We start from the raw sequence: 144,179 nt of genomic DNA on the forward strand, positions 1-144,179 counted from the left end.
TGGCAGTTTGCCAATTTTAAACATGCCTGGAAAAAGGAAATCTAATTTGTTGCAAACAACGACAGCTATGAAGGTAGCCTAAGTAAACAGAGTTCTCCTCAAGTGGAGCTGAGGGGGATCATCGACACCAACAAGACATTAATTATATAGCATCCCAGTGAGCTGCTGAGATGCCAGAACAATCACAGGCACAGTGCAAAGAAAGAGTTCAGCAGCAGGCCAGCTTGATAGCTGCCGAAATGCCGGAGCATGCAGATCATCAACACAAACAACACGCTCATTATATGGCTTCCTAGCGAGCTGCTAAGATACCGGAACAATCAAGGGTACAGCACGAGGAACGAGTTCAGCGGCAGGCCAGCTTGACAGCTGTCGAAACGTCGGAGCAGGCAGATCATCCACACCAACAATACGCTCATTATATGGCGTCCCAGCGAGCCTATGAGATGTTGGAACAATCACAGGCATGGTGTGAGGAACAAGTTCAGCAGCAGGACAGCTTGAGAGCTGCCGAAATGCCGGAGCAGGCAAACCATCGACGGCAGCAATTTGCTGAATATAGGCGGATCATCGACGCCAACAACCCGCAGAAAAGTGGAATTACAATTCCTTCTATTCCCTATAGAAATTTGTAAGTTAAAACTAACACTCACACTTTGTAGTGTATATGATATTTGAGGTTTCATGTGGCTAAAAACTATTTCATTTTGACTTTTATGCTCCTCCCATATGAGGCAGATTGTAGCTAGGTACCTGAATATTTGATCATTTGTATATCTTATGCTAGGTTCACAACAGCGTTTGAGTCTCTGTCCATCCCCTATTCCACTTAAAATCGTCAAAGAGAAAAGTCCTGCAAGGATTATAGTCCCCGTTTTCCGCGTGTAGCAATTTTTTATGCGTACAGGTTTTCCGTCTTTTGGGTCCCCAAGCAGACCAAGGACAGAAACCCGAACAGCAGTCTGAACCCAACTATGGCCATAATTATCGCCTCTTTACTTTTACTGCTTTTTTCTAGGTTTAGTTTTCCTTTAAGAGTGAAATTTATTCCCAAAATTTCTGCTACTGAAAATCAGTTCCAGTCTGAATGGGGTTGTCTCTGCGGCAGGTACATAGCTTCAGATGACTGGAACAGTCATATCAATTTCTGGAAGAATATAGTATGGGCCTATAGTATTGCCCTGTGGCTTTTCACATTGTCACAGGGGACTTCGGGAACTAAGTTCTTCGTCACACGACAGTACTTTTGATCCACAATTGCTTATCCAAATATGAACACAGGCATTTCCATGGGTCCATACACACAGCTGGAGTTTTTGATTTAGTGAAGAGCTACAAAATATTGAGCAGGAATACCTGTCTGCATTTGTGGGTCTTTTCATTTACTTCAATTTATGGGATAGTCAAAAGCACAGAGGACAATCCACGTGTCATCCGTGTCGTTTTCACGGAACACGTGCCGTACACAACACAGTCGTGAGAAGGAGGCCTTAGTGAGGCAGTAACTACATTCATTTGAAGAAATCTGCCATATAAATAGACTGAGTAAGATAAGATAAGATAAGATATTCCTTTAATAGTCCCACAATGGGGAAATTTCAGTGATACAGTTTCATAGATGGTACAGTAGTATATAACAAGAGAGAAACACATAGAAGCTCATGGCAGATAGAAAAATCCTAGGAATCATAGCAACTAAAAAAGAAACACAGACACACTGCAGGATCATTTAGTTCTCTGTGCAGATTGATGTTAATAATAATAATTATAATAATAATAATACAGCCGACTTGGTTGTAGGACACGAGGAGGGGGGTCACAGCATGTGGATATAACCAGCAGAAATTTTTGCAGAGGTGGGGGACATATGCAGCTATCATGATAAACATGTGGTAGTTCCTTTGGTAGGTGGTGAGATCTCCTGCTCACAGCTGATAGTTCGGTATCTTGCATCAGCACTATTGTCCTTTTAACCACAAAAAATGCCCCAAATGTCCTTTGTAGAGGTAGTAGTACATGGGTAATGGCTGTTTACCTTAGTTGTTCTGCACTATCATGTTGTAGTTCTGTTCCTTATGATCTGATACTTTCCAATTCCAGTAGTCTATTTTGAGCGACTCATTGACATTTGATTCTTGGTGTATGTCTGAGTCAGACTGGTGTAAGACATATCAAAGGCCTGACAGTCTCATCTGGGAAGTTGAAAGTAGAAGGGTTGTCTCATGGTTTTTAACCTACACCTATAATGGCATCAAGAATATAAGTGGAGTGTTGCAAAAAAGCTATCACACCTAGCCTAAAGCTGGCCAAACAGATTGTAAACTGCCATCGCTCATCTGAAGAGAACTGTGGTTGGTTGGACATATGAACAACCATGAATCTTTCAACAAGTGTTCGACTACCCCAGACACTTAGAAAATGAGCCAGTGAAAGTCATTCAATACTAATAAAGTGCTGAAATCCCAAAAAGCGGAGACTTTGTGGGTGTTAGTTATACAAAGACATGAACACAATACAAAAATCTCCCACAGGTCTGTCAGTCTATCCACAGAAGAAAAATCTAGCTCAACAGATTTAGGTTCTGACCAACTTTAGTTGATGGTTGGCTGCATGGGATGAACTGTTTTAGGTTTATGTATGACCAACGGAAACTCAGACAGTCCACAACCTGCCACTACACCAGTCTAAAATCTATTGTGTATGGCCGATGTAAAAACTGTACACACTTTTTAGTTGTAGTAATGAGTAGTAGATTGATGAAGACTGTTTATTTAGAACAGTGGAAAGGGTGGCACAAAAGTGAAAAAGTTGCACATTATTGCACAAAATCCTGATTTGGCATAGAAGGCATGATAAATCTCCCGCATTGTGAGCCAGAAGACTTGTAGATGTAGCAGAGAATAATGACAAGGTTCTGTTAGAGAATAAGGAAAGTCTACAGCAACAACGCATTTCAGGTGTAAGGGTAAGACACAGGACTGCTCTGCGGTGGAATTTCTGTATTGGACATTTCAGCTAGTTGCAAAGGATGATAAATGTGGCTGAACCCGCAGCAATAACGGACATGCTGCTTATTAAAAACCCACAGTGCAAAACAGTGTCCACTGCAGAATTTTTTCTGCTGTGTGTGAATAAGATTGTTTAACTCTCATCCATTACACTGCCACTGTACATAGCCAGAATCTCCAGCAGCTAACGCGCTATGAACTTGCTATGTGTCTCTCCAGTCTAAGGCTTCACAAAGGTACTGTACATGAGGATCTAAGGGCACTGTGACATATTTAATTTTTTCTCATGAGGTGTACTTTATAGAGTACCTGAGTTTTCATGAAAACTTGCTGGGCAGTCAGGTTCTTTCTCGAGTAACTATACAGTCGCAAAGAAAAGTGACCGTAATATAGGAAATCAAGGAACAATGAACTGCAAATACATGTAGCTAAAACACAAGAAAAAAAAATTATGAGCAGAATCAGTAAAGCTGCTTGCTGTCTGTGAATAATATCCCATCTGTAATTACACAAGCAGCTAGAAGTACAAGTATATAGAAGACTTTTCTTACATTGTAAGCTGTGAGAGGTGTAGGATTCTCAGTCTTTTGCACGTAGCCACAGTTTGCAGACACGTCTGTGCAGGCTCTAAGGAGAATCGGTGCCTTCCCTCTCCATTCACTGTGTGAAGAGAGAAAAGGCCCTCTAAGGCCAGGGCCTCATGGGACGTAAACGCTGCGATTTGCCCGCAGTGGAGACGCTGCGGGAAACTCGCAGCGTTTTACAGTGCAAGCAAAGGGGATGGAATTCATGCGAATCCCATGCCCACTTTGTGGGGAAAAATGCAGTGCGGACATGCTGTGATTTGCAAAGCCGTTGCGGATTTGTAAATCGCAGCATGTCAATTATAACTACGGAAACGCCAGTGGCGTTCCCGTAGATATAATGGGCAGAGAAAGTCCGCGGAGGAAAACTCTGTGAACTTTCTCTTCAAAGCGCTGTGGAAAGAACCGCAATGCGATCACGTGGGCCCGTGGGGCCTTAGCCTAACACTGACTGAGATAAGTGAAACAATGTATCTATGGACGGACTTCCTTAGTAACAGAAGAGTGGACAGCAAATTAGCTAGAAGGGAGACACCTAGTGGCAGGAACTTTGGAAACTTCTTTTCAGGCAGAAGGCAGCCCCATTTTTAAATATAGTGCATTACATTTTGGCCCAGAATTGCATGTTCTATAAAATAAGACCAAGTTGTCTGAGAAGTTAGTGACCATTAAGGTTTCTAAGTTGAGCAATACAGGGAACTGTGCAAGTTACTGAAGTAAAACTTTTCATCGTGTCCCTGGAGCATTCTCCATCATTGCATGACCTAGTGTCACTGGTGACTTTGGAATCTTGATAACTGATGACTACAACATCATTAACCAGGTCCCAACTAGTACAATCCTGAATATACACTCGCACAACTAGTTGAGCGAACACTGACAGTGATATAAGCCCACTCAGAAAATAACTAACATGATATTGAAGAAATGGAATTTAATGGTGAGTATCAACACAAAAGATGACAATAAATTAGCACAATGAAGTATCTGTTTGTAGTTCAGTTTATTAATATATATATATCACAAATGCTCACAATATCAAAGCATTTTCCTCAGCATGCTAGATGGAGACATTATAAGAAAAAAAAAAACGTATTTTCCAATTTTATTTTTAAAAAGGTCTGAACATTTCCAATGTCTGTTCTTATCTCTACTTAAGTTTTCACACTTTCCTGAAAATCTCATTTGGTTGCTGTACTTCCAAAGCAACATGTGGAAAACAAAACAGGAGGAACATTAGCTAGGAAGAAAGAATGAAAGGAATCGGCATGACAGCACAACTGAGGTTACCTGTACACTAAAGGATAAAAAAAGCGCTCATATATTGCCTTCACAGTAAGCAACAACAGTTTAGTAACAGTGAAACACAAGATCTTGGAATCGGAAGCAAAAAATTCACTAGACAAAGATCATTAGCATTAGGCATACAGCACAGAGTAAGAATCCAGGGTGCAGCCTAGCTTTAGGCCTACTGGATGCCATTCAAAGCACAACATAGTTCAACATGACTCTTCAAGTATTGTAATATCACAGATTTAATTAATGTGGTATACGGCAAAATAAAAAAAGAAGTATGCCTTGTAAATAAATATATAGAGATATATATATATAAAAAAGATTAGATAGGCTATATTGTTTTCCATGTAGTGATTTATCTAAATGTGTGGAACATTTAATAAACCATTGGTAAGGACTGAAAGTCCCTTCGTTTGTATCAGCCACTGCATGCACAGCCAGGTCGAGGCAGTTAATGGATTATCATAGTAACAATACAACTACAGTATGACTAAAGAACACACAGAGTGCCATCATACGAAAAGCCTTCCCGGAAGGAAGTGTGCAGTTAGACACTATATAGGCTACTCTTCATGGCACAACTTTACTGGAACGGATGGTTACACTACAAAATGGGAACACGGAGTGCTTGGTAAATGTGTTGTGTGCTCTAACATTCTGTAAATTCATTCTTGTTTCCTTCAGCTCCTGATGTAGTAAAGGGTGGATCCTAGACAAAGTAAAAAGAAATATAATAAGTACATAAAAGACCATAATCTATTCACTAAATATATTTATTAGCCTTAAATTATTAGGGCACTGCCACACATTGCTCACGGTCGTACGTGTTTACTGATGGGATGCTCCTGTACGTTCCTATCAGAAGCAATGACATGTACAGGTGCAGTCCACCATTGGTGGTAGGCAGATGTGGCTCCTGACTGCCAGGCTACACCACTGGTTCTAGGGGTATCCTGACAATTACTCCATAGTGCAAGTCTGGTGAGTCCTGTGTCTAGTTGTTTTCATTCATTGTCGAAGTTAGTTCTATTCCAAGTGTTATTACATCTAGCCGACTGAGTGCAACTCAGGTCTATGTTAAATCAATCCACATGACACAGGTCATTAATAAAGCCAGAATGTTAATTGACTTGTGACAGTCAACTAATTAACAGGGCAATACAAAGAGACCAGGGGTCTTTGTGTGTGGTTTGTAGGTCAGACACAACAGGTACTTTTCTGAGCTGGACACCTGGGTAATATATATGGAACAAAGGAAAAAATATGACTTTAAAGGCATGTGGGTCATAATTCATGTTTCGTAACCATCAATGTAATTATATATAATCATAGCTCTCTTTGGTGCAAGCCCCAATCACAGGTGGGAGGCTCTGAAAAAGGGGCGAGCATATGGGCTTTATTACATCTTTTTTTGTGTAAGCACTGTACCTTTTGTGTATACTAAATCACAAAATTTAATAAGATTTTCATTGGCTCTAAATGTCCCCACAATCCTGAAAAAAGAAAATACAGCTTAGGTTTGTTACCTTTTTGTTTGCCAATGTGTATTAGAGGTTCACGGTATAGTGCCAGTAGGCACAGATGTGAGTGCTCTGGATATATCGGAATTGAATTCACACTACGTAAACGGCTGCTTATTCTGAACGTAAAACACGTTCAGAATCAGCGGCGTATAAAGCAGATCCAATTCATTTCAATGGGAGCCGGCATACAAGCGCTCCCCATAGAAATGAATGGGCTGCTTTTTTCACTACAAGCGCTCCCATTGAAGTGAATGGGAAGTGGCGGCGTGTATGGCCGTACATGCGAGCACTTTCCATTCACTTCAAAGAGACTGCTTGCAGTGAAAAAAGCAGCCCATTCATTTCTATGGGGAGCGCTCGTATGCCGGCTCCCATAGAAATGAATGGTAACTGCTTTATACGCCGCAGATTCTGAACGTGTTTTACGTTCAGAATAAGCTGGCGTATACTCAGTGTGAACTCACCCTTAAGTGGCCATTGGTTGCAGCTAGTTGTCACTTCTCTCCTTTGTAGCCTATTGCGACAGTTGAGTGTGGAAGCAGAGTTCCCATGTCACGTGCTTTTGTGCTGTGTGGGTGTTCAAAACCCTGACCTTGAAAATTGTGTGGCAGCCCCCTTACAAGGAAAAGTAGCAATGACATACTTATTGTCTTTCGTACTCTTAAAGACCTTTTACCACCTTCAGCAGCTTCAGTTCTTTGTAGGTGCTGCTCCAATCCCAGAAATGAAGGAGTTTTTCATATAATCCCCACTATTCCTGAATAATCCATGTAGTTAGTTTTAGTTCCTAATTGAAGTCTCTATAGTTAAATGGGTGGTCTCAGGTATACAGTCAAGTGGGTGGTCTCAGGCAGGAGCAGAGAAGTGTGATTATGACTCTGTTCAGAGGTAGACCATACGAGAGCTCAGAATCTCAACCTCTTGTCGGCTCTAGCCCAGTGGTTCAGTGCCTATTTAAAGAGGTTGTGCCATGAAAGCCACTTATCCCCTATCCACAGGAGACCAGGGGATTGAAAGCTCTTAGCCCCCCAGTGATCTGACGCTTATACCCTCTATACAACCAGTATAAAATGTAAGGATTCACAGTAAATTTCATAAAGGAATTCAATGCATACATATATCCGTCACATAACAAATAGAAATAATCTAATATGCTGTTGTTGATCTCCATTCATAGCAAAAATAGCATCAAGGACTGTCAGAGCAATTTCCACTCCCTGCTACCCACTGGCAGATTGCAGGTTGCAGTCTTTGACTTTGCTTAGTCTTTGGAACAAAGGAGATTAATGCAGATTTTCCTTGTACTGTAGTACATCCACCCGTTGTACATAGAACTGCAGCATGACCCCATTTACGTGAACAAAGAGGTATTCCAGTTCCTTGCATAGCAGCTCAGTGGGTGCCACTGTGCAAGAAAAAAGTATAGGGGGCCTTATTTGTTAGGATGGCAATATCCCTTTAAGCTTAATAAGAAGAAAACAAGAGGTTAATGACCGCTGAAATGATAAAGCAAATGACAGACATATTTCCCTATTTCTAGGCAATCAAGCCAAATGTACAAAACCAATATCGTGCACCAGCCCACTATATAGCCACTAATGTTATATTAAGAATATTGCATTCATTCTGCTTGAATTGATACATTGCATGAGCAGTATATGCAGGCGCCTCGCATACACAAATAAGGCCAGACACATTCTTTCCAGCTGAATGGATTAGTTTTAAATCACAGAATTCGCTTCAGCAATTTAAAAGCAAATACAATTTAAGGCCTGTAAGTGATGGAGGACGGCACTGGCCTATCGCTAGTCAGAGGGAGAAAAAAATAAAAAAATATAAAAAAAAATCGGAAATTTACCATGTTACACCATCTCGTACTGATTTGCAGTGATAAACCGAGAAAGACAGCACGCCAAAAGCATCCCAATCAGCTGAAAGACAAAGGAGCATAATACATACATTAGGCGGCAATCATCTACCATTTTATCTTAATAAATATCATCTAGTTCCCAGCGAACATCCTATCAGTTTGTTTTAGAACAATACAATAACTAAAGCTGCATAATATGGAAAAACACTGTTAAATTCCTGCATCAATAATCTCCAATATATCTAAACATTCCAGATAATCAGACAGAGTTATTGGCTATCCGCTGAAGATGTGATGTATATTCTATCCCTGAGGGTCGCCGCCTTTCCCACAACCCCAACAAGAATGAATGCGAGTGGAATGGCGGCCGAGCACGAACGCTGTTGCTCTATTCAGTCTACGGGACTGGTGGAGATCCTTGTACACAGTGATGGGCTTGTCACCTAACAATTATTATCCATCTAGAGCAGGGGTACTCAACAATTATCAATAAAGTTCTACTGAAACGGGTCCGCCATCAGTAACTGAACACGTCCAGCATTTACAGTATTTTGTTGGACAACAAGATGCGAACAACTATAAGACACACACCAGGTCTAGCCATGAAAAATCACGAAAAAATATTTCAGATTAATTAGATCTTTCCTGGTAGTCAACTTGATACAATGTGGGAATAGGGGGCACTAATGTGGCATTATAATGTGTATGGGGGGGGGGATAACCTGGAGTTATGCATTGTGGGGCAATAAGGTGTAATCATCCTGGGTGTGGGGTGGCATTAGCACGTCATTATACTGTGTGGGGGCACTAAGGGTCTTTATAGTGTGTGAGAGCATTAAGGAGCATTACACTGTGTATGGGGAGGCATTAATGGAACATTAGTGCCCCCCATAAAGTATAACGCACCAATAGTTGCACATGTTATAATGAACTATTAGTGCCCCCGCACAGTATAATTCTCCTTAATGCCCAAACACAGTATAATGCTCCTTAGTGCCCCCGTACAGTATATTGTTCCTTAGTGCCCACACATAGTATAATGCTCCTTAGTGCCCCCGCACAGTATAATGCTCCTTAGTGCCCCCGCACAGTATAATGCCCCAATAGTTGCACATGTTATAATGAACTACTAGTGCCCCCGCACAGTATAATGCTCCTTGGTGCCCCTGCACAGTATAATGCTCCTTAGTGCCCCCGCACAGTATAATGCTCCTTAGTGCCCCCGCACAGTATAATGCTCCTTAGTGCCAACACACAGAATAATGCGCCTTAGTGCCCCCGCACAGTATAATGCTCCTTAGTGCCCCCGCACAGTATAATGCTCCTTAGTGCCCCCGCACAGTATAATGCCCCAATAGTTGCACATGTTATAATGAACATGCCTCCATTTGTTTTTGTTTTGCTTTTAAATTTCGTGTTATGTCCAGGTTTTGTCAAACTATGATTAAGGGGCTCTGTGGCCCTGAAACGCATAATCAATGTTTGGACTACTTGTATGTTGGATATTTTTACATCTTTTGTGGATAGCCACTTTCTGTAATAGTACCGTTCGCTATGCTGTCCTGGACTAGTTCATCTCCAGGGGTCCTATGGTCGATCCCTTGCATATCTTATATTGATGACCTATCCTAAAGACAGGACATCAACATTAGAAAGTGGACAACCCCCTTAAACATGACAGTGCGTTTGTGACTACTCTGAGCCCCGTAGAGTCCAGCAAATACATAAGATGCTGTAGACCAGTGGACATACCTCCAGGAATACTGTGATGCCCTATTTTTGGGTATTCAATACTTGGAGCATTGGGAAATGATTTTCTCAGCAAGTATATATTATATATATTGTTTCAAGTATCTTTAATATGGGCTGCTCACATGTATTCTCCGCATGAGAGATGATTAAATTTGAGCATTGTGGAGTTTAACAAGTATGACCAAAGGAAAAACTTCAAAGCAAATCTTTAATCTGTTACAACGGGTGGAACTAATTTCATCTGGTCAGAACTAATCGATTAGATAACACACATAGAACACTAATCCTTAATGACTGACGTTCAGGTTGCATCAAACTATAATTGTACATGGACACCTTAAAGGGAATGTTTATTATTTATTGAAACCAAATATTTTTTGTCCTAATCTGTTTTAATTATCTGACTGTAGATGTTTTATTCTATTCTCTGTACAAGATTAAGGGGCCTGCCATCTTGCCTGAGCTTCTCCATTGCTCTGTTAATAGCACTTAGAGTTTTCTAGGCATGTTCTGTACATAGAATGGGAAGGAGAATCTATGGTGAGTTGTAGATGAAATGATTATGATATAGAGGTGTTATCTTCTATTGTAATTGTTTGTTATGTAAATGAGGCATCTGCTGCAAAGAAAACCTCTACAGAATTAGCTAATTCAATTGTGTTCATTATGGCAGAGACAGGCAGTGTACAGAATGGAGTTACCTGTACAGGGCGGAGCTAAACGGCAGGTTGCTTATGAAACCCCGCCCACCAAATGACGCAAGAAACCAGGAAGAAAGAAGATTTTACAGCAGTGAAGACTGGTGAGTATGTGACGTGGGAATACCCCTTTAACTTTTATTTCACAAAACATTCCTTATTATATAATAGTAAATATTGCTGTCTGAACTCATTTTTTATTATACATGTAATGTTCCAGAGATATACTACCACTCCTGACCCACATGACTCGCCTCTGCACTGATGTGATTTTTTTTTGGGAAAGAACCCCAAAATAGTGGTCTACAGGTGGGTGCCTTTGCCTTTTGGAAGATCTTTTCTGTGGCTTGCATCCCAAGCCATCTCACAAGCCTTCATTAAAGTAAGACATTCACAAATTGGAAGCCCCCCTCCAATAGGTGGGACTGGGGGCAGAGATCAAGAAAAACTCATTTGCATATCTTTCCCAGAACTTCAAGGGAATTATGCATGACTAATAAGTCATCCTATGCTGCAAAGAGCGTTTCTTCAGTGAGACCTAGCATAGAAGTTGTAAGACATGTGCATGGTAAAAGGAAAGAGTGAGAGGAAGCATTACAACAAATGTCCATTGTAAAAGCATGAAATGATAAAACTCAACAGACCACATTGTAAGTCAATGTCAAAGTCCGGAGGTGTCTGCCATGAGCTGCTGTTGACACTATGTGGTAGTTTGCATGTATAACAACCCATGAAGCAAAAGAAAGCCTCACGTAACGGACCCAAAGGGGTAGTGGATGGGGTTCATGACAATAAAATGTATGAGGAACATAATACTAGGTCAGGTTTTTTTAGAATTGAGATTAAGGGCAGGAGTTGGGGTTTGTTTATTATACACACTTATATAGGAGGGGAGTGTGCGGGGGGAGGGGGGGGGTCACATTGCAGAATAGGAGTTATATAGAGCAGGTTAAATTTCCCCGCCCTCCCTCCCTATTTTTTCGGTAGTTCTTGGCATGGCAGCATGCACAGGAGGGGTCTTTGGAAGCACAAGTGGGAAAATTAATTGGTTGGATGGATTTTGGAGGCTGGTTTGGGAACCAGACTGGTTGGACAAGTCCTGAGGTTAGGGTACCCATGATGGATCTACCTTCCGATGCTGGTGCCCCTGGGCCAAGTGGACTACGGCTGGGGGTAAATAAATCGGAGGTCTGGAGATATGGTGTCAGGTAGTGCCTTCAGGGACCTCTCCTTATATACGGGTTACTGTTATATCTAAGCGGGTGTTGTTCTAAATGATAAGTGGTGTCTAATGTTATTGATTTCATCTTTACGGGTGTTCTGTTTTGGACGAGGTTGTTCACATAATGGATGTAAAATGATAAATAAGAAAATGGCGCTATGGCCTTTACTTCCAACCTGGTATCTGTGTCTTCTTGGGGAAGCAAGTGGTTAAAGGTAAGTTGGGGTGAGGTCTTAGTGTATCTAGTTAATTTCACATGTCATGTGAACGGAGCCTAAATTTGTGATTTTTCGGGTAAAAAGTTTCTTAAAAAGTGTAAGAAGACTAAGATTAATGTTGTATATGTATGGTAATAGGATTGATGTATACACTCAACCAGTCATTACAGTGTATATATATATATATATATATATATATATATATATATATATATATATATATATATATATATATATATATGAGCAAGACTAAGGTCACACTCTCAGTTTGTTGTTCTGACAGTATGAGATCCGCTGCACCCCCAATTTGCATCCCGTAAAATTCACGGCAATGTCTTTGTCCACACAGAGATATCAGATATGATGTTCTTTATGAATTGTGGCATTCACTGGATATTTTTGATTGGGTCTGCCAAAACCCGGAGCTAGCAGTGGCTGGAGGGGTGAAAACGGAAGAGGAATTTGATGTGGAAGTCGTCCTCTAATTTGTTTGCCGTTTCCACTGTGTGAACGTACCCCAAGAGATCCATATTTGAAATTCATTTTCATTTCACATAAAATCTGATCAGTGCGGCCACCTACCATACTTTGGACAGCTAATGCTTGCATGTATAGAGCAGCCAGATCATGGGCTTTATGGTATAGCAGTATACGCCATCTACATCACATACTGCCGCCAACTGTCAGTGAGCTGATAAGTAATTGTGGTCCACTAAGTGATAGTTCAGACAACAGAACATGCTGTATGCCATATATAAACATTCAAATCTTATGTGTACAAGACACTTGAGCTACTTCCAGCTGATAGTGTGTCTTGAGATCAGATTATGGTTCTGGAGTCTTTATAGAGTATAATGTTATAGGATTTTGTATAGTTGATCCAATTTCAAAGTGATCATGAATACAAATAGAATTTACATGCCCATTAAGCTTCCTTAAGGCTCATCATACTTGTACATACTGTACAATCCCTGGTCTAGCAATTTTGTGATATTCCAGTACCTGAAATTCAGCAACTTAGATCCACTGCAGGTATGTACATTATATAACTTTACTTGTGTCACACATTCATAAGGGACTGTGGTGTTGTGAAATCTAGACTGTATTTCATTGCAATAACCTGAATGTGAACAAATGTGGAACATGAATCTCCACTGATATCACCAGTCTTGTACCAGGGAGGTAGCTATCAGGGGTGCAGTTACTACAGGGCTCCTAAACAGGGTGGGGGATGCAAAGGTCCCTCTGCCACATAAAATATACACCACTATTCTAAATGAAGCAAGCCATATCACACATTTTGCATTGGGGCCCAGGAGCTTCAAGTACTCCTGTAACTGATAAATACTTTCTAAGTCAGCAGCCCACCTCCATATACAGAACAGGTTATTCAGATGAGATTTATCAAGCTCATTACATTTAGTTGTCTTATTCGTCAACCATTATCATAATGATATAACATTTTGCAGCCACTAAACTTCTCTCATTGAAAATGCAAATTGAAATGCAAATACAATACAACTATACAAGGAATACCACTTCAGTATGCTTATTAATAAAGTTATGGAATACATTTACAATAAATCACCAAGCAAGGTAGGAAGAAACCTGCAGATCCAACAAAGGAAACAGGTTCTCGTCAGTAATAAAATACAATTACCTATCGCAACTAGTGCAGGAGCCAACAAGAGGCGAGGCACGACTAGACCTAATTTTAACAAATGAACCTGACACACTGTCAAAAGTGGAGGTTGGGGGACATCTGGGTAATAGTGACCATAACATAATAAGTTTTCTTGTACACATTAAGAAGACGTTCATTAGAGGGGGTACAAAAACACTAAACTTCAGAAAGGCAAATTTTAACCAGCTGAGAGAGGAGCTTAGCAGCCTAAACTGGGACAATGTCCTCAACGTGACGGGAACACAAACTAAATGGGACATCTTCAAAAGTATACTAAATAAGAGCACTAGAAAACACATACCCTATGGGAATAAGCGGGCTAGAAATCATAGAAAACCAATATGGCTAACTAAAACAGTACAGAATGCAATGAGGGATAAAAAGGAAGCATTTAAAGTACTAAAACAAGAAAGTAGCGACACAGCATTAAAAAACTATAAGGAGAAAAATAAATTGTGCAAAAGACAAATAAAAGAGGAGAAGATTGAGGCTGAGAGAAAAATTGCCAAGGAAAGTAAAAGTAATCCAAAATTATTCTTACCGATATATCCATACTACACTCAATACATTTAGTAATAAGCATACTGAGGACGAGCGCTGTGGTACTGCTTAACACGTAACGCCAGCGTTATACCAGACTTATACAGAGACATTAAAAGGGTTGTACAGAAAAAAAACCAAAAAACTCCTACTCAACTGTCCCCAGATGCCCCGGTGCCTCCCACTATGGTACGGTCCTGCTGCTCAGCTGTCTATTTTTGCCAAAATTCCTCGCCACCTGTGGCGTCCCGTGTCCTTTTCCTTAGGCCACTGATTGGCCTCAGTGGTCACGTTTCGGTGGGGACTTCCACCAGAAGAAAACAGTTCAGCGGCAGGAGGCATCGTACTGCACTGGGAGGCACCAGGACATGGGGACAGGCGAATATGTTTTTTAATGGTGTGGGTTTTTGTTTGTTTGTTTGTTTTTTTACCTTCCCCGGCCTAAATTTTTTTTCAAAAAAATATTCAGGACAAACCCTTTGGAAATTATGTAAATTAGATCAAATCAATCAACTATTGCATAAGTTCTAGAATGTTCATGACATTGCAGGATTGTAATACCACACAGATTGCCTTGTGTGCACTCAGCCCCACCCCTAATGAACCACGTTTTCACATGCCTTGTAAGACTATTTACAGAAAGTCAAGGCGATTAGTTCACTTATCCTCAAAACATAAGATCCTAGTGCACATGGGGGCATCTTGGTTCACAGGCTGTAGTAATCTTCCCGTTTTAGAAAAAAACCTATACTGTAATAGCATTTAGTTCTATTTACTGTCATGCTGTATACGCTTACATACACTACAGTGAAGAAAACGTCCTAGGAAACACACAATACATATAGGGTTAGGGACACCAAACCTTTTGTTTCCATCTTTACAGCAGTCTGCACCATCAATTTTATGATCAGTTGTAAAGCAACAAAAACATATAAAATAGTAACAAGTATCAAATACCAGAGTTATGGCGTGTGTTTACTGACTGACCTAATGCACCAGGCTGGAGTGTATCTAAGGCCCGGTTCACATCTGCGTTCGGGATTCCGTTCGGGAGGTCCGGTTGGAGACCCCCTGAATGGAAACCTATATGTATAGAAAAATGGTTACCTGGGAAAACACACAGACCCCACAGTCTATGTTTCTGCACGAAACATGCGGAGAGTAAAGTCCTGCAAGCAACACTTTTCTCTCCACATATTTTGTGCGGAAACCGAATGGAAACCACACGGACCCCATTATGGACCCCATTTTCCCAGGTAATACCCTAGTTCCATTGCTCAAGTAGGATTGGTAATGTCATAACCGTGGTAGGATCAACTCTCACTGCACAGGGTGGTGCAGTAGATGATATGAAGAAAAAAGTAGTGCTACAGAGAACTGAAGGCCCTCCCCCCAGTGCACCAACTACCTTATTTATATAAGACTTAAAAATTGTTTTCTCCCAAATCTACAAAAGTGACATATATAAAAAGGGTATGATGTACCGTAATATGCTTTGCAATGTGGTGGTGGCAGTTGAATATGTTAAGAGGAGTGGGTACTCCCTTTAACTTCTGGCCTTGGTGTCAAAACCTTATGAACAACCTGATCAAAACCTTCATATGTGAATATATCCTATAGGTACTGCAGGCTAAAAGTCCTACCAGATTTTGTTTTTTCCCTACTACTTTTCTAAGCAGATAAATAACTAACACGTCGCGTTCTGTAACTGAAGCTGCAGGAGCGTCACGAATATGGCATTTATGTTCCTACAACAGAAAACTGGAGTGAATACATTCTCAAACGTGCCCTAATATTTCTTTCTACATGCTTGAATGTACAGCATTACAATGTAATTCATGATATGTTCCCTTTCAGGCACACACTGTAGTTAAAGAGAGGTTGTCTCCTTTCCTGACATGTCTATTTTAGTAAATACTTGTATTGCCCATGAAAGAACAACACTAGTGCATCTTCTCTTATAACTCCATGTTGGTAGAAGTGGTAGGGTAATGTCTACATGGTCTATATTTAACTTGCAAGATCCATATAAGGCCAATATTAATACATCCCCCGGCGAGGCTTAAATGTATAGGAATTTACAGGCCATTGAATACAAATCACAGTCACCGTGTAGCCGTACAAATCTATAATGAAAAATGGAGTGCCTGTCATTTATCGACTAAACGCAACGAAATACCGAAGGCTTTTATGTTCAGTTAAGAGCCACTCCATTGGCTAATGGTAACAAGTGCAATAAAATTACAGACAAGTCTGCTCGCTAATACAAGTCACTGTCCATTCATTAAAGGAGAGGAACGCACGCTTCAACGCTTGTTTTTATTTACCTCAATACACATAAAGACAAGGCTGCCATCAGCACAGTATGTAGCACATGGTACTGCCATTAGGTGTTCAGGTGAATGAGGGGCCCAAAGTCAGACAGGGGTCGCCACTATCCATTAACACGAAACTGACGAATACTAGCTACAAAACTGTAGATAAGATAACATGTGCATTCCAACATGGCGAATATCATGTCACCAGAAAATAATGTATCATCTATATTTTATTCTATCAAATAAAGTCAGATCGTGAAATACATTGTTACTTTTCTAATCTATTTTTATTTTCTAATTGTAAATGTTCTTATTTTATATTTTGTCCATAGGAACCTACACTCTGGAGACAACTCATTGACCTTTATGGGATAGTGCTCTAGGTATGTTGTGTGTCCTGTACAGGGGACATTGTGTAGAGAGGAGGTGATGAATTGTGACCATCATCTACTGTCATTGATGTATCAGATTATCATAAAGGTGTTATCTTTCATTGTGACCCTGCCTGTGATGACAATGATATGACTGCTAAGAACTGTTCTTTTGAGAATAGAAATTATCTGGGTATCACGAGCCTCAGCGGCCAGTGTGAAAACTGCAAGATTTTTCAATACAAATCGAGAAATGGAAAATAAAAAAATAAAAAAAACACTGAAAACTTGATTTATGTATATATAATATGTAATCTTTAGTCTGTGAAAAAAAGTCTGTTTTTCTACACTTATTTTTTGCTGTGGGAGCTTGTGAAGGTTTTTGATTGTATTTCTGTATTATCATTGTACCATTCACAGGAAATGCTGCCAATATATTATAGATACTATTAGATTTCTATTAACTTTAACATCATTTTGTTTTCCTGTTAGTCCATAATAATGTAATGGTATCTGATTGCAAACATGTCCAAAAACGATTTGTACCTCTTCTACAATTATATAGATTCGAATGAAGATTGTGAAGATTATGAAGATTCTTGTACGTTTGATGCTACGAAATTATGGATTATCTGTACTATAGCAATAGAGATCAATACAATTGCAAGTATGTTGATGTTACAATGTCACTATGTCAAATTTCCACTTGAGTATGTGAGGCTTTTCTAATTGACCTTGCAGGAAACGCGACAAGCGGTCACCCTGCCCTTCCATTATCCTAGGAGAATACAGATGTTATATTCACCCGAGGATCGACCAAAATGGCCCTCTGCCTCTGAGAGCAGAACTATAAATGACATGGAAGTTGGCGTTCTGCCACATGTGAATTGAAACGGCTCATGCTTGTGAAATCAATTATTCTTACCTGTGAGAACGCAATTCCAAAAGCCACTCCAGCTATAATTCCCATATTAATTTCCATGAAGTTAGTGACCAGTTCATAGCAGCCCTGAAAGAAAATCGATTTATTTAGAATAAAAACCTTATACAAACCTTTTATGAAAAGTAAGAGAAAGGCGGCCTGTCAGTGAAACTTGTCCGTTGTAAAGTTTTGTGCCATTTGAGTAATAGAAGCCATGACAGAATCCAGCAGAGTGCTAGTCAGTTTGCTGTATGTGACATGGCAGCGTGCCTGTTGTTCTCTCTTATAGAATACTCTTCATAACACCATCAACCACAAGGACATACTGCGCTCCTTTAGAGTTCTATAGGTCTTAGTTATTGAAGGTATTTTCCAGGGCACAAATTTTGCCGGATATAATGATCAGCATGGCAGCGGAATATAAATAGCAGTTCCCAATTCCCCACCTGTCCCATTCTGATGCTGCCCGGGCCCTTGCTGCTTCTTGGTTCTACTGAACATGTAATAGATGCCAGTCAGCCAGGTGCTGGTGAGAAGGGTCCCCACTGATGTCAGTCACTGACTGAGCTGGCACTTCTAGTCTATTTATTGCACATCAAGCAGGACCTGAAAGCAGAGAACAGCAGGAACCCAGGCGTCACCAGAACAGAATTGGCATTGGGTCAGTGAGGATATGCATCATTATTTTCCTGTACCATCATGCTATGCACAGATCAGCAGGATCTCTGCTCAGTTCAGTCATGAACTGTATCCTGCTGACAGTGCAAGAAATGCATCCCCGTAGCAAAAAAAAAAAAAAAAAAGACAGGCTTCTTTAAAGTTGTGAAATACTCTATATAAACACGTAGATTCTAACAAGTACAGAACACATGGAAGAAATAGTGTCCTCACCCTCTGATACACCTTAGTTGGAGCAATAGTCATGTTGCGCATATCTGAAGGATTGCAGTCGCTCATATTTGCGCAGCAGCTGGGCGGGATACCATGTTCATGAAAGTAAATGCTGTTAGTCCAGTTGGTGTAGCTCTGAACTCCACAACAACGCAACTACAAGGAAAAAGAAAAAGATTAAACACATATTTAGTGCATATCATAGTGGTATAAGATCCCAATACCACCTTGAGGCTAAGACTTCAAGTAACAGAAACTTATCAGAAAAAAAACACTGTGCTTTATAATACCAGTAGTAAGAATTTGGCTCATCTAGCACATTGTGGGAGGGAAGAAAACCTAGAAAAGTTTCAGAGGAGAATACAGCTAAGACTAAAAAAATGATGAAAAGTCGGAAGAAAAAAAAAAAACACAAAGCATTCTGACAGTTTTATTCTGCAGTTTTTTTTATTTCAATATTTCAGTAGTGGTAGTAGTAGTAAGCATAGTAGTAGTAGTAGGCATAGTAACAGTAGGGGTAGTGGTAGTAGTAAGCATAGTAATAATAGTAAGCATAGTAATAGTAGGAGTAGTGTAGTAGTAGGCATAGTAGTAGGCATAATAATAGTAAGAGTAGTGATAGTAGTTGTAGTAGTAGGCATAGTAATAGTAGTAATCATAGTAATAATAATAGTAGGCATGGCACTAGTACTAGGCATAGTAATAATAGTACTAATGGTAGGAGTAGTAGAAGATAGTAATAGTAAACGCTGGAATCGTAGTAGTAGGAGTAGTATAACAGTAGCAGTAGGCATAGTAATAATTGGTGTTGGCATCATAGTAGTAGCAGTAGAATAGTACACACAGTAATAGCAATAGGCAAAGAGATAGTAATAGTAGTAGGCATAGTAATAGTAGAAGTAGCAGAAGGAGTACTAAAATAGTAGGAGTAGCAGTAGGCATAGTAGGAGTAGCAGAAGGAATACTAATAATATAAGTAATAGTAGGCATAATAGTAGTAGATGTAGGCATCATCGTAGAGTATAGTAGTTGTAGGTGCGGTAGTAGTAGCATTAGGCGCAGCAATAGTAGTATTAGCAGCATTTTGTGTCTTGCATAATGGGTTAATCATTTTGATACCATAAGGACCAGTTTACACCCTACTACCCATCTCCCTGATTCTCAAAGCTAATAAACTTTTATTATTGTGTAGATATTTCCTACATACAGATTGGAACTTACACTTTTTTGAACGTCATCAACTGCGCGACTCCTTTCATCATTTCCATCGTAATTCTGGATAGCTTCAGTGTAAGTTCTCAGAAAAGTGTCCTTAATCTTTAAGAAAAAACAAACATATAGCAATACATCTCAAGTTTACGTTGCCTTTTTACAAACATTATCCATTGTTCTGCCCATGATATACTCTGCCACTAGATGGCACCCTGCAGCACTACAGCATTAATTCTCTATAATGAGATGGTTTGGCACAACGGTTTATTTTATTACAGAGCTGTACTGTCTGGCCACGAGTAATAAAGAGCAATCTATTGTATCTAATACGAAGGGAATAATAGGCGGCATACACCTTACTTTTACCAACAAAAAACACATTTATTCAAGAATATTTCTTTCACAATAATCACAAATATAATATAATATATACACACACATAGCTGCACAATATGTCGCCTTCACATGAGCCCTACGTAAACACTATGTTGCTATATATTCTCAAGGATTGCTAATACTTAGCTAATTAAGTTTATTAGATCTGAAATGGTTAATAAATCTTCCTTTTAACTGATCATTCAGGCTCTGCCTAAACAGCTGAAATCTTGCAGAGATTATTCACTGGGGATTCCCTACTGTCTGATAATGGGGGATTCCATTTTATTTCGGGATTTCCCTTTAACTAGCACATTCATCAGCATGCATCTTGTAATCCATTGCTTGGGTCTATTGTCATATATTGTTTGGATATCAGATAGATATCTACTGGGTAGTAACCTGCTTTTTATGGGATATTTCTGTATTTGCTAATTGGCATCCACCTAAACTCCCAATAATAAAAAAAACGAACACCATCTACTCACATATTCTGTCTCAAACACCAGGTCTGTACATCTAAGTGGGCCAGTTTCCATAGCGTGTACATGAACCCCATTCAGATAAAAGGGAGAGACATGTGAATACAGCCTAACACTACACCAGACAGGAATATTATTACAGAATATCAGAATCTACAAAACCGCACACTTAACTGTCCTGAATTTTATGTGCTTGCTGCAAATTTTCTGGAAAAAACCTGGAAAATCTAGCACATCTCGAAAAAACTGTACCAAAAAGATTTAGTTTACTACATATTTAAGGTTTCATTTAACAACTTTTAGAAGAGGAAAGTTACAAAGACCCTTCGAATCCTTTCAACTTCATCATTTTAACTACAAAACTTTGTGGCCACTAACAACTGAAAACCAAATGGAACAGCACGTGGTGGTGGTTTTTGGGCACATCTCAATCTAGCCTCTCTGCCTGGCGCAAGCAATCTGTGCTCATAACCTCAAATTTAATCTTTTGCCTGTCATCCCAACAGTCAGATGGGTGGAGTATACGAGCAAATAAATCACCATATCAACATTCATGCCATGTCTTCTGGGAGCTTGTGAGAAGACAATGATATCCAACCATGATCAATGGAGGACACATAGTGCTACCTCGCCACAGAATGCTAAGACGGTATTATATTTCTAATTTAGGCAGAGATTCGTCTTCAAAGTTAGTGGGGAAGGCAAACACGCTTTTGGGGATACAATAATTTTCACTTACCTCATGTCGAAACACAAAACCTGAGATTCCGGCGATCAGTTCAGCCAGGAACACCAAGGATAAAAACATTGCATACTGCAAGACACAAATGATCAGAATTACCATCATCATGGAGGAAACAAATATTACAGAGGTGGCGAAATGTTGAGGACCACCAGCCATATAGAAACCGGCAAGTTTACCCAATATGTTTATTTTCTAGTTCTCATGCAATTGGCAAAAAAACCCCTTCTATATACACTAGTCTATGAGGCCTAAAGCTGTCCAATAGAAGATAAATATCATACTGTCAAGTGGTGGTCAGTGGTTTTTAATGTCAGAACATTCTGCCAGATTGGTCCAATACAGACACCATTTGACGGACACCCAATCCACTGTTTTTTCAGGAGGTATATACCTACCAAAGGTATCCGCCAGTGGATTAGGTATTAAAAGATACATACATGTTCATCTGAGCAGGCATGTTTATTGGGGTCAGAAAAGAGAACCCTGTTCAGATCTGCTTTAGGCTACAAAAAGCATGTTCTTTGTTTTGCAACATCTCGCTTGTGATGTCATCAGCTCCTCGCCATGGAAAGTTTACTTTATAATAAGCCATGCATGAAAATATCACAGCTGGCTCTGCTGCAGCTCCCACACAATGTACTGACAAAAACTGCACAAATTAATTGGTCTATCAGTGCAGAAAAAAACGCAGCGCTCACGCTGTACTGGCACTATAAAAAGAGATTTCTCCGGGGAGCTCCGCGACACACATACCAAACCACTCAGAATATGATGGCTTTACAGTTCCCTGACCAGGGAGGAAATCTTTATCCATGGAATAAAGGGAAAAGAAGTATCCTCCGTATAACCGGAAATCATCTACAGCAACTACAGAAATAATGCAAGATATCTGCAGATCTCTACAGGAAATCGAGCCTATGCTGCGGGTGTATCCCGATGGGAAAACCATGAAGCTGTTCCTGACTCTTTGTACATGATGATTTCCCATCCACTTCCATCTGTTTTTCCACATCTACACAACTGATCAGTTAAACTGATGATCACAACGTGATGTGAATGGCCCCCTACTATGGATTCACCCACAACTGTGACAACATACAATCCATTCCACTCAGGTGCATGCTGCACTTCGCAGTCACATGTCTGAATCCCATAGTGACCATAAAAACAGATAGTGGGGCAGGTAAACTAGTAAAAATGCACCAGAATGCTGATGTAATTTGTGCAAAAAATTGGCGTACACGTTTTACACATTTTTCTAACTGTATCTTGGTCTTATCGGACAGCTGGGAGGAGTTTGTCAAAATAGTCAATGCTCAATATCCAAAACGGTGCACCAAAAATGCATGAAACATTTGGTACATTGTTGAAACTAATAAGTGGAGTAAAAGTAGACAAGACGGTGTAAAAGCGCACAAGATTCTTAAACAGCCTCAGGCACTTTAGCAAATCTGGCGCAGTTTACAAGTGTCTACTAAGAGTCTTATCTTATCTGCCTCATGTTTTATAATGTAATGAGCCAGAAACAGATGTAGGTGTCATCCAAACAAGCAACCCAGGATTTTTTCTTTTCATCTTTGCCTCCATATCAGGTAAAAGGCAGGAGATCTTTTTTTTTTTTACCATGCACTTGGTGAATTCGTAGATTTCTATAGGCCCACTCAATGTTAGCCTCATAGGAATACATAGAGAGACGCGACTGCATTATATAACCACAAAAACACTGAGCACTGCTGGATTTTTGGTTGTGCCATGGGAGTTGACAACAAAGTCGACACGTAGCCCGAGTCTTACACCTTTTAACTGATGTACTTTACAAATAGAGAGATATTAAGAAAAAAAAACCTGGAGTGCTTTTATAAGCTTTTCCATTCCCCCGAGATTACTCACTTAATAAAATTAAGAGGTTTTCCCATGTCAGGCGTTTATGGTATAAACTATAAAGCTTGTGGATGTGACATCCATAGATATGAGCACCATCATTTAGCCCGCTGGATGGTTTGCCTGGTAGACAGGGTCAGAGGTGCTGTATTTTGCAGATATATAGATGTGGACGTCTCAACAATCACACACTTATGGCATATACTGTGAATATGCCTTAAATGTTAATGATGGTAAAACCCCCAAAAGAACATAAATCATCAAATAAATCACATATGTAATATATATGTCCAGAAATAGAAAACGGTTTTCATAATCTTTGTACATTTTTGGCATCTTATATAAAAATATAACACGTAGATTAAAACTGTATCTACTGAAACAAGATTCCTTCCCCGCACCATATCATCGTTGTAATTGATCTTTATCGAGACCTGCCAGAAGGTTGTCCCAGCAGTCACATGTAAAACTGGTCAGGTCTGTTTGTGAGTCAGCTGTGTATCTAGATTGTGCTGGAATAAATAAGGTTTTCCACTGTTGCAGTCTGACACAGTCATTGGAATTTTCCAAAATAAGGAATAAGAAATACATTTCAGAGGTTAAATACAGTATCAACCCACTGTAAACGCTAATATATACACCATACAATGCAGATTAGATTTCACAGAGATCCCAAAAGCTACTCACCAGTTTCAGCATCCATGGGCTACCACGGCAAGTGGCAAAGCATCCAAAGAGTCCGAAGACAATGATTGTAGTTCCGGTTCCAATGAGGACATAGGGAGCATTGGTGGAGTTTTCAGCAATGAGAGAAATATATGTTCCTAATGTAAGTTTTCCCCACACGCCAACAGCTAGAAGAATGACGCCAGTAATCTGTAAGATATAATCATAGAAACAAGTAAATATATGTAAGGCAGAAACACACAACCAAGGCTAGTTACATCATAGGATGTATGATCAGCATGGGAGTGCTCTTCTCACAAATCTCAGTTATTTCAAAAGTCTAACAAAAAATTCTGAATTAGTGATATGCGCTAACATATTCAGCCAAGCTCTGGCTTCTCTTAATTAAAATACACCTACCCATCCTTACCTCAAATTTGGGTAAGGAACCAATACAGTACAAAATCATGACAAGCTAGACAGGCTGCAACCTCAACATGACCACTGAGTGGCCACGCATTGACATATATAGCATAGCATAGTATCTTGTGACAGGATAGACTGAAACATGTTGTTCTGAAAAGCTAGTCATCTTGTAACACAAAAACACCTGGATACGTCCAGCCAAGAGGAAAGGTAAGGAAATGAATCAGTATTTCAGCTAGTTCTTTGAAGAGGACAACGTACAAGTGCCTTCCTCCATATCCAGCCTGCATGAAATCTATACAGTATAAGTGCTAAAATTGGGATCTGGCTGTCATATATCTACTGAAAGAACAATTTCCCTACCTGAGGATGACTTAGTGGATGAAAGACGCTCCCAATGACTTGACCTTAGTACGGGAACTAATAGAGGTGTTAACAATAAGGTTTTTGTCGCTGCCAGGTGCCTTTTAACAAATAGCTACTGGATATGGTAACATTCCCAACTCATTTATGCTGCTGACCTACTGAAAGCACTGACCTAGTTTTTACGGGCTCCAGCAGTGGACACATTATTAGAATTACCTTTGGGCCAAATACAAAGGAGACTATTGCATTTGAAATGGAAACCACGCAAAGCATTACGAGGACTAGAAATCCATTTTTCCTTGTGTTGTCAAATACAATATTACTTTCAGCTCCGGTAGATGACTAGCTAGTGTTTCACATCATTTCTGGATTTGTTTCAAGGTAACGTGACCAGAACATCTTCCTTTGGCCTCGGCTTTGTGCTCCTGGGTATTGATTTGTATCTGATGTTTTCTCAGTCGGTGCCTTGTCTAGCGCTTACAACGTTTTTATTAGTTCTCACCTCGCACCCTTACATGTTCATATACTTTTGTGCTTCAGAGGAGGCGTAATGTTCAGAAACGGACCGAATAAAATTAAAACTTTGAAGAACAAAGGTAGCGGAAGAGGTTATCATGGCCACACAGAGATATATACACTCACCGGCCACTTTATTAGGTACACCATGCTAGTAACGGGTTGGACCCCCTTTTGCCTTCAGAACTGCCTCAATTCTTCGTGGCATAGATTCAACAAGGTGCTGGAAGCATTCCTCAGAGATTTTGGTCCATACTGACATGATGTCATCACACAGTTGCCGCAGATTTGTCGGCTGCACATCCATGATGCGAATCTCCCGTTCCACCACATCCCAAAGATGCTCTATTGGATTGAGATCTGGTGACTGTGGAGGCCATTGGAGTACAGTGAACTCATTGTCATGTTCAAGAAACCAGTCTGAGATGATTCCAGCTTTATGACATGGCGCATTATCCTGCTGAAAGTAGCCATCAGATGTTGGGTACATTGTGGTCATAAAGGGATGGACATGGTCAGCAACAATACTCAGGTAGGCTTTGGCGTTGCAACGATGCTCAATTGGTACCAAGGGGCCCAAAGAGTGCCAAGAAAATATTCCCCACACCATGACACCACCACCACCAGCCTGAACCGTTGATACAAGGCAGGATGGATCCATGCTTTCATGTTGTTGACGCCAAATTCTGACCCTACCATCCGAATGTCGCAGCAGAAATCGAGACTCATCAGACCAGGCAACGTTTTTCCAATCTTCAATTGTCCAATTTCGATGAGCTTGTGCAAATTGTAGCCTCAGTTTCCTGTTCTTAGCTGAAAGGAGTGGCACCCGGTGTGGTCTTCTGCTGCTGTAGCCCATCTGCCTCAAAGTTCGACGTACTGTGCATTCAGAGATGCTCTTCTGGCTACCTTGGTTGTAACAGGTGGCTATTTGAGTCACTGTTGCCTTTCTATCAGCTCGAACCAGTCTGGCCATTCTCCTCTGACCTCTGGCATCAACAACGCATTTCCGCCCACAGAACTGCCGCTCACTGGATGTTTTTTCTTTTTCGGACCATTCTCTGTAAACCCTAGAGATGGTTGTGCGTGAAAATCCCAGTAGATCAGCAGTTTCTGAAATACTCAGACCAGCCCTTCTGGCACCAACAACCATGCCACGTTCAAAGGCACTCAAATCACCTTTCTTTCCCATACTGATGCTCGGTTTGAACTGCAGGAGATTGTCTTGACCATGTCTACATGCCTAAATGCACTGAGTTGCCGCCATGTGATTGGCTGATTAGAAATTAAGTGTTAACGAGCAGTTGGACAGGTGTACCTAATAAAGTGGCCGGTGAGTGTATATAGAGCTCAGCAGGTGCCAGATTATTGAACAATATGTATAAAGAACGGTGGACATTGCAGCCACAGATATGCATATAGGTCAGTAGGATGAAATGAATTGCATGCAGAGCAAGAGTTCATGTACAGGTGCCTTACAAAATAAAGAGTCCACAAAATAAATCTCTCTCTATATATATATATATATATATTTATTTATTTTTTTACACAATGAGGTTCCTATGACACTGCATTTTGCAAGTCCACTAACCATACATAGTAGCAAAGCTCCCAGCACATATGTCAGATATATTCATATGCGAGATATGGACCAGACGCCAGGTGCATTTCTCAGACCAAAGCCTAAGGAGGGTCCTGGACTCCCAGCATCATCATAGATCACTAGGAGTCCCTATTCCCCACAGCTCTACTGTCCCCGCACTGAAAGCATGATTACAATACAGGAGAGTAGAGCCGAGGGGAAGCAGGGACTTCTAACACCATAGATTATGATTATGTTGGAAGTCTGGGTCCCAGCGCAGGGACATCTGGTGCGTATCCAACAGACTGAACTCAGCCATGTGAATCTGGCCTTAATGTGATGCTGGAGCTACATCAGAGCTTACTGTCAAAACCAAAGTACTTTATTTACATCACTAGAGGTCAGTATTCTCTTTACATGTTCTCCATTGATCTTGATGTGTTTCTAAGTGAGAGAAAGACGGTCAGACGGACAGATTCTACTCTACTTATTGTGTGCAGTATATGGCAACTAGTCTCTACCTACCATCTCAAACAGAAATGGAAACTGCTAAAAATTTCTGAACATTTAATGACCAGAAGTAGAGTTATTCTCTATGTACTTGCACTCTACTATTGTCTTACGCAAAGACTGCGTAAAGGTTAGGTAAGGTCTTAGTCCATCTGTAACACATTGTTATACATTTGTCTCATGTATGTGATATGGCATATAAGAGTATGTGACAAATACCACTGTCTTGGCTTAGTGGTTAACATTATTGCTTTCTAGTGCTGGGTTCTAACATGACAAAGAATTATACCCCGATAAAGTTTGTATGTTCTCCCGATATTTCCATGTATTTGTACTCCAGCCTCCTCCCCAGACTCCAAAATATAGTGAAGGGAACATTGGTTTCCTAAGAAATTGTCCCTAGGGAGTATTGGGGATAAACATCTTTGTGGTTCTCCCCGTGCTTTGAGTCCACTGTAAGAAAAAAATGCCTGTTTGTGGTCACGGTCATATACGTTTGACCGGTATACAGTGGGAAATTCTCTGGAGGACATTGCAGCATGGGAGCACTGCTTTTTCTATTCCTTGACTATTACATTAATTGGACCAGACAATTTCTACACAAAACGCATTACTTTTTCAATCCATTTCCTATTTGGAACATTTTTTTGGACTGAGCTACAAATTAAAAAAAATCTAGATACTTTTTCCTCCTATTATGCAAACCAAGTACGAGTGTAGCGTTACATAAATATTCAGAGGAGCCTCCGCACGGATGATCTCTTCTCTATTCTGCTTCCAGATTTATGAGATTCTGGATTATGAGGCATTTCTGTGTCAGATACAAGTAGCAGAATATCTGGCAGCGGATACATCTTCCAGTGATTTACAGGCACACGTTATTGCTGAAGTTTTGGTCTCAATAGACACAGGCCTTTATTTGCATTTTCCACCTCTACTGCATTTAGCGATAACCTCCTTTTTCATGTATTATTACCTGGAAATGTCTTTTTTCACTGCCTCCAGATTACAGACCTAATGGAGCATACACAAACAGTATGGCCATTAAACAATAATTACCCGCCGGCATTAATGTAGGAACGCTGCTTGTTGTGGTTTACGTTTATGTAAGCAGAGTCAGTCACATGGCATCACGTGCTGGGCGTCAGCCGGATAGAAGGAAAGACAGTACACCATGTTACCTTTCCCTTCTCTAGTGTTGATACTAGAAACAATTCCTTAGGTATAGTATACATGTACTGTAATATATTCACCAGAGAAGTGTTCAGGTACCATTACAAAGCATTGCTTACACCGTACATTTACAACGGCCAGGTTATATCCAGGACACCTGCTTAATCCTGGCAGGCTCTAATGCAGGGTTTTCAATTGGAAGTGATTACATCACATTACACAATGATATTTGCAAAGTAAGCAGTTCTGTGCCATCACCTATTAAGCCTTCTGGCAGCTTCATCTTCAGCTTACCCGCTTACTACTACAGTATGCCACTGCTGTGCCAATCTCTCGACTGTATTTAAAGTGAACGTCCACTTATGTGGAACCCAACAAGTATATACTGGGCGCTTTGTGGCTCCCATAAACTGTGTACATGTAGCAGGGATCACTGGACAGAATTAAGTATGTTAATGATATTAGGGGTGGGGGATTCTTCAAGATTGGCTTATTTGACGCCAGCGCTGCTGGAGAAGTAGCCAGGCCTTGTCATAAATCTGGCGGGCAGTGCATCTACCTAGTGCTGAGGTTGGTGCAAATGTCACAAGCGGTGTTAAAAAGTTGCTTAAATAGTAGCGTAAATATTGATGCCTTCTCGCAATATGTCTTGAACTAAAAAAGTTGCGTAAACTAATACCTTCCTCCCAATAAGACTTGTCCTGGGCTATCAGGCTACATGCACACAGGCAGGGGCGTAGCTATAAGCGGTGCAACACTAGCAGTCGCTACCGGGCCCCATACCCTGAGGGGGGCCCATGACATGTAAACTATGCCAACACTCTAAAAGGCGCAGGGTAAAGAGAGGCTTCATTATACATTTTGCATCAGGCCCCAAACACATAAAAGAGTTGTCTAGTGGGTTCAGTGACTTTGCTGTCGTGTATGGAGGGCGGCATAGTCTAAGGACAGATGGCGCAGTATCTCTTCACACAATTTTTATTGAAGCACACATTTTTTTAGTGTGGCAACTGCAGTAGTTTGATAAATGGATCACAGTTTGAGACCGAGTGCTGACTTAGGAAAACTGTAACAGGGAAAAGTCATTTAACCTGCCAAGGATATTATAACACAGACTAGCAGGATGACAAATATCAAGGCATCTGTTTTTCCAATTACGCTTCCTACATGGAGTAAATTTAAACAAATGAATGGAAATTGGAATAATATGTTTATGTTACAAGCAATTTCCTCATACAAAGGCAATGAGACTAATTGTATTCTAGGGCTCATGTTATGGCTCCATATAACCTATGAATTTACAGAGCTGAAATACAGCACCCAGAAACTCCTGCGGACCCCTAGACTGTCACCCACACTCTTAGGCTAAATATAGACGATCATGTAGAGCAGGGGTAGGGAACCTTTGGCTCTCCAGCTGCTGTGAAACTACAACTCCCATCATGCTCCATTCACTTCCAAGGGAGTTCCAAAAACAACAGAGCAAGTATGCATGCTGGGAGTTGTAGTTTTGCAACAGCTGGAGAGCCGTACGTTCCCTACCACTGATGTAGAGCAACGGGTGCGTAGGAAAACGGCACAATATAACTCATGTGTCCGCTCCATTGATTTCCTGCAGTAAACCTGGGCCGTAAAACAAACAGGAATAGGACCTGTCCTGAGCTGTGTCCACTTCAAGGATACGTGATAATACATGGGTGTGTATATGGGGCCCTAGAAAAATAATGTGTCATTTGCTAGCCATGAAAAAAACAGCTCGTTCACTAACAAATTATGCGGTCATGTTGCAAGGCCTGTTAAATGGTCAGACACTGACTAAAGGGTGGCTAAGTGCTACAGATGACACTACAGAGACCGCTTTCTGTCTTGTGGAAGCAAGCTAATATGAATACCCTTTTTCCAGAGAGCACTGTCTAATCTGCAACACACTCTCAACTCTCTGAGGGTAAGTTCACATGAGGTTTTTGGTCCGGAAACTGAGAAGGAGGCTGCCTCAGGTTCTGGACCAAAAAACGGGTAGCCGCGACTGAATGCCGATGCACTGTACCGGCATCCAGTCGCACACTCTGCTCCGGATTAGGCCCAATGAATGGGCCTAGTCGGGAGGAGGGAGTGTCTTCAGGCTGAATCATGAGGCGAATCGGCCTGAAGAACGAGCATCTCGCTTATTTTTCCGGGAGCTGCAACAAACCGGCTCCCGGAAAAAAAAAACTGAAATCAATGGGAGCTGTCTTTTTGGTCAGGATTTTGAGGCGGATACGGCCTCAAAATCCTGACCAAAAAACTCTGTGTGAACTGTAAGGGAATAAAGGGAATAACTCCAATACAGCTGTCCACAGTTGAGTCACATGATGCGGCTAATAACCTTAGCTTCCTTATAGTCCATGTTCAAGTCTTTAACAGACTGTGCAAGATGACCATCTCTACTAGATGACACCACCAAAACGAAGTTATCTAAATAAAATCTACACAAACTTTATGGAGTTAAGCCTAAGGGAACCTTCACACAGAGGAGTGTTCATACACATTTTATGCAGAAATCCACCTACAATCACCATCCCTTTGATTTCAATTGAAAATCTGCTCAGTAGTTTACAGAGTCAGAGATTTTCTAATACAGATTAGAAAAAAGAAGCGACATGTCAATTCCTGCAACAGAAACAGCATCGGGTGCTCGCCATCTGGATCTGACCCACTGAACAGAGCTCATACTGTTTGCAAATTTGCAACAACGCAAACTGCAAATTTGGGACAGAAATCCAAGGGTCATTGAAACAATCCATCATATGAATATGAAAAATCTTTAAATTCACACATTAAGACTAATAATCTTAAGAAGAAAATTCTCCATCTACAGCACCTCTTGTCAGACAATTTCACAAGTATGGAAATCGATCTCTCCATTTGCAGCTGACATCTGCTGAAAGTACAAAGAGTCCTACTTTGGCAAGGAAGCAATGAAACACAAATCCTTCACACTCTGCTAAAACGGACTTCCCCGCAATACTCGCTAAGTGAACCGCACTACACGACTTCCTCTGCCTTACACCTCCAGGTTATTTTTTACTGGAGCAGCTTCCTATATCACTTACTCTCTATGGCTCCACTGATCTGTTCATGCCTAAAGATGGTTATAAACACAACAATAATTTAATAACTTGTATTCATGCTTAGAATATTTCTATTACAAGTATGAAACCATAGTCTGGACATTTCATTGGATAAAGGTACTTTTTAGATTCCTACTACTAGGATGCTCTACCTTTAGGTTGCTCATACACAGCCTGATGTTGCATTGACCATGCAGGGTTTCCCCAGTGCAACGACGTGCACTAGCCACTCCTGGGACCACAGTTATGGCTACTATAAATGCAATTACTTTTCAATAGATCATGAAACCCAAAGATGAATAATAAAAGTAAGCTAAAAATGTCAATCTGCAGTATTTTCTGCACAATCCTATCACAAACAATGTTGTTGAAACCCAACAGATTACATAGGGGTTAGGCTAGATTTACATCTGTGTTGGAGACTATGTGCAAGACTTTTCTCTCTGCAGATTCTGCAATGAAGGACCTTTCTTCTCTGCCGGATTCAGTACAAAAACAGCAGAAACCTGACGAACCCCATAACAGTCCGTGTTCCGTGGGTAACCACTTTTTTAGTGGATTGTCTCTCCATGATTCAGGTCCACCAGTGTAACTGAATGATGGAGAGTCCAGCACAAGTGTGAACCTAGCCTTAAAGCGATTCTACCATTAAAAATCTTTTTTTTCTACTTAAGACGTCGGAATCTCCGGCCCGCTGTTCATTAGAAATACCGTTTTTTACTGGTATGCAAATGAGTTCTCTCGCAGCACTGGGGGCGTTCCCAATGCTACCAGAGAACTCTCTCCAGTGACGCCTCCATCTTCAACAGTAACCGACTCTTCAGCCGTCTTCTTCCGGCTGGGGTCACACTACGCTCTTGCTACGGAGAACTACAGGAGCGTACTGCGCATGCACGCAAGAGCAGAGTGTGACTCCAGCCGGAAGAAGACGGCAGAAGAGGCGGTTGCTGTTGAAGATGGAGGCGTCACTGGAGAATTCGGTATTTCTACCGAACGGCGGGCCGGAGACGACTTCTAAAGGTAAGAGACAAATAGCCTTTCTAAAGGCTATTCCGATGTTTTAAGTAGAAAAAATGGTAGAATCCCTTTAATCTTCTGTGATCTGATATCATCTTGGGCTGCTGACTGGCTAAGGGGGAGGAATTAACAATCTTTTGTCCTGCTACAGCCAGTTGTCTTATAGCCAGACACATTATAGTGAGGAAGAAAGGGAAGGCGTTATATGGCTAAGCTCTTGAGAAACCTAGTGAACTTTTTTTTTTTTATAGAAGCTTTCTTCATATATGTTTCATATTAGACAGAAGACGACTGAAGGAAAGGAAGAGATGAAGGCAGACATAGCAGGGATTTTTTTTATTATTTTCTGTGCATTTTCTGTGTATTTTTAAAGAATTATTATATAAAGGATTATTATTTACATACCACTTTCCTATTGACTGTCTCACCTATCTACACCTACAAGAAGTCAATACAGTAGTTAGCTAGCAGACAACCCAAATTTCAGGACTTCCAAGTATACTGTATTTTCCGGCAGACTATTAAATATGGAACCATCGAGCTACAAATTGCCATTTACTTTGATTTCATCTAGTATAAAATGCTGGCATGAGAAACTAAACCAGAACGGGTTAGGACAGAGATCAAGAATGATTTTGTGGTTGTGAGGACACTTCCAATCATCCAAGAGGAAAAATAGGCATAGGATTGTATAACACAGACAGATAAGTATGTAGACATCTCAATTATTATAACCACAGTGGTAATGTGGTCTACAAACTGGCTTTTTCTGTAGGAAATCCATCCTAGAGGCCAAGATGTAGCGTACAAATGCACAATTCCTACTAAAGAGCGAAAGTCATAATGACAATCCTAAAAGAACTGTGTGATGAATCAGGACTCTAGACGAACCCACTCATTTACAATGCAACCAGATTTCAGGTCTTAGTAAGTCAGACACTTCAGAAATTTCAGTCGAGGAACAAGTAGAGGACAAATAGCTTATCTAACATGTAATAAATGTATAGGATGCAACAAATATTTTTAATTTAGAATAGAAAAATATGGCATTAGAGAAGTAGGAATTCCATAGTGGGAGCAAATCTTACAAACACGGGGGGGAATTTATTAAGACTGGCGAACCTGTACAATCTCGACTAGTGTGGGATGTGCCTGAATTATTAAGAGGCTTCAGCCTTATAATAATTCTAACACTCTCCCATGCACCAGAAATGGTCGACAGACACGCACAGTCAACGCTTTTGGATGAAGACTCGACGGTGATGCGGGAGAAGAGGCAGTCTGGAGAAGAAGACAGAGGCGTCGCTGGAGAGTTTTCGGATAGTACTGGGATAGGCCTACGTGTACTTAATTAAAAAAGTGAATTCTAATGATAGAATCTCTTTTGCCCTCCCAGTAAGAGCTTTAGGTTACTCTTACCGATCCAGCGCTTGGTAAGACTGAGTTCACACTATGATTGTTAATGTCCGTTGCTGTCACATTGTCCCGTTGACACTAATGTAAACGACATAACAGACGTTATCGTCCGTATGGTTTTGTTTATTTTTGTAACGAAAGATAAAGCTGATAATACAGGAAAGGGACAAGCATATTGGAAAACAATTTTGCACAAATGAGACTTTGAGAGCAACAATTTTAACTTTTTTATGAAAAAAATAAATCTGCCCCGTGAAATGTAAACCAGCATATGAATGTAGCCTTAGGGAGAGGAGCTATACCATGCCATTAGAGAGAAATATACCTCTCTATGGATACTGAGGATTTATTCATCGCTAGAAACATATTAAAATTTGTGTTGTCAGCACACTGCAAATATGAAAATCAATGTCTGCATCAAAGCATAGACTTCAGTATGCAGAACAGAGCTTGTGTACATAGAGCAGAACACTATGGCTACACGGCTCATGAAAAGTCTATACTCAAGGCTGCTCAGTAAATAGAGGTGCTGTAGTTCATCAGATATATCCTCTGTGCTGGCCGCTTTCCACATCCACAGCTGATATACATGTTTATTTAGGAAGTATTCTTAGCCGCTTATCACAAGTCACATTTAGTCCAGATAACAAAGCGCTGGTGTTAACGGGAAATTTCCTCCCAGAAAAATGCACAGAATACAAAATATAATGCCATCCGCTATCATAGGAGCGCAGTGCAATAACATTTCCGTTATGTCCTGGCTTCCACTTTGCTTTCTCATCTAGTTGACTAGCACTGCAAAACCCTGAACATAATAAAATGCCAAAAGACTGCAATACCAAATAAAAGAAAGGCGAATGCACCAAAGTAGTTTCCAGCCAGTACTCTGCAGTATTAATAATCCTCTTACCATAGGGGCACACTGAAAATGAAATGGCTCTGTTCACATTAGCAGACCCTGAACACCATACATCAATCATTAGAATCCCTTTTTTCAGTACTGCCACGTCGGAATAGCCTTAAGAAATGCTATTCTTTCCCTACCTTTAGATGTCTTCTTTGCGATGCCGTTCCGGTGATATTCCCAATTTTCTCCATTTGCAAATAAGTCTCCAGACAGCACAGGGGGTAGTCCCCCTGCACTCAAACAGCACAGGGGGCATCCACTGTGCTGCCTGAAGATTCTCCAGTAACGCCTTCCATCTTCTTCACAAGACAGAATATTTGCCGAGTCTTCATCTGAAAGCGCCGACTGCTCATGTCCGTAGGCCATTTCCCTGTGGCCTCTTACATGTTTATCAGTTTGGCCATAGGAAAATGGTCGACGGATATGTGAGCCTTCATCCGAAAGCGCCAACTGTACATGTCCATCGGCCGACGGACATGCACAGTCAGCACTTTCGTATGAAGATACGGTGAAGATGAAGGGCTTCGCTGGAGAGGCTTTAGGTAGCACAGGGGACACCCCCTGTGCTGTTGGTGTGCAGGGGACCGCCCCCTGTGCTGTCTGGAGACTCATTTGCATACAGAGAAAACGGAATATAATCGCAACGACGGCATGAAGAAAAATTGTAAAGGTATGGGAAAAATAGCCTTTCTTAAAGCTATTCCGACTTGGTAGTACTGAAAGAAGGGATTCTAATGATAGAATCCCTTTAAATGCTCATAATCAATTTGGCGTTTTTATTTCTAAAATCCCTCCATCCATTCAATAGCTATGGCCCATGGAGGATTATATGTTAATTAGCTCTTATTCACCAAGTGGGTGGGAATTTATTTGCTATGGAGGAAAAAAGATTACCAGAGGCTCAGCGAGAATCAAATGATGTATGGCATTAAGTATGGGGTACTTGGTGACAGGTCCTCTTTAAAACAGTCGGTCAGGTTTCCATCCATTTTTAAAGGAGCGCTCTCACCAGCTCTCCTAACACTTCTATTTTACTAAAAGCTTTACATACTACAAATCTGGAGCAGGATTCTTCTCTTCTTTGTGCCATTCCTCTACGAAATTTCTAATTAAATTGAAAACAGGGTATTATAGATTCGGGGATTTATCTTCACACATCCCAACTCTGTCCAATAAATGGTGGAAGAGTAAATTTATGTCGATCCTGATAGTAATAGTTACAGATCCGTATCCATGATGCTTATCCATTAAAATGCTAGCTAGCTTTGTAATTAAATTTTTTCTGCTGACAAACAAAACTGAGGAGAAAAAAAATATCAGCATTATAATGCAAATGTAAAGGAAACTTTGTCCCCTTTCTTACAAATACTTGACATGCATGAATATGGAAAGTGGTTTCAGCAGGAAGTTCCAAAAGAAGCCATAAATGCATAAAAAGCTAAAAGCCCTAAAAACCCATTAATCACAATAATACCTTTTTTCATTACTACGTCTCTTCAAATCATCCGCCTCATTTGCAATGGGTTTTCCTTTTATCAACCAAGGCATTTTAATCATACTTGGGCCATGGAAAGGTCAATATCCGTAAACGATCCAAAACTAAGATCCTTTATAGTTTTAGCAAATTATATTGAAAAGAATAGCTTCTCCACAACAAAACCACAACCCAGGACTAGAACATAGGAAACTTCTACCATCATTGACTTAATAGAAATAATAAAACATGTTACAACAGCCTTTACTTATATGGTGCTAATGTATTCTGATCAGATTACTCACTGCCCATAGAAAGTTAAAGGGGTTGGCCACTTTCTAACTAACAGTCTGTAATGTGTAGCCCAAAGATAAATAATAAACTTTCTCATAGACATCCATTTTTAATTCTGCACCTGTCCCTTTATTTTTGAGGCCACGCCCCCCGCTTCCCTGCTCTCTGACACTCCTCCTCTGACCACTGAGCTCGTGACATGGAGGGGCATGTGACCCAGCTTGACCATGTCACGTGTCTGTGCCTGCTCTGCTCTTCTGCCTGGTCTTTCACTTACTCAGCAAGGACCTTATGACGTCACAGTCACATGACTCTATTCTTGTTACTGGGTAGGTGTGTCTGTGATTGCAGGAAGGTCCTTGCACATGTAATAAAGTTGTATGCCATTGCAGTGGAGGAACATGCAGAGATGTGCTTGGTGTAATGTGGGGATGTGAAAGATGTGGGCTGCACTGTGTAGTGTGGGTGAGATGTATGAGGTGCATGGTGTGGAGGGGAGGACAAATCTGGGGGAGAGATCTGGGCTGCATTGTGTAGTGGAGCTGAGAGATGTAGGTGCATGGTGTACTATGGGGTAAGAGTTGTAGGATGCATGTTGTAGTGTGGAGGTGGAGAGATGTGGGGTGTATTGTATAATGTGGGGTGCATTGTCTAATGGGGAGAGATATGGGGTGCACAGTGTACTGTGGGGGGCAGATTTGGGGTGCATTGTGTAGTGGGGGTGAGAGATGTAGGGTGCATGGAGTACTGTGGGGGGGGGGGATATCTTGGGTGCATGGTGTACTATGGGAGTTGTCAGGTGTGTGTTGTAGTGTGGAGGTGGAGAGATGTGGGGTGCATTGTATAATGTGGGGTGTAGTGATTACTGTGGGGGGAGAGATGTGGGGTGCATAGGAGAGAGGCACGTGGAGAGCTGGGGGGTGGTTGTGTGTGCGCTCCTTGCACTGAAGATACATTCAGGAAGGGGGGGGGGGGTTTGGCGATGCACAAGAGGCTCATGAAGAATGGAGGAATCTTTCATATCTGTGTTAGGGCTAGTTCACACGGGAACATGGAGGCGGATTTTGACTGCAGAATCCACGTTATAATCCGCCTCCATACAATGATAGTCTATGTAGAGGGCTTGGTTTTTTTTTTTTACGCTAGATGAAAAAAAAAGCGACCTGACCTTTCTTCAGGCGTTTTCCGCCTGAAGAAAGCAATAGAAGTGAATGGGAAGCACAAAACGCGCGGTTTTTTTTTACAAAAAAAGTGCGGTAAAAACGCAATGCATTTCTTGCAGCCCGTTCTTTTTTAAGGGATGGGAAAACCGCCTTGGCCTTGTTGGAAGCGGTTTTTACAAAAAAAAAAAAAAACTCCACAAAAAGTGGGCCAAGGTCCCAAAAAACACTTCCTAATTAGGAAGTGTTTTTTCCGGTGCCAGAATAAGCCGCACGTTATTTACGTTTGAACTAAGCCTTAGGTTTGCATGAGAGGCACAAAGAAACTCTGGAATATGCTGCAGTTTTTGCCGCCATTTTACCACCACATTGGGCTTTGGCCATAAAAGACACATGGGGAGCTGTGTGAAACTTGTTTGGAGTGTTCTGAGCTGTGGAGTGCTTATTAACACTATGGGGGTGCACTAAAAAGGTATAGAATGCTTGTCTGGGGGTGCACAGGAAATATATGGCTATTGGTGAAATAACTGCTAGCAGTGCGGGGGTAGACTTACAGGGGTTATCCCCTCCCCTGTGGGTATCTTGCAAGGGGGCATATATCTTATGAATAATGAACCGTCACTCGGTGATTAGGCTGGTGCTCGGAAATGGCGTCTCACGGCCATCATGATATAGTAAATGAAATTCCCGGCACTCTAAGTATGCTTCCAAAGCGAAATTTTATTCCGACAAATGAACGTTTCGGTCTACAAGACCTTCCTCAGTGTGTCGGTAGGAAGAAGGAGGTATAGGAAGCCAAACAAAATGGATAGGGAGTCCTGGGCACTCATCCACCAGGACTCCCTATCCATTTTGTTTGGCTTCCTATACCTCCTTCTTCCTACCGACACACTGAGGAAGGTCTTGTAGACCGAAACGTTTATTTGTCGGAATAAAATTTCACTTTGGAAGCATACTTAGAGTGCCGGGAATTTCATTTACTATATCTTGCAAGGGGGGGTCATAAAAATTTGGACTCTTCTCTGGAATTTGGACGGGTGAGGACCTGGCTGTGTACATATATATATATATATATATATATATATATATATATATATGTACATGTATGAGTCACTGGTGAGGACTTGGTCCTTCTGGAGTAGGGGATTTGGCCATTTTACTGTGAGCTGGCTAAATACTACTTCAGTTCAGATTCTGACCACTAGGGGGGAAAAAGGTCCTGACCAGTAATGGGAAATAGATCATACTGAGGCGGCTAATACTATAAGTGATAAGGACCAGGTCCTTACTGAGAATAGTATTTAGTCACAACCCTATTGTAATCGATGGTGTTCGGTGGCATTTTATTGAATTTAGCACTAAAGAAGGTGTTTTGGGGCTCCATTCAAATTGGATGAATCATAGCGGCCCTCAGCGGCTATTAGTTGTGCAGGACCCCTAGGATTCAGCCCAGTGTTGTGACAGTGACAGTCATTGTGAGCGCATTCTGCTAGCCAGAGGTGCTGAGGTGAATGAAGCTGTGTGATCACATCCTATGTGTGGGCAGCGCTGTGATGCGCCTCAGCCTGGAATGCAGGCCGGGAGTTTTACTTTCAGTTTATTGATGTCCCGCCCACACAGGCCGGCTGAGCTCACACTGCAATATCTCATTTTAATGGGGAACAGGTAAAATAAATTTAATTTTTACAGCACATTTGTCCTATAACCATCTTTCTGAGTTGCCTGGGGCACTTTGGTTTTTTCAGCTTAAGGGTGGCCAACCCCTTTAAGGAGCCAACTGAGAGCAGCTGGGACAGACGGACATAGTGCTGCAGCTAATAGTAAGTTTTCTATCTGCTTTATTTACATCAGTACTGTTCAGTACTTAAGTATAATGGCATACATGCCACTGTGGAGTGGAGGAGCAGAAGTTTCTGTTTTGTCATGGCGCTAAGTATGGGAGACACCACAGATAGTCGCGCACAAGCTCAGGGATAGCTGAGAATTAGAAATAGAGTCTGTAGGTGGTTATAAGTGCCATATGCAAGTGGTATAAAGACCAGAAATAGTGTTATAGCTAATGTACACAAACATAACACCTTACACTACGTTCGCACCTGGGTTTCTGTTCTTCGTGTCCTCCTGGGGACCCAATGCATGAAAACCTAACCCACTTAAAAAGCAGCTACCCATGGACCCCATAGACAATGTTAACGACTATAATAGACTATAATGGGATTGACTGGGTTACTCGTATGTAGGTACCTCATACACTCCTTGGCGCAGAAACCAACCCCTCTCCTCTTCCTCCATTCATTACAGTAATGTTTAGTCGATTCACATCAATAGTAAGAAATGCCCACCGTCAATCTCAGAGAATCAGAAATAGACACGCCATCTTTGAATAACATCTTCATTTAGCAGATTTTCTACTTTCTGGGCTTTCAGGAACAAGCACTTATATGAATTTTCAATTACACAATTCAATGATTCAATTATACTATATAAGTTTGATCGGCGGGGGTCTGAAACATGGGACCCCCATTGACCCACAGAATGAGGTTTTCTGCCCTTGACAAAGACGTGGTGGGTTATACATTGCCACTCTCTCTATAGGAGATGCATAAATTGCCAAGTGAGCCGGAAACCCTTATTAATTCATGTACAGCCCGCAACGCTTTGTGATCATCATTTAGCAAGTTCCTTTTTTACAAATTTACAAAAATGAATACATGAAATGATGATTTTGTATTCATGACAGTCCTTTCCTGTACTGCATAATTTAGCTCCAATACCTAATGTACAACATCAATGCAGACATTAGCCCGAACAACCAACCATGAATATTAAGTGAGAAAATAAGCGTGTCTGCGCACTTTACAGCAAAGAATGGATGCGACTGCATGACTGTCTGCTTCCTGCATCTTAAACGCCAGTCTTTACCATTATTACGCCTCCCAATCGATGACAGAAGAACACAATGTGTTAAATTGATGATTTTCTAAAGGCCCCAAGAAGGACTGGGGGTTAAATGAGGTCATGCAGTTAATGAACAGCAAAAATGCCAATATCATGGTTAAGTGGAAAGTAAGGCTTGAGTTAGCACATAGCGACTTTCATGTTGGAAGCAGGCCTGGGGGGGGGGGGGGGGAGACTATTGAGCTAAGCCGCAGAAACATCTATCATTTTCAATAACGAATGGTATTATGGTTATGGCTGAAAATAAGGAAGAACCCCGACAGACTGGGGCTACAAACATTTTATACAACAGTTTCAGTTCATCAGAACGTTACGTTCAGCCATAGCTTTGGCATATATGGCAGAGAAGCTCCTGGCATATATACGTCAAATATATTCATGGGCCTTAATTCATCCATTATAGTTCAAAGGTGTGTCCTTGTGTTGCCTTTTTGGCACTTTCCTATACAGAGGGCCACTAAAAGAAAGTATATAACATGGTATAGAGATGTTTTGTTTTTTTTTTTGTTTTTTTTACATTGAGAGTCAGTAGCCTATTGTCAGGGGTATATGCTGGGAAATCCTCCTATCATATACTTCCAATGTGTAGCACAAGCCTAGTGTGTACAGCCTCGATAGCTGCAGTTCCCCAGGCTCCACTTTTATAGTCTACTGTTCTGTAACAATGGCACCAGGGAACTGCAGCTATGTACTTGAAAAAGAGCAGAGCTACTTCTGGCCATATACCCTGTATGCAGCTTCTGGCAGCCATATTAGCTGATCAGTGTGGGTCTGGGTATCAGACCCCTACCTACTATCAGATACTGATGACCGAATACATATGGATCACAATGTATGTATAGGCAGCACACAGGTCATCTGTATATGGTGGTTGCATGTTCTGCAAGGGGCTGTGACCACCTCCCCCATAGAAGAAAGTAAGTAGAACCACATTCCAGAGTGGATATGCTTCTTAATAACTTTATAGTGTTATAAATACATAGTTTCGGGTTATTACCCTTCATCAGGCCATTGCTAATATGTTGCGCAGTGAAAAAAAAAGTGAATAGTAGCCCGGTCGGTCAGTTCTGTGAACTGTAGTTTAAACACTAAAACATCAGGTCATGGCAGTAGATCCATCGGCGTAAGATCCAGAGCGGTAGGGCTGGTGAATCTTCTACTGAGTAACCACAGGGTCTGTGAAGGCGCTGCAGAGTAGGATCTCCAGTGAATCAGGGCTGTAACCACTCTAGAGTGCAGTTCTACTGGCTTCCTTCTTCTAATACACATGGCATCTTGGACAGCTCCTTTAAGAAGACCTTTCACATATTATATCGGCCTTCTGGCACAGAACGGCACCGATATCTCCAGCACCGGGGCTCACACCAAGAAAGTTGGCTTTGTGCTGTATTACCACACATCAATTAGGACGTGAAAGGTCCTCTTTAAGACCTTTCAGGAATATGGTTGCTTTTGATGAGTTAGGCAAATTTTTCTTGTTAAAGTAAAAATCTGATTATTTTATATTGTAAAAATAAATGAAAAGGAAGTTCCTATATTGATTAGAATAAAAAAACAAACATTTTTTATTTTATTTTTTTTTTAAAAAACCATACCCGTTAGTATAAGGCTTTTTAGATGGTGCTCGGTACATCTGCCAATTCTAAACCATCTTAATCTGAATTAGCGGTTGCAGCTTGAAGCGCGTGGTTTCCTTTCACAATTAGAAACAATTACCACTTACTAGAAGACGCGTGTGTGGAATGTCAAGAAGCTGTTTTAATTCTATTCACTCTATACAACAAATCTAGCGTCATGGGTAGAAAGCTAACACACTGGTGGGAGCAGCCTCGCTGGATGAAAAGCACTTACTTGCTACAGACCTCACCCTGGCAGATCTGTGCATTGACACATGATATGAACAAGGAAAATGATTTGCATGTCAGCTTTGTGACGGCAGTGGAGAAGAATGTGGCACATATCCTGGAGCCCCTTCCCACTGACCTTGTGCTTTTAATAACTGTAAACACTCTGTACGGGACATCACCAGATCAGGCTCAATCCTGCAATAACAGATTTGCTAAATGGAGCTGTAGATACGGAAAGGTGGGCAGTTTATACCCCAAAAATGACAGAAGTATACAATCCAAAAGACATGATGGGCTGACCCCAATTTGGTTTCATAATAAATATGTTATTACAGTCTGATGAGGATTTATACCTAGCCCCTATAGCACATGTCAAACTAAAGGCCCACTTACAAGAAGCAATGATTGGTTTATTGGTGCAAACATTTCGTCCTTGTATGTTGCTCATATTACTTTTGTTGCCTGTCGATCATATTACAAACAAGCAAAGATCACATAATAATAATAATAATAACTAATAGGTGATTCATAGGATAGGTCATCAATATCAGATCGGTCAGGGTTCGACACTTGAACTGATCAGCTTATACAGCCGCCCATAGCCATATACTAAGTATACAGCCGGAAGTAGCTCCATGCCTATTCAAGTGACTAGGTGCGGGGCTGCAGTTCCAGGCACCATCCAATACAGCGTATAGAGCTCTGTGCACTGTATACAGCTTCTACTCTGTACAGTGTACTGGTGGCACCTGGAACTGAAGAGTTTTCTCCTTGCTTGCATCTTGTCTCCACCTTCAATACCAGTGTGCGCGGATCTCCTGCCACGGACCTTCAGCCCTTGTTTACCCACTGTTTCTCCGACTCTCCGGTGCACAGGCTGAACCACTGCCACTTTCACCTAGGAATTATACTTACAACTGCTACAGGGGGTTGTGACTTTTTCACAACCCTTTCAGGTGAGAGGCCAACTGGTTGCTACATCGTCTATCTATAAGGGCTCGTTCAAATGGGGCAAGAGGGGGTGGATTTTGGCGCTGAATCCACGTCAAAATCTGCCCCCTCACAATAGAGGTCTAGGCAGACCACTAGCTTCCTTTTTTCTGTGAGTGGGAACATACCGAGCTGCCCCTTCTTTTTTCAGGTGGATTCATTCATTTGGGCTTACTCAAGAGCGGTAAGCTGCGACTGTCAGAAGCCACGAAAGGCGCATTTATTCCTATTCTGACGTGGCTTCCTGCGTCAAAATCAGGACCAAAATACGCCATCCTGTGCCCCATGTGAACGAGGCCTTTCATTACTGAATTGTATGGTTAAATACTACACTTCATGCGCTCTGTGTCTATTCTCTTTTGTTTATCATACAGGAGAGGAAATACTGATTTCCAAAAGACATCTTTTCTTAACATAGGATTTTGTTTCTGTGCACTTTGCCTTTGTCACTCCAGTGTGGATTGTAGAGGTACTCGATTGTTTGCTTGTGTTGGTTCTCCAGACAAATTTAGGTAGACATGGGATTCTCGATGTACTAAGCAATCCCTACTCTAAAGCCGGCCGTCTTCTTTCATTCCGGTTGTTTCTAGTTAGATAAACTTTTTACAGCTCTGACTGCAAATGTTTCTTACATAGTTTTATATCATTTTTATTGTTTCCTATGTCAGTTTTACTATAAATCCATTTATCATACAGCAGAGGGTGAACATTAAAAATGCATATGATGTATTCCACTACAGAGCAGATTATAAAATGAAAAGATGTAAAGCCTAGCGAAGTTTGGAAGATTTCAACACTTCTGTGCAATTATTTATAAGGAAAAATGTGGCAACAGGTTCATATTCATATTAAATGGGATTTCCAAAATACTGATCCTTAGTATGCGCAGTAGCATGCTGCTTCTACTACGGCTACTGTGCATGCGCCCAGGCCATTTTTTTTTAGCAATGTCAGTTCGCGTGCGCCGGAGGAAGACCGGACCCGAGGACATCACAGGAAGAGGAGGCGTGGATGAAGAAGACGGCGGACCCTGAATGCCCGCCCACCGTGCACGATGGGCAAGTTGATCACATTCTTTTTTAGGGTATTATTTTAAAACTGGGGGGTAGTTTAATATAACTTTATCGGGGCCTGAATAGCCTTTTTAAAGGCTATTCACGCATATGTGGGGCTCTATCAGCATGATTTTGCTGATAGAGCCCCTTTAAGCCTACAGCTCTGGCTGTTCATGGTCGCCTGTGAATCACGGTTAGAGATGAGTGAGTAGTATTCGATCGAGTAGGTATTCAATCGAATATTGAGGTCTACTCGAATCGAATTTTGAATTTTTCACTACTCGCTCATCTCTACTATATATGTTTTTTACAATTCCTACGTTGTCCTAGTTCCTGTCCCACCTCCCATGCATAGTTATTGGTGTAAAAAAAAAGCGCCAGGGAAGGTGGGAGGGGAATAAAATTTTTACTGTGTTTACCGCATGGTATTCGACTGAGTACGAATATTTTGAATATCGTAGTATTCGATGGAATACCTAGTCGATTGAATACTACTCACTCATCTACGGTCAAAGTACTGCAGAAATAAGTGAGAAGTTGTAAATGATCACAAAGCAAAAAACTAAATATATATACAGCAGTATCACAATTAGATAGCAAGTAGCAGGTGACTAAAGCTGCCTATACATCTTCCATAGCTGACCGGTAAAGGACTTCCCAAGCCTACCCATACACATGCAGTTCAACCGAGCATGCCTGTGTTTTCAAATTAAAGATGTGCACCTTATGTCCTGTGAGAACAATGCATCAAACATGTTCAACTCCAACACGCCCAATCCTTCACCTTCCCCCATGCCAATAGCGCCTGCAGGTTTCGGCATCCTGGTCTCACCTGACACCTCAGCCTATCACTAGCTACAGCAGTGACGCATTCAGCCAGTATCGGGGATGCTGAGAGTACTGAAACAGTACCGTATTATTTTTAACTGTCAGAAACCCCCTTTAATGCTCTCTCTATTCACTGTACAAGAATAGGTGAAATTCTTCTTTAAGAGCGAAAAATTTTTGCTTTTTAAAAACAACAATAAAAAGTTACCTTAAAGGTTATAAATACAGGGGAGAGAAAGACATTTACTGTGCAAATTTATTTATTTGGAAAACTAAGGAAAATTGTTTTTTCTTGCCTATAATTTTATTTCACTAGCTGTATATGCAATGTGCACAAGGAAAAAATCCAAAGGCTCAATGTGCCCGACTGCGGTTCAGTTTTAGCTTTGTTGTAGTGAAACATGAATTCTAAGGATGCATGAAAAGGCTGCAGTACTTTGTAATGATGTTCTACAAACCTTGGCATATGAAAGTGTTCCAGAGGTAGGAACTCCAATGCTAATGAGCACTTCTTATCTCATTATGTATTTATGGAGCATTTATTACCGCGCTCCTCTCCGAGCTGTGCAATGGAAGCAACATATATAATGACAGCCACAGACTCTCCCTGTGTATTCCATACAAAAAGCTTTCAATAGACGAGGCACTCGATCAAGTTTGCAAGACAGATTTGCTATTGAATGGCAAAATCTGGAGATCACATTTAAGATTAGGATTGGATAGGGACCCAAAAGAGTAGTCCGATATTGACGTCACTCGTGTTCAGATAAGGCTAGGTTCACATCTGAGCTAGGGTCCCCGTTGCTCAAGTATGCCAGGGGACCCAAGAGACAGAGAGAGAGAGACAGACCGCTAAAGCAGTGGTTACCCGCAAGGCCGCACACCCTATTGACTACAATGGGGTTCACCGGGTGTCCACCATTTTCCTACTGAAAGCAGCGGAGAGAATAGTTCTCTAAGATGTGAATTTAGCCTCAGGTTACAACTGAGCTTTCCCTCAAGCAAAAATACCAAGTCCAATTTTCTGCAACTAGTATGGTATAGGTTATAAAATACTCATTTATAGTAATATGCAAAAGTTTTAATCAAGTGTGGAAAAAAATGTAAAATTTAAAAGTACTTTAAAAAAAATACAAGCGTTAAAAAATGTATTTTTTGTTAATAAACAAAGGTGAAATATAAATCACATCAAAATTTGGTGTGACCATCCTTTGGAAAAGGAGGCCTGGAAGTGATGATATGGCCCAACAGAGCCTTTGAACTCAACATATTCCAGTCTGTCTGGAATTATAAGAGGAGACAGGACAATTTGAATAAATATATCTTTGGTTAGTTCAGTAGGAGTCCAATACCCGGGCCCCCAGCTGATCAGCTGTTTGAAGAAGCTTCACTGCTTACCAAACATAGTGCTATACATTTGTGCAACGGCTGTGCTTGGTATTGTAGCTCAGCACATTCACTCGAATGGGACTGAAGTGTGATCAAGCCATACGATCGATGATCGTGGTCACATGGCCCGTGAAGCAGAAGCGGTCATCATGGAGCCGATGCTTTGTACAGCTGATCCATGGGGGTCCCAGATGTGGATGTCAGATCCACATTAACAAGCCCTGGAAACCCCTTTACGCCTGATGCTATTGGAAGAAAAAAAAACAAAAAACAAAAACAGTTTGTTTCATTACAGACCACTTCTAATCTGCTGTGAAATAATTCTGGGGCAGTTTTCCGATAACCCTCCTTTTCTCCTCTGTTATTCCTTCTAGAAATATATGAATAAGTTGAGAAGCTGGCGTTTACATTCCCCTTGTAAGAGGGGTTGTCACTACCCAGCCTGACACTGGTCAAAGTATAGGAATAGAGGAATGGTACAATGGAGAATTATTAGAAAAGCTGCTCCAGAATTGTTATATCAAGAAAAATACAGTTATTTATCAAAACTGTCATGTCAGGAGAACTGATGGGCGCTCCTTAATATGAGATTGTGAAACAACTGGATGATGCCTCTGTAACACGTGGCCCTCTAGTCTAGCACAACCACAAGACAGTGACAACTCTCTACACATGCAAAATGCCCATTCACTGGAAATGGGTTTAACCCCCTTTGATTTAGCAAGTTGAAGACTGGGGACTTGTGAACCACTTGGATCCAAACTCCTGAATGGAGCACGGGCACTCTGATTTATAGAGAAACTGCGCTCCAGAACAAGAATACGCGCCGTACTACAGCTACATTGGAACGCACCACCAAACATGTTCACCCAGAACTCAATCCGCAGCAAACATTCAGCCACAAAAAAATGTTCTGTTCCTCCTCAGGAAAAATGGCATGTCAGAAAATATACGCACGTACAGAATCATATCAGAACACACGGTCTGCGCCTTCCCAAGGTATGTCCATCATGAGTAGAGAGATCCCCATCGGAGGTTGTCCTGGCATGTCAAAGTTCATTTTAAAAAACAAACAAAAAAAAAAAAAAACACTCCACAGACTGTCCAGGAGTTGGCAGATGCTTTAGTCCAGGTCTGGGAGGAGATCCATCAGGAGACCATCCGCAATCTCATCAGGAGCATGCCCAGGCGTTGTAGAGAGGTCATACAGGCACGTGGAGGCCACACACACTACTGAGCCTCATTTTGATATGTTTTAAGGACATTACATTGAAGTTGGATCAGCCTGTAGTGTGTTTTTACACTTTGATTGTGGGGGTCAATCCAAATCCAGGCCTCCATTGGTTAATAAATTTGATTTCCATTGATGATTTTTGTGTGATTTTGTTGTCAGCACATTCAACTTTGTACAGAGCAAAGTATTCAATGATGATATTTGATTCCTTCAGATCTAAGATGTGTTATCTGAGTGTACCCCTTATTTTCTTGATATATATATTATATATATATATATATATATATATATATATATATATATATATACATATATATATATACACACAAACACACACAGAAAGATGTTGTGTCAAGATGAGAAACTAAGAACAGAAATGCAGACCACATGGAAAGATACTGAGACAAGATGCCGCTAGGAGATACAGGATAGGAGACAGAAGTCCCTGCACATTTGCTTTGTCAAGCCTTCTTTGTTCACTTTGCCCTTTCTCGATTGTTCCCTTAAATGACCAGGTACTCTATTCCTACACTTGAAGAGCACATGAAATGACCTTGTGCGTGTCTTCATAAAGGATTTTCTGCAGCCCCACAAGCTCACATCCTTTGAACTATTGTGCATGGGAACGTTGAAGTATTTTTCTTCTGAATGACTGCTCCCTGAACTACCTTACCGAAATAACAAAAAGAAGAAAAATCAGCACAGCCCAGAAACTTGCTTCCGAGTAATGACTGCAATAACTTTATAGGTTTTTCTCCTACAACACTCGGTGGTTGCCTACTAAAATTTTATCAAAAACACTCAGAACTATACTGAGAAGCAAGTCACCGAAATCTGGATATTACTGTAACATATGATATAAGTCCAATGCATTCAGCTTACCTTAAAGAAGACCTGCCACCAAGTACAACATACTCAATGACATAACCATTTTATTGCCCCTAAACAATTTGATGGATTTTTTTTTTTTTAATCCGTCCATCTTGTCAAAAGATGGACCCTAGAAAGTTTTTTTTTAAAAAAACAAACAAACTAGCTCTTATTCACCAAGTGGGTGGAATCCTTTTTCTATTTTCTATGAGAAAAACCTAAGGTTACTGCCCACTTGGTGAATAAAACATAATATACATAAAACTTCCATGTTCATATCTTTTCAAAGGTTTGACAGATTTTTTTAAAGAACAAAGCCCAGGTTGTTCAGGGAAGACAGTGATCAAACAATGTGCGGCATTCAGTATTTTCTACTTGGTGACAACTCACTTACACACACTTGGCTTAGCTGAGAACGTATGTGTACTCAATGAAGACTAAAATAGACATACAACATGGCTAATCCCTCTACCCCCAACATCTACCGTTGAAGGGCCGTCAGGATGCTCCGATATACATTAGATAGTTAGTCATTGCGGACAGAATCGGTGGGTTTGACACATGCTCTTGTAACCTGCATGACCACATTTACATTAGAATCTTCCACCCATTCCTGATTGTCTCATTTTGGGAGTGTCGTAGGAGTGAATAAGCGGGCTGAGCATGCACAATTATGTCTTCACTCACAGCTGGTATATAATGAATGTCAGGGGTCCTGGTTATCAAGATAGGCGAGATATGGATCTAGTAGACATTTATAGTATATGGATACGCCATATATGTCTGAAATGGAAAGAAAGAGAAACTCCAATCAAAAATAACATTTTCCTTAAAGGGGATATCCAATTTCAGCAGATAAGTTATTGTTTGTATAATGAAAAGTTGTACAATTTAGCAATTTACTTTCAGTATCAATTCCTTAAGGTTTTATAGATCTCTGCTTGCTCCGATTACCAATTATTTTCAGGGGTTAAAAATAAGTCCATGGTCATGTGATGCAGATGTCTTGTTACCAGGCAGCTCTGATTACTAGGCTATGACTGTAACAAACTGTGCACCTGTGGGTCCATCACATGACCATGGACTGTCACATGACCATGGACTGATTTTTTTTTTTATCCACTGTAAGTAAACAAAGAGTGACAGCAAGAAGAGATCTAGAAAATCATGAGAAATTGATACCTAAAAGTATTGAACCATTTTTCATTATACAAATTTTTTTTGTTGAAACTGGACAATCCCTGTTAGGGCGGGTTCACACCAGCGCCCGATCTCCACTTTCTGGGTTTCCGTCTTCTTCTGGAAACCCGGCATTCAGAGTCCAGCCGTGAGCGTCTTCTCATCTCCGCAGCAAAACCAGTTTTTTTCAACCGGACACAAAGTCCAGAAAGCGCTCACGGGCATGCACTTTGCAAACCTATTCAAATGAATGGGTTTGAAAACTGTCTGCCGGTTTCTGTCTCCTGTCTAGTTTATCGGGCAGGAAACGGAAACCTGCAAAGCGGAGAACAGGCGCAGGTGTGAACCCGCCCTTAGTCTTGTTGCCTAGCAGCAGCGTAAATCAGGCTCTAGCAACACATTTTCCATCCATAGATCAAGGAAGATAAGTCATTGTCACTCACACGGACACCAGAACATCTTGTATGATTCAATGAGCGGGACTGTACTACACACGCCCACATGAGGGTGCGAGGAGAAATATACTTTTTATCACAGTCACAGATGATAGTGTGATAGATTCATATCATACAATTATAATAAAAATAACAGCTTAACCTTCCTGTCTCTGTATTTGTAATGTCTGTGAGAATACTGAGGAAAGCATAACCATACAGTCCACCTCATGTAACGTTACCACTGGTTTTGGGCCACATCCCCTTCTAAGGGGGCATTCACATGGAGTAATTTGGCGCTGATTCTGACATGATAACTCGCGTCAGAATCCGTGCGGAAATAAAGCCTCCTATTGACTTCAATGGGTTAATAATAATGGATTCAGTTTTCCACGCGGAACCCAATGAAATCAATGGAAGGCTTTTTTCCCCATTGAGTTCAATGGGTTCCGCACGGAAAACGGAACCCATCAAAGTCAATGGGAGGCTTTATTTTTGTGCTGATTCTGATTCGAGTTATCACGTCAAAATCAGCGCCAAATTACTCCGTGTGAATGCTCCCTAAAGGGGAATCCTGGTCCCCTGACTATAATACATAGTGGTTGGCTGGAGCTCCACTGTGCAGGAAAAAAATGGTAAAGGAGACACGTTGTGACCCCCTTTTTCTCACGATTATAAAGTGGCAGAATGGACGACACAATGTCCAGTTTAGTCATGAATAACTTGAGAAATACTGGGAATTTGACCTCTGGTTCATACAGTATATTGTAACACACTACTCAATTTACAGGAGAGCAACAGGTACCGTCATCCAGATTAATTAGCAAACACTTCCGGTGAAAATATGAGTTTTTTTATTGCCATTTTTTTTACTAGTTATTGCTATTGACCATTAGGTCTCATACATATGGGGCCATACTTTATCCAAATGTGTCTCCAGTGTCATTCGGAGGCATGCAGGCAATTGTTTCCTTTACATAGCATTGCAAAGCATTCCTCCAAATAATCCGATTTGCTGTACAACCATGAAACTAGTATACCACAGACAAAGAAGTAACATTGCAGCATAAGACTCACATCCTCTGCTTCATCCATGTGTGGCTAATATAGTCAGCATTATGACGCATTTCATATATTTTCAGAAAATCATTAACTTGTTTTTTCTTATAAATGTGTGGGAAGACATAATGAAGTATAAAGCTATTAGCCTATTCTAATGAACGATATGCATAATATACTGTAGGCAGTAATTTAAGTAAACAGAGACATCAGTCTCTGCAAAAAACTAAATTATATGGTATTTTCTCCTACCAATTATCTGATTCATTCTTGATCATTTTAGAACTAAGAACATATTCTGATGATGCCCTTGTAAAGTCGGCCATGCAAAGAAGATTATTGTTTTCTGAAGCTACAAACAGGACCAGATGACCATCCAATGTATATGGGGATGTTGAGAGCGAGAAGGATTGGGCTGATGGGCTCAAGGCCCAAATATTTTTCTTCTTCCTCAGGGTAGATAAGCCACAGGCAGAGGTGTCTGAAATTGTAACTTCCCTCTTTCCCGTCAGAACATGTATATGGGGTGATTTGGGGGAATCAGAAGACAGTTTGTTCAGCCAACAGCTGTCAAAAGTGTATGACCAGCCTAAGATCATCACAAAAATAGAGTTGGAACACAACTACAAAAATATGTTCCAAAAACAAATTCACAAAATCTAATATGTCACTGAAGAACAGAAGTCATGAGGTCATGGCAAGACTGTACAAATCCTTAAAGCCAAGAAGCCAACTCGCCAGGAAATTTGCTGATGGAGTCTACAAGTTTAAGGGAAAATGCCAAGCTTGGTCAAAAAAAAAAAAAAAAAAAATATTTGCAATTGGAAGGGTCTAAACTATATTCTTCAATCGGTGTTCAAATTATTCCTAAATGCCATGATCTTGTTCTGACCAACCACATTGGCCTGCTGAGTTCTGGTATGCCCAAGTGGTTTCTGACATCATCACCAAGCATCGTACTCAAAATTCCTACTCATATTCCATTATCTGCCAGAACATTCATATTTTTGGCATCCAGAAACATTAACAGATATAGGACTTTTGTCTCCAGCATAACCGGGAGTGCGGCCTAAGGAGCCTCATAAATTAAGAAGGACATGGCGTTAAACCTAAAATGGAACAATGATTATTTCTGCAGGTTCGTTCTCAGCTGACTACCAGGTCTTATTATATCTGCCCTGAAATGCGATAGGCTTATTTTTAGAATTCAACAACATAGAGAAATCTGTTATAGCGGCAATATCCTGCTTTCCTGGTAGTTACAAGGCTTCTAAAATAGACTCCAGGAGGTGCCACACCTCTGCATTTAGGCTGACGAGTCCTATGGATATGTTATGGGTGCTCATATACCGTAGGTGACAAACATAGACTTCTTTATATATGCAGAATAACCACTACTTATTGCCAAACAGTTTCCAGACCTAATACTAAAGAGCCAGGAAACATTGGCTAAGAATTAAAACACCATGTTTCCATAAGCCATAAATTACATTGCTTTCCTTGCCATGCAGGATTCGTTCTTCATAATGCAGGCGCCTGTTTGGAAACAGATTCTGCAGACTATAAGACCACAACCATTTTAAAAAGGTGCGAACGTTACTGTGTGGTTTAGGAGTCTGTACTGATCCTTAAAGAAACTAGCCATGATACTCGAAGACTCATGTAACTACTAAAACAAACTAGAGTAAACCAGAAGCGGGATATGACCGTAGTAAATATTTACGTAGGATATATGTTCTACAGATTTCCCTTACATTCGCCACACAGCTGTAAATCTCGTGGACTACATGAAAGTCTTTATACAGTACGGTCTCTAACTCAGATATACCCAGGAGTCACAGTGATGTGGAAGGGGTCTGTCCATACCGGTTCCTGGGCAAATTTGTAAAGGGAATGTCACAGAGTTTTAGCAATAACTACATTCATATAGAAGAATTATATAAGAATATAGAAGAGAATTTTATTATTTTTTTAAAGGTTTTGTCCAGTTTTGTACAGATCGTAAACATGCAGACCAAAGTATACCAAAGATCCCCAAAAGGACTTCAGTATAGGCTTGTACTGAGTATCTAAATTTAAGTCCAGGTCTCTTTGTGTTTTATGTCCATGAGACACAAAATAAAAAATATATATATATTTTTTTTTTTAAAAAAAGTACCTTCTAGAATCTGGATTTTATCATTACTCGACTGGTAGATTCCACCACCAATAAAAGCTGATGGCTCGCTATAAAAAGACCATACATTCAGTAAGAAGTCAATGAATTGGTTAGGCCTGGTTCACATCTGTATTCGGTATTTCGTTCGGGGAGTCTGTTTGGGGACCCCTGAATGGAATACGGAACGCATTGACAAGCGGTGAGCTTATGAAAGAACACAGACACCATAGACTATAATGGAGTCCGTGTGTTTTCCACACGGTGTCTGCATGAATCATGCGGATAGGAAAGCAGTTCTTGTACTACTTTCCTCACTGCATGACTCATGAAGACCCTGCGCGGAAAACACACAGACCCCATTATATTTTATGGGGTCCGTGTGCTCTAATTGCTCACCATTTATCAAAGAAACATTTGTATTCAAAGCTGCATCTATTGATTCTCCTCTGACTTATTTTTAAGGGTATTAAAAATGGAGGATTGTGTTATTCTCAATAGTTCTGTATTTTGAAATGGTGATGTCGAAAATCTTGGTAGCTAATAGTATTCAGCATTCTGTACAAGTGTATAAGTAATCATTGGCAGAGTCTTAAAGGGGTTTTCCAGAACCATGTTCTATTAGTCTTATCTAACTATCTTCTCCTGACTAGCATCCTAAGAACTATCAAATTCTACCCACTTTCTGTCTTTTCCCTGTTCTGTGCAGTCATGTCACCACTATTCTTTGCACTAGTCTTCTTTCTGGCTAGAGCGGAGGATGGTGCATCACTTAAAGAGGTCCTTTCGCCTCCTGTGGCACATGCGGTGTAATACACTGCTAGAAAGCAGACAGTGTGCTGAATTCACGGCACTATCGGCTTTCTCTTTCTGCACCCCCAGTGAAGAGCTATCAGTGCCAGTACCGTAGCCCTTCACTGTCAGAAGGGCATTTCTGACAGTCTTATCAGGAACGCTCTTCTTCACAGTACCATCTATTGCTCTGTACTGTGAGAGGGGGCGTTCCTTACTGCTTAGCGATGACACTGAATGGTGAGGCACACCCCCTTCCCTCCCCTGACATTACTCATCCATAGACGAGTACTGGGGAAAAAGGGTGGGGTGTTCCTCACGGCTCAGCGTTATCACTGAGCAGTAAAGAACGCCCCCTCTCACAGTACAGAGCAATAGATGGTACTGTGAAGAAGGGCGTTCCTGATAGACCGTCAGGAACGCCCTTCTGACTGTAAAGAGCTACGGTACCGGCACTGATAGCTCTTCGCTGGGGGCACAGAAAGGGAAAGCTGTCAGCTTTCTAGCAGTGTACTACAGCATGTGTCCCGGGAGGTGAAAGGTCTTCTTCAAGTGGTGATGGAGGCTGCACCACACATTGCTAAGGGAAGGATTAGTGGGAGGAGATAGTAACCTGCAAGGTATTGTAAGGGTGTTATTGCAAGGAAACATGGTAACTGTAGTATTTCAAGATATAACTGCCAAAGGCAGAAGTAGCCAACATCAAAAACCCAGCACGTGGTGGCGACATCAAGAGGGCTGGCTGAACTTTGGATTGTCATGTTAGGTGGGGACACAAACTGGGGTCAAATATGGCAGAGAGACAAAGGGGGAAAAAACGAGGAACAAAATGAAGCAAAATCTCAGAGAAATGCTGTGGGAAAAAAAAAACCTGCAACAGGTTTTTCACTATGTGGGGGCCTTAGCCTTAATGCGAGTTTAACCTCTTTAATTACAGTCTTTAATATCAGATAATTAGCAAGTGCCAGTAACATCACCCGATAATTATCTTCAGAGCACTGTATAATAAAGAAACACAATACAAGATTTCAGAGGTTATCAATGTCATTTGCTGAAAGGTCACCATAAACTTTCTTATATATGCAAAAAACAAAGTAGTGGATTAAACATAAAATAGCCTTATTCCTTGTGTAGAGCCGGTCCTGATAAAAGATCTATTTCCAGAGAATACCTTCTGTTCTGAAAACAAATGGCCCTGCATTACACAAGCTGTTGTCTTCCACTGGCAGAGGCATCTGAATTGCACATTAATGCTCCACATAGAAAAGCCAATTCAAAAGAATAAATTGCATTCACCTCTCCGGATTCTGCTTTTTTTGGATTGGGGCCAATATTTAGATTGCCAAACAATACCGATAAATCAACATTGTCTTTTCCTGAGCAGCATTACCTGCTAAATGGATTGCTTTCCTGAATCAGAGGAATAGCAACACAAGGCAGCCCTGAATTACATGCCAGCACAAGGAGAAGCGCAAGAAAGCAGATTTCTATAAACATATCTGTTAAAGTTTACTTTTATTCAGTCCAAAGGAGCCTAAATACTCCCTCGGATTACACTTAGGGTGAATTGACACGCTACAAAAACATTGCAGGTTTTCAGTGCAATACATTTGGATAGACTTATAAAAGGAACATACAGTAGATGTAGATGCCCAGAATGGCGGGCAAACTGCAGTCTGCAATATGTCAATTCTGTTGAAAATATGCAGCAAATTTCCGTATCAGACATCACCTGCAATGCATATATGCCAACAACACAGGCAGATTTTGCTGCAGAAAAAGTCTTAAAGAATACCTTGTGTTTCAGATGGCTTTTTAGAATACATTGTCGAGTGTTCATGAAGAGTATGCCACTAATTCTGTCCATTATAACATAAGTATTCTGAATGTCTTACCAGTTTTCCCAATTCTGCAAATTTGATATCTGATTATTCATTCATCCTGTACTAGTAGGTTCAAGCCAGCGGCCATGAGGATTCCTATACACTGGATATTCCTCTCCCCATCACCATCTCTCATTCTCAGAGAAGCAGCAACATGGAAACTGTTACAGATAAATACTGAACAGTAATAATGTGAACAGTCAGACAGAAAGCTTACCTTTACCTGCAATAGCAGAATATTTGTGTCTTCCTTTCTTCCTCACTAGTCTCACCGTTCCCTGCTATAGGCCGGTTGCAAACGAACGTGGCCAAACAGCTGGCTGTGAAATAAAGGCACGGGCAGCGCGTGGATGTCACCTATGTGCCGCCCATGCACCAGCCGTGATTCCAAGGCCCCTTTTGGTTTAATGAATAGGAGCCACTGAAGCAGGGCCGGAAAATCAGACAGGGATAGGATCTGTTCCATATTTTGCGGCACATGACCGTGTCATTCATGGTCATGTGTATAAGCCCATAGAAATGTATAGGTTAGTATGCTATCTGGAAAAAACATGGATAGTATACTGATCTCTGCCACGGTTGTCTGCAAGAGGCCTTAGTCTGGGGCGACATCATTAGTCATCACAGTAGGAAAGCCACTGCAAACTCAATGACTGCTAACCCACTGAAATATCCACATGTTTTAATGAAATCCCACAGTTCTAATTGACATGCTGTGGGATTTAAAGGGGTTGTCCAGCTTTGTTATGATCACCAGGTAGCAGGGAACTGCATGAGCTGCTGAGTCCTAGAGGACCCAGATCAGCTTACTAGGCTGTATTCCTCCTATAACTGGGCCTAATGTATTCGACCCGGGTTATAGGGGAAAATGTGCAAGAAATTACAAAATTAAAGAAAAAAACTGCTATGTCCACATCACATCTTATATAGCCTTTCATCAGGTAATAGTATGTGTCACCTACTCCTGTTCCCGAATCAAGTGGATTCAGGGGTGGAGAACCCGAAAACAGCTGGTGTGAACCAGTAAAAAGAAGTTGCTTCCAGTGCATCGATTATCATTGTCTGAACTTTACTATACCTGAAATGTGTCTGTCGTCTGTATCCAAGCAGATTAAGCCACTGATCATGTGTGACCACCCGGACTGGGCACAATAGGTGGACATGGCAAGGGGACACCCTACCAAATATGTAACAGCAACATTTTCTATAAGTAGTCACAAGAAACCTCTACTCTGGTCAATCTCAGAGTCTAGTGAATGTAAGAATACCAAGAAAAGTGAATCCCCGAGTCTGTGCCACATTAAAGATAAATGTATGGTTCTCGGAGAACGGCTGACTCTGCAGAGTGATGGGAATATGAATAATGTCATCTGACGTGGAGACAAAGAGTCCTGTTTATAAGGGAAAGATGAGCGTTCAATCACACAGAGCTCGGCTGTTAATCATCCCATTACTAAAGCAGAGGCAGATGAGAGCTAGAAAGTTACTTTCATGTGGTACAATTCACACATGCTCTAAGAAGATAACACAAAGCTCTTGAAGATAATTGAAGGTTTTCTTAGAAGTTTTATTTTCTTGCAATGATACAGATTTTTTTTCCTCGTTATTAGTAGAACAAGTATGAAGTACATTTTATTTTACAGAATAAGTAAGGCATCGTTCACATCTGCATTTGGATTCCCCCTTTCCCCCGAACGGAATATTGATCTCAACTGCAAGCGGTGTGCAGTAAAAGCACACGGACCCTATAGACTGTAATGGGGTCCGTGTACTTGCCGCACGCTGCCCACATGAATCATACAGGCAGGAAAGTAGATTGTGAACTACTTTCCTGTCCACATGTTCCCTGCGGAGATCTGGCGGCAAGCACACGGACCCCATTATAGTCTATGGGGTCCGTGTGCTTTCACTGGCACACCGCTTGCAGTTGTGATCAGTATTCCGTTCAGGGGGTGCTCATGTGGACTCCCCCGGATGGAATCCAAATGCAGATGTAAACGAGGGCTTACATCCATCTGCTTCACCTTAATATGGATTAGTGTACAAGTTCCCTAATTATAAGGCAGTAACCTAGGCCTATATCTTCATATGCACCGTACGTAAAATGTACAAGTTTCATAAAACAATCTAAATCCAAAAGTCCACTTCAGTATAATGAACCAAACATATTCTTAAGGGGGATATTCCATCCATACACAAATAGCAATAAGTATACTCAATAAGAATTTTAGAGCAACTTTGTAAAGCATTATTATTATTTTTTTTTTTTTAAATCCTTGCAGGAATCCTGGCATTATCTGCTTGTAATAGCATTCTTTGTGTTCAAAATGTATAGGTCTTTGAGGCAGTGTTAGACAAGGGCATGGCAATTTGGATACAGTATGGCTTCTGCTGCATTCTCTGTGAAAAAGAAGACTTGCCCTATCTTTAAGGCCAGTTGCAGACAACCGTGCTGTAACTGGATGGCCATGAATTTAAAGCACAGGTGGCACATGGGGATGTCCCTGTGTGCCGCCTGTGCTTCTTTCATTATATGAATAGGAGAGACAGAAGCAGGGCCACAAAATAAGGCAGGAATAGCATCTGTTCCATATTTTGCAACTCGGATTATCAGCCCACACATTGAAATGAATGGGTCAGTGTGCTCTTCATGAAAAACACATGTAGCACACTGAATACAGCCACGGTCGTCTGCACACACTATAGGCCTCCTTCTGCTTATAGACCCCAAACAGTGATGGGAGAAGGGTTAGGGTTTGTTCACATCTGCTTCTGTATTCCGTCCGGGAATACATGGAGCTTTGGAGACCCCCCCAAACGGATTACAGATGCAATTGCAAGTGCTGTGCTGTAAAACCACACAGACCCCATAGACTATAATGTGCTTGTCGCGTGCTTCCCACAGTAGATTGGGAACTACTTTCCTGTCTGCACGATCCCTGCAGAGTTCTGCCGGTAAGCACACGGACCCCATTATAGTCTATGGGGTCCGTGTGCTTCTACAGCACAGTGCTATGCACTTGCGTTTGGTATTCCGTTTGGGGGGTCCCCATGCGGACTCCCCCGGACAGAATCCAAACGCTGATGTGAACAGGGCATTGGATAGTCTACTAAACACATATACTGCTCGCCACCTTATTAGTATTGCAGGTTTCACCATCATTCAGATGCTGAAGATTTAGTATAACAATGCAATAGCTCCATTTATCATCTTTTACAGGGACTATCAAACAGCACCACAGTTATGGTGACAAATGTAGAAATTGCCACTTTTGCAAACTCTATTGTTAACTAGTAAATGACTAAACTAATTCCCATTTGTATGTATAGAAATAAATGACCCCATAAATTCTAGTAAACACGTTCACCTAATAAATATACTGTATACTTGGTAACAAATAATAAACACGGTTCAGAAAGGAAACTGTGTCTGTGTAGGAAAAAGATCGGAGAAATTTCTTCCAACCCATTTAGCAACAACAAATATGAAGAAGCATTTTCGGTACGGACTGGCAATTTCTAGAGGAAACATCTTCTAATTAAGCAAAGTTCAAATTGAAATCTGGCCAAAATTTCTACAAAGACGCCGATAGTTCCCTAGAGACAGCTAAAAAATATACTGCATCCAGGAAAGGAATGATGCTTATTAAAAAAAAGTGTCAAAGGTTTCAGATAAAAGTTCCCTTACGACACATTAAATATATGAAAAACTTTTTTATTTTATTTCCCTTCTGGGATTAAAAAGAAAAAGGAAGCCTACTGAATGCAGCGTAATACCAATGTGAACACAGCTGTACAGGTCTAAAGTATCCAGTTCTTCTAGTCCATTGTCCCCAGGACATTCCTTGTCATTACATGTTCGGCCACTTTATCAGATAGGATTTTTCTATCAAATAACGAGAAATAAGGAACAAAAAACATCCAAGGTCCAAGCAGTTACAAATCTACAAGGATCACAACAGATGAAATATTATAACACAGAGGACCTTATGCTTGAGACAGACCCTGCGCACTTTGAAACGTCACTTGTAGGTCATGCAGGATCAATAAGAGTCCCTCGGATTACTTGACTCTCGGTAGGATGCTGTCACTTTCTCTCCTTATATGTAAGTTATGATCCATAAGGGATTTAGTGTGGATAGACACTGTGGCCTTGTGCCCTCAAAGGTATATGTAACTATGGAGTATGTCGAGGACTTTGTTCTTTATACATCTACTGCTAAGAGTCAAGCATAATACGACTGATAGTAACCAATGTTTAGCATGGCAGGAATGTATCATGAGAATGAGTGGAATTGGGCTGGATGAATGAGTGGATGGAAGGATGAATTACATAAAAAAACTGTACAAATATGTGGCAACACAGGAGGGAATGGAAAACTCCGTAGGATAACGTTACCACCACAAAATAACTATGTACAGCTATTTGGTATCAAACTACTTAGAGTATTATTGTTCTAGGTCACTGGTCCACTGAAAAGTATAACAGAGACGTGAAAAAAAAATACCCTAGATTTTAGCAGCCACTTACTAAACTCCAAGAGCGAACCGTTTTATCAGCAGCCCAGAAAGGGGGCAAAGCCTAAAATACAACACTACACACCAATTATTTTCTTGCATAAACTAGGTCAACTAATAAGAGGTGTATAATTAGACTAGGCTGTCTAATAGTAAGAGTTATCATCCAACATTAGACATTATGATATATCTTGGATATGTTAAGACTGTCTAGACCAGTGATGGCAAACCTTTTAGAGACTGAGTGCACAAACGGCAACCCAAAACCCACTAATTTATCACAAAGTTCCTTTTAACCTTAATACTGTGCGGATCCACAATTATGGAGAGTTACGGACGGTCTGTAATAATATCACTTGTCTTCTATAAAACAGATACTATGTGATAAAAATAGTGAAGGGCCCCCACACAGTACAATCTGCTCCACAGTGGCCGATACAGAGTACAATTTGCTCCAAAGTGAGCCCCACACAGTGTAATCTGCTTCAAACTGGCCCCACACAGTATAATCTGTTCAACAGATGAGTGCCCACAGAAAGGGCTCTAAGTGCCACCTGTGGCACGCATGCCATAGGTTCACCATCATGGGTCTAGACTAACTCTGCACTGTCTAACTTTTAGGTTAAAGACCCACATAACAAACAGCAGCTAAAAAACATTGCAGAAAAAAAAACAAACAAAAAAACATTTTTTCATTGTGTTTTTGCTGCATTTTTCTCTGCGGTTTTTCTTCCCTTATTAAATCTACAGGGAAAAACACTTGCATTTCTGCAGACAAAAGGGTCAGGTTGCGTTTCTCAAAATCATAGCTTTTCTACAGCATTTTTTCTGCAATTTGTGGATGGGATTAGCCAGAATTCCGCAGCAGGCAAAACTGTTGACTTTCGCAACACAGGGCCTTAGCCTTAGACAGAATTAGTAAATCTGCCTTAGGCCAATTTTAGACGAACGTGCCGCAAACAGCCTGCCGTGAATTAAAAACATAGGCAGCACACAAGGGACATGGTGATGTCCCCGTGTGCCACCAGTGCACAGGCCGTGCTTCCGTGGCTCCTTTCATTAAATGAACAGGAGCCACAGAAGCATGGGTCACAACATATGGCCTGTTGCAATCTGGACTGGGACCGTTAAAATCACAGTCGTGTATGAGCCCATAGAAAAGAATGGGTCAGTGTGCTATCCGTAAAATACGTGGCATACTGACCTACACCACAGTCGTCTGCAAGAGACCTAAGGCTAAGGCCCCACTGCTTTTTTTTTATACAGATTTTGCTCTGTTTCTTTGAGACAAACCTAGTAGTGGCTGCACAAGGAATTGGAAATATCTAGAAGCTCTTATAATTCTCCCTTCTGCTTAATCCACCCTTGTGTTTGCCTCAAAAAAGCAAGGCAAAACCTGCAACAATAAAAGCAGCTTTTCTGCAAGATGGGACTTTAGCCCAAGAAAACACCGCAGAAAAAAAAAACCCAAAAAACCCCAAAGGATAGTGGATAGGAACCATTGCGGTTCTGCAAATCGCAGCAGGTCAATTATAACTATGGAACCGCTGGCTGTTTCCCTATAGGTATAATGGAAGCAGAAAGTGCACAAAGGAAACCTCTGCAGATTTTCTGTGATGTGTTGCCACCATGGTTTTTCCCACAGTGCGTTTTTGCTGCAGCCTTAGCCTAAGAAAGATTCATTTAAATTAATCTAAAGCTAGCCATACCCATAAGCTGAAGTTGGCTGACAATTGCTTAAAAACGACCATAAACCACCATTTATGATGGTGGGCAGCAGATTTCCGTGTGCCATAAAAGAGTAACCATCATTTTCAACCCTGAGTCAGCCAAAAACCGTATGGCACGACTAGCCAAATTTGTCAGATTGAATTAATTTTTCTTCTAACCCCCCCCCCCCCTTCATCAGGTAGTTGGCAATGTTAATGATGGGTTCATACACATCAATCCCACCACTGAATGCTTGGCAACATCTCAGCCAATTTATAACATATGCATATAGCAAGCTTTTAGACTGGATCGCTCAATACCAGTGTGCATGCGACCTTAGGCACCTGTGACATTTTTGCACAACTATCTTTTTCTTTAGATGTCTAGCTCTAGTTTAAGGCAAAAAAAAAAACCAAAAAAAAAACCCATCAAGCAGAATTCTAGTTTACAAATTATGAAAGTTACGTAAAAAACTGTGAAGACAAAATTTGTCAGTAGCTTGTAGGTAGAAAGCCAAAGCAACCATTTGGTCTAGCAAGAAGAATGTATTCACTGCCAAGTAGCATGGACTTGTATATAAAATACACGTAACAATGAATAAATACATATGACTCTATAACTCTCAGACGCAGAAAAAACAACATCAATTCTGGTCACACACAGCCGATGCAGCAGTCTGCTATATTTCTCATTCATCTGCTCTGCAGTGCCAGATAAACAGGACTCCTGGTGACCATTTATTGTGCCGTCACACCTGTTTCCTGCTCCACTGCTGAGTGTAGTTTTCTGCACAAGGGATCAATAAAGCAACGCTTTGCTGAAGTCTTAGAAATAATTAGTCACACAAACATGTTCGGCCAATTCTCTAGCGAATTTTTTTTTTTTTAAACTTTTTTCTGCTTTTACATAATATAAGTTCTATCATGACCCCTGCAGATGTGTATTTGTATATATATATATATATATATATATATATATATATATATATATATATATATATATATATGACCCCTGCAGAGGTCATTACACAGAGGGGGAAGTAGATATGCCTTGAAATCACCTACTGTGGTTGATGGATTCTTGTCTACCTATACATGTTACGCTGGGTTCATGCCAGCGCCCGGTCTACGTTTTCAGGTTTCTGTCTTCTGCTGGCAGAAGATGGAAACCTGTCAGGCCGTGAGCGCCGGTGAGCGTTTTGTGCTCTCCGCGGCGAAACCGTTTTTTTTTTTTAAACCGGACACAAACTCCTGTATGTCCGACTTTGTGTCCAGTTAAAAAAAAAAAAAAGGTTTCGCCACAGAGAGCACAAAACGCTCACCGGTGCTCAAGGCAGGACACTTTTTAAACCCATTCAAATGAATGGGTTTGAAAAATGCCTGCAGGTTTCTGTTTCCTGTCCTGCATAACCGAGACCCAGAGCGCAGATGTGAACCTGCCCTAAGGGCTCCACTTTTAGGTTTCCGTCTTCTGCCGACAGGAGACAGAAACCTGGCAGACAGTGTCTGCCCGTGAGTGCTTTGTGCTCTCCGCCGTGAAACAGTTTTTGGTTTTTTTTTTAACCAGACACAAAGTCCTGCATGTCCGACTTTGTGTTAGAAAAAGGCCACGAGAAAATGGCCGCTTACAATACTGAGCTAAATAGAGCTAATTTGCATACCAAGAAAAAACGGTATTGTAGGGGAACAGCGGCACAGAGAAGAAGACGAAATGTAGGAGACGAATAGCCTTTCTTAAGGCTATTCCGACGTGGTACTTAGAAAAAATTGTGTCTGAGTGATGGGATCCCTTTATCTATAATGACCTCCATGGTGATTCTGAGTGGATAGGAGGATTAGGGAGCACAATCTCCTGTTTTTATCAATGTGCTGTATATAGGAAATCACAGCTAGCAGGGGCGTAACTACCATGGTAGCAGCGGAGGCAGCTGCCACAGGGCCCGGGATACTAGAGGGCCCGGTGACAGCTGCTACTGCTGCAGATTTTTTTTTTTTTAAATAGGCAGTGTTAGAGTTAAGTCCTCCATCTTTGTATTTTTGCAGCCATCTTGCTCCACAGTCCATCTTTTAATAGTAGTAAAGTCAGCAATTGCACCCAAGCAGGGGCCGTCTGCTGTCCGGGCTCCTGCCTCCCGGCACTTGCATAGTGACAGCGGGCAGGAGAAGCTTCTATCTCCTGCCCGCTGTCCCAAGCCCTGTACCGGCATCTATACTAGTAGATTGAAGAACCTGAGACATGACGTCATCAAAGGTCCTTTAATCTACTAACATAGACTCAGTGTCTTTTGTGGGCGGAGCTACCCGGATTGTACAGGTCAGTGTACAATGGTGGGAATGGGTTATAGGCTGTGAGGAAGAGGGGTACATGGGTGTGCAGGCTGTGTGTGAGAAAGTCTGCACCCCCATTCCTTCCTTTCTCACATACAGCCTGCACACCTATGTACCCCTCCTACTCACAGTCTGCACCCCCATTCTGCCCTATGTGACCAAGAGGAGGGAATGGGTGGTGTAGGCTGTGTGTGAGCAAGAGGGGTACACGGGCATGCAGGCTGTGTGTGAGGAAGAGGGGGGAATGGGGGGTGCAGGCTGTGGGTAAGCAAGAGTATGGTGGAATGGGGGGTTCCCCCCTCCAGATCACCCTCTTGCTCGCACACAGCTTGAACCCCCATTTCCCCTCTTGCTTATACACACCCTGCATCCCACGTCACCCTCTTATTCACAAACAGCCTGCACGCCCATGTACCCCTCTTGGAGGGGGGCCCCATGTCAAAAGTTCACCACGGGGCCCCGCCATTCCTAGTTACGCCACTGGCAGCTAGTCTTTACATACTAGCTCTGAAACGGGGAAGACTTCTAAAATAGAAATGCTGAACAAAAGTCATGACCAGAAGTTGTATTACTCCTTATCTGTTTAAAAAAATAAATAAAAATTGTAGGATTTTGCATGGTTTCATAACCCAGTAGCCCGTTTTTAAAATCCACAGACTTTTTTTTTTTTTTTTTTTTTTAATACCGATACCGGAGAACAATTCTGTAGAATAGTGTGGGTGATGCTGGGGTAAGCCTTCACATCCAAAAGCAAATGGAAATCTGCTGAGCTGACTTATTCTTTAGCAGGTGAAATGGTTTGTGCAGACATAATACTAGATATAATGAGATATAGCTCAGCCATAACTAGCATCAAGGATATAAAGAAATATATCATGAGCTGGTACTTTATATGTGAAAGATGGCGCAGAGCGGCTGATGACATCAGTGACCAAGACAGAGATGTGGAGAAGAGAGAATATTAATAAAACATTACACTGAAAGGCACATTAACACATCGCAAGCTGTAGGAGAACCAATTGCTTCTTTACAGTCATTCCCTAGAGGCCGGCACAGTCGTACATCAAAAAGAAAACATTAAATTTACATTTATATTCCATTTGAAGCAAGAGTCAGGAGAACACAATAGAGAAGATATCTAAAAACTAGTGTAAGGGAAAAATGAGAGTTGTCGTCCATAGTGACCAGACTGCTGATGAACTGCAATGTTCCTTAATAAATGTAACTTCTAGGCAGATATATAGGTCAGCAGTTTTTTTTTTTCTTTGCACTCTGTGGAACTACCATATTACTAATTCATAACCCTTAAGTACTATCATGGTGTCTATCATAATGATAGGTGTATGATAGTGGTGTATGGTAGACACCATGATAGTACTTAAGGGTTAAAGGGGACCTTTCGCTACCTTCCCCAACTCCAACTCTTTGCCTTCTTCGGTAGTGGATGCTCCACTGATTCTGAAGCTGTTGGAATTTTTTCTCTAGCCCCCACCATTCCTGAGCAATTATTTCTGTTTGTTTTAAGCACAACTGTGCTTGTTGCCAAGTGGGCAGTCCCTGTGTGACTGCTCCAGCCAAAGACCGCCCACTTGACACTAGAGCACATGATTGAGTTGATAGTAACAGAAGTGATTACTTGGGAACGGTGAGGTCTAGAGAACAAATTAGCTAAAAATGCGCTAGAATTGATGGAGCAGGATCCTATTAAAAGGATTAAATTAGCTACAATTGCTAAGAGGTCGTCTTTAAGCAGACTGTGTTGTAGTAGACCTACTTAATTTAGGTCATGCACATGAGGGTACTAAAATTCAGTAACAATAGCAATGGTACTGTTTTTCAAGCTTTTTGTATTATTTAATTTATTTTATACTTGCTTGTATAGCACCATCATATTCCGCAGCACTTTACAGATATTGACAGTCACTGTCCCATATAGGGCTGACAATCTACATTACCTATCAGTATGTCTTTGGAGTGTGAAAGGAAACCGGAGTACCTGAAGGAAACACACGCAAACACGGGGAGAACATATAAACTCTTTGCAGATGTTCTCCTTGTCAGGATTCGAACCCAGGACTCCAACGCTGCAAGGCTACAGTGCCAACCACTGAATCACCCTGCTCATATCCCTATCTGTATATAAGAAAGTTTGAAGATGTGTTTTATATGAGTTCATACTTGATAAGATTTCTTTAATTGTCAAACATTCAGCAACACTAAATGGATTAAAGCTGCGGACTGTCAGGGCTCTGCCCACCCTCTCAGTCCTGGAATCGGCACTTGGGTGAACACTTCTTGAGAATAGGGCCATCTGCCTCCCACTAGTGTAGCTTTACTTCCCTCCAATTTTACAGTAACACTAAGTATAGGCTTGTAAGCCTGTTCGCTAAGGTCATGTACTGTGACCAGAAGCATCGCTTAATAATAAAACACAGCTCTAGAAGATTTTATTTTTGCTGTAACTATACAGTACCTAATGTCTTTACACAGCATGGAGTACACTTTATAGCTCTACCACAGGCTGTGCACTTCAAAAGATGGCCTTAAACAGCAAGCATCTGCTTAAAGGAACACTAAAGCCATGTCACATACAGCACTTATTAAACCAGCGCACTAATGGAATTTATTTATAAAGCAATTTACAGCTCAAGTCACTTCACATCTTAAATCAGCAGATTCGACAAAAGCCACAATATAGCAAGAAAAGATCCTAGGGCACATTTAATCATATAAGGTCCGCGAGGCATCTTCATCCATCAACAGTGGTGAATATAAAGCAGATCCGACAGCGACACGTGTGGGTTCATGGCATCCCATTTCACCATTCAAGGATGGACACGACTAGAGATGAGCGAGTAGTATTCGATCGAGTAGGTATTTGATCGAATACTACAGTATTCGAAATACTCGTACTTGATCGAATACTACTAGCTATTCGCAGTGAATATTCGATTCAGAGCCAGCGTTGATTGGCCGAATGCTATACAGTGTATAGCATTCAGCAAATCAACACTGGTTCTGCAGCAGGCTCGTCCTTGATAGACAGGAGAGCTGACAGCTTGCTGTTACGAGGGAGCTGACTTTTTCTCATAGGAATGAACAGACCAGCATTGATTGGCCAGTGTACAGCTTTCAGCCAATCAACGCTGGTTCTGCCGGCGGCTCGTCTGTGAGAAGCAGAGTCTAAGATCGGACCATAATGGAGACTGCTGTGGTCTGATCTTAGACTCCGCCTCCTCACAGACGAGCCTCCGGCAGAACCAGCGTTGATTGGCCGAATGCTGTACACTGGCCAATCAATGCTGGTCTATTCATTCCTATGAGAAAAAGTCAACTCCCTCGTAACTGCAAGCTGCCAGCTCTCCTGTTTATCAAGGACGAACCTACGACAAATCAACACTGGTTCTGCAGCAGGCTTGTCCTTGCTAGTCAGGAGAACTGGGAGGGAGGGAGCTGACTTTTTATCAGTGCAACTGCAAGCACTGTGCAGTTAAAGCGCACAGTCCCCATAGACTATAATAGGGTCCATGCGCTTTAACTGCACAGCGCTCCTCCTAAACACTCTCCTCCTGCAATTCGTGGACTTGACTCTCTTTTAGTCGAATAGTGGTTTCCCCTGAAACGAGCATTTTTTCCCATAGACTATAATGGGATTCGATATTCGATCAAGTAATCGAATATAGAGGCTCTACTCGAAATTAATCTCGAATATTTCACGGTTCGCTCATCTCTAGACACGACCCATTCTTCTTCATGAGCTTTTGATAGTTTCCCCATCACTTGCCTGGTAAGCTTTAGGACCGAGGAGAAGGGAAATCCTTAGGAAGTGACGCAGCCTGATGGAGAGATGGTTACGCTTAGCCTAAATTGAGCCCTTCTTTATAGGCCCCTCAGATGGTTAATACACTTGGCAATATGCCAAGGAAAGCCGAGTACTGAATGTGCATTGGACTCATATCATGCTTGTTTATTTCAATGAGACACCGACCTTAGCAGCAGCTTTACAGCTGTGGAAACAAAGGATACGGCATATTGAGTTCTATAAATGTCTTTTCTGAAAACTATAAAATTACAAGTTACGGATACTACATTTCTGGAGATGGGACATTGATCCCGGGATACATTCTGCCATACTGACTGCAGCAGCCAGGTAAGCAAGACTAACTGCAACCAGCAGGGCGGCAGCACTGGAGCAAGACTGACCAGGGGATAAAAAGTCAATTTTTATTTTACCTCATTTTCAGCCTTTAGTAAATAAAATTCATGGAAACCATTTTAACATGGCCTGACAGATTGCCACAAACCGGCACCCATTACTTTGACTAACAGATACAGCTCATGTGTTACTCACATAGAGAATAATTGCAGGTGGTCACCATTTCCAGTCCGCAAAGCAAGGAAGAAAACAGTTACCAGGATATGGAGATCAAACATGAATTGCCATGTAATCTTATTGTTACTTATTACCATATTAAGATTGTTAGAGGGGGTTCAGTAAGGAGAGGTGTCCAAGGTCCCTTGGTTGAGTTGTAATTTATACCGCTTTAGACTGCGTTTTTTGCTATTTTATAGGGAGGGGTTTGCTTAACATTTTTGTTATGTACTTTACTAAGCTATTGTACTCCCTTTAGCAGAAAACAAATTTTAACGTTCTCCCTGGCAATGCTTTCATTGAGAGTCCCAAATTCACCCTCTAATGCAGACCTGGGCAATGTACGGCCCGCGGGCCACATCCGGCCCTCTGACTGCTTCCGTCTGGTCCGCATAGCTTTTGAAAGTTTGTTCAAGGACCTGTGATGACGTCATCACAGCCTATCACCAGGATAGGCTATGACTCGTTAGTGGGCGGAGCCACACGGGACTGTGTGCTTGCTGCAAGCTGCCGGCAAAGGAGGTTGCTGGATGATAAAGAAGAGAGAAGAGACAGCATGTGAGCAAGAGGGGGGACTAGGGGCAGATGTAGGGGGGCAGTTAAACTGAATGCAGATGGAGCGGGGACATTAAACCAGGGGGCAGATGGAGGGTGACATTAAACTGGGGCAGATGGAGGAGGATATTAAACCATGGGAGGTAGCAGGAGGGGGACATGTCTGCCTCTAGCTGCCCCCAGTTTAATTTCCCCCTCCAACTATCGCCACAGTTTAATGTCCCCCTTCAGCTGTCCCAGTTTAATGTCCCCTCTAGTTTCTGCTAGTTTATACTGGGGCACCAGGAGAGGGACTTAATACTGTGGGACATTTGGAGGGAAATGTTATAATGTGGGGGTGTATAATGTTAGGGTGACTGTAGGAGGATTATACTTTGTGGGGGCACATGGAAAGATGATTGAGAATGGGCGAAGTCAGCGCAGAAGTGGGTGGAGCTAAATTTGCTCTGGCGCACATGGCCCTCTAGAACCGTTACAATTTCTCATGTGGCCCCATGGGAAAATTAATTGCCCACCCCTGCTCTAATGCCTTTATATACATATATAGCAAATGGCAAAATAAAGTACAGTGGGTTAGTAAACTATATTACAAAACCCTCCCTATACAATAGCAAAAAAACAAGTCAAACGAGTTACACATTCATTAACATAGAATACTTTTATTGATCATAAATGAGGTCTTACAGGAAGCCCTGACAAATTTAAGGATAGTGGAGGCAGAGCTCTGAGATATGAAATATTCTGTCACTTTATGAGATGATTGTATCCCTTTAAACAATGAAGATAACACTCAACAGTGGTAAGATTGGTTCACAGTCAATGCTTTGCTGTATTATACGGCATACATACATTTCAGTAAAGTCCGTATTACACAGGCCTATTCCTATTGTTTCGTCATCTACCTAATGGATCCATAAATGAAGACAAAAAGTTAAAAATAAAAAGTCAAAAAGTCAGAAAGGGGATAGTGAGACTTCCGATTTCTTATCACATTATTCCCACAACCCCAACTATAAATTAAATCATCCTCATTCCCAGTCTTGGGATCGCAGTGGTTGATCCCACAATGAGCGTATATCATAAAGCGTCCCCCCATCTATGTGCATATATGAAATGCATTTCTTGAATGTATTTTTTTTCTAGCTTGCAACTGATCCATACAGTTAGTATTACACAGTATATATAGACTAAACAGTCACAGAATACCAAGGCTGTGTTCACCATCACTGGAGGCCTCCAGTATACGTGTCAAAGCTAAACCAATTTATATTATCCTTCTACTTGGTAAAGCTTTTCTTCTCGGTGTCTGTTCGCTTTTAATAAGAGTGATGCTCATTTTAAACTGACCATCTAAGAGCAATGGATCAATATGCAAAGAATCAATGCAATCTCATTTTGCTTGAGAGACTCCATTTGATACATTATTGAAGAGCGAGACAATCCTCAGCTTTGCGAGGACGATTCTGCTATTCAGACAGCTGGCAAGCAAGTGCTGACCTAGATACCAAGCAATACACACAGACGGGCATAACAAGTCATTTAAGAAACAACACTTACTAAGAAAGATGATTTTAACTCAGTATCCTAATCTGAATCTAATGTAAATAACTAGCTGAGAACGAAAGACTTGAAGACAGACCCTTTTAAAGACGTTGTCTAGGAATCTCAATACTTGGGCAAGAGAAAGAAAAAAGGGTGAAACAAGGAAAAAAAAAAATAAATAAAAATGCAAGATAAAAGTCATACCATGACCAGATATAATATTATTCCATATGAAAACACGCACATGGCACTTTTCCTGAAAAGGCATCAGGAAGGGTTCAGTTTAAAGGGAATGTTTTGCCAGAAAAAAAACTTTTTTTTTTTTTTAAATCAAGTCTTAAAGAGATTCTACCATTAAAATCGAATTTTCTCTTGTTGACACATAGGAATAGCCTTAAGAAAGGCTATTCTTCTCCTACCTTTAGAGGTCTTCTCCACGCCGCCATTTGGTATAAATCCTGGTTTTCACCAATGAGTTCTCTCGCAGCACTGGGGGCGGACCCCAGCCATCAAACAGCTCTCCAGCTGTAGCTCCAGTAAGTAAGCGACCATTTTCTTGTGTGCTGTGGGCATGTGCAGACGGCTCTGCCCTAGGCCCAAAGCCTAGAAGTTTGATCACCCACGCCGGAAGAAGATGCGTGAAGAAGCCGTTCCTGAAGAAGATGGAAGTGGCGCTGGAGAGTTCTCTCGCAGCATTGGGGACACCCCCAGTGCTGTTCGAGCGCTGGGGCCCGACCCCAGTGCTGCGAGAGAACTAATTTGCATACCGGTGAAAACCAGGATTTCTACCGAACGGCGGCAGAAGACACCTAAAGGTAGGTGAAGAATAGCCTATTCCTACGTGTCAATGATAAAAATTTGATTTTAAATGGTAGAATCCCTTTAAGTTAAACATATTATTAAAGAATTTTTGGTGGTGCTTTAAGAAAATGTTCATGATACTATCTATATTTTATAACATTCCTAAAATTACTGCAGTTCTGACTCTGTAAAATAATATGTTGACACTTCATATTTTCTGTAAGAGATTTCTATACAGAAGCCACATCAATTATCAGCGCAGTGATGATCATTTATACATAGATAAGACACAGAATGACACCAGTGATTTTACAGGTTATCCACTCCCACCATAAGAGATGTCACAGAGCTTGCCCAGAAAACTCTCCCATATAATTCAATAGGGTCTGCTCCAGATCCCTGTGTCTATGGCTCAAGGTCTAACGCTAGGAAAGATGACGTCACAAACTATTTTAGGCTTAGTGGCAAGAGTTGGAATTGTAAGATTTTATTTCAAATATAGATCATAACATGAAAAATGTAAAACAAAATCACCAGTTGCTGGGTCCTATAGGACACACATTATCTCTGCATTCTATGCTAGGAGGCTTTATTCATCCTGTAACTGGGGTTAATGTATCAGCAAATCAAACAAAAAAAATAAGTTATAGCTCTCAAAAACATGTACCAATCCTAATCTCTATTCTGCTCCTAGAGATTAGGATTGTATCATAGGCAGTTCCCTATGATAGTTGTTTAGGAAGTGGTAGTAATCTGGCCAGAACATTGCAATGACTTCAGATTGCAGAATACCGCCACTATCACAGAAGTCTGTATTTCTAAGAAACAAGTGTTCATAGTGTTTATGAACAGCCCCTGCAGGCAAGGAGTTCTGCTGACTGTGCCTACAGTATTATTGAACCAAGGGGTTAATGCTAAGAATAGCTTGGGGATATATATATATATATTTATTTCTCTTATATAGAGATACAGGGGCGATGCAGAAGGCAACCATTTTGCCGGTTTCTACTAGTGAACCGTAACAGTAAATATCCCAAAATTGCTGCCTTTTACTGGCAAGAGATGCAACCTAAGAAGCGGCCAGTTACAGAATTATCAAGGTAGTTATTAAGGAATATATTAACCATTAAAACGTCATCTGAAAGGCGCAGCGGACAAGTTATCAGGTTCCTCTCTTAGCAACTGTCAACCTGGTAAACCACAAAGTACAGAGAGATTATGGGTTAGTTATCCTGAAGTAAGGCCTACTATAAAACCTAAATGTCTGTTTCCTAGAAACACATTTTGTCTCATATCTGTGTCCAGCAGAACAATAAAGCGGTGTACGCAATGTTGTCACTGCAGTAAATAATCTCAAGGTCATTCTTAGGTCTTACATCTTGAAAAATGAAATCTCAAACGTAACAAAAAATCTGTTCTTATTAGCCATTACTTCAGGTAGACGATTCATATAACACTTGCCAACTGGCACAGAAATGCAGTCACATGCAACGAATATACACCCATCGTATTATAATATAAATTATCCCAAGGGTTTTAATCTAGCAGGTAGAAGCAGAATATTAAGGCTAAAGAAGTTTAAAGGGATCCTATCATTCAGATCAAATTGTTTGTCCCTAACACATAGGAATGGCCTTAATAGCAAATGAGTTCTCGCGCAGCACTGGGGGCGGTCCCCAGCGCTCAAACAGCACTGGGGGCGTCCCCAATGCTGCGACAGAACTCTCCAGTGCCGCCTCTATCTTCTTCAAGAACATCCTCTTCACGCCTCTTCTTTCAGTGCAGGCGGTGAAACTTGTAGGCATCGGACAGGGCCGACTGCGCATGCCCGTGGCCACAAGAAAAATGGCCGCTTACACAGTAACTAAGAGAGCACAGTAAGCTGTTTGAGCACCGGGGACCGCCCCCAGTACTGCGAGAGAACTCATTTGCATACCAGCAAAAAACGGTATTTCTACGGAGCGGTGGCGCAGAGAAGACCTCTAAAGGTAGGAGATGAATAGCTTTTCTTAAGGCTATTCCTACGTGTTGGGGACAAAAAACTCGATCTGAATGATAGGATCCCTTTAAAGTCAACATCTAGGCTCAAGCTTACCAATTCTTATTTGGCTGAGCATATCTGAACTTTCTAAACCATTCTGCTATCCCTGTAATATACATCAGTCCCCCATTACTTCTAGAAGAGTTGGTGATGCACTTATGTTTACTCCCTGCAGCCAATCAGAAGAAGTGGAGTCATGAATGAGAAACCTGAACTAGTACGGACTGGAACTATATTGCCTTTAGCAACAAATCCAAGTTCTGTTTTGGATCCAAAGATGATCGGGTTCAAGTAAGAAGGCCTTGTGGAGTGACACATTGCCCCAACTGCTGGTGTGATGATATGAGAATCCATCACATACGACGACAGTCAATCTCCCCTAGTAGTGATAGAAAGGACAGTAACAACAACATCACGTCATCCACATGCGTTCCCCCTCTAATGGCTAATGGCCTGGCACGGCTTCCAATTGCCATTTTTCAGCAGGATAATGCTCACCTACACAAAGCAAGGATTTTCCAGGAATGTTTCCACCAAATTGCAATACCTCCCTGGCCTGCCCAGTTGTCAGATTTGTTGTCCATCGAGCTTTAATTGGATCAACTGGGACACCATCTTCAAAAACCTAAGAATCTACAGCTGCAACATCTGTGGGCAAACGTGCTAAAGGAAACCATAAGAAAACTGGATGTCTCGATGCCCAACTGTATCTCATCTTGTATCCAGGCAAGAGATAGCTCAACAAGGTACTTGACCCTCCTTCCAACTGTATAGTTTTCCCCAATAACCTTATCGTTGCGCTACATATAAAATTTCAGAAGATTCCAGCAACTTCTTGATCCTTTATTCTTTTTCTGTCAATGAGGATAAATAGTCAACTTCCTGCAAGTAAATCACACTGTGTACATACAGATGGGAAGAATGAGCAGTTGTGCATAATGATGAACTATAAACAGTCTGGAAAAAATAAGACAATGAGTTTTCTTGGAGACTTTGGATGTTGAGTGAACACCACAGTAAATGAGCTGCAACCAGAAAGCTAAAACAAATACCCAGAAAGTAATGAATGTATCTCTCATGCAAAAATCCTTCTATAAGCTAGAATGGAAAGCCACTCTGGAGGACTTGATCACTCTAGACCCGTGTTGGAGAACCTATGGCACGCGTGCGAGATCGGGCACTTGGAGCCCTCTCTGTTGATACGCACTGTCGCCCTGGTCGCTTACTCGCAGTTTACAGTGACTGCAGAGTGTGACCTCTATCCCGACACTGGCGCAAGTCATCAGCGCCTGATGTCAGAAGAAGATGGACGCTTGGCTGCTCTTCGTTGGACTGCATGTAAGTATAATACTGTGTGTGGGCTCAAAGTGGAGCCCCTCACACTGTATTATGTAATACTGTGTGTGATCCCAAAATAGAGAATATAATACTGTGTGGAGGCCCAAAGTAGAGCATATAATACTGTCTGGGTGCCACTGTGAAGCACATTGTACTGTCTGGGGGCCACTGTAGAGCATATAATACTGTGTGGGGGTCATTCCGGAGCATATAATACTGTGTGGAGGCATTGTGGAGCACGCTGTACAGCGTTAGGACCACTGTGGAGCAGATTGTCCAGTGTGGAGGCCACTGTGGGACAGATTGTACTGCCCCATCACTATTTATATCACACAGTATCTGTTTTATAGCAGACATGTGATATTAGTACAGGCTGTAATAACACTGCACGGTCACTATAAAACAAATCCCGCACGATGTAAATCGTGAACATAAATTCTTCAAAAGTACCAAATACAAACTATTCCCTTTCAGTACAAAGTTATCTGTATCATTGAAAGCTCTGTAACGCCCCATTTACACAACTGTATTTTGTGGGTCTGTAACTGTCCTCAATTGTGGATCCGCACAATATTAAAGAGACCTTTCACCATCTGGGGCACATGCGGTTTAATACACCGCAAGTAAGCCGACAGTGCGCTGAATTCAGCGTCTATAGCGCTGTACTGTGACAGCGGTGAGGAACGCCCCCCCAGTACTCGTCTATGGACGAGTACTATCAGGAGGGGAGGGAGGCGTTCGTCACCGCTCTCACAGTACAGCGCTATAGACGCTGCTGTGAGGAAGGGTGTTCCTGACAGACTGTCAGAAACACCTTTCTGACAATGAAGAGCTATGGTACCGGTGCTGATAGCTCTTCACGGTGAGCAGAGAACGGGAAAGCCGATAGTACGCTGAATTCAGTGCACTGTCGGCTTTCTACCCCGCATGTGCCCCAGATGGTGAAAGGTCCTCATTAAGGTTAAATTGTGTTGGAACTTTGCGATAATTTAGTGGGTTCTGGGTTGCAGTTTGGGCACTCTGTCTCTAAAAGGTTCACCATCACTTCTGTAGACATTATATGGACAGCCTTGTATCGGAATAGTTGCATAGTGATACTACAGTTTACCTTCATTGGCAGCCAAATCACCTATTTATTTATCAGCTGCCACAGGGAGAATTAGTGAGATATATCAGATTCAGGAATCCTCCTCCTAGCACCCAACTACTGACTACATTGAAAAATCCACTGACCGTAGTTTGGGGTGGGAGGAGAACTCAGGTCTGGAGTTATCGATTTCACAATTGTCAGGTTAAGGGGATATCGTCACTCCTTAGGGAGAGACCTAAAGGCTTAATAAGTCTCCACACACCTATATGGTGGTCTCTCCCTAAGGAGTGACGATATCCCCTTAACCCTGTCTAAGCCTCTCACCTCCACCAGGTTAGTCTTCTCTACACCGGGCTGACGAGATGCAAAAACATCGAAACGGCCGTCCTCGGTTGAGAGACTATACCTGGTAATAATCCCAGCATCATTGCAAAACAAAGGACTCTTGGAAGGTCGAGCATGATGTTAAAGGGAGCAAACCTTTACATTAAATTACATCAGGGAAGACAGGCTTGCACATTCCAGTGAGCGCCCTCTATTGGTTTGCAAACTGAGGCACCTGACTTCCTAATTACATCATGGAAGACAGATTTGCATATTCTTCCCAAGATCTATTACAGTGAGACTGGCAGACATTACTCTGCTTATGTCTGTTATAGTCCAACAAACCAATATACTGTATCTGGTAATAAAAACTAAAGCCCCTAATGTCTTTCCTGCACCCTTGCAAGACGAGGGGATTACTTATCAACCAAGCTCTAAACCTGTACCATTACAGAATCACTCTTTAAATAAGCAGATCTCTGCAATTTACTGTACAGGGAAGCTATACAGGCTCTGTATATAGTAACAGGAAACACAACTGCTGGCTTAGCAAAAATTGCCAGCGCTATGATTTTTTTATCCAGAGCACAGGGTGGGATTACACTGTAAACAGGAACCATTTATAGTATAACTGACTGATTATATAATAAGACATCCTGACGGTATACACACTCACTCTTATAGAGGATATAGTCAGCCAATTGTAAACATGGGAGAAAATCTAAGCACAGCTTTCTCTACGCCTAACAAGTCAAGGTTAATCTCGTCTTTAACAAAGGAGGACACATATTGACACTACCCTCAGCTGCTTGTGTAACACCAGGGGGAGGGGGCCTTGCAGGTGCTTTACTGTTTTAGGAACGGTAACTTAAGACACCGAATACCGGCTTTACAGCTATAGAATTGTATCATTAATAATAGTAAAGAATGGCGCGCAACATTCTGTACAACCAGCACTTTTAGACATGTTCTACATTATCCTAAAGATTTTAGTTGCTTGGTGATGCATAAAATACGTGTAATAGCCATAAATGCATATATGTATGATACGTCTCTGGCATGTTCATCTTTACCTGGGCATATGGCAACTGTGTTTATCTTACACCAGATGAAGCTTGTACCTTGGGCTAGTTTACACCAATACAATCCAAATACTCAGAGAATAGGGGGCGCAGATAGAATAGAGGGAATAGGATTCACTGTAAAGTAGCCCCAGGGAATAGGAAATAGGAGTAATAGATCACTGTACTCTATTACCTCTGTCAGTCTCATAGAAGTTGGATTATTTTTCCTTTTGGAGGAAACATTTTAGTTTGGTTTAAAATCCAGATCACTAAGTTTCCAGAAAAATCAGTGCATTGAGGCCTTCATAGGTCATACTCTAGAATCACAGCCCATGGCCAACCCCTGAGTTGTGAATGACATATTCAGCCTCTGTCTGCGTCGCCATTGTCTATAGGCAAATCTCCCAATTACAGCCTGGCCCTTGTCCGCTGCTCTGCAGATCTAGAATAGATTTCTGCATTGCTTCATTTGTTTGTGGCCATAAAGGTATGTTTCTTCTGCTATTAAATGCACCTAGACAGCACCAATATTTATTTGGTAGGTATTTAAGACCTGACAGATTCCCTTTAAAGAGAACCTGTCAGCTGATTTGAGAACACTAAACTAGGAGCAGGTCCTTATGGACTGGTTGTGTAGTGTCCCAAATATTCCTTTAGTATGCCTATGCGTGCAAGGGTTTTTTCCAAGCCGTAATACTAGAGACATGACTGATATTCTCATTGGATTCATGGCTGGTGCTCCTGCAATATGCACATTTCTGCAATGAAACTGGGTAGCAAACCTAGATAACAGTTTGCCTTGATAGAACAGACCTGCAGTAGGTCCATTATACAGTTGAGGTGAAAACTATATCTTCTTTTTTTCTGTAGGTTCTTCTTGCTTCTGGCTTCTAGATTCTGGATATTTGCAAAATTTATTCTGATAGTTAAAGTCCTCTGTATATCGGTAAGCTATAGGGACACACCACCTATATAGCACAACCTCAACAGATTCTGACAAAGCGAACACTTCTGATCACCCTCTGACAGGTTTCTTCAGGAAAAGGTTCTCATTAAGTAACGTCTGAAGGAAAACAACATAGAGCGACTACTGAGAATTGTCTTAACTGAGAATTGTCTTAACCTAAAGCATAGGGCACGATAAGAGGTGGAATATATGATGCATTGCAATTCCCTAGGTAACTGGTCACTAGGTATCCGACCTAACAGCATCCTGTTATGTATCCATGTCCTAGATTTAGCTCTGTGCAAGAAACACGACCTTGGAAATTGACATTCTCCTGTAAAGGCAGACTACTGAAACCTCACCACCACAAAGAACCAAGACGTCTACTAGAAATGACTGTAGTCAATAGGTTATTCTTGCACCACATGACACAGTCAGGTAAGAACACATACATATCCATACATTTATTGGGTACCTGCCAGTAGGGCACTTGCTATATTTAATTTGTTTTGCTCACCATGAGTTTGATTATAGCGGAGCAGACAGACATTGACTGTAAGGGAAGCCACTGGGGATTTAAAGGGGTTTTCAGGCTTATTAATTGATGACCTATCCTAAGTCTAGAAAAACCCTTTAATTTCCCTGTAGCTTTCCAGCAAAGGATAAAAAAAATATTGATTCATGCTCACACTACAAGAATGAAATGCTGCAGAATTTCTACATGAAATTTTGGTGCAGAAAATCGACAGCATTTTATAGCAGCAGCAAAGAATCTCATCCACACGTGGCAGAAAAAAAGTGCACAGAATCTATGTGAATTGACTAGCATGGGAACTGAGCTACAATAGTATGACACGACCATTGCATAGTGTACTGAGCAGTGTGCTTCCAGCTCTGTGCACAACCGGTAGACTGGTGGGGACCCGAGTGTCAGACCCCCCACCAATCTCATACTGATTACTTATTGGAAGAATTGGTCATTGATACAAGTCTTGGGGAGCCCCTTTATGTTTCAACTTCATGGTGCAGATTTTTTATATCTTTTCAGCCCTGTACAATCCTAAATGACATAAAGAGACCCATCATGAAACGTACAGCATTCATGTGACTGTCCCAGATAAAAACAGCGTAAAACCCATCCATCAGCTCTAAAACACTGTGGATTTAGTGTCTTGCCTTCTTCGTACAAGGGAGAATATTGGATATTTATGAGCTGTGCTGCCAACCTTTAAATAACATTAGCCCACAGATTACCGTGTCTTCTGACTTTATGGGTTCTACTTTCTTTTACGGTCAGGAGTTTCTGAATGAATTAATTCCCCCGTTATACGATGAAGATTTAATATTTTTATGACTATGCTACAACAACAAAATATTACTTTGGCACACGGAAAAAAAAGCATTAAATTTAAAAAAAAAAAAAAAAAAAAAAACTTTTCATGATTAATTAAAACAAAGCAAGAGGGATTGCTATAATCATAAGGATCTCAGGAAAGTAAGCAAGGCTGAGTTATACATTTGCATACGACAAGGCTAAACACACAATATGGCCAAATAATATTCGCACAGGCAATCTACAGGACATCATCAGATTGTAGAGCGGACAATAGAATCTAGCAATGGTCAGGCAAAAGCAGACCTTGAAAACGGTGACGGATTTAAACAGAAACTATAATACTAGGTTGGATGCTATTATATGATGGTGTCTTTTTTACTGGAACTAGATAAAACTTTCATAGCTATATAAAGACTATTTGAAGTTCTAGAAAGTCTGATCATCCCCTTTCACTAAAAGGAACACTGCAAGTAAATATTAGGCCCAAATGGCCTCTTGAAGACCCCTCCCCCCCCCAATGGAAACCTATACGCATAAAAAAGTGGTTACTTGGAAAACCTGCCGACCCCATAGACTATAATGGGGTCCATGCGGAGAGAAAAGTCCTATAAGCAGCACTTTTCTCTCCACATGTGTCATGCAGAAACCACACAGACCCCATTATAGTCTATGGAGTCCACAGGTTTCCTGAGGCAACGACTTTTTTTTATGTGTATAGGTTTCTATTCGGGGAGGGGGGGGGTGGACTCCTTGAACGCAGATGTGAAGCGGGCCTAATGCTAAGGCAAGAAATCATGCACCCCTCCCCCAGGACCTGCACTGGGCATAACCTCAGTTTTGCGAATAATACCTCTGCCCAATTGACTTGCTTATTGCAGGGTTAATAGACTGGCATTTTCACACCAAATATAGGATAGGTCATCAATATCTGATCCATGGGGTGTAATATTTGTGACCCATACTGATCAGCCCCTCGGAGTGGTAGTAGTGCTCAGGCATACACTGTAGTCTCTTATCACAGATTATTAGTGTACCCCAGGTATCGGGTAGGTGTATTTCTCGTATAGAATACATTACCAGCAGAGAGTCTTTTTTTAACAAGTGGTGTTGCCTCCAATTCACATTCAATCTTAGGGTCAAGGATATAAATAATGCCAGAGTGGTGCCTGTGACTACATCTGACACCATTATGGTTGTCCATCTATTTGAGGGAAATATTCATGTTGCGTTACGTACGGGCGCTGTGGCTGCTACTGCCGTAGATGTAATCTGCATAACATAATAAAATGTTTCTATTATTTCCTCACCATAATTTATAAACGTTGGTCTATTTTTCAGATCACCATTGGCTAGATTTTATAATTTAATCTGGCATTTCTGGTTTATAATTTAGGGTTTCCACGAATGTAAGCGGACTTGTAAAACTTTTATAAGGTCATATCCAGCAAACAAAGGTCATCAGGCCAGAAAAAAAAAACGGTGTATTACAGTCTCTGCATAGTGGATAGGATGCTAGCGAATCCTATCAACACAGTGTAGAAAAATGAGCGGTTTCCCTATAGGTAGAATAGCAGACTTTCTGTGAAATGCGCTGCAGGAAAAAACTTAATCAGTTGCTGCCATGGTTTTTCCCAAAGTAGTTTTTTTGTTGCGGCCACTATGTGTGGCTTTAAACTTAAACAGATCGTATATGAACACACAAGCAATAGTCCCCGATGACTGAAATCCTACAAAGACTTCTTTGTTGGTATCTGCCAACAGCAACAAGCATCTGCCTTGTGTCTCCACCATCTTTCCTCTTAGAATCTGACATTTTTTATTAATGGTTCCTTCCATATAGACGTAATTATATAATCCTCGGTACGTTTTCACACCCATGTGCACTCCAGCATTAATTAAAGTGACATCTATCACGTGGTCCTGGAGCAATAGTCATTGCATAAGAGCTACTGAGTCATATTGGGTAAATTGGTCCTGGCCTGCCTGGGCACACATAGCGAGAGCCACCCGACACAAATCCTTCTGATAATCTCTTCTGCACAAGACTATGTGATGAATAACAGATTAAATCACTTTGCGTAATGCACAAATTAGATGAACTGCAGAGTCTTAGACTTTAGATACAAAGACTTTGTGGGAGAGACAATATAGAAACCTAAATAGATTCACATGCCCCTTGGTTAATAGAAATCGGACATTTTAGGATACATTAGCAGAGACACTTTCTTCATGAAACTGGATTGCAAAATAATCTCCTTGCTATGTAAGGGTTGGTTCACACTAGCGCTTGTATTCCGTCCGCAAGGAGTCCGCATGGAGATCCCCCCAGACGGAATGCAATCACAATTGCAAGCGATGTGCTTGCAAAGCACATGGAGCCCATAGACTATAATGGGCTCCATGTGCTTGCCGCGCACTGCCCGCGCAAATGAATTGTGCGGGCAGTGCGCAGCAAGCACACGGAGCCCAGTATAGTCTATGGGCTCCGTGTGCTTAACTGAACAGCACTTGTATTAGTGTTAAAATTCCGTCCCATGCGGACGGAATACAAGCGCTAGTGTGAACCAACCCTTACATAGCAAGGAGATTATTTTGCAAGTCAAAATAATAATGGAGTCAAAATATAGTCATGGTCCTGTTCAGCTCCTAACTGGTTAACTTGTAATGTACTAGACCCCAGGGTCTGAGGCGTTTCTAGTGAGTAGCACAGCACCAGTAGCATCTTCAGAGATCTGGCATACACAGAAGGATCAATGTCCTTTGGTAACTTATTACTTATAGCCACCGGTCTACACGATCCTAATCCTGGACTCCAGGCTCAAAGCTCCTACCTCCACCTATATACAGTACATTACGTAGATTAAACGGTTAAAACTATAGGAAAAGATAAAGCAGCTCCAGGCATGCACTAAATTTTCTAATACAAAAATTTTTCACCAGACCAGATATTATTATTGCCCTAAAATCATAGCTCGATGCTACTCAGCGCTGCTGAAAAGATAGAGGGATTTCAGAAGACCATTTGTCAAAGTGTTTTACTGAGTAAAGTGGTTATCCCCGTGCTCTGAGCAGTGCGCCTCTAATCCTTGAGTGCTTGTAATAGGCCAGATCTGCTGATTTCCAATTTACTTCATGAGTTCAGTGTCTGGTCAGGATTACCGAACATACAGGGCCAACACTGACTATGTAACAAAGGCTCAGGTTATATTCCAATTATAGGGCTCTGTCCCTGCCTACACCTTTCTTTTAGGGCATCTTCTTTATGAAGAATATGGCACAAATTTAGGAAGACTAGTATAACTCATGCCAGTCTTCATATACCCACTGCCAGCGGAGGGTACAGCTCATATAGGATGGAGCACATGACTACTCATAAATGAGGCGTACCTTCCACCCGGCTGTTTACCTCGGAGAAAATGTACGCTAACTTATAGTTGGAGTCCATTTCCCCCATCATTTATACCAGATTTTTGATGTAAATGATATGTGGCAGGAAATTGGAAAAGGCAATACAGATTTTAAAAAGTTGCAATTTTTGGTACAAACGCGCGCCCCCCCCCAAAAAAAATAAAAAAAATAAAACAAAACAAAAAAAAAAACACTAGTTAGACTTTGAAAACTGTTGTACGAGGCATAATAAATTTGCCCCAAAGAATCTTAAGGGGCAAAGTCACATTTGGAAACTTGACCTTACGTTTGCCATATGTATAGGGAAACTGGAGTTCTATGAACCCCTTCAATAGAAACAATGCACAACTGATGTACCTACAGTTTCCTTATTAAGGGCGCGTTCACACTACTTCCGCTGTCCGCCAGGCGTTTCTGTCCTAAAACCCGGAGAAACTGGACAGGGGATGGCTTGCCAGTGGTCAGCTTTAAAACCCATTCATTTGAATCAGCATCTCCACCTGGAAACCAGGTTGTAAAGCTGACTGCCGGCACGCTGTCCCCTGTCCAGGTTTTCCAGGGTTTAGGATGAAAACCTCTTGGCGGACAGCGGCAGTAGTGTGAACGCCCCCTAATATGGCAGGTTCATCCATAGAAAACTATGCTTCATGAACCTCTGTTAGGATACAAGTTATATAATTATATGTATTATTTTTAGTATATTACTTTTTTATATAATTTCATCATTATGTGACTATATTTTGGGTTCTTTTATTCTCTTTGCATTCTTTGCTATTCAGTAATGGAGTATCAGACGTATCATATCTTCTTCTGCTGTAACATTACAAATTGAAATTTTTCTTTAACACGCCATCTAAATTGGCTCTGAATATATTGAATTTTAGTGCTTAATGATGTTTTGTTAATTAAAATCCTGTTAGGTGGCGTTTTCTGGGAATGAAAAACCAAGTCAAGCAGTACCTTTTGTTAAGGCAGCGATTTTTTGTTTCCAAAGAGAAAATTACATTAGTTGAGCTCTAGCTAAAGGCAAAACCATTTTCCAAGGTCCTCCAATTATCTTCAGTACGTTTCTGTGAAGTTGTTCATGGTCATTATTGGGACTATCTGAAACAAAAGTGCTAATGAATAAAAGGATTGGATTCAAGAATATTGAAATATAGAATAATTTCAAAAATATACCAGAAAATCTACATTTGCGTTGTTGTGGATCATCAAAAAGTTAGGATATTGCTGAGACGTAATGAAAATTCTATAGAGAAGATTGATATAGACAAGAGAATACAAGTCCGATTAATCTCCAAGGGAAACAAACCTATTCCCGCTTACATTTTTTTGTGGTACACACTTACTATGCAAAAACCTTTCACTATTCCTAATGACAAGTTGCTGCTAAAGCTTGTGGTAGCATATAGGAAGAATTTATATAAGAATCAGATATGATAAGATAATCTTTTATATATAACATATACAAACTCATAGCAAGTAGAAAAGGATACTAGGAGTCATAGCAACTAGGAAGAAAAAAAGAAAGACTCAGGATCATTTAGTTCTCTGTGCGGAGTGACCTTCGTCTGATATTGATTATACAGTCTGACAGTGGTTGGGAGGAAGGATCTCCTATAGCGATCCTTCTCACACTTGGAGTGAAGCAGTCGGTCACTGACAGTACTGCCAAGTGCTGTCACAGTCTCACACAGGGGATGGGAGTTGTTCTCCAGCATGGAGCTCACCACGGACAGTATCCTTCTGTCGCCCACCACCTGTACTGGGTCCAGGGGGTTCCCCAGGACAGAGTTGGCCCTTCTAATCAGCTTTTCGAGTCTATTTCTGTCCCTGGCTGGTATGCTACTCCCCCAGCAGGCCACTCCAAAGAAGATGGCTGATGCTACCACAGAGTTGAAAAAGTCTCTAAGAAGTGGCCCCTGGACTCCAAAGACCCTCAGCCTCCTCAGTAGGTAAAGCCTGCTGTGACCCTTTCTGTGCAGCGCCTCCAGGTGATCAGCCCAGTCCAGCTTATTATTGAGGAGCACACCCAGGCACTTACAGGTCTTGACTATCTCAATGCCCGTCCCTTGGATGACCACCACATTTGGAGTATGTAGTTCATCTCTAGTTGCTTGGACATAAAGTGTCCCCTGCAGTCTGGTGTTGGCACAATTGGACTGGTCAAAGAAAATCTAGTTGGGAATGACATAATGCAAAATTTCCAGAAAAGGTGCTCCAGTGTTGTTCTTTTATGGTGCACATTATCATGTACAAAACCAGACATGCTTATACCCCTTTAACCTGGTTGCATCATTTGGATAATTGCTTTTTCTCAGAAGGGTTCCCCAATGCTGAATGGTACATACTCAATATGTGTATACATAAGAATCCACTTTTATCCATGGTGTAAATGCTCAGTTCCTCTGCAGTGTCATCATAAGGTATGTACATAACCCAATACACCATTCCCAGTGAAACAACGTTTTTGGTGTTTTTTTTTTGTAATCTACAGAATTAGATGTTCTTTATAAGCTAATAGACGAGGATCTTGAAGAAGAACCCCCATCTATTATTTATATGTTTGTAAACGGGTCCCTGAAAATGTGCTTTCTAAAATGGACGACTCTCTTTATGATTAGTAAATTTATTCAAAGTATTTGTGTTGTGTTTGTGTTTTACTTCAATGGAACAAGTGTAGGTGGAGTGTTGTTTCATCTACAAGTACTATATCCAGCTAATGAAGGTAATCATTATTTTCCTGCCCTGTCATATCCACCCAAACAGAATAAATTACATCAGACTCAGGGCCTCGCACCACAACTTCTGCCCATCAAGGATCTTGGAGAGGAATTTTACTAGATATATACCAGTTTTCTGCCAAACACTAACATAGACCAACAAATTTATTATCCTTTCTGCCAAAACACTACATAAATTATAGCCAAAATCCACAGCAGCAGATTATGGCACACTGATGCGCCAAAATCATGGAAATTATTAAGGTCAATGGATGCCTTATTTTGAATAGAAATCCTCAGTTTTACCCGCCACTTACTTCCAGTGGTAAATATCAATCCATGGTCATGTGACGGACACAGATGCAAAGCTCGGTACAAGAGCTCTGATCACTGTTCTGTAACAACCTGTGCACCTGTGTCCATCACATGACCACAGACTGTCCATCACATGACCACGGACTGTCCATCACATAACCACGGACTGTTTTTTATCCACTGGGAGTAACCAATGAATTTATACTGAAAGTACATTGGAAAATTCTATAACTTTTCATTATACAAACAATAACATTAATTTGCCGAAATGTACAAACCCTTTAATTAGAGGCCATTTCACATTGCTAGCCAAGTAACGGCCTTCTTAGTTGATTGGCTATTTTCAGAATCCCTCAGGAGTAAGTAGAGAGACATGTCAGTGTTCCCTCCTCTCCAGTCACAGAACCCATGAGACAGAGGGTCGGGGGATTCAGATACAGATCCTACTTCGGAGGCCTGTGGAAATGTCATCAATGTCTGAGGTGGGAACAACCCTATAAACCTGTATGGGATGTTAAACAATCATGCACTGTAGTACTGTGAAACCTTGAGACATCCATCCACTGATACATAAACAAAGAAAATGGCAAGTATGTATCATATATAGCGAAACTTAAAAGCTAGTCTGTGTAAGGAGGTGGTCTTCTGTTTCACCAAATCATAGACTACTCTCCATTTTTGCTGTGTATTTCACAGATATCAAATCCATAAAGAAGATTTGACAGACCCGTAGGATGAAGACAATTGAAAGAATGACTGCTTGACACACTTTCCACTTCCTGTTTGCTGAAGAGTTTTCTAACTCTGCTCCTGGCATTCGACACAGATTATAAATCTGAAGGTTCACGTCTATTCCGCAGGGACTAATGATAGAACTGGCATCGCGCCAACATGCAATTATCACTCCTCAACTTACTGACCTCAAGGTTTAGTACCTGTGCCCAGCAACCACCTCCTGCATTCAAGACCTGATTAGTATAGAATACTGCACGATGCCATAAGTATGCTATATACATTATAAATGGTAGGTGCCATAATCTGGTATCATCTGCTGGAGGACATCATCAGTCTCCGCTCAATGAGACTAAGACATTACATAAGACAGACAGGAGAGACAAAGGATCACACAGAGCTAGGAGCCTCTATACTTATTATTCATTCCTGAGACATCACAGGGGATCCTGGAGAACCCCGTCATTTTGAATTATTAATGTCCGTCGTAGCTTATTACAAACAACATAAATCGAAGGGTTAATTCACATGCTGCAGAGCCAACATTGATTTTCTATACAGAATCTGCACTAAAAATAAAAAAAAAAACTTAATAGGGAGATTTATGGGCAACAAAGACAGTTTTACTTTTAGGCTTAGGCCTCATGTTATGGAAGAGCAGCTTTTTTTATTGCACATTTTGCTGCTTTTTTTTTTTTTTTTTTTTTTTTTTTTTTTTTTTTTTTTTTTTGAGTGGCTACAAAAGGAATGGGAAATTTATAGGAAGTTCTTATAATTCTCCCTTACAATCAATCCAATCAAGAGACACAGCAAATTCTGCAACAACGTGGGACATCAGGCTTTGATCTTGGAACCCCCAGAACAGAACACCAAACGCAATTGCAAGCGCTGTGCAGTAAAAGCACATGGACCCCATAGACTACAATGGGGTCCGTGTGCCTGCCGCACGCTGCCCGCACGAATTAAGCGCACAGGAAAGTAGATTGTGAACTACTTTCGTGCCCGCATGTTCCCTGCAGAGATCTGGTGGCAAGCACACGGACCCCATTATAGTCTATGGGGTCCATGTGCTTTTACTGCACAGCGCTTGCAGTTGCGTTCGGTATTCCATTCGGGTGGGGGTGGGGGGGTCCTCATACGGACTCCCCTGGATGGAATATCAACACAGATGTGAACGAGGCCTAAGACTGTTTAAATAAATCTGTTCCAGTGAATTTCTGACCTCACCCTTGGGCTGGGCAATAACCAAAACTGAAAGTCAGCTCAATTAATGGACGTGCACTTGCTCATATCAATTATTTTTCATCCACGTCATCCTGTCTCACACATTGGCTGTAGGATATGTCTCTAAGTATACGCTATCCAGTGAGGATTGCCAATATGTGAATAGCCAAGACCAACATTCAGTGTCACAATGTGGCACATAAATAGGGGGTGTGGCCTGTGAAAAGGGGCGTGTCCTCAATCATTTAACTGTCATCAAGGCAAAATGGTCAGTTAATCTTGATTTTAATTTAAATAATAATCTCGCAGCCCCACCCCCACATTAATCACAAAATATCAGCGCAGATTCTGTGGATGGATTTGTCGTGGATTTTCACAGCAGATTTTTCCCATTCCAATAGCACAATCAACAGTGGAAAATATCCAGTACATCTATCCTTAGGGCTTGCTCACACATAGTAGATTTGTTGCCGATTTTGAGAATGAAAAGTCTTTGCATCTGTCAGGATTTTGGTTTTCTGTTCAAAGGGGGATGGACCCATCATATGATGCACAGCAATGAAACCCAATGGACTCCACTGACTATAATAGGGTAGTCAGGCATCCAATATTGTGTTATTTTACTGGGGAAAAAAAAGTCCTGCAAGGTTTAAGAATCTGCAATGCAAATATGAAAATAGCCACAAAGGTGTTTCTACTACAAGTGTATACATTTCTGCAACTAATCTAGAGACACGTTACTATATCCTTTAAAATGACACTAACAAGAACATACATAACAGGGCTGTGGAGTCGGTGGGCCAAGCCACCAACTAAATATTGATGGCCTAAACTTAGTTTAGGTCATCGGTATCTGATCAGTGGAGGTCCAACACCCGGAACGCACACTGATCAGCTATTTAAAGAGCCTAAAGTGCTTAGACAAGTAGTGCAGCCTCCTCACCACTTACCAAACACAGCATTGTACACTATATAGCGGCTGTGGTTGGTATAGCAGCTCCTCCTCTGTGGCTGATCTGTATGTGGTCCTGAGTGGTCAGACCCTCAATGGTCTGATAATGATGGCCAGTCCTAAGGTGCTGTATACAGGAATGCAGAAGGGCCTGTCTGTTATATATACACTGTGTTGGGGGTCCTGCAGCTCTGCTCCCATTCAAGCCAATAGGCTGTCTGGAACAGCTGATCTGTACGTACTGTGTGTATCACACTGTAACCAATACAGCACTGAGGATAGGTCATCAGTATCAAAGATATTCCCTGACACCTTTAACAGAAACCGCACAAAAGCCATTTTTTCAGTGTTTCGCTAGGTTCACACTAGTGTCGCCTCTCTGTTTTTCAGGTGTGTTGGGGGATCTGAATAACAAAGATCTGGATCAATGTGGTTACACACAGAGCTCAGCAGACCACATAGACTATAATGGGGTCCATCAGGTGTCCGTCGTTTTTAAACTGAAACCAGCAGAGGAAAAAGTCCAAAGTTGAGGACCTTTTTATTAGACGATTCTTAGTGGAGACCGCGACAGTGGCGCAAATGTGAAAAGTCAAAGGGGAAATGTTATACCCAAAGCATGCTTCATCATAGACCCCAAAACACCACAAAGTGAGGTTTGTGTGAATCTAGACTTAAGATAACCAGACACATAAGAAAATCAGAGGTTAAAACAGCTCTATGTGCTGACTATTGCCCATTTATTTGCCCTGTGTTTTACCCCAACACAGACTACTAATAGGTAAAATCCTGAAATATGATGTGTCCCATTGGACAAACGTAACTATGACTGGATTCACACCAGCGCTGGAACTTCGTTCGGGAATTCCACTCCCATTTCCGCTTGAAAAATGTAGCGCAAACATCGCTTTTCTCTTCGCATTTTTCGCCCTTTTTGGAAGGAAACCCAGCGGACCCCATTATAGTTTATTATATTTCCACAGCTTTTTTTTTTTAAAGCAGATTAGATTTCCGTTCTGGGAGGGATCCCCAAACAGACCCCCTGAAACCCGAACGCAGGTGTGAACCTAGTTTCAATTATAATCTTAAATTTATGGAAGAAAAAGCAGATTTCACGTTCTAATTAAACAAGCCATTGTTTCTTCTCCGGCTCCAGGGGGGGTATTTTTATTTTCGAGTCTGGCATCCGACCGTGTAGCTGTATATGGAATTCGTCTGGAGACTTCTGCCTTACGCCTCAGCTCTCTATAGCAGACCTTACATTATTACCAGACAAGCAAATGCAATAATCCCATAATAAAGCCTATTATTTACCATATATACATATCTATTATTTTAGGTGCACTGCTTTACATTCTTGAACACCATACGATGCCACAGTGATATCCCAGCTAGCCAGATAGAAGCCAGTCCCTGGTATTAATCCCTGGCTAATGGATCTAAATACCTGAAGCCACGTCCTATTTATAGTTTATACAAGATTCCACGATCTAAAGCGAATGGAAAGGCTGTAAATAATCGGAGATCTCAGACACATTGTACACACCTGTATCTCTCCTCAGCCTGTCACATAAATGTATATCCATGGCATGCAGCGGCATTACTGGGAATACGGCATTTCCAGCTCTGATATAAGCCCAACCTTTGCAGTAGTTGATTATCTGTCCTCATTATAGTTACATTCCCCTGTATTACATCCAGTGTCCCTAGCAACACCATAGATAGGAGCATGCCTCCGAATTACCAAGGGGCCCGATCCCCATAACTGAAGGCAGACAGATACATAGTGTTACATTGTAATCAGAACGTATATAATAATATAACAAACCATTTCCTATAATACAAACCTGAGCTTTACAACTCCCATACATAAAATATTTTCCAATTTCACCCACAATAATTCCAGGCAGCCACAATACTATTCACAAAACCCCTACAACCATGTACAAATCAATGGCGACATGGCGTTTCTCCTCATATAAATACGTAATGTGTGCCAGCTGAGGGAAAAGAGTGGGCACAAAACATTACACCTCTCCTAGCCGCAAGGGTTAAGCACAGCCATGTATATAGCAGGGAGTGCTATGTATCCAGCTGTAATTCATACTAATCTCATTGCAGGTAGACGTGACCGGAGGGATAAGCAGCAGTGATTTGCCCCTGTCCCATATGTGCCCATAGGGCACCGAACCTGTCCCATGCCCCCAGCCTGGCAGGAGCTGCCTCTTATTTGGCGCAGTAAGCAAGATTAGAGCAATGCAGAAGGAGTGGAGGGAAGACAGATGAGGAGGGAGGAGGTATAGGCACAGAATATATCTATATAGGTTATTAATGGCACCTGACAGGGCACACTGGGCACCAGCACTGGCACTGCCACCTCAGGGATGTAGCAGAGCCGGGATTACTCACCCAGAAGACGAAGGAGTAGATGATGAGCAGGGTCTTCAGACACGTTATGACTGGCTTGGTCTCCATTCTCCTTGATGCCATGCTACTGAGATCCGGTAGCCGGGTGTTACTGTTGCTGCTCTCAGCCCCTCCTGCTTGCAGTTTATCCCCAATCCGCAAGAGGAGGAAAGAGCGGATGGAGCCAGCCCTCCGAGCCCGAGCTGCCTGTCAGCCGCCCAGGCCGGCCTCATATGCAGATCTGGAGTCTGGCACAGCCCCTGGACGAGCTGGATGCCGGCCATTCTCTAGCTGTCTGCCTGCTGTATGGTGCACACAAGCCGGGGGAGACCGATGTCACAGCTGACCCCATCATTGTCTATAGGCTCTGTTCTGGCATATCAGACATCTGAAGAGTTAATGTATTCATCTCCTCCTTGGAAAGCTGTGTGCCAGCGCAGTGTTTGCTGCATAAAAGGCAATAATTAGTTCTTTATAGTGGCACCCAGATTTCACAGACAATTCAATGAATAAATCTACTGATCAGATCCTGGGAAAGCTGAGTGTCTGCATAAAGAGATACTTATTGCCTTTTATGCACCAAACATTGTGCTGCCACCCAGCTTTCCAAGGAAGGGATCAATAGATTTATTGATGCAGATTTAAAAATCAGTAAATCTATTGATCTTTTTCTTGGAAAGCTGGGTGTCTGCACAATGTTTGCTGCAAAAAAAGCAATAATTATTTCTTTATGGTGGCACCCAGATTTCACAGGCAATTCAATCAATAAATCTACTATCACTTCCTTGGAAAGCTGGGTGTCAGCATAAAAAAAAAAAATACTTATTGCCTTTTATGCACTAATGATTGTGCTGGCACCCAGCTTTCCAAGGAAGAGAACAATAGTTTTACTGATTTTTAAATCTATATCAATAATCTATTCATCTCTTCAGCACAATGTTTGCTGCATAAAACTCAAATATTTCTTTATGCTGGCACCCACATTTCACAGACAATTTATTCAAAAGCTCTTTTGATCAGTTCCTGGGAAAGCTGAGTGTATGCATAAAGAGATACTTATTACTCTTTATGCACCAAACATTGTGCTGGCACCCAGCTTTCCAGGTTTTTTTATCTCTTCCTTGGAGTATGGGTGCGAGCATAATGTTATCTGCATAAAAGGCAATAAATATTTCTTTGTGGCACCCATCTTTCCCAGAATCAGATCAATAGATTTATTGATTGAAGTGTCTGGGAAAGCTGGGTGTCAGCACAATGAATGCAGCATTAAAGGGAATATATATATTCACCCAGTTATCCATAATTTTAAAAAGTTTAGAATTAAAAAAAAAAGTAACATTTTGTGGATATCCTATCCTACATATATTATAAATGTGAAACTTTGTGTTTTTGGATGGTTGTTCCCCAATCACGCAAAAACAGCTGAACAGATTTGAATGAAATTTAACACATAGATTGTAACCTCAATTAACACATAGGCTACTTTTTATCCTGGTAAATGACATGGCTTCACAACTGTTATGAATTTATGCTCTTGGCAGCAGCTTATCTCAGGTTCTGATAAAGCCAGGGCTGTTATCTCTCTATGTAAACACACAGATAACCCTCAGTCCATTCTGTACATGCATTTGCATATTATCTGATTTGCTCCAGGCAACATGCTGACACGCTGGATGGAAAAACACCTTTAGGGTGCATTCACACTGAGTAAACGCTAGCTTATTCTGAACGTAAAACACGTTCAGAATAAGCGGCGTCTAAAGCAGCTCCATTCATTTCTATGGGAGCGGGGATACGAGCGCTCCCCATAGAAATGAATGGGCTGCTTCTTTCACTCCGTGCAGTCCCATTGAAGTGAATGGGGAGTGCCGGCGTGTACGCTCCGGCATGAGCAGAGCTTGCCGTATACGCCGGCACTCCCCATTCACTTCAATGGGACTGCACGGAGTGAAAGAAGCAGCCCATTCATTTCTATGGGGAGCGCTCGTATCCCCGCTCCCATAGAAATGAATGGAGCTGCTTTAGACGCCGCTTATTCTGAACGTGTTTTACGTTCAGAATAAGCTAGCGTTTACTCAGTGTGAATGCACCCTTAGGGCCCCTTCACACTACTGATACGCTGCCTGATTCTGAATGTTAAAACACGGTCAGAATCAGCGCGGACTGAGCCGAGCGCCGGGCCCCTTCACACGGCGAGCCGTACACGTGAGCGCTTCCCATTCACTTCAATGGGAGCGCTCGTAGAGTAAAAAGCAGCCCATTCTTTTCAATGGGGGCGCTTGTATACCGGCTCCCCATTGAAATGAATGGTATCTGCTTTATATGCACTGATTCTAACCGTGTTTTAACGTTCAGGATCAGTCAGCGTATCAGTAGTGTGAAGGGGCCCTTAATCAAAATTGACAGTTTGCCACTTTTAAACATGCCCGGAAAAAGAAAATCTAATTTGTTGCAAAATTCTAAAACAACAAGAACAGCTACAAATGTAGCCAGAAGTCAACAGAGTTCTCCACAAGCGGAACTGACGAGGATCATCGGTGCCAACAACACGCTCATTATATGGCATCCCAGCGAGCTGCTGAGATGCCGGAACAATCACGGGCACAGCGCAAGAACCGAGTTTAGCGGCAGGCCAGCTTGACAGCTGCCGAAACACCGCAGTAGGTGAATTATCAACGCCAAAAACACGCTCATTATATGGCGCCCCAGCGAGCTGCTGAGATGCTGGAACAATCACAGGCACGGCGTGAGGAACAAGTTCAGCAACAGGACAGCTTAAGAGCTGCTGAAACGCCGGAGCAGGCAAACCATCGACGGCAGCAATTTGCTGAATGTTGGTGGATCATCCAAGCCAACAACACAGAGATGAAGACTAGTATATGGTATAAATATGCTTTGTGGTGGTTTCGTTACTACTTTTAATAAAAATGGTTTATGTATTTACGTACCTAGACCAACAGTAACTGCCACAAACTAGTTTTAAACCTATCTAGACCCACCCAAAACATTAAAACTAGTTTGTGTCGGTTTCATGACTACTTTAAATACTGGTGGTCTATGTTTTAAAATACGTAGGCCAATAATAACCACCAGAAAAAAGTTTCAACCATTTCTAGGCCCACCCCAAGCACATTAAATCTATACAATACCCCAATTAAATAAAAAAAATACACATAAAAGCCCCCTATATGAATTTATAATGACCCCTTAATACAATTATATGCCTAAAACAAAATAAAACAAATTTAACCCTATCTAGGCCTACCCCTAAATACATATCATCTATGCAATACCCCAGGCGGCATCAGAAGTAAGCGTTAGCTATTACTGGCAGCTAATACCCTGCACCATAACCCCTGGTCAGAACTGAGCGCTGATCAGAGATTTTAACCCCTTGGATGCCGTGCGCTCCATGCTTCATCATTCATCCTCTCCTCCTCTGGAGCTGTAGACCTGATGTAATTACATCACTTACAAAGCACCTACAGCACCGTGAAGACTCGGGATCTAGACAGCAGGGGAACAAGGAGAGGTATGTATCAGAGTTTTTTTATTATTATTATATTTGTGTGGTAGGAGGGGGACATTAAACTGTGGGGACACTTCAGGGGCACTTTAACCCTTTCCTGAGTGGCACTTTAGTTGCAGAGGACGTATGTAATATGTTCTTGCTGCTAATGCCAGTTTCTCAGAAATAGGGCTATAAAGATTATGACAGCTCTTACAGGTTCTAAGCAATTTGCTGATGAAAACAATGTAGATCTCAATTCCTGACATTATTTTTTAACAGACAATCACTCAGTATTTGTAAGGACCAGAGATGAGCGAACAGTGAAATATTCAATATTCGTTTCGAATAGCCCCTCAATATTCGAGTATTTGAACGAATATCAAATCCCATTATAGTCTATGGGGAAAAAAGCTTTGTTTCAGGGGAAACCACTATTCGACTAAGGAGAGTCACCAAGTCCACTATGACACCTCAGCAAATGAGGACAACACCTCTGGAATGCAACTGGGACAGCAGGGGAAGCATGCCTGGGGGCATCTAACATGCCCAAGTCCCCGTATTACGCCACTAATAATGCGGGAGATGACTTTTTACCATAGGAATGCATTGACCAGCATTGATTGGCCGAACGCCATACAGTGTACAGCATTCGGCCAATCAGCGCTGGTTCTGCCGGAGGCTCGTCTGTGAGTCTAAGATCGGTCCACAGCAGTCTCCATTGTGGTCTGATCTCAGATGTAGCAGTGTTGAGCGCACAGTTCTGCTACACCTGAGATGTAGCAGTGCTGTGTCAACTCTGCTATACCTGAGATCGGACCACAATGGAGACTGCTGTGGACCGATCTTAGACTCCACCTCCTCACAGACGAGCCTCCGGCAGAACCAGCGTTGATTGGCCGAATGCTGTACACTGTATGGCATTCCGCCAATCAACGCTGGTCAATGTATTCCTATGGGAAAAAGTCATCTCCCGCTCAATTCTGCTACATCTGAGATGTAGTAGTACTGTGCGCTCAACGCTGCTACATCTGAGATGTAACTTCAAAATCCGCCAGCAAATAACTCTGTGTGAACATACCCTAAGGAAAACGCCAGTTTCAGTAGTTACTGTATATATTATAATTAACATGTTGTGATTTCCGCTGCGGATATTTTTCTGCTATGTGTGGATGTAATTAGCCAGCAGTTTGTGTTGTGGCATTTACGCTATATGGGGCCCTAGCCTAAAGAAATTAAACACCAAATGTGATAAAGAAAGAAACTTGATATGTAGCTGCCTAAGGCACTTAAGAAATGCTTAAGTGAAAAAACTGCCTGTATTGGGCAAAAGGGTGTCTCTTTAAGATTATGAAGGCATAGACATCTCACAACTGAAATATTATACCTCTTGCTCAGGTAATGAGATAATTAGAGATGGAGTGGGATTCCACCAGTGATGGATGTTAATGTATAGCTAGGATGGAGATACATAGAAATATGTTGTCTACATAGACTAAAATAATAATGTACCGTCACTCGGTTTTAGGTATATGGTGCCAGGAATAGGCTTCTCACAGCCATGATATGCAATAAAAATGAATTTCCGGCACACAAAATTAATGTTTCCAGAAGTGTATATTTTTATTTACATCCGACAAAAAGTGAACAGACATTTCGGTCTGGTTTAGACCTTCTTCAGTTTGTCGGTATGCTGGTGCAAAGGAAGTGGAAGCCAAAAGGTAAAGGTGTCCAGCAGGACTATGACCCAAAACACACTTCAAAAAGCACTAGAAAATGGTTTGAGAGAAAGCACTGGAGACTTCTAAAGTGGCCAGCAATGAGTCCAGACCTGAATCCCATAGAACACCTGTGAAGAGATCTCAAAATGGCAGTTTGGAGAAGGCCCCCTTCACATCTCAGGGACCTGGAGCAGTTTCCCAAAGAAGAATGGTCTAAAATTCCAGCAGAGCAGTGTAAGAAACTCATTGATGGTTACCGGAAGCGGTTGTTGCAGGTATTTTGTCTAAAGGTTGTGGTACCAAGTATTAGGCTGAGGGGGTCAATACTTTTGTCCGGCCCATTTTTGGAGTTTTGTGTAAAATAATTAATGATTTGACTTTTTTTTCATTCTCTTTTGTGTTTTTTCATTGCAAGATAAATAAATGAAGATATTAATACCAAAGAGTTTGTGCTTGTAATCATTTTCTGGAAGAAACTGAGTATTATCTGACAGAATTGCAGGGGTGCCAATACTTTTGGCCAACACTTTATGCCTGTTCCTAACTGATTTCTGTACTGGTGCATCGGACTGCACCGGGATTATTAAACTGGAGCCTCCTAATAATTCAGGAGATGTTCGCTTCAGGGATGCATTGAATTAAGACTAATGTACAGAATGGTAGTCTCAATAACTTCCCTCAATGTGCTCACCATTTTTTGCTTTCTTTAGGATTCTTACTGAAAGTGGTACAGTAAAGATTTTCTTGCTTATGGGTTGAGGTGATTATTAAATTTTATATGCCAATGTATTAACTTTTCACATTTTTATGCTACTCACAACACTTTTGTATAAAGTGAGCTAAGGCACTTTGGTCCTACAATGTATTATAATATGTGTTGTCTCCTAGCATGAATTTCTATGTTCATGAGCATAGCCTAATATTTAGTGTGTGTGTGTGTGTGTGGGGGGGGGGTTATACCTAAAGGCTCCTGAGTTTTAGATTTAGAAGGTGACATTATGATATATGATTTCTGGCCCCGGGTTCTCCGACTATTATACTATGAGGTCCAGTGGCGTAACTAGGAATGGCGGGGCCCCGTGGCGAACTTTTGACATGGCCCCCCCCCCCCCATCCCAACTGACGCCGAAGACCTCGACTGACCCCCTCCTCCGCACTCTATTATGTCCCTTACTTACTGTCCCCTGCACACACAGTATTAACCCCAATAGTGTCCCCTGCACACACAGTGTTAACCCCAATAGTGTCCCCTGCACACACAGTGTTAACCCCAATAGTGTCCCCTGCACACACAGTGTTAACCCCAATAGTGTCCCCTGCACACACAGTGTTAACCCCAATAGTGTCCCCTGCACACACAGTGTTAACCCCAATAGTGTCCCCTGCACACACAGTGTTAACCCCAATAGTGTCCCCTGCACACACAGTATTAACCCCTATAGTGTCCCCTGCACACAGTGTTAACCCCAATAGTGTCCCCTGCACACACAGTGTTAACCCCTATAGTGTCCCCTGCACACACAGTGTTAACCCCTATAGTGTCCCCTGCACACACAGTGTTAACCCATATAGTGTTCCCATGCACACACAGTGTTAACCCCAATAGTGTCTCTCTGTGGACACCCATAAACAATTATTATACTCTGGGGTCTTTTAAGACCCCAGAGTATAATAATCGGAGACTAAATCGGGAATAAAAACATTAAAGAAAAAAACCACTGTTGCTTCTTACCTGTTCCCCGGCTCCTGTGCTGTCCTCCTCTCGCGTCCTTCGTTAATGACGTCAGACGTCACATGACCCGGGAAGCATGCTGGGTTCATGTGACGTCAGACAACAGTAGGACGGAGGCCTGGCAGGATCGCGGAGAGGTAAGTAACAGTTTTTTATGTTTATTACCTCTCCCGATCCGCCGGTCATTATACTCGGGGGTCTGCAAAGACCCCCGAGTATAATGATAGCCCCTGTGGGGCCCGCGGTGTCACTTGCCGATCCCGGCCCAGCCAGGATCGGCAAGTGAATAGGGCCCGTAACTGCCTATTGAAAAAAAACCGCAGCGGTAGCGGCTGTCACCGGGCCCCCTAATGGCCCGGGCCCTGTGGCAGCTGCTACTGCTGCTACCACGGTAGTTACGCCCCTGATGAGGTCGGAAAATACCCTAGAGTATAATAATTCTTCATAGGTGTCCACAATGGGGCATAACACTGTGTGCAGGGGCCATTATGGGGCATAAACTATGCCCCAAACAGGCCCCTGTATAAAGTATTATGCTCCATAGTGGCTCCTGCACAAAGTATTATGCTCCATAGCCCCCTGCACAAAGTATTATGCGCCATAGTGGCCCCTGCACAAAGTATTATGCTCCATAGTGACTCCTGCACAAAGTAGTATGCTCCATAGTGACCCCTGTACAAAGTATTATGCTCCATAGCCCCCTGCACAAAGTATTATGCTCCATAGTGACTCCTGCACAAAGTATTATGCTCCATAGTGACCCATGTACAAAGTATTATGCTCCATAGCCCCCTGCACAAAGTATTATGCTCCATAGTGGCCCCTGCACCAAGTATTATGCCGCATAATACTTTTCAGCAATGTGTGGATGGCATTAGCCAGAATTCTATTCATTTTGCAGGTACTGTAATAGGCAGTGTCTTTGCAAAGTGAGGCTTCAACCTAACATTGCTGCTTACCTCCTGAATGGATGCCTTCAACTCAGTGGCATTTTATTTGCATAGTTTTTGTGTGCTTTGACAATACACATTTGTAATCTTGGGTGGTTAATACATTTGATTTATCATTATTAAAATATAGTTTCTGTTATTTGTAAATCACCATCTGCACACACGCTGCTTACCGTAACAAATCGCTTAATGCTGCCCTGTCAATCACACATGTACACGGACGGACGCCGCTACGGAACTGTTTTATAACACTTTGTTTAATGCATTTTTAATGGAAGTGACTAATTAAAAATAATGGTTTTATTGATACCTAGTAATCAATCTTAGCTTGCCTCATTAGCATTAGGCTCAGGCTGTCTGTGGCATGGATGCCAGTTTCCTAGAGGTTTGTAGTACACTGTAAGGATAAACTGCATGGTATACTTTACTTTACTATTATTGGCCTATGGTATGTATTATAGCAGTAAAAATGGGAGTCACAATCAGATCATACATTCAGCTGTCTCGGCACATAGAAAATCTTGTACATAAAGAAAGGCTTCCTTGTCATTGCCACCAACCACTGCATTACTCTATTGTTTGTGATTAAGACAGCAGACTTCATTCAGTTTATGGAGATATTGTGGAAGAATTTTGATACATAATGGTGATACTAAGTCTGCCTCCTGTTAATCCATAATACAACCACAAGAAATCTACATGTGATAATGTGCTATGTATTCATTTACATTTGATATTTATTATATTTATTATCAATGGGGTACGTTGGGCTCCATGTGAAATCACTGTTTCAGTGGTCCACCTCTCGTACATGAACAATATAAACCCAGTGTTATTGTGAACCTAGCATAACAAGTTCTTGTTACATTTCTTATGGAAGGCCAACTGGCCATGTAGATAATAATAACAGGGACAACAGGAAGACTTCTGTTAGTGTTGCATTAGGCCAGTTTATATGGCTTTTGCCAACCCTCCTTCTTATTCACTGATTCCGTCAGCCTGCAAGCTCACATAAACCTTAGGGTAAGTTCACACATAGTTTTTTGGATTGGAACCTGAGGCGGAGGTTCTGATCCAAGAACCGGGTCGCCATGACTGAAATCTGGTGTACTGCATCGGCATCCAGCCGCGCACTCCGCTCCAGATTAGGCCCAATGAATTAGCCTAGTCGGGAGGAGGGTGTGTCTTCAGGCCGAATTGTGAAGCGACTGGGCCTGAAGAATAAGTATCTCGCTTCTTTTTTACCGTTTTTTCTGTTTCTTCTGGCTCCCGGAAAAAGCTCCTGAGCGTCTCCCATTGATTTCAATGGTAGCCGTCTTTTTGGTTAGCCTTAGGGTAAGTTCACACAGGGTATTTTGGTCCAGAACCTGGATGCCAGTGCAGTACATCGGTATCCAGTCTCGCACTCTGCTCTGGATTAGGCCCAAATGAATGGGCCTAGTCGGGAGGAGGGAGTGTCTTGCATCTTGCTTCTTTTGATTTGATGGGAGCCGTCTTTTTGGTCAGGATTTTGAGGCGGATACGGCCTCAAAATCCTGACAAAAAATCCCGTGTGAACTTACCTTACACTTCCTTATATCAATATATCAATATCAATATATCATGGCAAACTGCTTCCCTCGGTGCCAACGCTGCTGTAATCACAAAGCTTTAATAACTAGTGTGTTACATTTACATACAAGCAGCTTGTTTCTTTGACAGAAGGAAGGAGTATATGGCTAAGTTAAAGACAGTCACCACCCTCAAATATACTGTATAATGCAAAGAACAATATTTAAGAGGTAGTCCAGGCAAAACTTTTAAAATTTAAATCTGCTGGGGGCAGTAAAACTTTTTTTTTTTTTTTAAATGTATAGTCACCTGTCCCCATTGCTCAGGTGTAGACCTGCTCATCTTGGTTCGTCTGCTCTCCCAGGTCTCTTCCAGAGTTGTGCTGAAACCGCTGATTGGCCGCAGCAGTCACGTGACCACTGAGGTTAATCAGCGGCTTCTGCAGGCCTCAGGAAGAGGACCCGTGATGTCACAAGTAGCGACATTCTGGCCAATCAATGGCTTCACCCCATTGCTGGAAGAGACCTGGGAGAGCAGACGAACCAAGAGGAGCAGGTCTACACCTGAGCAATGGGTACAGGTGACTATACATTTTTTACATTTTTTTTTTATTTTTTCACTGCCCCCAGCTTATTTCAACTTTAAAATGGTTGTCCATTTCTGCCTGGACAACCCCTTTAAAGGGGTTCTCCCATCTCAGTCTTTCATCCAGGCTGCATGCAGTGTCTGCTTCTCACTTCCTGTATTTTTCTCCCGCCTCCTCCCTCCTGCTGAATGGGACAAACAACAGTACTGCAGGTCATATAAAATGCAGATCCTTATACATAATGGACTCAGTGTTATCTGTGTGTTTACATAGAGAGATAACAGACTCTGCTTTATCAGGAAACTGCAATTAGTTGAATGATTGTCCTGCAATAGCAATAAGTGACATCACTTGTCCTATCTCCCAGGTCTGTAGTGATAGCAACGCAGTGTAAACAATGGGAGGAATAAATTCACATACCAGACAAACAAAGCAGAATTTCTAAAGCAATATATTTAGGAAATATATTCAATTTATATAAGCTACCACTATAGATATGATCCTTGAGATGGGACAACCCCTTTAAGCAAAGGTCAGAATTCTGTTTATAAAGTCCGTGGCTCTCTTCCGTCATAGCCTGATTTAAACTGGGCTTCAGTCAATGATATAGACAAAGCCTCCTCCGTCTGCATTCACTCCAGTGTAAAAACATGATGAAGGCTTTCTTCACTCATGCCTGTTTACTTTCCTAATGGAAGAAAAGGCAGTGCATGCATGCATAATTTCCAGAAAAACACATCATGCAAAAAAGATTCCATTATGTGTTTTTAACTCAGGAGTGAATGCAGATAGAGGGGACTCTGCTGCATCTGTGTAAGGCTGTTGCTCTCACCCTATGATGGATAAGAACAACATCAGCTCCTAAAAAAGTGAAATAAATGTGCAGATGCATGTCCTCTGTGATCGCAATGCAAAAGCAAACCGACAATGCAGATGCAGCATCACTATATATCTTTTGTGCTTGTTGGCTTGTACACAGACATACACCGCATTTATTTTACCACATTTTTTCTGTAATGTGTATCATAATCTATTCATGGCTTTTATGGTAGGTTGGTTAAATTGATGGGAGATGAGGGAATATAATGCAGGGTTTTATGAAAGCGTAGTTTCTAAGTGTCTGAAGCCTTGAGTTCAGTGAAGTCATTTAGAGCGAGTAGAGTAATGGTTTATGGGGCCTGTCACATTTCTACAGGTGTGAACACCTACAACAGAGGACCTCTGTGCAAAATCTTTATATGGGCCCCCTGATTTTCCTTTTTAAGGCTAAGGCTTCACGGGGCGTCCCATAGCAAACAAGCACTGTTGGGGGGGAGGGGGAGTCAGTCGGTCGGGGTGTTCAGGGGGGGGGGGGGATGTCATATACAATATATATGATTGTGTGGGTTGAATCACAAGGTATATCAGTGATGGTTGAAGTAGGGGATGGATGTGTTATTCATCTCATGCATGATAAAGACAGCACTAAGTGCTGCAAAGCTTAGTAGAGTAGAGAATTAGAACATAATATAGTCAGATTTACTCAATTACAGGCAGATTGTGATTGAAATCATAGCAAAGAGGGAGATATCTGTTTTGTGTGAGTCTGACTGCATCAGTAATACAGACAGACAAAAGACAGTTAACCCTTTCATTGGCAATAATCTAATTCTGTCTGTTTTGCAACAGAGCAGTTTGAAGAGTAAGGATAAGAATTTTTTTTCTTTAAATACATACATACTGCTGTTCTAACAGCAAAACAATGAGTTTGCCTTCCTTAGGGGGCGTTCACACTACCGTCCGACCGCTAGTGTCCGATGCTAATGTCCGCGCAAAATCTTGCGCAGACATTAACATTGGACACTAGCTGTGACCGTACATTTTGCATTGATTTAATGGAACATCGGGTGCGTTCTTTTACAGTCCGTGTCTGTCCTTAAGTGTCCGTTCACAAAGATGTCCCATTTTTCAAGCGGACAGCAAAAGCCTACCCTAAATTTCGGTTATTTAACGGTTTTTTTGCTCACCAAATACTCAAGTAAACATTGTGACAGAGCCTTTCTTTATGTTGCCCCAGTTACCACGACTGCCAGCACTCAGCCAGACATGTCCCATGGCCTGGTTCATTACATTCCCCTATACCCCACTAATGGTGTCACAGTGTCTGAAGTGTTTAAATGAGAAAATGAGAGTGGCAGCGCAATGTATGGTTAAAAGGATCCTATCACTCACACACAATTTTTTCTAGGTACTACGTTGGAATAGCCTTAAGAAAGGCTATTCTTCTCCTACCTTTCGTCGTCTTCTCCGCGCTGCCATTCGCTTATAATCCCAGCTTCTCTCGTATGCAAATTAGATCTCTTGCAGCACAGGGGGCGGGCCCCAGGGCTCAAACAGCACTGGGAGTGTCCCCAATGCTGCGAGAGAACTCTCTCCAGTGCCGCCTTAATCTTCGTCAGCAGCGTCCTCTTCATCCTCTTCTTCCAGTGGTGGTTTGCAACTCCTAGGTCTCGGGCCTTGGGCAGAGCAGACTGCACATGCTCACAGGCCACGAGAAAATGGCCACTTGCACAGTATTGTAAGCAGTCATTCTGTTACTTCTAGAGGATAAAACTCTGACCATGCTCATGTGATTTACGGTCCATGGTCATGTGATGAGCACACAGGTGCCGCTCATTATAGTCACAACCCAGTAATCAGACATCTGCCTGGTAATCAGCTGTGCACCTGTGTGCTCATCACATGACCATGGACCATAAATCACATGACCATGGTCAGACTTGAATCCACTAGAAGTAACAGAATGAATGACAGAAAGCAGAGATCTAGAAAACCGCGATGAATTGATACAGAAAGTATATTGGAAAATTGTATATCTTTTTATTGTACATTTGTTTGTCAATATTGGTCTGAAAGTGGCCAACCCCTTTAAGTTAGTTTAAGCTCCAGTTTGTACCAAACTTGTTCAATCACAAGTGAATCTGGGACTTAAGCCACCTGAACCTGAAACAAATCTTGAGAGGTTCACTATCTCTAGTCCTGAATCCGCCTCACATTGTATTGATTGGGAGGCAAAGACCAACTCCATATGCTGACAAAATAAGCATCCTTCCATGGTTGATTCAACCTCAGAACCTACAGCTTGAGTCTCATGCTAATTAGCCTCATAGTTTCTGAGCCTGATCGACTAATAAACGCGCAACAGAGCTTTGACTTTCTGTCACAGGATGCTGGAAAGTAGAGAGGAAACTGAGGCAGAAGACTGTCTTAAATGGCAGAGCATGTGATTCTGGACCAAAATGTAATGCACTTTAAGTAAAGAGGTGGCTGCTTATTGCCTGAGAAACGTCTTTAAAGTTCCCGCCACTAGATGTCTTTCTTCTAATTTGCAGTTCACTCCCTGTTGCTAGCCATGGTCCATTCATAGATACATTAGTTAAGCAAGACGGGAACACATTAAATGGAAACGGAAGGTTATTTTCTGTCTTCACTCACTGAATAGAGGGGAGAGGGGTTGATTTTCCTCACAGCTTGCACAGACACCTCTAAAACTGTATATGCAAAGTACTGAACATTCAGCAAATCTCACAGCTTACAATGTAATAAGAAGTCTTTTATGTACTTCTGACTGCTTGTGTCCTTACAGATGTGATATTATTCAGAGAAAGCAAGCCGCTTTCCTGACCACGCTCATAGATTGCTCTTTTCCTGTGTCCTGCAGGTATGGGGAAGGGGACAGATTGCTCCATATTGTACATGCCCACAGGCTTAGAAATAAGTGCAATATGTGCTTCTGCCCTATGCCATTATTAGCAACACAAAAACTTCTAATTAAATTTTACATAAAAACTCAGGTACACTTTAAATTTCTCTTCAATTTCTGATGTGTGAACAGGGCCTAATACTGCTACCTGATTATGAGAGAGTACAATACCAGCGTGGATAAGCATGCTACCTGACTGGCTACTTCCAGACATAGCATGATTTTAAGGCCACGGAGTAACGCACCGCTCATTTAGACACGTAAACACGTGTCAGAGCGAGGCGCTTCAAAACAGATCCCATTGATTTCAATGGGTGCCGGCTTACGCGCGCTACTCATTGAAATCAATGGGTTATAAAGCCTCCCATTGATTTCAATGTGTAGCACGTGTAAGCCGGCACCCATTGAAGTCAATGGGATCTGTTTTGAAGCGCCTCGCTCTGACACGTGTTTACATGTCTAAATGAGAGGTGCGTTACTCCATGGGAACGGGGCCTAAAGTTGTAGAACTGTGACTCCGCACTAGAGACTAGAGTTATACATTTTATTATTATTATTACAATCTGACTAAAAGACTTTTGCATTAGACTGTTGAAGATTTATACTACACTATATATTGCACAGCACTGTGTTGCACTGGAACTAAAACTGTCACCGGTTGTTCTCATTGCTGTATTGATCAACAGCAACCAAGTGTGCCAAAGACTGTGCCTCCTTTCTTCTATAGCCATCATGATCTGTGCCTCTTCTTGAGTAAACTTTGTTTGAACTGTTACAGCATCTCTGACGACTCTGTCCACCATTCTTGAGTGTGGAAGTGACTCATAACAGGTCACAGCTCAGCTGCATAGGTTACACAAATGCTAAATCTGCCCCTGTAGCTTCCTAATAGAAGGAGAAGGTAAGACTGAGGATCAGAGGGGTAACTTAAAGGGGCTCATCATTGGGAAAAGTCATTTTTGACTAATCACATCCTTGCATAGACTTTAGAAAGGCTATTCCACACCTACCTTTAGTATGTAAATTGCCTCAGTGGTTTTTGAATAAGTCAGTTTTTATTCATATGCTAATGAGCTTCCAGTTCCCAGCAGCCTCCTCTCTGCTATTCTCTCCTATGTGTGTGCAAACAGGAAGCTAAGTCATCAGCAGCAGCAGCCTGTGCTGTATACACTCATAGGAAACAATAGCAAAGAGGTGCACGATGCATCGTGCACCAGTCTAATTAGCATATGAATAAAAACGGGCTTATTAAAAAACCGCTGAGGCAATTTACATACTAAAGGTAGGTGTGGAATAGCCTTTCTAAAGGCTTTGCAAGGATTCTACAGATAATGAACCGTCACTCGGTGTTATGCTGGTGCTCGGAAATGGCCTCTCACCGCCATATTAGTATAACCAAAGAAATTTCCGGCACTCAATTGGTATGCTTCCAAAGGTGAAAATTTATTTTAACAGAAAACGTTTCGGTCTAGAAGACCTTCGTCAGTTTGTCGGTAGGAGATATGAGTAGTAGGAAGCCAAATGTGGTCATGTGGGAAATCCAGACATCTTCATTTTCTGGATTTCCCACATGACCACATTTGGCTTCCTACTACTCATATCTCCTACCGACAAACTGACGAAGGTCTTCTAGACCGAAACGTTTTTTGTTAAAATAAATTTTCACCTTTGGAAGCATACCAATTGAGTGCCGGAAATTTCTTTGGCTTTGTAAGGATGTGGTTAGTTAAAAATGACTTTTCCCAATGATAGAGCCCCTTTAAAGCTCCAAGGCCCCAATGCAAAATTTGTAATGGGGCCACCACCTAGCATGTGCAATCTGTAATACTGATGTCTTCTTATGTTGAAAGGTTGTTGGGCCCCCTCCAGCTCCAGGGCCTGGTAGTGATTGCTATGTCTGGGCACAATATAGCCACACCCTAGTTACACTCTTTACTTGTAGCTGAAGACATGAAAGTTCATTTCACAGGTTACCGTTTAGTTTCATGTTAGGTGTTGTTCATCATAAAACCCTGTATAATTAGTGGTCAGAGAGCCCAGATCGTATTAGTCAGTCCCTGTGTGGGGGTCTCGAGTACCCTCCTGATATAAGGTAAGATGAGTTTGCATTTCATCACTTTCTCTGCAGATTCTGTACTTTGTATATGACTTTCATTACTTGATATTATTGGTGTTGTAAGCCACTCTTTAGAGGTGACATATACTATGCCTATATAAAATAAAATAATAAAAATAATATATTGAGATTGAAGTTGTTTCTCTTTTTCTCATGTAATATCTTTTTTTTTTTACCTAAAGTATGTGTAATGTGTACAATAAAAGACTGTATACGTGAGGTTGTAACTGGACATGAAACCCAAGTAGAATTTGTTTAATGTCACATAACTTCTGATGGTTTACAGAGATCAAAGCCATTCAGTTTTCTAGATCAAAACTGATCATTACTGGGCTAAAATTGCGGTGTAAGTTCTTCTTTGTTCACTTGGTGTTCATCACACGGCAGCTTTTCAATTTTTCCCCTTTCAAATGCCTGAGCACAGCCCAGTGTGAGACAGAACATAGGAACAAAGGTTTCTGGACAATCACATGCAAATCAGCTCATGTGGGTTTAAAGAGAACCCATCTCAATGAAAGAGTGAGTTGCTAGGCAACAAGCACCCCTTTAGAATCAGCAGAGAGCAGTATAGGTGCACTACTCCATTAAAGTCACTTGTGAGCAGTCACCAAATAACATTGTGCAATACGAACTTGTGCATCACAATATACACTAGCTGTAAAAGTCATATTGTGCGTTACTGATACATTAATAATTATTATATAATAAAATATTATCAACACTGTTAACCTATTGTGTTCCGCTATCACTAATATTCCTTTATCACTCTCTAAAATTAATATAGATCCCAGACCAAATGCTAGTTTAAGGACCCCAAAATAAACAGACTGCACCCCAAAATACAGGACAAGACAGGAGAATAAATACAGATTCCAAAATAGGTGTAATCCTCAAAAAAACAAACAAACCAGACTTCATTATAGCTCCAGCTGCACCCTAAAATACAGACTTCAAGCCAGGCCCCAGAGTAAATATGGAACATGGAATATACATTAGCATACCTCCCAACTTTTGAAGAACAGAAAGAGGGATATAATGTGCAAATTTAGCTCTGTCCACTTTTATGTTGACTCCGCCCATTCTCATTTATTTTTAATTTCCCCACACACAGTACAATCCTCGTACAGTTACCTGTACATTATATTCCCCCACATTATAATGTTCCTTTCCAACTGCCCCATAGTATTAAGTCCCTCTCCTGGTGCTCCAGTTTAAACATGAAACTGGAGCAGCTGGAGAGGGACATTAGCAGTAGGGGTAAGTGGAGGCGGAAAATAAATTAATGGCAGATAAAGTGGGACATTAAACAGGGGACAACTAGAAGCAGACATTAAACTGTAGGTATAGCTGAAGGAGGACATTAAACTGGGGGTAACTAGAGGCAGACAGGTCCCCCTCCAGCTACTCCCACGGTTTAATGCTCCCCTTCAGTTGTCCCCAGTTTAATGTCCCCCCAGTTTAAGTGCCCCCCTTCATCTGCCTCATTGCATGTCCCCTTTGATTTTTGGAAGCATGGTACCTGAGAAATGGAAAAAAAGAAGCATTCTCATATAAATCTGAGGTCAATTAAGTGATTTTACGTAGTGCCATAGATTGATCAGGTAAACAATAAGTACCTTCACAAATAAGCAGAAATGAAAAATAAGTCACACCTTGTTACTCAAACAGGGCGTGACAGTTCTGAGCAGGTTTGAATAATCAGAGATACCAACCAGCTGACATGTTACAAAATCTCTTTCACTTTACTGGTAGCGTTGCGTGTTTTCTACTGTTTTTCTGCAACATGAGGCCTTAATCTAAAGGAGTCCCCACATTCATATCATGTTACACCGGATGTCAGATCACTAGGGGACCCAACATCCCACAATCACAAAAGCAGGGTCTTATTTTAATAGAGTGACACTCACACATGCACATTGCTGCCCTTTAATTTAATCTCTGTAGAACCAACAGAGATAGCCATGTTTAGCGCTCTCCTATCTTTGTCAGTTCCATAGCCTTTGAATGGAGTGGTATAAGAGGTCATAACATGGAATTATAGAACAGCTCCTTTAAAGTAAATAAAGGAAGATCCCCCAACAGACTCATTCACACTACACACTACACATGGGGTACATTCACACTACCATTATGATCGTCCATTGCTCTCATTCATTATTTGATGAGAAAAACGGATATTATAGGTAGTAGAATGTTACTAATTCCTATTGACACTAATATAAGAGACTTAACAAAATCTTCCTGCATGTTTGTTTTTTTTTATATCAAAATAATTTTTCTGCTGTCAGAAAAGTAAAAAACAAGATGGAAGAAAGTTTCCACTATGTTTTTTTTTTTTTATCATGAGGCTGAATGCAGTAGGATACCTGTCAGAGATGGCTCCATCTGTATCAGTCACTTAATATCCATCACTCGTCCTATGACAAATGAGAGCAACATTAATAACAGTAGTGTGAATCCACCATTACTACTGCAAAGTATGTTACTGATAAAATGGAAATATACATATCTTTCCCTAAGGAACGTTTAATTTCACAATCGCAGTTGTACGTTCTTGCAAGTGACCGTACTGTACACATTACTGTGCAATTTATTTATTTTTTCGCCTTACAGTGCAGCATAGGCTATTATTAAAGAATACTGTAGAAATCCTTGTGTATTCCTTGTCCATACCTGTCTTAATTGATGTGCCATTTATAAGTTCCTCTTATGTAGTTACAATAATATAATACTATATTTACTTGGCTTTGAGTCCTGTCTATGCACAGCAGGGAATAGGTCGGTGACGGAGAACTACTCCAAAGGTTATTGCCAATGAGGCAACGTTTATGCTTTCTCGAATTTGGTTAAGGACAGTTTCTCATAAAATAAATTCTATACAATATTGCAAAAACTCTAGTAAAATCTTTGACAGGCTGCAGTTCACAGCACAATCACAGGGTGGTCGCACATAGGATGAACATCCTGCTACACATGGAGGAACATACAAAAGAACAAGGAGGGTGGAGCTGGGGATGGAGGTGTCTGAGCCAAATTTGATATGTTATAATTAGAGATGAGCGAACACTAAAATGTTCGAGGTTCGAAATTCGATTCGAACAGCCGCTCACTGTTCGAGTGTTCGAATGGGTTTCGAACCCCATTATAGTCTATGGGGAACATATACTCGTTAAGGGGGAAACCCAAATCCGTGTCTGGAGGGTCACCAAGTCCACTATGACACCCCAGGAAATGATATCAACACCCTGGAATGACACTGGGACAGCAGGGGAAGCATGTCTGGGGGCATAAAAGTCACTTTATTTCATGGAAATCCCTGTCAGTTTGCGATTTTCGCAAGCTAACTTTTCCCCATAGAAATGCATTGGCCAGTGCTGATTGGCCAGAGTACGGAACTCGACCAATCAGCGCTGGCTCTGCTGGAGGAGGCGGAGTCTAAGATCGCTCCACACCAGTCTCCATTCAGGTCCGACCTTAGACTCCGCCTCCTCCGGCAGAGTCAGCGCTGATTGGCCGAAGGCTGGCCAATGCATTCCTATGCGAATGCAGAGACTTAGCAGTGCTGAGCCAGTTCTGCTCAACTACACATCTGATGCACACTCGGCACTGCTACATCAGATGTAGCAATCTGATGTAGCAGAGCCGAGGGTGCACTAGAACCCCTGTGCAAACTCAGTTCACGCTAATACAATGCATTGGCCAGCGCTGATTGGCCAATGCATTCTATTAGCCCGATGAAGTAGAGCTGAATGTGTGTTCTAAGCACACACATTCAGCTCTACTTCATCGGGCTAATAGAATGCATTGGCCAGCGCTGATTGGCCAGAGTATGGAACTCGACCAATCAGCGCTGGCTCTGCTGGAGGAGGCGGAGTCTAAGATCGCTCCACACCAGTCTCCATTCAGGTCCGACCTTAGACTCCGCCTCCTCCAGCAGAGCCAGCGCTGATTGGCCGAATTCCGTACTCTGGCCAATCAGTGCTGGCCAATGCATTCTATTGGCGTGATGAAGCAGTGCTGAATGTGTGTGTTTAGCTCAACTACACCAGTGGAGTAGTTGAGCTAAGCACACAGATTCAGCTCTGCTTCAATCAGCGCTGGCCAATGCATTCTATTAGCTTGATGAAGCAGAGTGTGCACAAGGGTTCAAGCGCACCCTCGGCTCTGATGTAGCAGAGCCGAGGGTGCACTTGAACCCTTGTGCACCCTCGGCTCTGCTACATCAGAGCCAAGGGTGCACTTGAACCCTTGTGCACTCTTGGCTCTGCTACATCAGAGTTGATGGTGCGCTTGAACCCTTGTGCACACTCTGCTTCATCAAGCTAATAGAATGCATTGGCCAGCGCTGATTGAAGCAGAGCTGAATCTGTGTGCTTAGCTCAACTACTCCACTGGTGTAGTTGAGCTAAACACACACATTCAGCACTGCTTCATCACGCCAATACAATGCACTAGCCAGCGCTGATTGGCCAGAGTACGGAATTCGGCCAATCAGCGCTGGCTCTGCTGGAGGAGGCGGAGTCTAAGGTCGGACCAGAATGGAGACTGGTGTGGAGCGATCTTAGACTCCGCCTCCTCCAGCAGAGCCAGCTCTGATTGGCCAAAGTACGGAATTCGGCCAATCAGCGCTGGCCAGTGCATCCCTATGGGAAAAAGTTTATCTCACAAAAATCACAATTACACACCCGATAGAGCCCCAAAAAGTTATTTTTAATAACATTCCCCCCTAAATAAAGGTTATCCCTAGCTATCCCTGCCTGTACAGCTATCCCTGTCTCATAGTCACAAAGTTCACATTCTCATATGACCCGGATTTGAAATCCACTATTCGTCTAAAATGGAGGTCACCTGATTTCGGCAGCCAATGACTTTTTCCAATTTTTTTCAATGCCCCCGGTGTCGTAGTTCCTGTCCCACCTCCCCTGCGCTGTTATTGGTGCAAAAAAGGCGCCAGGGAAGGTGGGAGGGGAATCGAATTTTGGCGCACTTTACCACGTGATGTTCGATTCGATTCGAACATGGCGAACACCCTGATATCCGATCGAACATGTGTTCGATAGAACACTGTTCGCTCATCTCTAGTTATAATGTAATCCTATAGTTCACTGCAACTCACACAGAGACTGACATCCTCTCTACAAAGAAGAGCAAGCTCAGGACTGGTGGCCATACTGGGAATCACATGACACAGCTGCACATAATGTAACTGTGATAATAATGTAATGTACATCAAATTTATCAAATGCAATTTAAAGAGTCAGAAACAGAAACATTGTTGCAGGTTGACTTCAGTAGATGGTTTGGTAGAAAATGGAGTAACATCTGGACAGAAGTGTAAGGGTGCGTTCACACGATCACACGATGTAACATGGAGCGCAATCTGGCACGTATACACGTGTCAGCAGATTGCACGCTCAAAAAGATCCCATTCATTTCAATGGGAGTTAGGAGCGTATACGCCGCGTTATTTTGCGCCCGTGATTTTGCAGCCGCAAAATCACGGGCGCAAAATAACGCGGCGTATATGCTGCTAACTCCCATTGAAATGAATAGGAGCATTTCGTGCACGTCATCTGCCGACACGTGTATACGTGCCAGATTGCGCTCCACGTTACATCACGTGAATGCACCCTTAGACTTTGTGTTAGTCCTGGTTCACATCTGTGTTCGGTATTCCGTTTGGGTAGTCCTCTTGGGAACCCCCTGAACGGAATACCGAACGCATTAAAAAGGGGTGAGTAATGAAAGCACACTGACCCCATAGACTGTAATGGGGTCCATGTGTTTTCCGCGCAGTGTCCACACAAGTCATGTGGAGAGAAAAGTAGTTCAAGAACTACTTTCCGAACGGAATACCAAACACAGATGTGAACAAGGACTTAGATGTACCACATTTATGAAACATTTGGGGAAATAAACTAATACTGTCTAACTTGTAGATAGCACAAAGTTGGACTAGACTATTATAAAGACTTTTCATGTCAGTTAAAATTGGAAGTGTTGTATACCATTGCAAAACTAACTGAATTCACTACACTTTTAGTTTTGCCAGTATCTGCCTGGGTCCACGGATATCAATGCCCTTAGTTTCAGCTATCGATATCACTGTACTGTTAGAGGTGCCAGCCGCACAGCTCAGCATCATCACTGGGAGGTGAGGAATGTCACCTGTCACAGTACAAGACTATAGAAGTATACCATCAGGGGGTATTCCTCCACCAAGTGATGACGCTGACAACCAGGAGAGACCTAAAAAACAGTGTTACTTGCCTCTCCCGGCTCCAGGCAGGCTTTGAGCCTACTTGTGTGACATCCCTTGTGTGACGTCACATCACAATGCATAAGGACGCAGGCCTCCCGGGTCACGTGACATCCCAGACGTCATTGAAGATAGGTGCCATCAGAAGGGAGTGCAGCAGAGCCAGAGATAGGTAAGTAACAGTGTTTTTTTTATGTTTGTATCCCTCCTGGGTCTCCGTTTATTATACTCTGGGGTCTGAAAAGACCCTTAAGTATAATAATTGTTCATGGGTGTCTACAATGGGGCATAATACTGTGTGCAGGGGCCACTATGGGGTATAATAGTTTGTGAAGGGGCCACTGTGGGGTATAATAGTGCGTGCAGGAATGTGGGGGGAGGATTGGTTGGTCGGGGTCTTCGGCATCGGTTGGGGGCCCCATGTCAAAAGTTTGCCACGGGGCCCCGCCATTCCTAGTTACGCCACTGAGTTCACCCGCCTCATTGTGCACTATTTAATAAACTTGGTCCTGATTATAATAACTTGGACTCCAACAAAACTTTCAACAATAGCAAAAAAAAATTCCTGGAGTGCTTCTTTAGCATTGTGTCTTTCTCTTTTCAATTATTGCTTGTAAATTCCACTGGAAACGTAGAAACCTGACTTAGGAATTATGGTGAGGACAGGTTGGAGAATCGCTGTTTATCTAGTGTTTGTGTTCCTTTTCAATTAATATCTAGATCTTCAAAGTGTTTGATCTGTCTGTTTGCCTTGTGCAAATACATCTTTCACCTGCAGGTTACAGCTCTAGCTAGACATGAGTTAGCAACAAACATCAATAAAATATGACTCGAAACACCAGGCGACTGTGGCAATAAACAAGAAATCTGCAAGGGTCTTAGTTTTTATTAAAAGCCTGGAAAGTCTGCTTGGAAAGTTGTAATTCCAGTCATGTTCAGATGAATAAAATATGTAGAAAAACAATAATAAATATAACATTCATTGTTAGTTCTTCTCTCTTTCAGGAAAATCTGCACCAACCATTGTATAAAGATGGTCTGTCAGCAGTAAATTGCCTATAAATGTAATCTCAGTACCTTGTAGAGGTGATTCTACAGTTTCCAAATATGTCTCTATTATTCAGATTTGGTGTTCCATTTTCATGTAAATCGCATGTTTATAGGCAAATGAGGAGAAAAGTGCTTTGGGGATGTGCCTTAGTTTGCTGAGCTTTGTTCCTGGATAAAGCACTTTCGCCCGTCATTTGCATATGAATAAAACAACAATTTACATGAACATGAAACTCCAAATCTTTATAGGGGAATATTTGGAAACTGTGGAATCATCTCTACAAAGTACTGAGATTAGGTTAAGCAGTGGCGGATCCAGGATTTGTGGGCAATTGACTTTGGTGGGGCCCTATTTACGAGGGGATCTGAGGGGGCCCTAATAATACTGAAAGGCTATCCTGAAAGTGGAGCAGAAAGAATAAACATTACTGCATTTTACAGCACCTGACAACATCAGAAAGGGACCAGGAAAGGAGACAGGTGACCTCCTATGTTACTGCACTAGGCGGGGATAGGGGGGATGTGCGGCTGGGAAAAGGAATAAAAGAGAATGTGATTGACTACACAGTGAAAGATTGTGTAATTGGTGGGACGTAATGGCAGACGAAGAATGCAGGGGAGCAGTATCTCATGTGCTTCATGCAGCGCCGCACCTCCCATGAGGCGATCTGAAGCAAGCGCTTCAGGCGGCGCTGTGTCAGGACCCCAGGGAGGGCGGCATTTTTGATTATCTAAGCCAGTCCAGGACAAGCTGTCTTGGACTGGCTTAGTACCGAGCGGTGGTTTGGGGAGGCCACTGAAGCAGCGCTGCTCCAGCAGCCTCCCCTCACGCTCAGGCAGAGAGCAGGTCTTCTCCGTGCCTGCTCTCTGCCTGTGAACGGCACTAAGCCCCACCCCCTTCACTACACCACACCCCTATGCTCCGCCACCTCCTCCCGGGGGGGGGGGGGGCGGCTTTCTGTAGTTTGCCTCGGGCGGCGAAAGGGGTAGGTTCACCCCTGGCTTCATGGGAAGAGGGTTGGATATGCTGCTGGTCAAAAAGGTTAGGGTAAGAATGTGCTCCAGTAGGGGGAAGAAGGGATGTGTTGCAGTAAAGGCACAGCTTCCCAGTAGACGCTACTAAACTTATTACACTGTTTACATTGCTTGTTTTATGTGCTACTGTATGTATATATGTTCTGCAGCCTCCTGGAGCATTCCCCTCCTTTTGGGAGTTTGGTCCATTTCAACCAATGGAAAAAAAAAATTTCGGATAAAGTAGGGGGTTCTTTACAGCAACTGGGGAGGGATGTGGTGTTTGAAGGTTCCTGCTAGAGCCTTAGGCCAGAGTCATCCTGCTGCAGCCCTGAGACAGAGTAGATACCCAGTGTTGTAAATAAAGGCAGTGGCATAATTACCACGGTAGCAGTGGTAGCAGCTGCCACAGGGCCCAACATCTTAGGGGGCCCGGGCCCCCTCACTAGTTAATATGACAAAAAAAAAAAGAAATAGAAAATAAAGTTTACTTTTGAAGACCCGAGTCCCCCTAAGCTGTCGGGTTCGGGATGGGGGGAAGCCTCAGCGTGCATCCTGGCAATGGGGAAGGGGGAAGACATCATGCAGGAAGAAGATAGTACCGGGGGATTCATCTTATGAAGTGAGCAAAGCAGCAGCGCGGAGTCCTTTTGGAGAGTGGAGACTGGTGAGGTTAACCCATGCATGCAGGGCAGGTCGTACAGCACACAGCTGCCTGCTGTAATTTCACCTTTCCAACAATTATAAATGTGCTGTCTGGGGAAGAAGGGGTCACAAGTGCCACATTCAGTGTCTGTGAAGAGTGTTTTAAGTGAGAACTGTGAGAATACTCTTCACTGACAATGAATGTGGCACTTCAATCCCCTTCTTCTCCAGGTAGCAAACTTATTACAGTATTATGTATTGCAGTATTATGTATACTGTGTGTAGGGGCCACTATAGGGTATAATACTGTGCAGGGGCCACTATGGGACATAATACTGTGTGCAGGGGCCACTATGGGACATAATACTGTGTGCAGGGGCCACTATGGGGCTTCATAATGTGTGCAGGGACAACTATGGGGCATGCTACTGTGTGCAGGAGCCACTATAGGGTATAATACTGTGTGCAGGGGCCACTATAGGGTATAATACTGTGTACAGAGGCCACTATGGGGCATAATAGTGTGTGCAGGGATGCAGGGGGGAAGGGCGAGTTGGTCGGAGTCTTTGGGGGGCCCATGTCAAAAGTTCATCATGGAGTCCTGCCATTCCTAGTTACGCCACTGAATAAAGGGGTATTGTGTATTAGGCCCTCACCTCAAACACAATAAAACCCAAGACAAAAACATAAAATACATGCTCTTGGCGAAGGTGCTGCATCCTTAATGGGTTAACCTTGGGCAGCTGTGTGCTTGGAAGTGTATACCGAAACTTAATAGACTCTATAAAATGAAACCATTATCTTTTTATTTTGTGAACCACTGCACTGCCTGAAATAGTGAAATTCTTCTAGATATAATTTAATTACTTTGCAAATAAATTGAAAGTACTAAACTTATATCTTCAAATAGTTAAATATAATATTTCCTTTATATGCTTTAATCTTTTGCATAAGTGGATTATAGATCCTGTTCAGCCACTTGTTTGCATATCTTATTATGATTTTCATTGAACATGGTGTGTTTGATTTGGAATTAAAGTAAAGATTATAAAGGGGTTATCTGGGATGTAAAACATTTCAGCCCAGCAAACCTAATTACAGATGTCATAAAGAGGCTCTTTTACAAAAAAGGTTTCTCAAATTTTTTGTGCCAATTCACCTCAATTTGACTTCCGGATTGTGGGCTTGTCAAGGTGTAAGTTACATTTCCCCTAATTTCTAAATATGGTCTGTGAAAAATATATACCTTATAGGAAATAATGTGTTAGAAACAATAGAAAACCAAAATGACTAAAACAGCAAGGCATTCAATGAATGATACAAAGAAAGTGTTTAAAATATTGAAACAAGAAGGGAAAGTGGCATTAAACATGTATAAAGAGAAAAATAAGTTGTGTGAAAGATGAATAAAGGCATCAAAGTGAGGCAGAGAGGATAATTTCCAAGGAAAGTAAAAATAATCCAAAATTATTTTTAAAATATTCAAGTAATAAGAAACAAAAAGGTGAAAATGTGGATCTTTGCAAAAATAATCAGGGTGTAATGGTGGAGGAGGATGAGGCATAGACAGATGGATTAAATACTTTTTTTCTTATATTTATGTTAGGGAATTGCTAGGACAGCAATTCCCCGGTAGCTGTTGGACCCTGGGACGGGACACAAGAGACAGTGAGCCCTAAGCTGAAGCCCCAACTGTCCCTTCCTATTCCCAGGCCCTATCCTAAGTAATAGGCAGCAACCACGAAGACGGTCCCTTCCTGTATATGTGGGACACAAAATGCAGACAAAATGGACAACAACAAAGGGAGGTCAGCTAGCCAAGGGTCAGTAACAGTCGAGCGATGCAGTGCCAAATCGGAGTCCAAAGAATAGTCAGTAGGGAAAGCCAAAGGTCAAGGATAAGAATGCAAGTAAAAATAGTGACAGCAAGGAGCAAGTACGCACAAGGCAATAGCAAGCACTGTTGTGAATGAGAGCCAAGGCTAAATAGGGAGGAAAAACCCGTCCATGGAATTGACAGGAAGGAGGCTGTCAATCACAGGGCAAGGCCAGATTAACCATTAGAGGAGCAGAGAAAACTGAAGGTGAAGGAGATGGGTGTGGTGGAAAATCAACTATCAAGGTGAAAGAATAGGGCAGTGTTCAGACAGTGCAAGAAGAACCCAAAGGAATAAATCCCAACCGAACACATCTCCTGCGCCGCAGCATGTGCCCTGATGATGACGCCAAAGCCCGAACGAGCAAAGATGTTACAATTTACTCAGGAAAATCCAAAGGCCAATAACATGATTAGAAATGGTGTAAATTCTCTATTAAATATCACCCGCATAACCCTGGAGGAAGTGTGACACCAACTTCAGAGACTGACTTTTGAGAGGCTTAAGGGTAATGCTTAAGGATTTAGTATTGACTGAGTCTGTTCCACAGGTTTGACACATAACCAATGTGGTGCCAATATTCAAAAAGAGGTCTAAAAGTAAGCCTGGAAACTATAGGTCGGTACGTTTAACCTCTGTAGTGGGACAACTAATTGAATGGTTTCTTAGAGAAACTATCCTGGAGTATCTTAGTGGTTAAAAACTTATACCACAGTATCAGCATGAATTTATGAATGATCAGACCTTTCAGACAAATCTGATCAGCTTCCCATTTGGACCTAGCGAAGGCTGTAGATCTAGTGTATCTTGACTGTTCAAAGGTGTTTGATACTGTATCATATAAGGTTGGTAGATAACATACTGAGATTAGAGGAAAATATGTGTAAGGGCGGGTTCACACCAGCGCCCGATCTCCGCTTTGCAGGTTTCTGTTTCTTGCCCGAGAAATTGAACAGAAGATGGAAACGGGCAGGCAGTTTTCAAACCCATTCGTTTGAATGGCTTTGCAAAGTGTCCGCCCGTGAGCGACCGTGAGCGTCTTCTGGCAAAACCGTTATTTTTTAACCAGACACAAAGACGGACATGCAGGACTTTGTGTCTGGTTAAAGAAAAATGGTTTCGCCGCGGAGACCAGAAGACACTCACTGGGCGGACACTGAATGCCGGGTTTCCATCTCAAACCCACAAAGCGGAGATCGGGCACTGGTGTGCCCGTCTGCACTGCCAACCCATATGCCATGCACATCCCCTCAAGCACTTTATAATTGACAGTGTTGCATAGTAAAAAAAAAGGGAATGCTTGATTTAGACTATAAAGACAGGTTATCAAACTTGGGATTGTTCAATTTGGAAAAAAGATGGTTTCGGGGGGGACTTGATTACAATGTACAGATATATGGATGGACAGTACAGGGGTCTTTCTGATGATCTCTTTACACCTAGGTCTGTCATCGTGACAAGGGGGTATCCTCTATGTCTAGAGGACAAAATATTTTACCTTAGTCATAGTCTGGCCTTCTTTATGCCAAGAATGGTGAGACAATGGAACTCACTGGCACAAGATCTGATGATGATTGATAACTTGTAGGAGCCTGGATGCCTTTCTTGAAAGTAAAAATATACCAAGTTGTAGGAACTACAATTTTTGTAAAAGAATACTGAGCCAGGGATTTAGTCAGATTGCCATACTTGAAATTGGGATGGAATTTTTCCCCTTGATGTGGCAATTGGCATCCTCCTCATATATTTTTTTTACCTTCCTCTTGATCAACATGATAGGTTTATAGGTTCAACTTAATAGACTTGGGAATCTTATCAACAATATTCCTATGTCTGTACATACTCCCCGCAGCAGTGAGGTAACCACCAAGTCCAACTATTCTGTGCCAGTAATTCCCCACCTAGTACACTTCCTTACAACTTATTACCTCTCCTACAAAACTCATGTAGTATGCGTTTTACATCATATATACTATATATTGGTCATTTGACTTGGGGCCTCAGACCGTACATGCACAGTATCTACCATATTTTTCGGACTATAAGACGCACCCAGGTTTTAGAGGAGAAAAATAGGGAAAAAAAATTTTCAGGCAAAAAATGGTAAAATATTTAATATATGGGAGTTGTAGTTTTGGAACAGCTGCAAGGCCACATTGACAGGTGACCCTGCAGCTGTACGGGGATGTATAGGGCGTTTTTTTTGTGGGGCCAGGTGTAGACCGGGCATTTTCAGACACAGGGATACCTAATGTATATGTTTCACAGTAATGTTATACTTTTATATGTATTCTAGGGAAAGGAGGTGAACTTTTATTTATTTTATTTTTTATTATATTTTTTTAAGTGGTTTTTTTTTTTTTTTTACTATTTTAATACCCCCCGCCTAGGGGGCTTGAACCTGCAATCATTTGATTGCAAGTCCCATAGACGGCAATACAAGTGTATTGCCGTCTATGGGAGATTCTATACATTACTATCGCGGAGGGTCATAGACCAGCCGCGATAGTAATATATATCTATGACAGGCCTGGGAGCCTTCATTAGGCTCCCGGCTGTCATCGGAACAGGCCGGCTCCTGCTGCCTCGCCGTGCAGGAGCCGGCCTGCATCACTAAAGGTATGAGGCCGGGGGGGGGGGCTAACTAACTGTCGGGACCTGCGGAGGAGCAGTGGGTTTGCAGCATGGCCGTGCTACTGCCACCGCTGGTTTTCTTCAGCGGCAGTAGCGCGGCAATCCGCAGGCCCCGGCAGCTAAGACAGTCCCCGGCATCTGCTGTAATAGGCCGGCGGATGCCGGGGAGTGTCTTAGCTGCCGGGGCCTGCAGTATTGTCACACTCCTGCCGCTGAAGAAAACCAGCGGTGGCAGTAGCGCGGCAATCTGCAGGCCCCGGCAGCTAAGACACTCCCCGGCATCCGCCGGTCTATTACAGCAGATGCCGGGGACTGTCTTAGCTGCCGGGGCCTGCGGATTGCCGCGCTACTGCCGCTGAAGAAAACCAGCGGTGGCAGTAGCGCGGCCATGCTGCAAACCCACATTCAGACTATAAGACGCACCCTCATTTTCCTCCGAAATTTTGGGGAAAAAAGTGCGTCTTATAGTCCGAAAAATACGGTAATTTCCATGCATACCTGCTTATAGATACAGCCCTAAAGCCTATCCATATCCAATATTAGTGACAACACATACATTAGGAATGGAAACTGGCCAGGATAAATAATGCATTGGATACATAGCACTTGATCTAAAAGGGCATTTAATCCCATTAAATTTATTTAGGCCAATGTCTCACTTGTGTTCTTTCGAACAGATATGTGAGATGAATGACGTACGGATGAACGATCATGACATGTATATAGAAAACTGAATAAAAATGGACATATTCATGTATGAAAAACAGATAAAAAATGCGTTACTGATCATCGTTTACTTGTCAATACCTCTAGTCAACAACTTGTGTTCATGTCCGTATCATCTGACATTGCAGCAATATAAAATCCACATGCCGAGCTGCTGCATTTTTAATGAACAGTCTCCAGCCAGGTATTGAAACTCTAGTCTTATAGTTGAAATCAATTAGAAACACGGAGATGTATTTCACGTTGCTCAGGATGACTCGCACAGGACGGCTTTTCAATATTTGTCTGTTATTTTCACAGCTACAGTCTGAATTCAGATGAGATAGACCTCTCATTGCACATATGAATGTCACAGCCAAGAGAAAATGCCTTACAATCCAGCGACTACATACTCACCAGGAGCTGCTAATGAGTCGGAAGAAGCTTACGTTTCTTAATAGTTTGGAAGGTATTTGCAAAAGGTTTCAGAAGTTATAAATGCACAGGATTAAAGAATCATCATAACGCAAGTGGAAATTCACTCCAAAGTGCTTAGAGTGAAAAATGGAGTTACGGACATTAACTGATCTGATTCTTAGTAGAGATGAGCGAACACTATTCGAAACAGCCGTTTCGAATAGCACACTCACATTGAAATGAATGGACGTAGCCGTCACACGGGGGGTTAAGTGGCCGGCCGCCGGCAAAGTCGGCGTGCCGGCCGCTTCCATTCATTTCTATGGGAGTGTGCTATTCGAAACGGCTGTTTCGAATAGTGTTCGATCATCTCTAATTCTTAGGTCAAAGGTGACCATTTTGGGGTGCATCGCTGGTATGATTAAGGGCCGCTAACAACATTTGTCCTGAAATGCGTCAGCTCTTTCTGCCATGTATCCATGAATGGTGATGCATATCCATGTTTTTCATTTTTATATGGAGTAAAAGTTAAGTTTTATAACACAGTGGATTGCTGGAGTTTTGTGGATCGCTGTCCCCCAGAATAAGATCATGGAGCATCAGTCTGCTACCAAAATAGCCGTGAGCCTGTTGAATGATCCAAGGCTTGTCATTACAGGAAGCCTGTAATAGAGGTATAAGGATTTTACAATACATTGCAATGCATTATTTTGGTGATATGACCACCTGCGGATCTAAAAATAAAAGTAAAAAAATAAAATTAAAATATAAAACAAAATAAAAAATATTAAAAGTTCAAATCACCCCTCTTTTCCTAGATCAGATATAAAAATAAATAAACAATGTAAAAGACAATACACATTAGGTACCCCTGAATCTGAAAATGCCCAAACTGCCAAAATGCTACAAATTTAAATAAATATTTGTTCCATACAATAAACACTAGCGGGGAAAAAAATCAAAGAAGCTAAACTGTCGCTTTTCGCCATTTCGCCTCCCATAAACATTTTAATAAAAAGCAGTTAAAACATCAGACATTACACAACATGACATAAATACCCCCCCCCCCCCCAAAAAAAAAAAAAAAAAAAAAAAAGATTGATGCAGCTCCATATACAGAAATATAAAAAGAGGGGTGTGAGAATATCGCAACTGCAATAAATCTCAGTCTTCCTAATTACATCATGGAAGATAGACTTACACATTCTCAGTCAGTGCTCTCTATTGGTGTGCATACTTGAGGCACTGGCATCCTAATTACATCATGGAAGTCAGATTTGCATATTCTTCCCATGTTCCTTTGCACAGTGGAGCGCTCATGGCTTAATAAGACTCCACACACCTAAATGGTGGTTCTCTCCCTATGGAGTGACTATATCCCCCCAACCCTGTCTAAGCCTCTCACCTCTGCCAGGTCAGTCCTCTCTGCGCCAAGTTGATGAGATGCAACACATCGAAACAGCTGTCCTTGGCTGAGAGACTGTACCTGGTATAATCCCAACATCATTGCAAACAAAGGCCTCTGAGAAGGTCGGCATGATGTTAAAGGGAGCGCCCTCTATTGGTTTGCTTGACTGAGACTCTGTCTTCCTAATTACATAATGGAAGATAGACTTGCACATTCTCAGTGAGCGCCCTCTATTGGTGTGCATTCTTGAGGCACTGACATCCTAATTACATCATGTAATCAGATTTGCATATTCTTCCCATGTTCCTTTGCACAGTGGAGGGCTCATGGCTTAATAAGACTCCACACACCTAAATGATGGTTCTCTCCCTATGGAGTGACGATATCCCCCAACCCTATATAAATGTGGCAACGCTTTATTTGTAACAACCCACAGAATCCAGGTAATGAGTTATTTTAGCTGCACAGTGAGCGCCATAATAACAAATAAGCCCTACTCCAAAAATAAGTCCTAGTTACAGTCAGCACCGTCAGCGCCTCCAGCCCTAGGTTATGTCACGAGGAATAGGAGATGAAAAATAGGCATACCTTAGCTCCCAATCGTCCTGGACAAGTGACCAACTACCTCCCGTCACAGCAGAGCAAAATGTGATCACCCGCTCCTAAGTCCTGTTTCCTGTCCCACCTTCCGGCCGCTGTGCTGTGGATTTGGCTACCTACATGACCAAATGTCAGATGCCACCCCTGCTTGTTTCCACAGACACAGCCACTCCACTAAGCACCCCCTCCCCACTTAGTGTAAATGAGAAGAGATAGAGAGGGACAGACCACTGACACAAAAGGTGTTTAGAAAGAGAGAGAGAGAGTGCTGGTAGGTTTGTTTAAGACCCACATACCCTGCACCATCAATTGTGAATGTAAGTTAGGATTACTATCCCTAACTATTTTACAAGATTTGTCCAAAGCGAATCAGAAAAATATCAGGTTCATTCCAGTGCCTGAAAAATATATGACACAATACGCCATCTTATTTTCGGAGAAACACGGTAGGTATTGTATCAGGTTAAAATCTAGGATATTTGTTTGTTAGATGCTTTCTCTTACAAATTTAGAATTTATCTAAACAAAAGAATTCAACTTGACAGCTCAATTTCACTTCAAACTACGGCAGGTTCTGCAATCCACCAGTCTGAATTTATTTGATTGTTTGCTGTCATTTTATGGTTAAACAGCTGATTATAAGAGAAGGATAAAGTCAATGTAGTCTTTATGATTAAGAAGAGTCATTGAGCATCTGTGTTAGAGAATTGCAATTGGAGCAATTCCCCAGTAGCTGCTTAACCCTGGAGGAAGGGACACAAGAGACAGTGAGCCCTGGTCTGAAACCCCCCACTGTCCCTTCCTGCTTGCCGGTCCTATCCTAAGTTATAGGCGACAACTTGGAGACGATCCCTTCCTATATATGTGACACAAAAAACACAGACAAGAGGGACAACACGGTGACACAGTGGTTAGCACTGCAGCGCTGGAGTCCTGGGTTCGAATCCCGCCAGGAACAAACTTTGGAAGGAGTTAGTATGTTCTCCCCGTGTTTGCATGGATTTCCTCCCATTCTACAAAGACATACTGATAGGAAAAAAAAAAGTACATTGTGATCCCTATATGGGGCTCACAATTTACATTAAAAAAAAAACAAAAAAAAAAAAAAAACGCAGACAAGACAACAACAACAAAGGGAGGTCAGCTAGCCAGGGGTCAGTAACAGTCGAGCAATGCAGTGTCAAAATCTATATCCAAAAGAGTAGTCAATAGGGGAAGCCAGAGGTCAAGAATCAGAGTACACAAATAAACAGCAAGAGACAAAGCCAGCACGCACAAAGCAATAGCAAGCATCCATGTGAATGTGAGCCAAGAATAAATAGGGAGGAAGAACCCGATAGGAAGGCAGGCTGTCAATCACAGGGCAAAACAAAACTTAACTGTTAGAGGAGCAGAGGGAAATGAAGGTGAAGGAGACGGGTGTGGTGGAAAATCAATTAACAAGGTGAAGGAATAGGACAGTGTTCAGACAATGCAACCAAAAACTCTAAGCAAGTTATCAAACTGCACCCGCCTCCTGCGCTGCAGCCTGCGAGCAGAGGGTGGCGCAGAGACCAGAAGAGGCAGAGATGTTACAATCTGCTACCTGTCCTGACATGTCTGCGTATTCCAAAATATATACAAATTCTAAATGGTCTTTTCTTGCAACTCTATGTTGTGCCATTCCACTATCATTCCACTAGAAATGTATGAGTAAGCCAAGTGGTTACCAGCCTAATCTGTTACTGTCCAACCAGCACTGACCATATAAGACTGTATGAGGACACCTCCCAAATGGTAACACCCTCTTGGTGAACTGTTAGAAAAGATAACAGAGAAATGGCACAATATAGAGTTATAAGAAGAGGTGAGCCAAACTTATTTAATTTGGAAACACAGGTATTTACTAAAACACACAGGTCGGAATAGGTGAGAGGAAATCTTTGAGCAGCCCATATACATTAAACATACATCTGCCAAACCTGCCAATTACATCAGATTACATAGTTACATAGTAGATGAGTTTGGATGAAGACATCAGTCCATCAAGTCCAACCTATAACCCTACAGTCCCCTACAGTGTTGATCCAGAGGAAGGCAAAAACACCATGAGGCTCATGCCAATTGTTCTATTTGAGGGGGAACAATTCCTTCCCGCCTCCAATCTGTCAGTCAGTATATAACCATGGATCAACATGTTCTCAGAATCTAGAGTCCATAACCTGTTATATTGTTCTATTCAAGAAAGGCATTCAGGCTCCACTTCCTGGGGCAGAGAGTCCCATAGCCTCGTTGTTCTTACTGTGAAGAATCCCCTTCTATGTTACTGGTGAAACCTTCTCTCCTCCAGACGTAGAGGATGTCCCCTTGTGCCTGTCACTGGCCTAGGAGTAAAAAGATCCTTAGAAAGTTCCTTGTGCTGTCCATTTGTATATTTGTACATTATTATTAGATCTCCCCATAGACGTCTTTTCTCTAAACTGAATAACCCCAAGTTTGTTAATCTATCATTGTACTCCAGTCCACCCATTCCCCTAATCATTTTGGTGCCTTTTTTTTTGCACTTTTTCAAGTTCAATTAGGTCTTTCTTCTATATTGGGGCCCAAAATTGCGCACAATAGTCTTAAGTGTGACTGTACCAGTGATTTGTATAGCCATATCTCCAAACTTTCAAAGGACAAAAAGTGGGACAAAATATGCACATTTAGCTACACCCACTTCTAAATTGACTCCACCCATTCCGATCCATTTATCTTTGTGCTCCTCACACAATAATCATAATATTTTTCCGCGGGAGGTATGTCCTGATTTCAACTCATCGGCATCCTACAGACGCCAATGAGCTGAATACATAGGCCAGGGGTCCTCAAACTGCGGCCCGCCAAGCACTTCTGTCTGGCCCCGCTGACAACGCCGGCAGGCATGCATTTATAATGAAGCTCCTGGGGAAATCGGGCCACGCCATGGAGCGCACTTCACTTCACCTATTGGAGGGCTGCTGTCTGTGCAACCTGCGCTACCTCAGGTGTCCACCTGTGTCCTCCTGCCACATCGCTTGTATGCGATGTAAGGAGGATACAGGAGGCACCGCTCTTTATGTCTGCGTGGCCTGATCTGCCTCCGGTATCCTCCTTACATTTCATATATGCGATGTGACAGGCAGACATCGGAGGCAGAGCAGGTCACACAGACATTGGGAGCGGTGCCTCCTGTATCCTCCTTACATCAAATACAAGCGATGTGACAGGAGGACACAGGTGGACACCGGAGGCAGCACAGGTTGCACAGACATCAAGAGCGGTGCTCTCCAATAGGTAAAGTGAAGCGCGCTGTCTCCATGGTCTGGCCCAATATAGTCAACTGTACCCCTCCATCACTTCGTCAGTCAGGTCACCCTAGCAACGTGACCTGACCTGACGCAGCCCAAATTACAGTAAGCAAAGCCACTACCGTACTACAGTTTGCTGTGCCGCTCAGCAGTGGTCTCACTGGTCAGGTTTAGTGCCTGCTGCCTTCCTGGACGGACCCTACCTGTGCCCCCTGAAGTAAGCAGTATAATATCTTAATGTAGGATAAATAACACCTCAGAGGGCATGACACTGGGGCAGATGAAGGGGGGGGGGGGATCAGCATGACACCGGAGCAGATGAAGGGGGGGAATGGCATGACACTGGGGAAGATCAGCATGACACTGGGGCAGATAAGGGAGGGAGAACAGCATGACACTGGGGCAAATGAAGGGGGAGAGCAGCATGACACTGAGGCAGAGACGGGGGGATATGAAACTGTGGGCAGATGAAGGGGGAGAGAACGGCATGAAACTGGGCAGAGACAGGGGGACATGAAACTGGGGAGATATGAAACTGGGGACAGAGATGGAGGGGGGACATGAAACTAGGGGCATATGAAGGGTGTATATGAAACTGGAGGGGGGACATAAGAGATGGAGGGGGACATAATTTACGGGTGACTGTAGGAGGATTATACTGTGTGGGACCACATGAAAAATGAATGAGAATGGGCGGAGTTAACAAAAGTGGGTGGAGCCAAATTTGCTGTGGCGTGCTGCAGGCGCCGCACATTTTGTCCCTCTTTCTACTATTCAAAAGTTGGGAGATATGGTATATTGGTACAGCAGGGAGATATATTGTGCTGCACTGTGGTACGTTTTCGCAGCAGGGAGGTATATTGTGCTGCACTGTAGTATTTGGTGCAGCAGGGATGTATATTGTGCTGCACTGTGGTATTTGGCGCAGCAGAGAGGTATATTGTGCTGCACTGTGGTGTTTGGCACAGCAGGGAGGTATATTGTGCTGCACTGTGCTGTTTGGCACAGCAGAGAGGTATATTGTGCTGCACTGTGGTATTTGGCACAGCAGGGAGGTATATTGTGCTGCACTGTGCTGTTTGGCGCAGCAGGGAGATATATATTTATATATTGTTTTTAAATATAGATTGTGAGCCCCACATAGAGCTCACAATGTACATTTTCTTCCCTATCAGTATGTCTTTGGAATATGGGATGGAAATCCATGCAAACATGGGGAGAACTATACAAACTCCGTGCAGTGCATGGAGATATATTGTGCTGCATTGTGGTATTTCGCACAGCAGGGTGATATACTGTGCTGTATTGTGGTATTTCGCACAGCAGGGTGATATATTGTGCTGTATTGTGGTATTTCGCACAGCAGGGTGATATATTGTGCTGCATTGTGGTATTTGGTGCAGCAGGAAAAGATATATTGTGCTGCACTGCGGTATTTGGCACTGCAGGGAGGAAATATTGTGCAACATTGTGGTATTTGGCACTGCAGAGAGGTATACTTTGCTGCACTGTGGTATTTGGCACAGCAGGGAGGTATATTGTGCTGCATTGTTGTATTTGGCGCAGCAGGGAGGTATATTGTGCTGCATTGTGGTATTTGGCACTGCAGGGAAGTATACTGTGCTGCATTGTGGTATTTGGTGCAGCAGGGAGGTATATTGTGCTGCACTGTGGTATTTGGCGCAGCTGGGAGATATATTGTGCTGCACTGTGGTATTTTTTCCCAGCAGGGAGGTACTGCCATACATCCCAACTTTTGAAGGACAGAAAGAGGGGCAAAATGTGTGGCAGCGAATTTAGTCCTGCCCACTTTTATGTTGACTCCACCCATTCTCATTCATTTTTCCATATGCCTCCACACAGTATAATGCTCCTACAGTGACCCGTATATTATATGTCCCCACATTATATGTCCCCTTTCAACTGCCTCACAGTATTAAGTCCCTCTCCTGGTGCCCCAGTTTAAAATGGGGGAAACAAGAGGGGAAATGAAACTGGAGCAGCTGGAGGGGGACATTAACAGTAGGGGTAGTTGCAGGGGGCAATAAATTAATGGCAGCTGAATTGGGATATTAAACTCAGGCAGCTAGAGGCAGACATTAAACCATAGGGGTAGCTTAAGGGTGACATTAAACTGGGGGCAACTAGAGGCAGACAGGTACCCTCCAACTATCTTCATGGTTTAATGAATCAATATTATAGACTTGGGGGTTGTAGAGAAGTAATAAACAGTTATAGACTGAGGCCCCACGTTGTGGAAACACAGCTTCTTTTGTTTCAGATTTTGTTGCAGTTTTTCGAGCCAAAGCCAGGAGCAGATTGAGCAGAAGGGAGAAATATAAGAACTTCCTATATATTCTCCTTTCCCTCTGTAGCCATTTTTGGCTTTGGCTCAAAAAAACGCAGCAAAATTCGCAACAAAAAAAGCTGTGTTTCTGCAACGTGGGGCCTCAGCCATATTCACCTTCCTCCACCACTCCAGGGTTTCCTCACAGCGTATTCTTCCTCCTTTAGGGAAATCTTCAGTCCTCTTCCAGTTGGCTGGGTAATGACAGTAGCCAAACACAGGCCTTAGCATTGGCGTAGGGAGCACTGATAGCAAGTTGCCTGTGTCAAAGCATCATGAAGTTGGACAACCTATGTGACCATGGAGGCCAATCGCAGGGCACAGAAGTCCTTTGGGTCCACTGATATAAACCAAATAGGACTGAAGATGCCTGCAGAGGAGTCCAGGAGAGTTAACGGGAGGAGAGGGTGCCAGCAGTCAGACCCCCCACTCAAATATTGATGAATATTAAAATCCTGTAAATCCCCTTCATTCAAAGCACTGACAACTCAAATAATGTGCCAGGGATTTGTGTGAATTGTTTATGTCCTTCTGAAAAATGTGTGATTTGCAGGCTTATGTGACAGATAATATAGGCACGGCTTTATCTCGACGTTGTATAGTCTGATATTAGGAACTGAATTATTGTTTTCATTTACCATTGCAGACAAGACTTTGCCTGTATTATCCATCACAGGCTGAAAATCAAAGCTCCAACTAAACACAGTAATTGTGAACTGAGACGGGTAATCATATTGATATGCCGCCTTAACGCTGCCTGAGCTTGTACTTTGATCTCCATTGAATTTATTGCGTTGCTCAGGAAGTTGTACAAAACGCGCTGTAATTATACTGAACATATGTACAATGCTATTCTGTGCCTGGCACTCACACAAGTCAGCTGCTTGGGATCTTATATTGTCAATCTCTATATTTTTGCATGACAAGATCACTATTACTGAGAACATGTATAATCTGTCATTGTGCGGTCAGACAGCAAAGGTACGCATAGACTTATGTGCATCCTGCCAATAGGATGAATGAACACTTATCTTATTTACTATTGCAACTTTCATTCACTGACATTATATAAGAACTGATATTTTGTTTCAATGGCCAACTATCTTCCTGTCACCTTTTATGCATAGTACTTCCGAATTTTCTCTGCATATTTTTACCACCTCAGGAAACCGTGAAGTAACTACAGTCATGGCCAAAAGTTTTGAGAATGACACAAATATTAATTTTTACAAAGTCTACTGCTTCAGTTTTTCTAATGGCAATTTGCATATACTCCAGAATGTTATAAAGAGTGATCAGCTTAACAGCAATTACTTGCAAAGTCAATATTTGCCTAGAAAATGAACTTTATCCCACAAAACACATTTCAACATCATTGCAGCCCTGCCTTAAAAGGACCAGCTAACATCGTTTCAGTGATTGCTCCATTAACACAGGTGTGGGTGTTGATGAGGACAGGGCTGGAGATCAATCTGTCATGATTAAGTAAGAATGACACCACTGGACACTTTAAAAGGAGGCTGGTGCTTGGCATCATTGTGTCTCTTCTGTTAACCATGGTTATCTCTAAAGAAACACGTGCAGTCATCATTGCACTGCACAAAAATGGCCTAACAGGGAAGAGTATCGCAGCTAAAAAGATTGCACCTCAGTCAACAATCTATCGCATCATCAAGAACTTCAAGGAGAGAGGTTCCATTGTTGGCAAAAAGGCTCCAGGGTGCCCAAGATAGACCAGCAAGCGCCAAGACCATCTCTTTAAAGTGTTTCAGCTGCAGGATCGGGCTACCAGCAGTGCAGCGCTTGCTCAGGAATGGCAGCAGGCAGGTGTGAGTGCATCTGCACGCACTGTGTTGGTGGAGACTCTTGGAGCAAGGCCTGGTCTCAAGGAGGGCAGCAAAGAAGCCACTTCTGTCCAGAAAAAACATCATGGACAGACTGATATTCTGCAAAAGGTACAGGGAGTGGACTGCTGAGGACTGGGGTAAAGTCATTTTCTCTGATGAATCCCCTTTTCGATTGTTTGGGACATCTGGAAGAAGACGAGGTGAGCGCTACCACCAGTCTTGTCTCATGCCAACTGTAAAGCATCCTGAAACCATTCATGTGTGGGGTTGCTTCTCAGCCAAGGGAATTGTCTCTCTCACAGTCTTGCCTAAAAACACAGCCATGAATAAAGAATGGTACCAGAATGTCCTCCAAGATCAACTTCTCCCAACCGTCCAAGAGCAGTTTGGCGATCAACAATGCCTTTTCCAGCATGATGGAGCACCTTGCCATAAAGCAAAGGTGATAACTAAATGGCTCAGGGAACAAAACATAGAGATTTTGGGTCCATGGCCTGGAAACTCCCCAGATCTTAATCCCATTGAGAACTTGTGGTCAATCATCAAGAGACGGGTGGACAAACAAAAACCTACAAATTCTGACAAAATGCAAGCATTGATTGTGCAAGAATGGACTGCTATCAGTCAGGATTTGGTTCAGAAGTTGATTGCATGCCAGGGAGAATTGCAGAGGTCCTGAAGAAGAAGGGTCAACAATGCAAATATTGACTTGCTGCATTAACTCATTCTAACTGTCAATATAAGCTTTTGTTACTCATAATATGATTGCAATTATATTTCTGTATGTGATAAAAACTTCTGACAAACACTCATAAAAACCAGAGGGCAGCAAATCATGTGAAAATATAATATTTGTGTAATTCTCAAAACGTTTGGCCATGACTGTAGAAGTTATGAGGCTACAAAGTTAGGAATGAGGACATGATTCATACAGGCAGTGCGTGGCAAGCACAGGGACCCCTTTATAGTCTATGGGGTCAGTGCACTTTGACAGCACAGCACTTGCAATTGTGTTTGTATTCCATCCAGGGGGGTCTCCATGTGAAAACAAAAGCAAATGTGAACCAACCCTAAGGCTGAGGCCCCACGTTGCGGAAACACAGCTTTTTTATTGCAGTGCTTGCTGCCTTTTTTAAGCCAAAGTCAGAAGTTTATTGAGCAGGAGGTAGAAATATAAGAGCTTCCTATTAGAGATGAGTGAACACTGTTCGGATCAGCCATTCCGAACACCATGAAGAGCAAAGAGGAGGCGTGGATGAAGAAGACGGTGGACCCTGAATGCCCGCCCACCGTGCACGATGGGTAAGTAGATCATATTCTGTTTTAGGGTTTTATCTTAAAACGGGGGGGGGGTAGTTTAATATAACTTTAACGGTGCCTGAATAGCCTTTTTAATGGCTATTCATACATATGTGGGGCTCTATCAGCATGATTTTGCTGATAGAGCCCCTTTAATACTGTGGGGCAGTTGGAAGGGAACATTATAATGTGGGGACATATAATGTATGGGTGACTGTAGGAGGATTATACTTTGTGGGGGCACATGGAAAGATGATTGGGAATGGACGGAGTCAATGTAGAAGTGGGTGGAGCTAAATTTACCATGGTGCAGCTCTCTAGCATAGTTTCAATTTCTTATGCGGCCCCATGGCAAAATTAATTGCCCACCCCTGGTCTATTGGTATATGAAGCATGAAAAATCAGAGAACATGGTGCGCTCTCTTTATTATACAGCTACTACACAGAGGCATAATTCGGGTGAATGAATAAGTCCTTACAAGAACCATTTACTGGTGCCATTTATGTTGTACAGATAAATGGTTATCCCAACCAAAATAATAAGACAGGTATTTCTTATTTCAGTAATTCAAATACATACTGAAACATACTTTACTGTACAGTATAGTGGCCTATAAACAGTATCCATTATCTCAATCGGCAAGGTGGCTCAGTGGTTAGAACTGGTTCCTTCTAATCCAACGAAGGGCAACACCTGCATGGAGTTTATGTGTTCTCTCTCTGTGTGGGTTTCCTTCCACATACCAAAAATATACTGATAGGTAAATTGGCTTCTCATAAAACAACTGACCCCTGTGGGTGTTGGGTGATGAGGCCTATATGGCAGCCACTAACTCCTCTACTCCATAACGCTCTGTGAGCTTTGAGTCCATTGATTGAGAACATTTTACAAATTTTTGTCATTGACATAGTTATATAGAAATCAGATTCATGACGTATCAAAAAAACACTATGCCTTCCTTATTGGGCAGTGCTATATGTAATGTTTAGTCCCGAGTTTTTTGTTATATTTATCTTGTAACACATAGTGCTTCGATACTCATTTATTGTCCAGTGGTATGTACAGCACCTAGACAGACACGATTGAGGCATCTTCCCTGGCTCTTGAAAGGGTTCTTTGTCATATGTGACTTTGAAGGCTACAATCTTTTTGATCTCTCGGGTTATTTGTATGCGTCTTTTTCAGTGATACATAGGGCTAATTTTTTATGTCATTTTTATATTTTGCATTTTTTTTTCTTTTTTTGTAATAACCAGAAAAATGTAAAAAATAAAATAAAAGAGAGATAACCCGTCTACTTGTCACGTTACCTGTTTGTTTTTGTTTTTTGTTTTTTTAAATAGCAAGGTGGTATTAAAATATTTTTGAACTAGTTTACCCTCTTTGTAATGGTAATTTTCATGTAGGCATCACATAGTTTTGTATAGCCAATTGCGGGCTACAACATGTGATGTGGGTGTCGTAATGGCATCCTTTTTTACGTTTTACTTTTTTTTAAACTAATTTTAAATATGACCCCATATGGTCATTTTAAACCTTTGGAGGGCACTTTCACATTCGATTTTTTTTCTGATTTCCCCTAAAATCATGGCTGATGTATTAGCTCTGATTACAAGAGGAATACAGCCTCTTTCCATTACTGTAGAGCTGATTTGTGAACTCTAGGACTCAGCAGCTTCTGCAATTCCTAGAACTTGGTGGATCATATGACCATTGAGCCTCGGGGGGAAGGGGGGGGGGAGTCATATCATAAACACTATGTAGAGAGCAATTGGAAATGAATGACACGCACTACTACTCCAAGTTGGACAAAAAAGAGCAATTGGAAAGGCAGAGATGATAGTAAACCGCCACTGCGTCCTCTATAACTTTACAGACTGGCTGTCACTGACAAACATCTCTCTACTCCTGAAGCTGAACAATATTAGGTGCTAATTTTGCAAGTACAGTCAAGAGGTTAAAGAAAATCTTTTATTTCATTTTTGCATACATTGCAAAAAACAAGGCATTATCTCTATATTATAAAAATGAATTTCTCTCTGTCTGTCTCTCTATTCTTTATGTGCGACCAAACGACTGGACTGATCTTCAGCAAATTTGTCACAAAGATACTTCAGGTGTCTGGGAAGGTTTAAGACAAGACCATACCTCCCAACTTTTGAAGAACTGAAAGAGGGACAAAATGTGCGGCGAATTTAGTCCCGCCCACTTTTGTGTTGACTCCGCCCACTCGTTAATTTTTCATGTGCCCGCACACAGTATAATCCTCCTACAGTCACCCGTAAATTATATGTCCCCCCTCTATCTCTCCCCCTTCATCTGCCCCCAGTTTCATGTCCCTCCATCTCTGCCCCCAGATTCATGTCCTCTCCATCTCTGCCCCCAGATTCATGTCCCCACTTCTCTGCCCCCAGATTCATGTCCCTCCATCTCTGCCCCCAGATTCATGTCCCACATCTCTGCCCTCAGATTCATGTCCCTCCATCTCTGCCCCCAGATTCATGTCCCCCATCTCTGCCCCCAGATTCATGTCCCACATCTCTGCCCTCAGATTCATGTCCTCTCCATCTCTGCCCCCAGATTCATGTCCCCCATCTCTGCCCCCAGTTTCATGTCCACTCCATCTCTGCCCCCAGATTCATGTCCCCCATCTCTGCCCCCAGATTCATGTCCCCACATCTCTGCCCCCAGATTCATGTCCCTCCATCTCTGCCCCCAGATTCATGTCCTCTCCATCTCTGCCCCAGATTCATGTCCCACATCTCTACCCCCAGATTCATGTCCCTCCATCTCTGCCCCCAAATTCATGTCCTCTCCATCTCTGCCCCCAGATTCATGTCCCCACATCTCTGCCCCCAGATTCATGTCCCTCCATCTCTGCCCCCAGATTCATGTCCTCTCCATCTCTGCCCCAGATTGATGTCCCACATCTCTGCCCCCAGATTCATGTCCCTCCATCTCTGCCCCCAAATTCATGTCCTCTCCATCTCTGCCCCCAGATTCATGTCCCCCATCTCTGCCCCCAGATTCATGTCCCCCATCTCTGCCCCCAGATTCATGTCCCCCATCTCTGCCCTCAGATTCATGTCCTCTCCATCTCTGCCCCCAGATTCATGTCCCCCATCTCTGTCCCCAGTTTCATGTCCACTCCATCTCTGCCCCCAGATTCATGTCCATCCATCTCTGCCCCCAGATTCATGTCCCACATCTCTGCCCCCAGATTCATGTCCTCTCCATCTCTGCCCCCAGTGTCATGCCGTCCTCTCCATCTCTGCCCCCAGTGTCATGCCGTCCTCTCCTTCATCTGCCCCCAGATTCACGTTCCACCTCCACATTAAACTTACCTTCTCCTCCGCTCCCTGCCCGCCTCTCTCACTGACACATGCAGCTGAAGGAAGGAGCTGACACAGGTCAGCTCCTCGCTTCGCCGCTGCCCGCCTCTCTCCCTGACACATGCGGCTGAAGCTGCTCGCCTGCTCGCTTCGCCGCTGCGTCTCTCTCTCGCTGACACATGCGGCTGAAGCGAGGAGCTGACCTGTGTCAGCTCCTCGCTTCGCCGCTGCCGCCGGCTCCTGGCTTGTACATCGCGTCTACAAGCCAGGAGCCGGCGGCAGCAGCGAAGCGAGGAGCTGACACAGGTCAGTTCCTCGCTTCAGCCGCATGTGTCAGCGAGAGAGAGGCGAAGCGAGCACGTGAGCAGCTTCAGCCGCATGTGTCAGGGAGAGAGGCGGGCAGCGGCGAAGCGAGGAGCTGACCTGTGTCAGCTCCTTGCTTCAGCCGCATATGTGTTCAACTCAGATCTGCGTCCTCTGGATGCAGATCTGAGTTGAAATCGGGACATACCTCCCTCCAACCGGGACCGCGGGACATGTCACCCAAATCGTGACTGTCCCGCGGAAATCGGGACAGTTGGGAGGTATGCAAGACCACAACTCGCTCAGGCATACCGTTGCTGAGATACAGCTTTCCCAAAACAATGACCCTCACATTAGCCAATACAAATCTGCAAGTCTTTCACTCATATTCCAACTGCACAACACACGGTCACTCCACATGCACAATCTAACACTGATATCCAAACTGAGATACACGCTGAGATCAGAGGATTAGATACACAGGTCAGCACACAGTATCACATGCCAGAGGATTAGATACACGGGTCTGCACACAGTCCCACACACCAGAGGATTAAATACGCGCGTCTGCACACAGTTCCACACACCAGAGGATTAAATACGCACGTCTGCACACAGTTCCACACACCAGAGGATTAAATACGCGCATCTGCACACAGTTCCACACACCAGAGGATTAAATACGCACGTCTGCACACAGTTCCACACACACCAAAGGATTAGATACATGCGTCTGCACACAGTTCCACACCCCGGAGGATTACATACGCGCATCTTTACACAGTTCCACACACCGAAGGATTACATACGCGTATCTTCACAGAGTACCACACATCGGAGGATTAAATACACGCATCTGCACACAGTTCCACATGCCGAAGGATTAGATACGCGCATCTGCACACAGTTCCACATGCTGAAGGATTAGATATGTACGTCTGCACACAGTTCCACACGCAGACGCCGGAGAATTTGATATGCACATCTTCACAGAGTACAACATGCCGAAGGATTAGATACGTGCATCTGCAGACAGTACCACACGCCAGAGGATTAGATACGTGCATCTGTACACAATACTGTAATCAAAAATCAGAAGGACACCACTCCAGACCTCGATCTTCAAGAAGTATAAGGTTTTATTCACCCGGGTGGGAGAAAATGCTTATTACATGAGTAAAGTCAGATTCTCTACAGAACAAAGAACTCAGGACTTCTTATACATCAAAACTCTCGCTTATGACATCATTCTCAATTCCTATTGGTTGAAGCTTAGATCAATTATCATCAATCAACTTAAACAAAGAACATACTCATCATTCAAAGCACATGGTTTCATCTTAAAGAGGCCCATAGTCTAGCCGTTACAATAACAATCAAGAATGACCTTTGACATAGGCATTGGACACCCTTCTCACATAGGGACATCTGGCAGGATATAATATTTCTCAGGACACATATGGTTACAATCACTAACTAAGAGTATATATGAGTAATATATATATATATATATATATATATATATATATATATGTTCAGACTCGTATTACAATGTGATATTATGGCACCACAAGCGGATATATCTCATATTTTATAATATTTCTTATCAATACCACACACCGTAGGATTAGATACGCAGGTCTGCACACAGTACCATAGGCCGGAGGATTAGATACGCGCGTCTGAACTCAGTTCCACATGCAGGAGGATTAGATACATGCCACTGCACACAATACCACACGGGGAGGATTAGATACGTCCGTCTGCACACAGTACCACATGCCGGAGGATTAAATACATGCCACTGCACACAATACCACAAGGGGGAGGATTAGATACTCACCTCTGCACACAGTACCACATGCTGGAGGATTAAATACGTGGGTCTGCATACAATACCACACGCCGTAGGTTTAGATACATGGGTCTGCATACAGTACCACACGCCAGTGGATTAGATACGTTCCTCAGCACATAGTACCACTCCCCGGAAGATTAGATATGCGCATCTGCACACAGTTCCACACATTGAAGGATTAGATACGTGCATATGCAGACAGTACCACATGCCAGGGGATTAGATATGTGCCTCAGCACACAGTATCACATGCCGGAGGATTAGATATGTGGTTCTTCACACAGTACCACACATTAAAGTTTTACTCCAAGTTTCTATAGCAACCCAGCCATTTTTCTTTACTGCTGTATGTCAGCTTTAAAGGGATTCTACTATTAAACTACCTTTTTTTCTAATGAACACGTCGGAATAGCCTTAACAAAGGCTATTCATCTCCTACCTTTAGACGTGGTCTCCGCCGCGCCGTTCCATAGAAATACCGGTTTTAACCGGTATGCAAATGAGCTCTCCGCAGCAATGAGGGCGGGCTCCAGTGCTGAAACACCGATGAGCGCATCCCCATTGCTGCCCAGAGCTCTTTCCTGCGCCGCCTCCTTGTTCTGCAGCAACTCCGCCTCTTCTGGCTTCTCTTGCTCTTGTAGTTCTATACAGGAGCATAGAGAGGCCACCCCAAAATGGCCGCCGGCCAGCTCCTGTATTGAACTGCAAGAGTGGCTACCCCAAAATGGTAGAATCCCTTTAAAGAACAGGTCGCTGTGGATGACACTGTTACATAAGGTCACATTTACACAGCTTTACTCCAGGTATCCATAACAACCGATTGTCACGATTGTGTCTATAGCTCAAGCAACTGAATACTGAATACAGCGTGCACCTCTATGGGAAAGGGGTAGGAAGCTTTCCCTGCTGCTACAGCAGCTGACTAGTCCCTGCCTGAGGATGTTGGTCGGCTGTTCCCAAGCTAAGCTTGGCCTCGACAACTTCTGGCTCTCTAAACACGAAGACCTATTAGATAGGTAGGGAGAGAGCTGAAAGAGGCTAGGGACTGGAGATACTAACGGTGGTCACCCCTAGCTAAGAACAGGTGCAGCTGCAAACAGAAACAACTAGGACGGGATGTTCTGGGAAACAAACACGCAGCACAACATAAACACACAACAGGAGTATGAGGAGGGGAACAGTGGAATAGTGAGGAAAGGGTTACACAGGACAGGGGCAAAATAAACCTGAAACCCTAAACAAAACCTCACTAATACCCAGACAGTGTCAGGCAACCAGAAAATGTAGGACAGGGGTTGAGTAGAAATGTAGAGGGAAAAGCAGACTCTTACACAAGGTAACACTCACGCTCCTTCCAAATCAGTTCCTTAACTGTGCAACTTCCACACGTAACTCCTCCTAACTGGGCCACAAAATCAGGTTGGTAACAACAAAAACCGGCAAAGACTGAAGCCAGCCCTCTTCGTTATACAGGCCCCGGAACAATCTGATAGGATGATGAGTATGACAAACACCTGAGGCTCAAATCAAGGAAACCTCGAGTATACACAGAAGGCAGATACTCAACACTCAAATCAATACCCTAGTGGTAAGAAAATCACCAGAGGGCCACAGAAAACCGGGTCCAAACCCCACCAGAAAACACACAAATTTTATTAAAGTACTCAGGTCCTGACACCGATTGCAGGTTTTTCACTGATGTCTAAAATGAGATACACATGTCGCTTATAGACACACACACACAAATGACATACAAAATACACCGGTGCAAAACTAGACAATTCTTATGGGTCCACTACACAAACAAAAAATGAAATATACCTGTGCGAAGCGGTTTCCTCCTACTAGTACAGTATAAGTGTCTGTATTTTGGGATGGGATCATAAGATTTTCTTTCCAAAAGTTACAAATCGCATATAACTTATGTTGTTCCTATATCTGCACTGGGAGAGCAATAGAGTGAAAGCTATACCAAGTATAAATTTACAGTATTAGTATTTATAGACATTAGTCCTTTTCCCAGATAGGGCTCACAATCTAAATTACCCATGTATTTGGGAGGAAACCAGAGCACTTGGATGAAACCCATTCAGACAAAGGGAGAACATATAAACTCCTTGCAGATCCTTGGTCAAATTCTAGGTCTCCAGATTCTAGGACTCCAGCTCTACAAGGCAACTGTGTTAATTACTGAGCCACCATGAAGCCCACAAGTACTATATATATGAGCAATGTATGTATATTTGTCATGTATGAACCACTCTAGCTTTTGACGTGGGTTTGACTATCACGCGAAAATTCACTCCACTCACTCAATCTTGCATTCACCCTCCACTCAGGCTGCAAATTGAGTGTAAATTGCACCCCAAAATGGTACATGCATCCCAGATACACACCGCCACCACTACTAACTTACGAGGCTCAGCAGGGGGGAGGGGGGTATGTGAAAAGGTGACAGGCAGAGTACTGGAATCACGGTATTTCTCTCTAAGGTTTTTAAAGGGATCCTATCATTTAAACACATTTTTTCTGGTTGACACTTAGGAATAGCCTTAAGAAAGGCTATTCATCTCCTATCTTTAGATGTTTTCTCTGAGCCACCATTCGCTTAAAATTCCGTTTTTCGTCGGTATGCAAATACTTTTCAGCACTGTGGGCGGGCCCCAGCACTCAAACAGCACTGGGGGTGTCCCTAATGCTGTGAGAGAACTCTCCAGCGCCTCCTCCTTCTTCTTCAGGAACGGGATCTTGACGCATCTTCTTCCGGGGATTGGCTTCAAACTTCTAGGCCTCGGGCCTAGGGGCAAAACCGACTGCGCATGCCCGCCGGCCACAAGAAAATGGTGACTTACACAGTATTGGGGAAAAAATTATTTAGTCAGCCACCTATTGCGTAAGTTCTCCCACTTAAAAAGATGAGGTCGGCCTGTAATTGACATCATAGGTAGACCTCAACTTTGAGAGACAAAATGAGAAAACAAATCTAGAAAATCACTTTGTCCGATTTGGAAAGAATTTATTTGTAAATTATGGTGGAAAATAAGTATTTGGTCAATAACAAAAGTTCATCTCAATACTTTGTTATATATTCTTTGTTGGCAATGACAGAGGTCAAACTTTTTCTGTAAGTCTTCACAAGGCACACAATGTTGCTCATATGTTGGCCCATTCCTCCATGCAGATCTCCTCTAGAGCAGTGATGTTTTGGGTTCTGTCGCTGGGACCATTGACTTTCGACTTTCAACTCCCTCCAAAGAAAATGGTCACAGGCATGGCAGAGCCGACTGCGCATGTGTTACATTTAAAGCCAGAAGAAAACATCCGAAGAACACGTTTGCAGAGAGGGCGTTTCAGAGAAAGAAGAGGCCGTCGCTGGAGATTTCTCTCGCAGCATTGGGGATGCCCCCAGTGCTGTTTGAGCACTGAGGACCAATGAAAACTGGGATATCTACGGAATGGCGGTGCAGAGAAGATATCTAAAGGTAGGAGAAGAATAGCCTATCGTAAGGCTATTCCTATGTGTTAGTGAGAAAAAATGCAGTTTTAATGTTAGAATCCCTTTAAATACCACTGTAATATATTGACACTATATTCACTAATGATACACAAACAATATAATTCAGTAATGATACATATACAAATGGATTTTGCTCATCACAATATTATGTAAATACCAAATAAATAGAAGAATATTAGGCTATTAGGTTGTAGTAAGTCAGAAAAGAAACAATGGAAGATGAAAAGCTTTTTTTGTTTCATAAATTCTATGTAATGACATCGCATACAGTCAACCAGTATGTGGTGATAGTTAATGTTTTGTCTTGTGAAGACTGGGCACGAATGATAAAATGACTACTGAGAATATCAATATTTCATAAATTGTTGGCGTTCCCAGAGGCATGAAGGAAGAAAGCTTTTGAAGATACAAATCATGAAAAGATCTACAAATTATTAGGCTTATGGGAATGTGTTAGAAAGAATCATAGGCTATATTTTTTGTTTTAAATCTGAACTTTATACATAATGCTGTTTAATATGGAAGTAAAAAAAAAAAAATCCTGACATCCTTAAAGGGATTTTCTAATCTCAGGGTTTCTACTGTTCTCCTCACTGAACTCCTCTCCACTTCCTGGTTTTCAGCTCAGGCCAGAAATATACTTCTGATATGAACAGTGTCCAAGTTCCTTATGAATTTATGTGCATATATAACAGTGATGCTGATCAAGTATTGTCCTAACATTCATAAGGGCTCAGCAACTGAGAGCATTTTGCAGAGAGAAAGAAAGAAAGAAAGAAAGAAAGAAGTGAATACAGGTGTCTGGGTACAAAGACTGATGTCATCTAGAGCTAGATGAGAAATGTTTCTGACGCTTTTGGGGTTTTCTGGGAATAGCACAGAGTAATGCTCCATAGTGGCCCCTTCACAGTAAAATATGCTCCACAGTAGGCCCTGTAAAGTATAATGCTCCACAGTGGCCCCTACACAGTATAATATGCTCCACAGTGGCCCAGTGGATAATGCACCTTAGTGACCCCCGCACGATATAATGCTTACAGTGGCCTTCGCATGGTTTAATGTTTCACAGTGGCCCCCAGCAGAGCATAATGCTCAATAATGGCCCCCAGCAGGGTATAATGCTCAACAATGCCCCCCCCCCGGGTATAATGATTAATAGTGGTCCCCACAGGGTATATTGCTTCGCAGTGGCCCCCACAGGGTATAGCGCTTAATAGTGGCCCCTGCACAGTATAATATGGATTGC

At 42.1% G+C, this 144,179-nt stretch overlaps 1 protein-coding gene across 1 annotated transcript; it reads right to left on the reverse strand.

Annotated features, from left to right (window-relative positions):
* Window positions 1–4,578: 4,578 nt before the first annotated feature.
* On the reverse strand, window positions 4,579–92,764 carry TSPAN7 (tetraspanin 7). The gene is made up of 8 exons (XM_075263980.1): window positions 92,610–92,764; window positions 24,280–24,468; window positions 21,706–21,780; window positions 20,119–20,214; window positions 18,898–19,053; window positions 18,010–18,093; window positions 8,270–8,342; window positions 4,579–5,597 (listed from the first exon to the last, which is right to left on the reverse strand). Exons 1-7 carry the CDS (start codon window positions 92,688–92,690, stop codon window positions 8,274–8,276), a joined length of 750 nt encoding a protein of 249 aa, XP_075120081.1. The 5' UTR covers window positions 92,691–92,764; the 3' UTR covers window positions 4,579–5,597; window positions 8,270–8,273.
* Between the last annotated feature and the right edge of the window lie 51,415 nt (window positions 92,765–144,179).

Source organism: Leptodactylus fuscus, chromosome 2, assembly GCF_031893055.1.
Source record: "Leptodactylus fuscus isolate aLepFus1 chromosome 2, aLepFus1.hap2, whole genome shotgun sequence".
NCBI lineage: Eukaryota > Metazoa > Chordata > Amphibia > Anura > Leptodactylidae > Leptodactylus > Leptodactylus fuscus.

Bases quoted from the DNA above. Each gene is read 5' to 3' on its own strand.
- TSPAN7 (XM_075263980.1), bottom strand. From the start codon at position 92,690: ATGGCATCAAGGAGAATGGAGACCAAGCCAGTCATAACGTGTCTGAAG. The intron at 24,469-92,609 runs GTGAGTAATCCC...TATATCTTACAG, and splicing joins TCTACTCCTTCGTCTTCTGG to ATTACTGGCGTCATTCTTCT. The intron at 18,094-18,897 runs GTGAGGACACTA...ATTTTCTTTCAG, and splicing joins CAACTAAGGTGTATCAGAGG to GGCTGCTATGAACTGGTCAC.